The sequence below is a fragment of the Neovison vison genome, chromosome 6 (assembly GCF_020171115.1).
Source record: "Neovison vison isolate M4711 chromosome 6, ASM_NN_V1, whole genome shotgun sequence".
Taxonomy (NCBI): domain Eukaryota; kingdom Metazoa; phylum Chordata; class Mammalia; order Carnivora; family Mustelidae; genus Neogale; species Neogale vison.
Genome location: NC_058096.1, coordinates 217,422,657 through 217,566,835, shown reverse-complemented (window position 1 = coordinate 217,566,835; position 144,179 = coordinate 217,422,657). Strand labels below are relative to the sequence as shown.

Genomic DNA, 144,179 nt, shown 5'->3' with positions numbered 1-144,179 from the left:
ATAATTGACTCTCTCTGCTTGACTGATTTCACTCAGCATAATCTCTTCCAGTCCCGTCCATGTTGCTACAAAAGTTGGATATTCGTCCTTTCTGATGGAGGCATAATACTCCATAGTGTATATGGACCACATCTTCCTTATCCATTCATCCGTTGAAGGGCATCTTGGTTCTTTCCATAGTTTGGCGACTGTGGCCATTGCTGCTATAAACATTGGGGTACAGATGGCCCTTCTTTTCACGACATCTGTATCTTTGGGGTAAATACCCAGGAGTGCAATTGCAGGGTCGTAGGGAAGCTCTATTTTTAATTTCTTGAGGAATCTCCACACTGTTCTCCAAAGAGGCTGCACCAACTTGCATTCCCACCAACAGTGTAAGAGGGTTCCCCTTTCTCCACATCCTCTCCAACACATGTTGTTTCCTGTTTTGTTAATTTTGGCCATTCTAACTGGTGTAAGGTGATATCGCAATGTGGTTTTAATTTGAATCTCCCTGAGGACTAATGATGATGAGCATTTTTTCATGTGTCTGATAGCCATTTGTATTTCTTGATTGGAGAAGTGTCTGTTCATATCTTCTGCCCATTTTTTGATGTGTTTGTCTGTTTCGTGTGGGTTGAGTTTGAGGAGTTCATTATAGATCCTGGATATCAACCTTTTGTCTGTACTGTCATTTGCAAATATCTTCTCCCATTTCGTGGGTTGCCTATTTGTTTGGTTGACTGATTCCTTTGCTGTGCAGAAGCTTTTGATTTTGATGAAGTCCCAGAAGTTTATTTTCGCTTTTGTTTCCTTTGCCTTTGGAGACGTATCTTGAAAGAAGTTGCTGTGGCTGATATCGAAGAGATTACTGCCTATGTTCTCCTCTAAGATTCTGATAGATTCCTGTCTCACGTTGAGGTCTTTTATCCATTTTGAGTATATTTTTTAATGAAAGTCTCATTCTCAAACCTTTCCTTTAAAAAGTTTGTTAAAATTATCATTTAAAAAGTATCAAATATTTTACATACCTGATATGTCAAATGTCAACTTTCTCCTTTTCTTTTTGCCCCTCTTTACTCCCATGTTTAAACTCCACTGTTTAAAGTCTACAAGTATATATGTTATATCAAAACTAAGGAATTTATTTAGTTATTTCACACATTTATGTCAAGATGGTCTACCTTTAGTTTGCCTTGGATGTGTTTTATAAAGCCTAGATAATAAACAGTCTGAAATATTGTTTTTCAGCTAATATAAGTGAGTGTATTTCGTGTTCCAATTTTATATTATGAACTGCACATGAGAGGGAGGAAGATGATCTGTAAGGACACTTCTTATCCAAAAGCTTATTACTCTAGAGAGAGTTGTCACTATATTGGGTTGCCATTTATAGAGAATATTAAAGAAATAGAAAATATTAAATAAAGAAATAGAGTATTAAAGAACAAATTATTTAAAAATAGAGTATTAAAGAACACATTATTGCTCCAATGAAATAATGCTTGTACATTTAAGACTTTTTTTTAATTGATCCTTTGGTGTGTGATTTTGATATCTGTAAAATGATTGTATGAATCATAAAGTTGGAAAGAATTCGGTCTTCTGTATAAAGAACGTGATACCATTTCCATTTTCTCAGTTAATATTTGCTCTAAGGATAACTTTCTATTTTCATTTCTTTAGTCCTTGCTTGGGTTGGCATTTTATATGTTGGAGATTCACAGGTTATTTTTAAGATTTTATTTACATTCAAGTTAGTTAATTTATAGTGTAGTATTCGTTTCAGAGATAGAGTTTAGTGATTCATCAACTGCACCTAACACCCAGTGTCCATTACAAGTGTCCTTCTTAATACCCATCACCAATTACCCCGTCCCCCACCACCCTTCCAGCAACCCTCAGTTTGTTCCCTATAGTTAAGAGTCTCTTGTGGCTTGCCCTACTCTCTGTTTTTATCTTATTTTATATTTCCTTCCCTTCTCTTATGTTCATCTGTTTTGTTTATTTTTTGGCTAATTTGAATCGGGCTTCAGTTCTGTTTTTCTCTAATTGGATTACTCTGGTATTAGAAAACTACTGATTTTCATATATTTTTGGTAACTGATACTCTACTTAAATACTTCAGAGAGCCTCTCATAACAATACAATCAAGGTGTTGGCCAGGGCTGTAATCATCCCAAGGCTCAACTAGCAGATCACTTACAATCTCACTCCTGGGGCTGATGGTAGAATTCACATGTTTGCAGGTTATTAGCCAGAGAATTTCCTCAGTTCCTTGATACGTGGACCCTTGATGGGGCAGCTTAGAACATGGCAATTGAGTTCCATCAACCTGAGCAACAAAGAGAGTAAGAGAGGTGACAGCAGGAAGAAAGCTGCCTTCCCTCACACCCTCCCCCCCACTCTATTCCTGGAAGTGATTTCTCAGCATTTCTTCCACGTTCTCATTGTTGGAAACAAGTCACTGTGTCTATTTCACTTTCAATAAGAGGGACATACACAAGAGCAAGAAAACCAGGAGTTGGGGGACACTGGGAGCCTCTCAGGTACTGCCCACCACACAAGTCTCATCCTCTACGAGAACTTTGTGCTCCAAGCACTTCAAGACTCATGTCATATCTGTCTGCTTTCCAACATAGTCCCGAATTTGTCACACAGCAAAAATTCCTAGACAAATTGGAAAATGGGTAGAACTTTCTCTCCATTGGGTATTTCAGCAGATCCCACTTTACTGCTTCTGGTGACACAGGCTCAAGTAAACTCCCTGGTTTCTGTTATACCAGGAGAGCCCCTCCACCACTGGTAAGCCAATTCGTAGCCATTCCATTCCCAAATTTAACAGATGTCCCCAGTGGTTGTGATTTCTGCTAACTAGAAAGGAATCAACTCACTCCAGAGTATATTTTCTTAGATTTCTGTGGGGTTCTCAGCCCTTGAAAACAAACAAACTATGGTTTTGGTTTATCTGTTTTTTCTAGTAGATAAACAGAGATGTGGATAGTTGTACATCGTAACTTTCTAAGTCCTATCTATGCATCTTTCCTGACAACATGGATGGACCTATGGGCTATGACGTTAAGTGAAATGTGTCAGTCAGAAAAAAACAAATATCGTGTGATTTCATGCCTATGTTGAATTTAAGAAACAAAACAAATGAACAAAGAAAAAAAGAGACAAACAAAAAAACAGACTTTTAAAAACAGAGAACAAACTGGTGATTGCCAGAGGAGAGATGAGGGATAGGTGAAATAGTTAAAGGGGATGAAGAGTACACTTCTCTTAGGGTGCCTGGGAGGCTCAGTCAGTTAAGTGTCTGCCTTTGGCTCAGGTCATGATCTTTGGTTCCTGGGATCACCTCAAGTTGGGCTCCCCACTGAGTGGGTAGTCTGATTCTCCCTCTGCCTCTGCCCCTCCCCTCTCTATGTGTTTCTCTCTCTCTCTCTCTCTCTCTCAAATAAATAAATAAATAAAATCTTTTAAAAGGGTACACCTATCTTGATGAGCACTGAGAAATGTATAGAACTGTTGCATCATATTGTACCCCCGAACCTAATAAAACACTTAATTAATACTTAATTGTACTTGAAAATAAAATAGATAAATACCAAGTTTGAGAACCAGTGACATACGTCCACCCACATAACCTGCACAAACCAATTGGATAAATAAGTGATTTGTATGGAAAATTCACAAGAACTGTGGGAAATATGTGAATTTGAAATATATAAAAGGAAAATTGCTCATCTTTCTGGGATGCTTGGGTAGCCAATGATAAAGCACAGTCTCCATAGATACAATAAGATTTAGTCATGCAGTGATTATAATATACAAGGGACCCCAGAATACTCCCTCAGTCCCATTTAAGACATAGGGAAGAAAGCAATTTTCAGACGTTAAGTGAGGAGATAGATGAAAGCCATGACAACTACAAAAATGATGTGGTGAGAGAGGTAGGATTTCCAGGTCTAGGTGCTTAGTTTTGCTGCACTTTCCAACCTACACTCCAAATGGATGGCACGGGTGCTGCAATCAGATGGTTTTGCTGAAGAGCCTCCACATGGCCCTTTTGATGTCCCTGTTCCTCAGGCTGTAGATGAAAGGGTTCAGCATGGGGGTGACTACAGTATACACCACTGAGGCCACTGCACCTTTCCTGGGAGAACGTGAGACAGCTGAACTGAGGTACACCCCAAGGCCTGTTCCATAAAACAAGCAAACAACTGACAGGTGGGAGCCACAGGTAGAGAAGGCTTTGTGCTGCCCACCTGTGGATGGGACTCTCAGAATGGAGGAGACAATTTTATAGTAAGAGAAAAGGATGCCTGAGATAGGGAGAAAGCCAGAGATGGCACCAACAAAATACATGACTATGTTGTTGGTGAAAGTGTCAGAACAGGCCAGGTTCAGGAGCTGAGAAGGGTCACAGAAGAAATGAGAAATTTCCACATCCTTGAAATAGGTGAGTTGCAACACAACTGAATTGTGCATCTGGGAGACCAACAGGCTGATGAAAAAAGATGTCAAAACCAGCAGGCCACAGAGGCGGGGGTTCATGATGACCAAGTAGCGCAGAGGGTGACAGATGGCCACGAACCGGTCATATGCCATCACAGCCAGGAGGAGACTATCCAAACATCCAAAAAGCATAAAAAAAGACATCTGAGTCAAGCAACCCATATAGGAGATGGCTGTGCTCTGAGTTTGGATGTCCATGATCATCTTGGGGATTGTGGTAGAAGTGAAACCAATGTCAGCCAAGGACAGGTTGGACAGGAAGAAATACATGGGGGTGTGGAGGTGGGGGTCAGAGCAGACGGCCAGGATGATGAGCAGGTTCCCAAGCAAGGTGACCAGGTACATGGACAGAAACAGCCCAAAGAGAAGGGGATGCAGTTCTGGATCATCTGAGAGTCCCGTGAGGAAGAATTCTGAGACACGTGTTAGATTTTGTGGTTCTATGTAGCTTGTACACCTTCTGAAAAAGAAAAGAGGGTTGGAAAAGTGAATCAAGTGAATGGGCATCCAGTACTGTGTTCCCATTGTGTATTCAAGCAATTCACAAGTAAAATATTCACACACGGGGCCATACATTCCAGTGTCTTCAGCAATCTTTCTGTGTCTTAGATCTAATTTTCTTAGAACTGTTTCCTCATTGATTTCTGTGCTATCCACATCTCTCTATACATGCTTTAAAAACACTCAACTGGACTCTGAAAAACAGTCTGAGGGGTTTGAAGTGGCGGGGGGGTGGGAGGTTGGGGTACCAGGTGGTGGGTATTATAGAGGGCACAGCTTGCATGGAGCACTGGGTGTGGTGAAAAAATAATGAATACTGTTTTTCTGAAAATAAATAAATTGGAAAAAAATATAAATAAATAAATAAATAAACACTCAACTGAAGAATGTTAGAGGAGCATGAACATTTGGAGATAACTGACAAATCCATCATTATCATAAAATACTCTTAAAGAATCATACCGAATAGGAAACATTCTTCTCCCTTCAAGGAAAAAAAATCATTCTGATTAAAGGACACTTAGAAACAGCCTTATTTTATTCAAATAAGTGCAAGAAATTCCCTTTAGAATATTTATAAGCTGTATAATTGCTAGAACTACATTATTGACACTCTAAATTAAAGTCAAATGTTTATAATCAGAAACATCCCAGAAAGTTTTTTTTTAATGTGTTCATTATCTTCTGGGGTTTTCATCAGTCTCTGGTTTTTGACATCTCTCCATGGAAATACATGCTCACTCAAATATGTGGGTGGTAAAAGTGCTTATATGTATTTCTAAACCCAAGCATTTGGAAGTGCCCTGTCCTCATGAAATCCAACTCTCTCATTTATAATTAAGGAATTTAGGACCATACAAGACCCCCCCCCAAAACCAGGTCTGAAATCTAGCCTTCTTATGCTTCCATAACTTCAATCTTTACTGAAACTAGGAGAATTCTCCTTAATTCACTCTTTTTAAAATTAATTCCACTCAAGAGTCTGGGATTTGTTTGTTTGTTTGTCTTTTTTTTTATTTGTTCATTTCTTTTGTTTCTCAAATTCCATTTATGAGTGAAATCATATGGTATTTGTCTTTCTCTGACTTATTTCACTTAGCATTATGCCCTCTAGGTCCATCCATGTTGCTGAAAATAAATAAATAAGTAAATACATAAACAATAAAATCAATTCTCCTTAAATACAATAATTTTTTAAAGATTTTATTTTGAAGCAATCTGCACAGCCAACCAAACCTACGACCCTGAGATCAAGAGTCACACGCTCCACTGACTAAACCAGCCAGCCAGCCCTAAATACAATTATTTTTAAATAAATTCCCTGAAGGCAACTCTGATATTCATTTCTCTTGACAGGTCACACTATGGTTTACTTTAAAGAAAAATCCAAAGAGAAAAGTACAAAGACTAACATAACAAACACCTAGGGAGTTTCCACATTGGTAAAATAGTAATAACAACTGAACTTACCTTATTGGGTTGTTTGAAGAAATTAAATAAAGCATAAAGTGCTCAGACCTGTGGTTCTCAATCCTAGTTGATTATTATACTTACCCATTAATATTATAAAATGTACTGACATTTTATAATATTATAAATTAAATAAAGCATAAAGTGCTCAGACCTGTGGTTCTCAATCCTAGTTGATTATTATACTTACCCATTAATATTATAAAATGTACTGACATTATTATAATTTTATAATGTCAGTACATTTTATAATATTATAAATATTATATCCTATTCACTGCCTAGAGCCAATTAAATAATAATCTCTACCTGCACAATTCTTGGTCGTACTAATGTACAGCCAGGGTCAAAAACAATGCCTTAAGATATTGCCAGGCACTTAGAATATGGTCATTGAATATTACCTATTATTACTATAATGAATGCCCAAAAGCTATATTAAAATATAAGCATTTACTAATATTTGCTTCCAAACTCGTATTTTACAAAGATTTGAAATATTACTGATAAAATTTTAGCTTTCTTTAAATTCCTGCATGATCTCATTGCCCTGCACATCTGTCCCTCAAAGCAATCACTGTCATTAATTAGGTGGGTATATTTTCTTTGGGTGTTTCCATGATGTTATTATTTATGTATTTACAAAGGGTTTTCTTGAAAATTTACCTAAACAGTGTGTTACTAGGCACACTGCATATAAAGTGTCCTTGTTTACTACAACATTGTGTTTAACTCTAGATAATAACACCTCAAGTGATACAAAGTACTAACTGAGGAATTAACTTCATTTTGTTTATTGATTCCTTATTTCAACAACCCTATGAAAATCCTTTTGATTTGAAATCAAGGATGCAAATCAAGGATGAAAATCCTTGCATGATATGCAGAAAATCCTTTCCTGCATATCATGCAAGTAAGAATTTCTATATGACAGCTACATGGAGGATATTGTGTTATAAAAATCAATGCAAGTTCAATTTCACTACTTATTGCCTACATTTGTTTTCCCAGAAAAATTAGTTGCTATCAACTACATACTATTATTAAAGTATACAATCAGAAATATTTCTCAAGTATTTAGTTACAGTCATTCTGTGATAGCTCCATATAAAAATTCACATCTTATGTAGGGGATAATATTTCCATATCTCGGATTTTCAAACTCAGCTGTAAAGTGCATTACTGTTGCTAGGAAATCCTATAATCCACCATTTTACTGCCATAAGTGCTCCTGAAAAATCCCTGGTCCAGTACCCTAATTCACAGGAAAATGTGTAAATCCCTCGACCTGTGTGTGCTCGCCTCGCGTCTCTGGAAATCGAAAGATAAGTCATCTCCAGAGATGCGTGGCATCTAAGGGAAGTGGAACTTAATAAATATTTTGTCATTGTTTTGTAACCAGAATTTTTTTTTGCTTTTTCTTTAAGATTTTATTTATTTATTTGAGGGAGAGAATGCACATGCAAATGCTCACACACAAGCAGGGGAAGGGGCAGAGGAGAAGGGGAAAAGCAGACTCGCCCATCCCAGGACTCCAGGATCAGGACCTGAGCCCAAGGCAGATGCTTAAACGACTGAGCCCCCCCCCACACTTATGTAACCAGAATTTGAATCATTATTGTAACTATGGGATTACTGATGAAATGCAAATCTAAGAAGTCTTAATAGCCTTTCATTGTGTTACATGGCAGAGAATCTGGAGGCTCTCTTGTCTCAGGTCACTAGAAATCCTAAAAAGTGTTTAAATCTACACAGTTAACTTTATCTTCCCCTTCTCATTCTGCCTTTTCTTTTTCATACTTACGAAAAAGCACTGTGATGATTTTTGAACAGCCGAACATTGCAGATGCTATTAAATAGAAAATAATAGAGAGGTGCCTGGTGGCTCAATTGGTTAAGCATCCAATTTTTGATCCCAGGCTCAGATCTTGATTTCAGGGTCATGGTTCAAGGCTGTGTTGGGTAACATGCTGGGCGTGGAGACTGCTTTAAAAAAAAAAGAAAGAGGGGCACCTGGGTGGCTCAGAGAACGGTTAAGCCTCTGCCTTTGGCTCAGGTCCTGATCTCAGGGTCCAGGGATCAAGCCCCACATCGGGCTTTCAGCTCCGCGGGGAGCCTGCTTCCCCATCTCTCTCTCTCTACTTGTGATCTCTGTCAACTTAAATAAAATCTTTTAAAAATGTTTAAAATACACAGTTTTATATATATGCCAAATGTGAATGAAATCTACTTTATCTCCATCCACTAAAATATGCATATGTATGCACTGACACCAATAAAAAGATGATAGATCAGTTAAAAAAAAAAGTCTCTCAAATGTCTCCCCAGAGGTTCAAAGTCAGTCATTCTTGCTGGGGTCAGGGAAACCTCAGTGTGAACAAAGGTCTCAGGGGATTTACCTACGTGGCTGTGCTGTGAGCCTCAATGGAGGAATCTTCACACTACAGACACTACCAGTGCCAGGGCAGGGAGCTGTTTCTCAGATGTGGTGCTGAAAATAAAACCATCCCTCAACGTCCAGCAACAGGTTCTCCAGCAACTCCGATTCTCCAGAGACCGCCACTGTTTAACCCCCTCCCAGAAAAGGTGACTTTAACTTACAGACCTTGTTTTCTGCATTTATGGGGAAAGAAATGCTCCTAATCATGACAATTTACCTTTTCTCTACTCTTACACTCAATATTTCCTTATCAAAAAACAAACAAAAAAAAGCATTTCTCTGCAGAATAACTTTATAAAAAGACACACTTAGGGGCACCTGGGTGGCTCAGTGTGTTAAAAGCCTCTGCCTTCGGCTCAGGTCATGATCCCAGGGTCTTGGGATTGAGCCCCACATCGGGCTCTCTTCTCAGCAGGGAGTCTGCTTCTCCCTCTCTCTCTCTCTGCCTGTTGCTCTGCCTACTTGTGATCTCTGTCAAATAAATAAATAAATAAATATAAAAAGATCCTATTGAATGTTTATGACACAGATACAAACAAGCGTTATTTTATCTTTTTTTTACGACTTTATTTATTTATTTTACAGAGACAGACAGCAAGAGAGGGAACACAAGCAGGGGGTGGGAGCAGTGGGAGAGGGGAAAGCCAGCTTCCCACTGAGCAAGAAGCCAGAAGCCAGCCTCAATCCCAAGGCCCTGGGATCATGACCTGAGCCAAAGACAGCTGCTTCATGACTGAGCCACCCAGGTTCCCCCAAGTGCTATTTTATCTTATCTCTTATCGGTAAAATGAAAGAAGGCACAGGCAGGAAAAGACCAGTGTATGCAAGCCATATTGACTATCCTTTGTTCCTATGACTCAGAGAAAGTCCTACTTTCTCTATATTGCATATATATTGCATGGAGCATTCTATATTTAATATATTGGGGGGTTTTGTTGTTGTTGTTGCCTACTCTGTACCAAAGATGATACAAGATCTGGGGAAATAGAAATAATGTGATTCAGTCATTTCCTTCCAAGCACTCAGTACTTACCTTGTATAGGGGTAAAAATTAAATTTTTTGTCAGGAAGCCATTGTAAACCAATCAGATCACAGGATATATTGGTTGAAGGACATAAAGGTTGGTATTAACAATATTAATCAATATTATCAATAATAATATCTAAAATTTTTTCCCTTACTGTATGCATCTGTCATGTTTTTAACCACATTGGTAGTATTCATATCTATTTAGTCCTTACTTAATGGAGTGGTATCAACTAGGAATCAAGTTAGATGACAGTTTTGAGGCTCAGAGATAATAAGAACTTGCTCCCGCTTATTCCATAACAAGAAAATAGGACTTAAAATTATATCATGAATCTGAGGCACATGCATTTAACTTCTTTACTCTGTTAAGTGAAATGGTTGTTTGCATCAGAAAGGGAGAACCCCAGCCAGGTGCCTTGTGCCTGGAGCCAGACTCTTTGATTCAAACCTGGCTTCATCCCATTCTATCCCATGACCTAGGACAAGTTATATTAAAAGGCTATAATCCTCTTCTCCTCTGTAAAAGAACAATAATGTGTACCCGTGTATTTTAGGGGTGACTAGGCAGATGAAAAGAAACAGTCTACATAAAGCACTTATTTCAGAGCTTAGGATTGAAATCCTTAGTAAAGGTTCATGATGTCATATATCTGGTCATCTGGTATCATTCCCCTGCTCCCCTTCATCATCACTTCCATGGTCATTTTGGAGTGCTTACGGGACAGTTTAGAGGGACTTATTTTCTGCTCTGGTGAGGGAGATTCCTACAGGAGGTAGAACCAGTGTGGGAGGAAAGCTGAACTCTGAATGACAATTCTCAGATTCCCACTAGAACCAATACAAACTTCACAGGTCTCTGAGCTCAACCTGCATATGCTCAACCTGCAACCGATATGCTGTATGCCCTTCCATACAGCTACACCAACTCTCCTGCTTATCCTGATGATGAAGAGACAATGCTCCCCCAGTTTTTTCTGTATCCAATATCTCCAACATCACTCACTGGACTATGGGTCCTCTACGATGGGGCATGACAAAGAAATGACGGTCCATCACTCTTCTTATGCCTGTGAGTTGTGAAGACTTGGGCTCTGTTCTCAGGTTGGGTAGGAAGACAGAGTCAGGTGTGGAACCCTTGGTGTATAAGTGACTCAGGGAAGAGAAGATGCACATACAGAGCCAACTGTGCTCACACTGGCCACTGAAAGTTTGCAGGGCACAAGCCGATTATTTACAGTTGTGTGGGCTTGAAAGCTCAATGCACAGAGCTCATAATTAACCAAATTGATCTGGGTTCTCTCCCAATCTCTGAGGGCTTGTTAATATTAATGGACCAGGATCAGAAGAAAAGTGAATGTCCTTTGTAGGGTCTGAGGCCTTCCACTTCTCAGGAGTGGAAGTACCTGTGCTTCTTCTGACTTTCAACTTTCATACATCTTAATAAAAAACCCAGACTTAAATTTTAAATTAACATACATAAACATGTGAGTTTATCAGTCATCAAATGACTAAGCAATTTAGGGAGAATTAGGACTTCTATATCAAGAATCTGGTAGTATTTTCAAGTATTTTTTGGCTGAGATTAACATTTAGATCAATGGATTTTGAGTAAAGTATATTACCCTCTATAACATAGGTGGGGCTTAACCAATCAGTTGAAGGCCTTAATAGAATAAAGGCTGACCTCCCAGAGAAAGCAGGAATCTTGTCATCAGACTGTCTTTGGTTGTGAATTGCAGTTCTTCCTGTGTTTCCTCCCTGCTTAGCCTACCTTGCAACATTTGGACTTAGCAAGTCACCATAATCATGTGAACCAATTTCTTAAATCTCTATATAAATATACACATATCCTGTTAGGTTCTTTAGAGAACCCAAATATATTAATATTGCTGTTGCTATCTCATTTAACCTTCTTTGACCAGGTGACACTTTCGTTTTCCTCATCAAACTCCAAAATTTAGGATGAGTGCTACTAATTGAGGGGAAAGCCTCAGTGGAAATATCCCAGGAAAGTCCACAGTAGCTGTCTAGGGGCGGTGCTAATATCCTTGGTACAAGAGTGGCATCACAGATAATAGAAAGGGTATGGGATTTAAAGACACAATTCCACCTGATCTCAGCAACAATTTAAGACCTGTGGCACATCAGGGCACTTCAGTTCCTCATCAGCGAAAAAACCACCTGTGGAATGGGAGAAAACATTTGCAAACCACATGTCCAATAATTGGATAAATCTCAAAAATGTAAAAGAAACTCCAATAAGAACCAAGATGCCCTTCAACGGACGAATGGATAAGGAAGATGTGGTCCATATACACTATGGAGTACTATGCCTCCATCAGAAAGGACGAACACCCAACTTTTGTTGCAACATGGATGGGACTGGAAGAGATTATGCTGAGTGAAATAAGTCAAGCAGACAGAGTCAATTATCATATGGTTTCACCTATTTGTGGAGCGTAACAAATAACATGGAGGACAAGGGGAGATGGAAAGGAGAAGGGATTTGGGGGAAATTGGAAGGGGAGGTGAACCATGAGAGACTATGGCCCCTGAAAAACAACCTGAGGGTCTTGAAGGGGCGGGGGGTGAGAGGTCGGGGTACCAGGTGGTGGGTATTATAGAGGGCACGGATTGCATGGAGCACTGGGTGTGGTGCAAAAACAATAAATACTGTTATGCTGAAAAGAAATAAAAATTTTTTAAAAAAAGGAACTCCAATAACCCAATGGTAAACAAACAAACAACTAATAACCTGATTTTTAAAAAATGGGTTAAGGACTTAAACAGACATTTTCACAAAGGAGATACATAAATAGCTAACAAGTATATGAAAAGGTGCTCAGTATCATTATTCATCATAGAAATGCAAATCATATATATACAAAAGTGTATGTATACTATCATTGTGTATATATACATATATATTGTGTATATATACTTGCATAGTATATTCTACTATGCATCTAGTATACGACATATCTATTCAGCCTGAAAAAAGAAGGAAATTCTGTCATTTGAAACAACATATGGTTTGCAAATGTTTTCTCCCATTTCGTAACCTTAAGGATATTATGCTAAGTGAAATAAGCCAATCACAGAATGACAAATAATGCATAATTCCAGTTATGTTCAGAGTCAGAGTAGAATGGTGGCAGGAGGGAGAAATGGAGAGTTCCTAAACAAAGGGCATGAAATTTCAGTCAAGCAAAAGAAGTTCTAGAGATGTGCAACATTGTACCTAAAGTCAATGGTAATATATAAACACCTCAAAATTTATTAGAAGAAGGGAACCTGGGTGGCTCAGTGGGTTAAGGCCTCTCCCTTCAGCTTGGGTCATGATCCCAGGGTCCTGCGATCAAGCCCCACACAGGGCTCTCTGCTCAGTGTGGAGACTGTTTCCTCCTCCCTCCCTCTGCCTGCCTCTCTGCCTACTTGTGATCTCTGTCAAATAAATAAATAAAATCTTAAATTAAAAAAAAACTTGTTAGAAGAGTAGAGCTCAGGGCGCCTGGGTGGCTCAGTGGGTTGGGTCTCTGCCTTCCACTCAGGTCACAGTCCCAGGGTCCTGGGATGGAGCCCTGCAGCGGGCTCTCTGCTCAGCGGGGAGCCTGCTTCCCTTCCTCTCTCTCTGGCTGCCTCTCTGCTTACTTGTGATCTGTCAGATAAATAAATTTAAAAAAAATAAAAAGGAAGAGTAGAGCTCGTGTTAAATGTTCTGAGACCCACAATATTAACTGAGAAAATGGAAATACTCCCAGATTCTTGATATAGAAGAATTCTCCCTAAATTGCTCATTCGAATGCATTTGCTGACAGATTAAACTCACATGTTTGTTAACTTAAAAATTAAGGGCCTATTTAACGTTTAACAGAGATGTTTTTGTTTTTGTTTGTGTTGCCGGTTCTGTGCCAAGGATAGTATAAGCCCTGGGAAATCAGAAATGAATGAGATTCAGTATTTCCCTCCACTCAGTATTTGTGTCAGGACAAAATAAAATGTCCTGTTCAAAGATCTAGGGAAATTGTGCCTTCAGATCACAGGATATTTTAATCAAATAGTATGAGACAAGCCTATTAATAACATAGGAAATCTATTTTGTACTTTCTGTGTACATTCATCACATACACAGTTCCACTATACTGTTTAATCTTTGCAGTTAGAACAAAGAAGGAAGACAGTGTAAGGAAAATGTAGGACTGGGGACAAAAGAGACCTGTAACTGGCTGAGCCTTCTATGATCCATATCTTCTATGATCCATATCTCATCTTTCTATGACCTTCTATGATCCATATCTCATCTGTCATCCTATTAGTCTATTACTATAGTCTAGCTGGTGCAAGGGGTACCCATTACTCCCCACTGAGGGCTACTGGAAACCTCCAAAGTGACCTGGCTGGTCAAATGACAGACTGGGTTGGTAGGAGGTAGATGGCTAGATGACCTGTGTCTGGAATCTGGATGTGAGGATTCAAATCCGAATTCATACCCATTTTATCCCATGACTGAATACAAGTTATATTTAAATGCTGTGCTCCCTTATTCATCTGTAAAATGATGATCATGTGCAGTCCTCTTCCTTGGTGGGGGAGGGCAAGGTATGCAGATGAAATGAAGCAAGCTACACAGAACGCTTAGCTCTGAGCCTGTCATATAGGAAACCAATGAAATTTAACGATCTCATGCTTACTGTCTTCATCGGCGTACTCTGGGACACTTCAGAGACTGATTTCCTGCCATTGTAGAGCTAGAACCAGTGTGGGAAGAAAGCAGAGTTCTCAGTGAGTCCTTAGACTCTCATTAGAATCAAGAATGTAAACTTCACAGTGCTTGGAGTGAAAACTTTGCACACCCTACCATGTGTAACCCAAGGGTCCTGCTAGCCTGGCAATAAGGAAACAATGATCCCCCAGGCCCTCCTCCATCCACTGTCTCCCATGGCCCTCACTGGTTGCCCTGTGGCTTTGGTGGTGCATAAGCAAGGAGAAAGGGGGCTGCCCCTCCCCTGCTTGGTGAGCAACAATGGCTGAGGCTCTGTCCCCAGAACTGGCAGAAAGACAGACCCAGGCCAGGCTTCTGGGTGGAGATCACTACTCTGGGAGGAGACAGAGGTATGAAACCCACTTGACAGGGACTGGCAGCCTGAAAGCTGGAGACATAGGTTGATTATGGAACTGTGGCCTGGAGACATGCAAGCAGAGTTGATAATTAGCTGAACTGGCCCATGAACTCTACTCCCTGAAGACTTCACTATCTTGGAGAACCATAGGAGGAAAAAGTGTCCTTGTTCTTGCTCAATGACTTCTGAGTGTCCCCTCCTCCCAAAAGGAAGTTCATTTGGCCTCCTCTAGGCACATACCCACAAGGGAGGCTCTTTCTGTAAAGATTATTTCCACTTAAAAATTCTATTGCAGTTGAAAAACAAAAGTAAAACTGGGGGCATCACGCTACCTGATTTCAAGCTTTACTACAAAGCTGTGATCACCAAGACAGCATGGTACTGGCATAAAAACAGACACATAGACCAAGGGAACAGAGTAGAGAGCCCAGATATGGACCCTCAACTCTATGGGCAAATAATCTTCGACAAAGCAGGAAAAAATATACAGTGGAAAAAAGACAGTCTCTTCAATAAATGGTGCTGGGAAAACTGGGCAGCTATATGTAGAAGAATGAAACTCGACCATTCTCTTACACCATACACAAAGATTAACTCTAAATGGATAAAAGACCTCAACGTGAGACAGGAATCCATCAGAATCCTAGAGGGTAACATAGGCAGTAATCTCTTCGATATCAGCCACAGCAACTTCTTTCAAGATATGTTTCCAAAAGCAAAGGAAACAAAAGTGAAAATAAACTTTTGGGACTTCATCAAAATCAAAAGCTTCTGCACAGCAAAGGAAACAGTCAAAAAAAAAAACAAAGAGGCTGGTGAAAAAATAATGAATAATGTTTTTCTGAAAATAAATAAATTGGGGGAAAAAAAAAAAACAAAGAGGCAACCCACGGAATGGAGAAGATATTTGCAAATGACAGTACAGACAAAAGGTTGATATCCAGTATCTATAATGACCTCCTCAAACTCAACACACACAAAACAGGCAATCATATCAAAAAATGGGCAGAAGATATGGACAGACACTTCTCCAATGAAGACATACAAATGGCTATCAGACACATGAAAAAATGTTCATCATCACTAGCCCTCAGGGAGATTCAAATTAAAACCACATTGAGATATCACCTTACACCAGTTAGAATGGCCAAAATTAGCAAGACAGGAAACACCAGGTGTTGGAGGGGATGTGGAGAAAGGGGAACCCTCTTATGCTGTTGGTGGGAATGCAAGTTGGTGCAGCCTCTTTGGAGAACAGTGTGGAGATTCCTCAAGAAATTAAAAATAGAACTTCCCTATGACCCTGCCATTGCACTCCTGGGTATTTACCCCAAAGATACAGATGTCATGAAAAGAAGGGCCATCTGTACCCCAATGTTTATAGCAGCAATGGCCACGGTCGCCAAACTATGGAAAGAACCAAGATGCCCTTCAACGGACGAATGGATAAGGAAGATGTGGTCCATATACACTATGGAGTATTATGCCTCCATCAGAAAGGATGAATACCCAACTTTTGGAGCAACATGGATGGGACTGGAAGAGATTATGTTGAGTGAAGTAAGTCAAGCAGAGAGAGTCAATTATCATATGGTTTCACTTATTTGTGGAGCATAACAAATAGCATGGAGGACACGGGCAGTTAGAGAGGAGAAGGGAGTTGGAAATTGGAAGGGGAGGTGAACCATGAGAGACTATGGACTCTAAAAAACAATCTGAGGGGTTTGAATTGGTGGGTGGGTGGGAGGTTGGGGTACCAAGTGGTGGGTATTATATAGGGCACGGATTGCATGGAGCACTAGGTGTGGTGAAAAAATAATGAATACTGTTATGCTGAAAATAAATAAAAAATAAATTTTAAAAAAAGAATTATAGGATATTATCAACAAAATTTATACCAACACGTTTGAAAAGTTATGGAATGGACAGGCACAATTTAGCAAAACCAATGCAAGAACAAATTTAAAAACTGACTAATGTTTTGTCTCCTTATATTTGGTGTAACTCACCAACAAAACTATCTTACAAAAGATTTCTGGGAAGAAAACCCAGAAGACAGATTCACTGGTGAATTGTTCCAAACAGATAAGCACTAACTGGTTTAAATTTTATAGAAAGTCTTCCAGAACAGTTTCCAACTCCTTTCATGCTTTTATGGGGCCACATAAATTTTACATAGAACACAGACAAGTACTTTAAAGGAAATTATAAGACAAACCTCTAATTAACAGACACAAAGATAATTTTTTAAGTCCTATACTGAATCTAGCAAAATGAGAAAGCTAATAAGCCAATATCTACCATGTCCAAGTGTAATTTATTCCAGAAAGACAAGTTTTACCATCTAAAAATCAAGGAATGTAGTTATTCACGTTAACAAACTGAAGGATTTTTTAAGACAATGACACAGGCAGAGAAGGCACTGGATAAAACATTCACTCACAATAAAAAAAAAAAAAACTTGGCAAATTGAGAATAAAACAATTCTTTTCATTATTAAAAGTAATCTATGAAAAACTTGCAAGTTGCTATTATTATATTTATGAAATATGGAACATTTTCCCCTAAGATCAGGAACAGGGAAAAGATGTTCATATTCGTCATTTTTATTCATCACTGTAAACGAGTGAGGCAAAAAAAGTAAAAGATAAAATTTAGAAATCAAGTAAGACTTTCTTTTGTTATCGACAGAATTGTACACAGAAAATCCAAAATAATCCACGAACTATTTGAATATAATTCAAGTATAATAATTTAATTTATAAATGTCACTGGGTAAAAAGATCAATGTACAAAAAGAAATTGTAATTCATGCTAGCTGAAAAATCAAAAAGGAAATAAATAAAAATATTTACAGAGCAAAACATACCAAATACCTAGAAATAAATTAAAGAGATTCAAGACCTCTATAATTAAGCTAAAAAACACTGTTAAGACAAATTAAAGACAACCCAGGTAAAAGGATGATTAAATTACATTTAATTGGAAGACTCAATATTGTAAAGATGTCAATTTCATTGAGGTTATGGCATCAAGTCAAGGCAATTCCCAGCATACTCTCAGCTTATCTGTGAAAACTGATAAGGAAATTCTAAAAATAATATAGAAACAAATGAGGAATAGAGAAGGCAAGACAATCTTAAAGAATAAAAATGCTAGGGGTGCCCGGGTGGCTCAGTGGGTTAAGCCTCTGCCTTCGGCTCAGGTCATGATCCCGGGGTCCTGGGATCAAGACCTGCATTGGGCTCTCTGCTCGGCGGGGAGCCTGCTTCCCTTCCTCCCTCTCTCTGCCTACTTGTGATCTCTATCTGTCAAATAAATAAGTAAATTTTTAAAAAAAAAAAATGCTGTTAAGTCTCTCACAACCAGATTTCTAAATGTACCGCAAAGCAACATAAAGGTTGAGAGGCCATCTTTAGCATTCTAAATATACATTAACAGATGGCATCTGACCTGTCTCAGGGCCTGCTGAGTTACCAGACTTCAGTTCCCTCCTGTTGCTAAGACCCCAGTAAAGCACAACAAGCTAGCTCACAGTATTACCCCACTTGCCCACTGGGGCCTCCTCCCCTCGCCATATATCACAATGGTCAGAACTCTGATTGGGTTGGTGCAAACTCTATTCTGGTTTGGGGATGAGCACTCCAGCCAGACCTGAACAAATCAGAGTATTACATTCCTCTGGCCACAGTGATTCCATAACAAGTGAGCCAATCAGATTCTATTATAATGATCACATTGGAGTTGCTCTTTTCTCCCTGAGACTTCAACCTAGAGAAAAAGCAGCCTGGATCTTCTGGGACCCACAACAGAAAGAGCCTACCACGAAGAACAGCTAAATGCAAGAAGATGCACAGCCAAGACACGGACACAGAACTCCTCCAGGTAAGAGCTTTTTAGCCCCAGGAGCCCAGGCATCCCTGAAACTAGTTGTACCCAAGGACTTATCAAAAATCAAACCAATAAATTCCCTTTATAACTCACACCAAAGAGAAGAGTGAAAAGACAAGCCAGAGCCAGGAAAAAGTAATATGCAATGTATGTATATATAATATACATAAGTTATGAATATATATGATATATAACACATGGTTTTATAAATGTACGTGTATGTAACTAGACACAGAAATACACATACATACAATAAAGGACAAGTAAGTAGAAGGAAACCCTTCACATAAAATAAGAACCAAAAATGAGTGAAATGCTTCAACAGGGTGCCCTCATAAAAGATACCAAACAGGGACGCCTGGGTGGCTCAGTCAGTTAAGCCACTGCCTTTGGCTCAGGTCACAACCTCAGAGTCCTGGGATGGAGACCCGCCTAGGGAAATACCCCTTAGTGGGGAGCCTGCTACTCCTTCTCCCTCTGCCCCTCCCCACTGCCTGTGCTTTCTTTCTCTCAATTGAATAAATAAAATCTTTAAAAAAAAAATTTTTTTAAAGATATCCAAATAGCCAATAAGCACATAAAAAGTATTTACCATCACTACATGTCAGGTAACTGCAAACTAAAACCAAAGCAGGATATTACCACGTCCTCTGCTGGATGCCTAAGATTAGAAAGGGCTGGCCAACTGGGTGGAATGACTGGAATTTGCATGCATTGCTTTTAGGAGGATAGTTGGAAGCCACCTTTTCAAAAAACGGGAATACCTATTGAAACTAAAGCTACAGCCAACCCTATGAACCAGGGATCTCATTCCTACAAACAAAACATACACCAAGAGAAATAAGTGTAAACCAGCAAAAAGAGCAATTAAGGAGAAAGACAACTATCACATGATCTCCCTGATATGAGGAAGTGGAGATGCAACGTGGGTTTGGGGGTAGGAAGGGAGGGAGACAAACCATAAGAGACTCTTAATCTCACAGGGCAAACTGAGGGTTGCCAGGGTAAGGGGGGTAGGAAGAGGGAGGTGGGATTATGGACATTGGGGAGGGTATGGGCTATGGTGAGTGCTGTGAAGTGTGTAAACCTGGTGATTCACAGACCGGTACCCCTGGGGCTAATAATATATTATATGTTTATTTAAAAAAAATTTAGGGGCGCCTGGTGGCTCAGTGGGTTAAAGCCTCTGCCTTCGGCTCAGGTCATGATCCCAGGGTCCTGGGATCGAGCCCCGCGTCTGGCTCTCTGCTCAGCAGGGAGCCTGCTTCCCCCTCTCTCTCTGCCTGTCTCTCTGCCTACCTGTGATCTCTGTCTGTCAAACAAATAAATAAAATCTTTAAAAAAAAAAAATTTTAAATTTAAGTATTAAAAAAAAGAGCAATTAAAAGGCTAACCAGACATCATGCTGAGAAAAGAAGCCAAACACATAATTGTACATATTGTGTTTAAGCACTCAGATAAAGACCAAGAGGATCAAAAAGAAACAAACCTAATCAACTGAATAAAAGTCAAACTGTGGTTCCTCTGTGGGACAATTATTGAGAAGTCAGATAAATAAGCCTTCTTGAATCCTGGGAACCTCTGTTTATCGCGGTATGTAGGTAAGTGAAATTCCATCAAGCTATACACTGAAGATTAGCACATGTCGCGCATATTAGTGTATTTTTGCTTTACTGAAACAGCAGAAAATGATAAGGGATAAAGGGGAAATATGATGGGAAGGGGAAAGTGCAGCTAGATGTACTGAAGAAGCACAAACCAATCAGCTCTCGTCTTTCTCAAATAAAAGAGTAGAAAAATCTGTTGGAAGGTGTCAAATGTAAATCTTCCTCCAAAGATAAAACAGGATGATGCCCTGGTACCTAATTTTCCTTACTGTCCACAGCCCTTCTTGCCCGAGATGCCAGAGGACTTGCAGAGATGTCTGTGCCCTGCAGCAAAATGACGTGATGGGCTTGCACGACACAGATTAACAATCCTGCTCTGAACTTGGGCCCCTCTATAGAGCCAGCTGACGTGCCAGAGGGGCTGTCTTAGCAAAATGACAATGCCGGAACTTGCCAGAGAACCTAAGAAGCTGTGTATGACCATGACAGGGGAACTTATGGAGAGGTCTACGGAGCTGCTGCCTCTGACGTTACTGAGGTTAAAGCATTTAATGTTCTGTTTCAAGCCAGTATTGACTGGTGAAAATGAGCTGGATGTAGAAGCCCACCAGGCCCCTATGTGTGTCCCCATCTTGTGGCCCCACTAAATGAAGGATAATAGCTTCTTCCCACTGCCTTCCAATTCTCATGCAAACTCTCTGTTTCAGACAGCCCTAACTCGGGACTGGATAGGAAACGATTCTGAGAAATGGAGTCCCAACCATGTCCAAACTAACATACACAAGCCAGCTCAATCAACTTTACTTCTAGCTTTCTTGTCACAAGGTCCGTTTTTAAACCCAAAATACTGGGTCCAATTCCCAGCCACTAACGAGGACAAAGAACAAAATACAAAAAACAACGTATTAGATACGACTCTCTGTTGAGATCTTTGCACTTATTAATTTCTGTTGAAATAACTTAATAGACAGAAAAAGGTTTTAATAGTAAAAACTGATAATCTCAAAAACTTTAGGTTCTTTTACTTAAAAAAAAAGAGAGAGAGAGAGAAAATATATTGGGTAGGCAATTTCCAGTAATCTCCCATACTAGATGAAAATGAAATTACCAATTACAAGAAAAAAAAAAAATCACAAAAGAAATTACAAATACCAAAGCGTTGATACCATTATGACTGCACACCCAGGAAACAATGAGCATTAATTAGATATTAATTTTTTTTTAAAAACCACCCCTGCCTGATGAAAAACACCTTAAACCCCCTATGGGTCCAAAAGATTCTGTAACATAAAGAACATTTACATCTCGGCTGAAATAAAGGTACCTGTAATAAAATGTGGTTAGAGCTAAAAAGGTATTAGAGGAAAATTTATCACCTGAAATAATTCATATCAGAAAACAGAAACTATCAATGAGCCAGCAGTACACTTTACAAGTGAGGTCCTGATCTGTGCTTCTCTTGTGAGTTTTCTTATACACCGGAAGTGACATTCACAAAGGCATTCCCACAGGGCGTATGGACACGGGTTTCTCTCAGCTGTGAGTTCTCAAGTCGTCAAACAGGTAAGCAAGACTTTTTTGCTTTCTTACATTCACGGTGCATCTCCACAACGTTCCAGCTATGCTACAAGGTGAAAACGCCTTGCAGACATTCCCACATTTCTTACCATTTACACATTTTCCCTAGTGTGAGTTTTCCCATGTCTTCGAAAGTAGGCAGGACACACGAAGGCTTTCCCACATTCCTTACATTCATATGGTTTCTCTCCAGTGTGGCTTCTTACATGTCTTCGAAAGGATGAGGGACAACTGAAGGCCTTCCCACATTCCAGACATTCGAAGGGTTTCTCTCCCGTGTGCATCCTTGCATGGACAGTAAGGTATGAAGAATGGCGAAAGGCTTTCCCACATTCCTTACATTCATACGGTTTCTCCCCAGTATGTGTTCTCATGTGGATCCTCAGAGCTGAGGGGTAAATAAAGGCTTTGCCACATTTCTTACATTCGTAAGGTTTCTCTCCAGTGTGAGTTCGTATATGAACTGTCAGGTGGGAAGAACTAATAAAGGCTTTCCCACATTCTTTACACTCGTAAGGCTTCTCTCCAGTGTGAGTTCTTAAGTGTTCAGTGAGGGACGAGGAACGGCTGAAGGCCTTCCCGCATTCCTTACATTCATATTGTATCTTCCCAGTGTGATCTCTCACGTGTGCTCTGAAGGATGAGGGACAACTAAAGGCTTTTCCACAATCCTTACATTCATAGGGTTTCTCCCTACTTTGATTTTTCACGTGCGTATTAAGGGAAGTGGGAAGATAGAAGGCTTTTCCACATTCCAGACATTCGTAGGGTTTCTCTCCAGTGTGTTTTCTCATATGGATACTTAAGGAGGAGGGACAGTTGTAGGCTTTCCCACAGTCCTTACATTTATAGGGTTTCTCGCCTGTGTGTGTTCTGACATGTACAGTGAGTTTTGAGGATTCGCTGAAGGCCTTCCCACACTCTTTACACTCGTAAGGCTTCTCTCCAGTGTGAATTCGTATATGTATTATGAGGTGAGAGGAAGAACTAAAGGCTTTCCCACATTCCTTACATTCATATGGCTTGTCTCCACTGTGAATTCTTTTATGTTTGGAGAGTGAGGAGGAACAACTAAACGCCTTCCCACATTCCCTACATTCATAAGGCTTATCTCCACTGTGAATCCTTTTGTGTTCCGTCAGGGACGAAGAACAGCTAAAGGTTTTTCCACATTCCTTACATTCGAAGTTCATCTTTCCAGTGTGAATCTTCATATGTGCCCTAAAGAAGGAAGAACAACTGAAGGCTTTTGTACATTCTTTACATTCATAGGGTTTCCCTTCGGTGGGATTTGTCACATGCTTCTTAAAACAAGCAAGAAAATGGAAAGCTTTCCCACATTCTTTACACTGATAGGGTTTGCTTCCAGTGTGAGACCTGATGTGATTCTTAAGGGACAAATGATCCGTGAAGGCCTTTTTACATTCATGGCATTCATAGGACTTTACTTCAGTAGTTCTCTTGAGTACATTCAGATGTGAAATTTGGCCCAAGGCTTGTCCACACCGATTCTCTTCATTGCATTCATAGATGTTCTCCACAACTGGACTTCTTTTAAAAATAAAAGCACATTATTAGTAATAAATAAACTTTTATCGTTTTCAGTGACTAGGTACATTTTCTGCCCTGTCAAGTTACCAGTTCAAAGTTCTCACAGAAGGGTCTACGATACCCAATATTACCACTGAGGTTTTCTTGACGTACAATTTTTCTGATAATTGCTTACAACCGAACTCTGGGTCAAACAATGAAGATTGCAATGTCTTTTTGGGAAAAAAAAAATCTTGAAAAAATTCTTTATGAAATCACAATTTTGGAACAAATTCTAGATAAACATTTTTTCAGTTTTATGACATTTTAAGATTCTCTCCTAAGGCATTACTTTTTCTTTTATGAATGGTACTCACCTCAAATGTCTCTCATGGTTTTTGTTCTGATAACAAATACCCTGGTATTCCCAGTTTTTGTGTAAAATGGATGAGCGAGAATCATTCCTTTTGAATCTCACTATTTTCTGTTCATTGGATATTTCCTGTCCATAAATATCTTGTGGAGCTACTGATTCACTGGTTTTAGGCTGAATCTCAAAACCTGAAACAAAAAAGTAGAGGTACCTATAAGCAAGGGACTTCTGGCAATGTGGCTGTTTCAGGACTTTGGTAATATGCAGAAGGGTCAAAACAGTAAGCAAGAAATTATTCCACGGAGACCGAAACTGACAGTAGCACAAATAAGGTACTATTAGGAAAACAAGGGGGACTTGGCTGGCTCAGTTGGAAAAGCATGCAACTCTTGATCTTGGGGCCATGAGCTTGAACCCTACGTGGGGTATAGAGATTGATTCAATAAATAAAACTTTAAAAGGAAAACAAAATAAAAAGGAACCAGTTCCTTCCTAAAGTGCATATGACCAAATACTAACTTACAAGAAGAAATACGGGCAGTATTTCAGGAACAAGGGAAGGGTGAGAATACCGATAAAAGTCAAAATAGTAATCCAAGATAGCTGGAAGATCAGACTCCTCAAACAAAACAAAGTTTTGCTTTGCTTTTATTTGATTTTTCCAAACCTAATATTCCCCCAACCAGGACAGTTTTTCCCAAGGACCCTTGCCTTTCTGGTGCTCCCCCTCGACAGGTCCTCCTTCCACTGTCTCCAGGTCCTCCTCTTGTTTCCACTGGGAGATCAGATATGGTGTGTGTAGTGGATACCCTGTTAATGCAGAAAGGCGTATCATGAGGAAAAACAATGATGATCCATTAACACTTCCATGAGACAGGGTCAAAATTTTGCTCTCCAGATACTGTAACGATGGGAAAGAGCAAACTGAATTTCTACAAAATGTCAAAAGTTTTTTTTAAACCAGGGGCAGGGTGGGGGAGTAGACAATGACACAGCCTCTGATTTCTAGAACTGATGTGACATTCATTATCTAAACTTTAATGTTAGAAGCTCATGGGATACAGCCAGGCCATTCTGTTCTGCTGTTGCACATTCGTAATCTCACAGAATACCAACCTTAAACAAGATTACTCTGAACATGATAATTTTTTTTTTTAAGATTTTATTTATTTGACAGAGAGAGATACAGCGAGAGAGGGAACACAAGCAGGGGGAGTGGGAGAGGGAGAAGCAGGCTTCCCGCTGAGCAGGGAGCCCGATGTGGGGCTTGATCCCAGGACCCTGGGATCATGACCTGAGCAAAAGACAGATGCTTAACTACTAGGCCACCCAGGCGCCCCTAGACCATGATAAAATTAAACAAATTAAGGCCACTACATAATTTAATCTAAGGATGACTCACCCAGTCACTGTGCCCCCGACGAAATACTTAATAATAAAATGTCTACCTTGGGGCGCCTGGGTGGCTCAGTGGGTTAAAGCCTCTGCCTTCAGCTCAGGTCATGATCTCAGGGTCCTGGGATCAAGCCCTACATCGGGCTCTCTGCTCATCAGGGAGCCTGTTTCCCTTCCTCTCTCTCTGCCTGCTCTCTGCCTGCTTGTGATCTCTGTCTGTCAAATGAATAAGTAAAATCTTAAAAAAAAAAAAAAATGTCTACCTCTTTGGGCAGCATCCAACCTAAAGTGACCACCTGTGGACTGGGTTGAGCAGTGTCCCTTGAAAAGTTATGGCCAAAGAGAGCCATGAAACAGAATAGAGAGGCAGAAATAGACCTACATATGGTCAGCTGATATATGACAAAGGAGCAAAGGCAATATGTGGAGAAGATAGTCTTTCCAAAAGAGACTGAAACAAGCCATCAACATGAAAGAAAATGAATCTAGACACAGACTTTTACATTCTTCACAAAATCAACTCAAAATGGGGACAGCTGGGTGGCTCGGTAGGTTAAGCATCTGCCTTCGGCTCAGGTCATGATCCTGGGGTCCTGGGATCGAGCCCCACATCATCGGGTTCCTTGCTCAGCGGGGAGCCTGTTCTCCCTCTACCTGCCGCCCCCCCTGCTTGCACACGCGCTCTCTCTGACATATAAATAAAATCTTAAAAAAAAAAAAACTCAAAATGGATCAAAGAGCTAAATAAAAATGCAAAATTTTGAAACTCCTCAAAGAAAACATCATATGAAAAGATATCCGAACATGTCATCAGGAAAATACAAATTAAAACAATGAGAAACCGCCACACCTTAGATCACCTATGAGAACAGCTAAAATTCAGAACACCGACAGCAACAAATGCTGGCAAGACTGTGAACAGGAGCTCTCATTCACTGCTGCGGGAAATGTGAGATGGTCCAGCACTTGGGGAGATAGTCTGGCAGCTTCTTACAAAACTAATCTTACCATATGATCAGCAACCACACTTCTTGGAATTTACCCAAAGGAGCTGAAAACACGTCCACACAAAAACCTGCACACGCATGTTTACTGCAGCTTTATTCACAGCTGCCCAAACTTAGAAACAATTAAGATGTCCTTCAGAGGGTGAAGGAATAAAACTGCATTACACCCAGACAATAAAATATTATTCAGAACTAGAAAGAAAAGAATTATCAAGCCATGAAAAGACAGGAAAGAAGCATAAATGCACATTACTAAGTGAAAGAAGCCACTGGAAAAAAAAAATCTACATAGTATATGTCTTCTACAAGACATTCTAAAAAAAAAGCCAAAACTATGGAAAGAGTAAAAAGATTGGTGGTTGCCACAGGTTAGTGGGGAAAGAGATGAACTGACAAGGCAAAGAGGACTTTTAGGGCCGTGGAAGTACTCTGTATGATACTCTAAGGATGAATATGTACCATTACATCTTTGTCCAAAGCACAGAATGTATTCTGTGTTGAATGATGGACTCAGGGTGATGATGATGATGTGTCAGCTCCAGCTCATCAACTGTAACAAATGTACCACTCTGGCAGGAGATGTGGATAGTGGAAGAGGCTATACCTGGATGGGAGCAGGGTGTCCAGGAGAAGTCCCTGTTATCTACCACTCACTTCTGCTCGGAATCTACAACTGCTCTAAAAAAAGTAAGTGTATCGAAATAAAATAGCCTGTTCCTTCTTGAAACTTCAGAATGTTATTTTATTTGGAAATAATGTATCTTATCTAGAAATATGTAGCTATAATCAAGTAAAGATGGAGTTATACTGGATTAGGGTCAGTCTTAAATCCACTGAGCAGTGTCCTTTAAAGGAAAGGCATAAAGACAGAGGAAGAGGGCCATGTGAAGATAAAGGCAGAGATTAGAATGATCCAGCTGCACAGGGTGCCTGGCTGGCTCATTCGGTAGAGCATGCAACTCCTGATCTCAGGACGGTGGGTTCCAGCCCCACGTTGGGTGTAGAGATCACTTGAAAATAAAATCTTAAAAAAAAAAAAGAAAGAAAAAGGTATCGCTGCAAACCAAGAAATGCCAACAATTGCTGGCAACCACCAGAAGCGAGGGAGAGACCAGGAGAGACTTCTGCCATAGAGCCTTCAAAAGGAGCATGGCCCTATTGACACCCAGATTTTGTACTTCCAGTCGCCAGAAATGTGAAAGAATAAGTTTCTGCTGTTTTTAGCCACAGTTTGGGGTACTTTGTTATGAAAGGCCTAGGAAACCAATACAGCCTGCTTCCAAGACTGATCTCCAAAGCACTCACCCAAAGTACAAACCCAATAATATGTACTTTTTAACACCTTCATTCTGAAACATACCACAGCTCCCCATGTCATGTGTTCTCTCTCTCTGCACTGAGTAATATAATAACCCCTCTTGTTTACAGGTATCTTTCTGAGTAAAGAGCATTGATGTCAGTAAAATTCTCATAAGGACCCAAACCACAAACTCCCTAAGGCCCAAAGTGACGCCTGAAGTCTGTGCCCGCACTTCTAACACTTAATAACCCTCAAGATTTTTAGCCACAAGAAAAATAAAGACAGGGACGCCTGGGTGGCTCAGTCAGTCAGGCATCCGCCTTCGGCTCAGGTCATGATCCCAGGGTCCTGAGATCGAGTCCCACATCTGGCTCCCAGCTCAGCAGGGAGTCGGCTGCTCTCCCTGCTTGTGCTCACTCGCTTTATCTCTCTTTGACAAATAAGTAAATAAAATCTTAAAAAAAGAAAAGAAAAAGAAAAAGGCAGTTCACTATACACGTTTATGTCATGGTGAAGCCATTAGACTCTAAGTTCTTTGGGGCCTGTGACAATGTCGGTCCTATTTACCAATTCGTTCCAATTCCTCAGCCTAACTCCTGGAACAAGATCAATTAGTGAAATTATTTTCTAAACAACTAAATGAAGGAATGTTGCCATTCTTACCTAGTGAGGCCAGGTTCTGAAAGTTTTCCAGCATCACATCTCTGTAGAGGCTCCTCTGCGCCAGATCCAGCAGAGCCCATTCCTCCTGGGTGAAGTCCACAGCCACATCCTCAAAGACCACGGAGTCCTAAAACATCCCAAATATATCCGTTCAGAAAGGTGCCTATTCTCGCCACGTGTGCAAGAAGACTGATGAGGCTGCTAACACTAGGGAACTGAGAATCAATTCATAGGAAGTTCTGAAGATTTTATGGTCTCCCAACATCTACCCTAGAGTTCAGACACCAGATCTTTCTCTTTCTATTCATTACATCCTTCCTAACTGACCCCATCCTGTCTCATGGATCTAACCACACTTCTAAAACACCAAGTTTATCTCTCACACGGTTTGATGGTGACCAATTCCAGTCTTATAATGATCCAAGACAGTCCAGAGCCAATAGCAGAAATGACAGAAATGCTCTAGAGGTGAAATAATTTCCACACTGACACAATTTCACCTGCTTCCTTCTTTCCCACCACAGCAATCAGCACAACATAAAAGACTGTGCCAAATCCAAGTGAGATTTAAATGCATAAAAATACACTGAGGAGGGCACCTGGGTGGCTCAGTGGGTTAAAGCCTCTGCCTTCGGCTCAGGTCATGATCCCAGGGTCCTGGGATCGAGCCCTGCATCAGGCTCTCTGCTCAGCAGGAAGCCTGCTTCCTCCTCTCTCTCTCTCTCTCTCTGCCTGCCTCTCTGCCTACTTGTGATCTCTGTCAAATAAATAAATAAAATCTTAAAAAAAAAAAAATACACTGAGGAACAGGGAGCATTCCCCTTCCCACAAACCTGAGGCCCAGGAGCCTTGCAAAAATACAACTTGCAACTCAGGCCCACAGTTGGCTTGTACTCTAGGCCAGGGGTCAGCGAACTACAGCATATGGGCTAAATCCAGCCTACTACTTGCTTATGTAAGTGAAGTTTTATTGGAACACAATAAAACATTTGTTTATGTACTGCCTGTGGCTGCTTTCAAACTAAGTTCACGGTTTAATTGCAACAGAAACTCTAGAACCTTCAATGTCTAAGATACTTACAATGTGGCCCCGTAGAGAAATAGATTGCTGACCACTGCTTTAAACAATTAGGGGGTCAAGGACTTGGTGGGATGGAAAATGCTTTTGGAGAATCATTAGCTTCTACCTACCTGTGTCATATTTTTCTGTAACTCAGCAGCTCTTTTTTCTTCTTCCATGTTCCCTTCATGAAGAAAGTCAGAGCACTGAGAGGTTAGAGCTAAAGCAGGAGAAAGAAAACACGAGAATCCAGGTCTCCCCACAATTTCCACAACTCATGAGCCTGGATGCTACAGCACATCCATCTTGAGGGGCCGCTTCCCTCAAAACACACACCCACACACACACGCGCATAAAGCATATGTCCAAGACACCCAACCAAATACACACTGATCTTTTAAGGAGGTGGAATAATCTTACCTCCACTAGAGCTTTAAAAAAAAAAGAAAAAAAGTTGCTGGGGTCTCTGCTAATTTAAAAAGGTTAAAAATGGCTAAAAGTCCCATGTTCTAAGTTAACTGAAATCTTAAAAAAGTTGAGCTGTCAGTTTTCCCATGATAATGGAAAACAAAAAACAGCAGACAATGCCTGCCACCATAAAAATACACACTGTGTCAAATCCCAGAAGGCACTTATAGCTGTGACGTGTGATGGCTCCACTCCCAGTATTTCTTACTTCTGCACCACTGGCAGGCTAACAGGAATTACTGCTCAGCCCCTGACCACTGACCCCTTCATGGGCTGCAGGGCCTCTGAAACTTGATTTTTGCGAAAAAGCACCAATGGACTAAACTCCACATGTAGGAGGCAGAGAAGACTGCCAAACTGGGACTCTCCTGCTAAACTGTGCCCACACAGTACATAAAAGCAGAGCAAAACAACCAGAAGTGAAGTTAGTAACTTGTCATCTCCGACAGCGGCATGTGCAGCTCTAGGACATAAATTTAAAATAACAAAAACACAACAGTTTTTCCCAGGCAGGGGTTCCAGTAGGACATTCTTTTAAAAGACTTTATTTATTTATTTGTCAGAGAGAGAGAGTGAGCTACAGGCAGGCAGAGGCAGAGGGAGAAGCAGGGTCCCAGTCGAGTAGGGAGCCCATCCTGGGCTCGATCCCAGGACCTTGGTATCATGACCCAAGCCAAAGGCAGCCGCTTAACTGACTGAGCCACCCAGGCGTCCCCCAGTAGTACATTTTAAACCCGATAAAAATCACAACATCCTTTACTAAATTAATAAGGTGCCATTTGAGCAACTGTGATGTGAGAATGATCTTCAGAGAGCTTTTCTTTTGGAGAAGCTCTGCAAATCAGGTTTATTACAACCAGGTTATAGCTGAGAAATCTGAGAATCAATTAACCATACACTCAATGTTACCCAGTCAGAAAGCTGCTAAGGTGTATGTAACACAGGATGTATCACATAGACAGGTTTGTGAATGCAGGCCTGTCTGGCTTCAGAGCCTAAACTCCCAATGAGTCTATTTCTGAACATATACCCTACAGTTTAGTTGTTAGTGAGGCGGTTATAACTAACGTGATGAGAGTCTAGCCTAGAACTCTGCTGTGCACTACGGAAAGTAGACAGATGAAGTATTCTATTTACATGTCTTATCTTGGGGCGCCTAGGTGGCTCAGGTGGTTAAGTGTCCAACTCTTGAATTCATCTCAGGTCATGATCTCAGGGTCGTGGGAACAAGCCCTGCATCAGGCTCTGTGCTCAGTGCAAAGTCTGTTTGTCCCTCTCCCTCTGGTCTCTCTCTCTCTCTGGAGAGAGATAAATAAATTAATTTTAAAAAATCTTTAAAATAAATAAATGTTTGGGGCGCCTGGGTGGCTCAGTGGATTAAGCCTCTGCCTTCAGCTCAGGTCATGATCTCGGTGTCCTGGGATGGAGCCCCGCATCGGGCTCTTTGCTTGGCGGGAGCCTGCTTCTCTCTCTCTCTCTGCCTGACTCTCCGCCTGCTTGTGATCTTTCTCTCTGTCAAATAAATAAATAAAATCTTTTAAAAAATAAATAAATAAATAAATAAATAAATGTTTTATCTTTGAATAGTCTCCTTTGACTAGGCTCCCTTTTTGGTCAAGGAAGCTTCCCTTAAGGCCCTTACCTCTTGCTCCTTTATTTCATATTTACTTAGGTAATATTTACCCCAATCCCACTACATACAGTCACAGGGGATATAGCACAGAACAAAACATGAAGGACACGGATGTTATAATCATGAGAGGGAGCAGTAAATGAACAAGATGTAAAAGGTGTGGTATACGATACACAATAATGCAGTATATTACAGGGATAAAGAGGCACACACACATTTATTTTTAGCCAGTTAGGAATACTTTTGTGGCAGGGAAGCAGAAAATTAAAAGAAGTGTTTCAGATAACACTGGAAATCCACAGTTGGTGTGGTACATATATTCACGAATTTATGTGAATATCATCAACTCCCAGAGAAAATAAAATCAGTATGAGTCGGCTAATCATTAACTTAAGGATGAAAAAAGAACAGCATAAATGTCTAGGGAAATTAAAGTAGGACAAAATTAATATTTAAAAAAAAATAAAAAGAATCATAAAAATGAACAAGTGCTCACTTAACTGAGCCATCCAGGTGCCCCACAAACATCCTATGTAAATGCTGAAATGATAGAATAATTCCCTCTGGGATCAGGAACAAGGCAAAGATGCAAGTTATATGCTATTCTAGTGCTGACTGTCCACTGATGGACACTAGCAAACACACTAAAGAAATAAGAAAGCAAGGTACTGGAATAAAAGAGAAAACGCTGCAAATGACACATGATCTCATTCTCGGTGTGAAATTCAAAATAACCTACAGATAAATGATTAAAATTTATAGCTGCATTCGACGTTGAAGGGGGTTACAGAGATACTAAGTAATCAGTTCACGTTTATGTACCTGAATAAAATGTATCAAACTGATGCCCACAGGCAAGGGAAAATTCACGGATGAAAGATCTGCACCAGGAGGGGAGATGGGAACGGAGTGGAGGCAAACGTCACCCCGCGCTCACCGAACACGCCGAAATCCACTGACCAGCGTACAGACGAGGTGGAGGCGCTCGTCCCCGTGACCGAATGGCAGGGATGCTTTTACTTTCCGAAAAGACAGCAGAGGATGCTTTGGAAGGCCTACTACAGAGGAAGGTGGTTCGCTAACTCTAGCCTGCAGCCGACTCACCCCCGCTGCTAGACGCAGCCCACAGCTCCTGATTCAGTGAGTTTGGAACCAGCCGCGGCAGAGGGGGGGGGCCCCGGTGCTGGGTTCCGGCTGAGGCAGGGGGCACGGCCAGAGCGGCCGTCCGCCCAGTGCCGACCTCTCCCCCTCCCGGAGGCCGGACCTGGGGCTGGCCAGACCGAGTCCGGAAGGACGCGGCGAACCAGGGCAAAAAACTAACCCAGACGCGAGCGTTGCCCCGTGAAGCTATGGCCGCCAGCTCGCGCACGCGCATGAGCGCACTTCTGCTTCCGGTTTCTGAGCCGCGCACAACGTGAGGGGCGGGGCCTAGTGAGCTGTGCGATAAGGATTGCGAGTCAGGGGCGGGGAAGAGGGCGGGACGGGGAAGGGGGCGGAGAAGGGGGCGGGGCGGGGCAGAGGGCCGGCGGGGTGCGGCAATGACGGGAGGAGGTTGCTGGCAGCCGCGAATGGGAGAAAAATGCTAGTTCCTTCTTGCAGAGAGACGCGTTTGGGGCCTGAGGCTGGATCAGCGCAGGTCTTGGGGTTGGACGGGGCTCCCAGGGGCCTCCGGTCAGTGGTGGGATTTGGTTGTTTAGGATTGTGAGGCGGAGCTGGGGCGAGACAGCGCTTAGGGGCGTGGCTTAGTTGTGTATTCCGGAGGGCAGGCTTTAGGATGGGACCAGTGCGAGGGGCGGGACTTGGTTGAAAATTCTTGGGGAGTTAAGGTCTAGGGGGTGGCCGTGGTGATTAGAGCTAGCGGCGGGTATAGGGTCAGGGCCTCCCATCCCGGCTCAGGAGTCAGAAAACCGGACACTCATCAATTGCATTTATACGCTTCTCCACGATGTCGTACACAGGACACAATACTTAGAACTTTGAGCCTATACCAATTCCTAAGATCTCCCATTCATTTTGTCCTCTCATTAGGTCTTTAGTTTTCCTTTTCATTGTTTTATCGACTACTGCTCTTGCAGAGAAAGGCGATTGATGTAGGTCCCTTTACGTGGAAACCTTGCTCTCCTGTAATACTTGTCAGTCCGTTATGTTGACTTTCCATATAAATAAGATTTTCTGTTCTTATTAACTCTTTAATTTTCTTCTTGTTGTTTGTGCAGGGCCTCTCAAATTGTCATAAAGTCGAAAAGAAATCAAGCATTCTTGTCTTTGTCAGTAATGATTATCAAGAATCCTAGATAAGCTAGGTTGTGTTCTTTATCAAGTTAATGAAGTCCCTTTTAAAATCTGGCTTTATGAAGATGTCTTATCAGTTTTTGATCAGTATCATCAAATGTGTATGCATCTACTGAATTGGTAATGTAATTTTGCTCCTTTAACTCTCTTTATGATATCGTATCTGTATAAAATATTTAATTCTGTATAACTCAATGAATCTATACCTTTTAAAAATTGGTTTCTCGGTTTCCTAGCTTGCTTTTATAGAAGTCTTCACAAACTCTAGAGTATAAAAGTATTTTCCTAATTTTCTTCCACATTTTATTATTTTTAAAACTTTTCAATCTTTACTCTTCTAGGAATGCATTTTGGCATGCAGTGTGAGGTGGACATTCATTATGCTAACAAGCACAGTTGTACTCTGTATATTGGCCCCTAGGTTTATTTCTTCACTATAGGCTAAAACTCATTAACTCAAAAGCCTGGGGCCAAACTCAAACTCAAACTTGTACATGTCCAAAATGGCCTAAACAAGCACATTTTTAGCTATTCAGAGCCTTTCTGCTTTACATACTCTGTGAAACCATCTCCCAGCATCTACTGACCATTGGTAAAATAGAGACTTGTGATTAGAAGACACTGAGCTGGGGGCGCCTGGGTGGCTCAGTGGGTTAGGCCGCTGCCTTCGGCTCAGGTCATGATCTCAGGATCCTGGGATCGAGTCCCGCATCGGGCTCTCTGCTCAGCAGGGAGCCTGCTTCCTCCTCTCTCTCTCTGCCTGCCTCTCTGCCTACTTGTGATCTCTCTCTGTCAAATAAATTTAAAAAAAAAAAAAAAGAAGAAGACACTGAGCTGCTGTGACCTGTCAGAGCTCTCCGACCATTCCATTCTGCTGAGCACACTCCCTCCCAGATGCCGTTCTGCCTCAGGGGTTGCCTTGCTCTCTTCCCTTCTGGATGGTGGCTCCTGAGCCATAAGCCTTTGGATGGTCCCATGGCGGGGACTTTCCCTCTCATGCAACTCTGTCCAAGTGCCACTCTGTCAAAGGAAAAACGGCAGTGGATTTAAGGTGGTAAAACATTTTATTCAGTACTATTGCATCATGGAAAAAGAGACCTCGATATAGAACCAGGTTCAATTCCAAATATCCCATGGGCAAATGAGAATTTATAGCCAAGGGGCATGTTGGAAGTTGATGGATGGAAAATTAGTAAGGGGAAACATCAGAGATAAGAGGGGTTCCTGGATTCCTAAATCAACCTAACAGGACTCTTGCTGAAGGCAGGCCAGATGATTGGATATCCCCTGAGGGATGAGGAAACTGAGTAGATATCAAGGATGATCAGATATAGAGGATGGGAAATTCTGGCCTAATTGACATGCTAAAATTAGACAATACAGAGAAGTCCAAAAGCCAAGATCTAGTGGCAGGGGAGTTCAGGAGATCCTGGAGTAGAGTTTGGTGAAGAAGAGAATCTTTGTCAACCCAGTAAAGCTCATTGGATGTTACGGCTCCTTGTGGTCCTTTTTCCTAAATCTGCCTCCAAATCTCTCAGATTCCCTACAGGAATCTGGTGATCAGGGTAGGACTGAGGTAATCAGGAAAGAGGTATAGGGACCACACTCAATAGGGCAATCAATCAGCAAAGCTATACTGGACAGCCTCAAGTGGTTGAAACTCTAAAACACCTCTGTTGTCTATTTGGTGTTGCTCTGTGCTGTTTTACTCTGTACAGTTTTTGTGATCTCCCACTATGTCTCATTAGCCTCACCAAGTGGTGGTACAGGTGAAGCAGGCAGGCTGGTCCAAGGACTTGGAAGAGGGTCCTATGGTTCTTGGCTTCTCGAAGGACAGAAATCACACGCAAGCCAGAAAAAGTGAAAGCAGAGTTTACTGAGTAGTGTGAGTGACAGAAAATAACAAATGGAGTGTATGGGAGACTTGAAAAGGAAAAGTAAATGAGTCTTGTCCTTGGTTGGTTGGGGTTAGGGGTTGATATTGGAAAGGGGTCCAGAGTACATGTCTCTTGAGGGGACCAGGATGAGGTCCATTCAAAGGCAAGTGTCAGGTGAACAATAGGTATCATGGCAATAGGTAGGGGTATTGATACTAGTATCAGCCGAGGCTTCTTCAAAACGAATGTCCTGGAATGTGTTTGGGATCTGGCTCTGTGTAGGTGTGATCAGGTGTTTGGGGCCTAGGACAAAACTCAGAAAATGATCAACTTCCTTGCATCCCCTTTGAAGTAGGAGTATAGCTTTTATGACTTATTCAAAGGTAAAATATTAAACATGAGTAAATAGGGCCTAACAGCAAAATAGCAGAGATAGAACCAATCTAAAATGGAGTCAAGGGTGCCTGGGTGGCTCAGTTAGTTAAGCATCTGCCTTCTGCTCAGGTTATGATCCCAGAGTCCCAGGACTGAGCCCCTCACCAGGTTCCCCATTCAGTGGGGAGTCTGCATCTCTTTCTGCCCTTTGCCCCACTCATGCTCACTCTCTCTCCCTCTTTCTCTCAAATAAGTATATGGGTGCCTGGGTGGCTCAGTTGGTTAAGTGACTGCCTTCGGCTAAGGTCATGATCCTGGGGTCCTGGGATCAAGTCCCGCATCGGGCTCCCAGCTCCATGGGGAGTCTGCTTCTCCCTCTGACCTTCTCCCCTCTCATGCTCTCTCTCGGTCTCTCTCTCTCTCAAATAAATAAAATCTTTTTTAAAAAAGATAAGTAAATATATAAAATCTTTTTAAATTTTTTTATAAAAATAGGGGTGCCTAGGTGACTCAGTGAGTTAAAGCCTCTGTCTTTGACTCAGGTCATGATCCCAGGGTCCTGGAAGGGAGCCCCACATGAAGTTCTCTGCTCAGCAGGGAGCCTGCTTTCCCACCCCACCCCCACCTACTTGAGATCTCTGTCTAATTAATTAATTAATTAATTAGTTTTTTAAATATTTTATTTATTTATTTGACAGACAGAGATCACCAGTAGGTAGAGAGGCAGACAGGGGAGGGGGATGGGAAGCAGGCTCCCTGCCAAGCAGAGAGCCCGATGCGGGGCTTGATCCCAGGACCCTAGGATCATGACCTGACCTGAAGGCAGAGGCTTTAACCCACTGAGCCACCCAGGCACCCCCTAAATAAATAAAATAGTTTTTTTTATAATAAAATGGAGTCCCTCCAGCTTCCCTACCTCCTGGGTATTTCAGTGAACCTACACTACTGGAACTGACTTTTGTGGTTAGAGGTATAGCTGCCTGGGGAAAGAGGTCAGCCTGCCTGTCTAGTCCCCCACTAAGCAGCTGCTGGGCCTTGTAGGAATTATGGGTCCAAATAGGAAAAGGGGAGGAGTATCCACCTCTGGACCAGGGGTGGCCTGCCCCTGACCCCATCATGGGCTATAGCAAGAAGAGGTCCCCATGACCAGGCTGGTGTTTTGGGCTCCTCTGACACAAGAGGATGTCCATGTCCCTGGGCATTGCTACAACAAGTTAATAAGCCCATAAGGCCAAGATGGCAGGTCTCCCAAGCATAAGGAGCAGGCTTTAGCTGTCGTCCCCCCTCAGATCTGTTGTCAAGGGTGGCATTCCAGTCCCTCCCCAGAAGAACATAGAGACCCCCAATTCTTGGGCCCAGCTAGCTAAAACATTACTTAAAATAACTAAAGTCAAAGAAGTTTATATCTCAACCCTTCCCAGGGACCCAACGAAGGGAGGAATGTTCTAGACCACGAGATGGGTGTTGGGTCCTACTTAACTACAGCTTCTCACCAGGATGCCACCCAGAGGAGGAAAGAGCCCAGACTCTTGGGGGAGATGAGACATGACAGGGTATAGGATCCTGGGGGAAAAAAGGACTGGTCCCTTTGCTGGAAAAAAAAAAAAAAGTACAGTGTCACCACTGTAAGAACTGAGATGATTTATCCTCTGCTTTGCCATTGACCTTCCAAAAAGTAGTAAAAGACAAAAAAAGGCAAAGGGGAAAGCAAACATAAATAAATAAAGGAGGAGCTGACTCTTGGAGGATGAAATACACAGCATCTCTATCTTTAAGGACCCAACCCAAGAAAGCAGTCCCTCTCCCCCACCCCAGGAAATGAATATCTGGGAAGAGGATTAACAATTATCAGCTTAACTAGTAAAATTGGCCCACTTTTGCTAAAAGATGATTCTGTCCTGGTTATTCCTCCCAGACAGTCCCTTTTCCATTATTGGAATAGGACCTGCTGAGCAAACCTCATGAAACAAGCCAAGAACTTTTGCTATTGGTAGGCACCAGCCTTTCAGAATGACTTAACTTTCCCCTATCAGTGGAGACGTCAGTATGCCCCAGGAGCCATTGACTGAGGAAAGGCACTGAAGGAGTTTGGCCCATCCTCACTGATTTAGTGAAAGAAGGGATACCAATTCCTGCCATTTCACCTTCCAGATCCTGGTGCAGCCTGTGCTTAAAACCACTAAGCATAAATGAAGCTCACCATAGACTATAGTGAAACATGATTATTCCCTTCATTAGAGCACCCCTACCAGATATCACTGCCTTAATTATTGACATTTGAGCCAAAGTTATAAATTTGGCTAATAATATGTTCTACTCAATAAAAGTTTCACAGGGGAGGAAGGCATCCTCACCCACTGCCCACATGCTGCGCTCTCTCACTTTTTTTTTAAGATTTTATTTATTTGAGAGAGAAAGAGAGCATGAGCAGGGGTCCTACCTGGGGAGAGGGAGAAGCAGACTCTCCGCTGAGCAGGGAAACTGATGTGGGGCTCGACCCCAAGACCCCAAGATCATGACCTGAGTTGAAGGCAGATGCTTAACCAACTGAGCCACCCAGGCCCACCCATGCTGTGCTCTCTTAAAGGCACTGTGGAACAAACTTGGACTTGCTCCCAGTACCCAGGAAGTAGAATGAATCCCCTCAGACTAAATAGATAACGCCAGCCACAAATGACCATCAGCTTTAACCTGTGCTCTGTGACTGTGACTCTTCCCAGTAGCTGAAGAGCCCAATCTAGACCGCAGCTTAGCATATATTCTACATTTCTCTTCTGAAGGGTCAGGGGGAGAAGCCCCTTATATCATCAGAACCTAGAAGGCAACAAGAAATTGTCTTCTGACAGTTTCCCAGGGGAGGTGAGTGGGAGATGGCCTCATAGTTGCTCCTTCCAGGCCTCCCATCCTCTGATGTTCTGGGAGAATCACAAGGCATTCAGCCAACATTCAGACTGGCCGCAAGTCGAGTCTTTGCCTGCATGGCCTATGTGGATAGATACAAAGTCTCAGAGTGCCACAGCAGTCATTTCTCGACAGCTCTGGCCCCTGATTTTTCAGGTATCTAGCTAAGAATTCTTTTTAGATTTTTTTTTTTTAGTGGTAGACAGAATAATGTCCCTGCCAAAGATGTCCAAGTCCTAATCCCCAGAACCTGTGAGTGTATTACTTTGTATGCCAAAGGGGACTGTGCAGGTACGGCTAAATAAAGGTTCTTAAGATGGGGGGATTATTGAGGTGGACCCAATGTAATCAAAAGGATCTTTATAAGTGAAAGAGGGAGCGGGAGGGTCAGAGTCAGGAAGAAATGTGAGAATGGAAGCAGTGATCAGAGTGATTTATGGTCATGAGCCAAGGAATGGAGACAACCTCTAGAAGCTGGAAAGGCGAGGAAATGAATTCTCCCCTACAGTCTCCAGAAGAAACACAATACTGTGGACACACTGAATTTGGCCCAGTGAGACCCATTTCAAATGCCTGACCTTCACAACTATGAGATAATAAATTTGTTTTAGTCTACTAAGTTTCTGGTAACTTGTTACAGCGACAATAGGAGGCTAACACAGATACTGTAATTAATTGTGTTCATAGGGGCTTATACCAAAATTGATTGTTCCTTTTTTTTTTTTAAAGATTGTATTTATGTATTTATTTGACAGAGAGTGAGCAGGAGGAGGGAGAGGGAGAGAAAATCTGAAGCAGACTCTGTCCTTTGCGCAGAGCCCAATAAGAGGCTTGATCCCAAGGTGGTGAGATCATGACCTGAGCCAAAAACCAAGAGTCAGACGCTTAACTGACTGAGCCCCCCAGGTGCTCCTGACTCTGTTCTTTTCGGGAACTTCATACAAGACCGACCAGGACCATGAGTCCCGTAGCATGATGAGGGCTACATGGAGGATACACTTCAGCCAGGCTCCCCATGCAGAGCCAAGCCAATTAAATCATTAAACTGGGTGCAGCGAGAGGTATTGGCAGCTGCGCAATAAAGACTGTGATGCGCTCACGTATACACCACGATTTGAAAGCAAGTATTATTCAGTTAAGACGTAAAAGAGCACCAGGCTGTAGAGGAAAATAAACCACTGGTTACCCAGCAGCCCGCGTCATCCCGGCTTCCCGCGAGGCCCCGCTCCTTGCCCTGTTCCCGGAGACCGGAAGAGCGCATGCGCAGGACGGCGGCCATGTTGACCGCGCGCCACTCCGGCGTTTGAGGGAAAGTCGTCGGCTCTCAGCGCCCGCCCTCGGAGCGCCTACGCGGGAAAGGAGGATTCCGAGAGGGAGCCGCGGTGTTGAGGGTCGCTTCTTCCGAGAGCCCGGGCAGGCTGGGCCGCCGGGGCGGCAACGGTAGCCCCAGGGGGAGGCGTGCCTGCTTGGCCTTTCCTGGCCGCGACGACTCCGGCTCCGGCGTCCCCCGCGCCCGGCAGCCTGCGGTTGCGTTTCCTGCGGGCGGGCGCGCGGGCGCGCGCGTGGGCACCGGTGATGGCAGTTGGGTAAGTTCTCCGCTGGGGAGAAGGACCCCTGCAGGTTCCGAGGGAGCACGCGTGTGCGACACAAAATGCAGGCGTGAAGAGATTCGCCGAAGTACCTCAGCGCCCGGAGCTTCGAGTGCTGGAGCCCCTGAGGGGCAGCGGGAGGCGGGCGGGTTGCCGGTAGCTGGAACTGAATTGAGCCCAAGTACGAGGAGTGTGGACAGGTGGGTTTTTCTTTCGGCTGTTCACCTGGACATTCGTCCTTAAGTCTGTGGCGGCAGTAAAATGAGCATCCGTGGAACCTTCATCCGCGTTCACTCCTGGCTGAGATTTTGTCTCCCGTCCTGGGTGTTGTGATGAACCGATTAACGGCAAATGGCAGACATTCGCTTCACCCCTTCGCGGTAAGCACGCATCAGGACAGCCTTCTACTGAGGACGGCGCTCCACTGCCGGTCCCAGGAAGTAGTTCCATTTTTCCGACAAAGTGTCTATTAAAGATGTCTGAATTTAAAAAAAAAAAAAAAAAAAGTTAGTTTTGGTTCTTGAACGTTCCCGAAGAGTGTTATTGTAAGATATTGGCATTCCAATATGATGATGTTTTCCTGTGACTTCGTATACTTACTTACTTTTAAAAAGATTTTATTTGTTTATATGTCGGAGAGCGCAGGCCGGGGGAGCTGCAGGCGAAGGGAGAGACAGGCTCCCCACTGAGCAAAGGACTCTGGGATCATGACCTGAGCAGGAGGCCGAGGCTTAACCGACTGAGCCACCCAGGGGTCCCTTCCTAGGATTTCATTTGTTTCTTGTGAAGTAGACTTGGGTCTAGAGCAGTACTGTCTAATACATAGATATAGTGAGGTACAGATTATACAGATGTAATTTTATTATAATTTTGAGTAGCCAACCAAGAACAGTTTGAAGCCCTGAAATTATTTTTAGTGTGTTTAATCAACTTATCCAATTATCAATATAAATTTATAATGAAGTTAATGACTAATGTAGTTAATAGAGAACTATTAATGAGAAATTTTACATTTCTTTCCTTTTGTAATAAGTTGCTGGAAAACCCAGTGTGTATGTGGATCTCACTGTGGATGCTGAGTTTTCATTGGAAACTCGCCATCTGTATTTAGCTCTTACTGTTTTGCTGTAGAAGAAGATCTCCAAATCCAGATTGATCTGACATACTAAAGAGTTTTTTTGAGTACCTGAATCAATTTTATTTCTAAATTCTAATTAAAATAAATCAAATTAAGAATCTAGTCCTTCAGTCACACTAGCCACATTTCATGTTCTCAGTACCCAAAGAACCAGCCAGTGCCTGACTGGTTAGACTAAAAATTTAGACATTTGAATATTTCTGTATACTTTGTGTTGTAGCTCATCGGGAGGTGGGGAAGTGCAAGTTGTCCCATTGTTTATTAGAATTGAGAAGCATTTAGTCAAGGTGCACTTCTCTCATAGTCACAAATTTTTTTGAGGTAATCCTTGGGTGATACTTGGCAACAGGGTAATCTGTTTCCGAACAGCCTTTCATCCAAAGGTTTCACCTTGTTTGTCAGTCTTTGCCTCAGTCTGTTTTTACGTTGGGGGGGGCAGGTTACAAAATCCTTTTTGTCTTAATTCTGTCATTTCTTCTCCAATCTTTAGCTATGCAGCTTGCTTTCCCCACCTTCCCTATCCTCTACTTTTTTTCTTTTTGGAATATCACAATATATTCTTGGACTTTTCTTTCATTCACTATTATTTTGACACTGAAACTGTCGCACATTTGCCCAAGGGTAGTCCTTTTGAATCCTGTGTTCCTTCAACATGAATCCTTTTAGTCTTTAAACCCTATTAGTCTTTAGGTGTAAGATAAATCCCCAGTTCACTTTGTACTTTTTTTTTTTTAAGACTTACTTATTTGAGAGAGAGAACAGAAGGAAGAGGGGCAGAGGGAAAGAGAGAAGCATGTGGAATAGGATGTTGAACGGAAGACACTAGACACAAATTAATGCATGTCATGATTTTATATGAAGTTCAAATTATAGTGTTAGAAGTCAGAATAATGCTTCCATTTGGTGAGGAGAAAGGAATCATTTAGATGAGGCATATGAGTGCTTAGGGGTGGAGAAATTCATGACAATGTACTGTACACTTGTAACTCTACACTTGTTTGAATAATTCAACAAAATGTTTGAAAAATGAACTCTATAATTTCCAAGTGTTTGAAATGATCAACAAAATGAACATAAAGCATAAGTAAAAAAAAAAAATAATAGTATAATAAGGAAGGAATTTTTAAAAGGCAAATTTAGGGGGAAACTAAGAGGTGTGAGGTTTTTTAAGAAAAAAAGATAAACTTTGGGCACAGTCTGATTTAGCATTCTACCTACGCAACATTTTATACCCTCTGGTAAAACTTAGGGGATTGGTCAGATAGCTTGCATGAGTGTTACTAAGCTGCCAGTGAAGTAGAGCCGTATCTGAAATATATACTGAGTTTATTTTGTTTACCATGGAATTGTTCCAGTGCTTTAGATCAAAAGTTAACTATCACTTTTTAGGCAAATCAGATGTCAGTTTTTCAAGAGCCTTTTGAAATGGTTATTTTTCTATTCTGTCTTTATTTTTTGCAGAGCTAGTACTGAGTTTGCCTAGAAATCCTTGGGTGTATCTCTGTGTGTGTTGGGGAAGGCAGAGAATAATATTCCTTATCTGTTCCTAGTTTCCCCCAGCACTGAACACCAACTAATAGGATATGGATTTGTTGTTTAGTATCTGCTTACCTTTAGAATGTGAAAAATGTAAGGTATTGGGGATTTTCTGTTAGTTCACTGTGCTCTCCTCAGTGCCTAGTGTATTATGTAGCAAAGGGAAGGACCTTCATAAAAATTTGCTTAATGAATGAAGGCAAAAGCCGATATAAGGACTTGAAGGAAGGCAACTGGGCCTATGTGATTTTCCCAGCTGGAGGAGTGCAAAGATGTCTGAATTAAACATTTTGAGCTAGGGATCCTCATGACCACCCTAGTGCTCAGCAGTGCAGTAGGACTGAAAAGACTCATGCTGTTAAACCCAGCATGATAGTTTATAAAATATAGATCAGAATCAGCAGAGGGATGAGACATGTGGGATTAATTCCAGAACAAACCAGGCAAAAGCATCCAAATGTCTTTCCCCAGCACAGTCAAATGGGCATTGCACAATATTCCTTGTAATAATGTGTAACATCACATGTGAAATATGGCCAACCAAGGAATTCACATAGTACATTAGATTATTCAGTTGTACTGCTAGAACAAAAAATATTACAGATTGGGTGGCTTACAAACAACAGAAATTTCTCACAGTTTTGGAGACTGGGAAAATCAGGATCAAAATGGCAGCAAAGTGGTGTCAGGTGAGGATCTACTTATTGGTTAATAGAAGGCAGTCTTCTCACTGTGTTATCACATGGCAGAAGGAGCGAGGTAGGTCCCTGGGGTCTCTCATAAAAGGCACTCATCCCATCATTACCTCTCAAAGGCCTCCATCTCCAGAAACCATCACATTGGGAATTGGGTTTCAATGTATGAAGAGGCAGGGAAGTACAGACATTCAGTCTATAGTCCCTTGAGCTTTGGTGTCCAGGTTTTGATTGTGGGTCAGTCCTGTAGGCATGCACCACCTACATGACTGACTGCAGCCACTTAAGCTCCAGCTGGAATTCAGACTATTAGAACATTGCGCAGAGCCTCAGGCATAAAACAGATGTTCACCATAAATCACATTGTTAGCATAAACTATCAGTCCAACTGGCAGACGAAAACATCACGCTGGGTATTCCATGGACTCGGGTTGTCTCCCACAGCCCCACCAAGAGTAGGTCTGAAGACAAGTTTTCTCAGGAAAGTGCAGGATTTGAGCACCCAGACCTGCTGAGTTAGTCATTTCTTGCACACCATTTTATAATCGTTGTCCGGGTATGTTGGCAAATCACCATAAGCTCGGGAGTTCGGGCTTATGATATGGAGTAACCTGTATTCAGGTTACTGGTCTTCCTAATTGGTGATCTTGGGCCAGTGACTGCTGCTGTCTCAGTGTAGGTAGGTTGCCTCAACTGTGGAATGACAGTAATGATAATTGTGTTGATAATCATATGAGCTACCACTGCTTCTGGCGCATGATAGGTACTCAGTAAATGACGATTGTTATTTGTATTCATGTGGTAAACTCTACAATTTTTAATGGCTTTCACATAATGTAATTTCATTTTCTACAGAGAGCTAATAAATGATGCTTCATGACAGCTGACTAATGCTTATTTCTTAAAGACTGATGTTGTGTGGCAGGGTTCCACTGCTGCTTACTAAAGAAGAATTGAGATTGGCCTCTAAACTCAGACACTGTCTTGAAGGACTTTGAGAACAAGAAGGGTTCAGGCAGATTTTACTGTCTTACCTACAGGATGCCAGCCATTGATCTTTTCTCTTGTGGTGAGTCCTTATTGATGCTCTTGTCAGAGACTGTTTTACTTGGCCTATAAACAACCTGTCTTGTGGTCAGGGTCTAAGCAATCCTGTTTCTATGCTGTCTAGGAGAGGGGCTTGAGTAGATAAGAACATCCTGATGTCTATATCCTGAGATTTGGGAAGCAGGGGTGAGGATGGGTATTTTTGTGGGGGAGGGTCTGCTTAATCACATGATGAGATTCACTATTGTTGGCCAAAGAAAACAGCTTTACCTCTCTGAACTTTAAATTTCTTTTTCCATAAAATGGAATTATTAAACTCTCCTTCCAAAGCTGAGAACCCTTTTACTGACTTCAGATGAAGCAGGCTGCTTGGGTATTTCATGGCAACAGCATGTGTGTCAATTTATAATCAGTGTGGAGTTGCTTCTAGCCTAAGTGGGAATTTCGGGGAGCCTAGGTTCTCGGGTTTTATTTCTTCTCCCCAAGGTCACCTTTCTCAAGACTTTTTCTGTCTTTGTGAGGAGAAGTCAGAAGGAGAAAGGATAATGACCAGGTGTCTTAACAAATTTTTCTCGCATAAGTAGGAAATTTATTCTTTTATAAAAGTACATGCTTCTTCCTACCAGGTAGATATGTTTTCTTGTAGTGGAACAGTTTCTTTATGTATACAGGGCCTGTCTAGGGACTGAGTACCCAGTTACATTTTCTCAGGTTTTAGGACTTTTTTATGCGGTTGACAGAGACGTAGGGAAATTATACTGTTATCCCAGTGTTTACTAATTCAGTCCAACTCCCATCCATGCTGATTGTGTGCTCTCAGTGTGCTATGATACATTGTGAGGAAGTAGACATGTGTTTCTCAGAATGTGTGCTGTTCCTAGAGGAATGATTCATTTATTTGCCAGCATTTATGGTGTCTGTAACATACTCAGTCAATAGGGAAGAATAGAAGGTGTACAGTGTATTTGTGGTGAGATACATTCAGCTGGGTGAAAGAGGTGCTCTTAAAGTTATAAGATTGGATGAGGTCCCCAGTGAATATGTGTGGATAGGAGAAGCCCTGGGAGAGATGATGGGAGAACATGGAAGCTTTGGGTCTCCCATTCTCTTTCTCCAGTGAACATGGGTTTAGATGGCAACTACCTGATGCTGGGATGTTTGTGATGGGTTTAGGACCCATCACCCATGACCTTTGAGGATGTGGCTGTGGAATTCACCCAGGAGGAGTGGACTTTGCTGGATCAAACCCACAGAGGGCTGTGCAGAGATGTGATGCTGGAGAACTACAACAGTCTGACTGCAATAGGTAAGGTTGGTGCCATGCCTTCGTTTAGCTTTTTCTGGAACAAATCTTTCTTAAGTGACTATATTCTAGACTCTGTGCTGACTAATGGAAGTGCAATGGTAAAAAGAGCAGATTTTGTTTCTGTTCTTGTAGATCTTATCTTGACGTGGCTTCCTCTTGAAAATGAAAATTTGTTTGTTGCTCTGGTTTTATTTTCTCTATGGATTGAAAGGCTTAGGACTTCAAAAATGTTTCTGAATACAAGTTTGAGCCTGGGTTTCAGGGGAAAGATCAGCACCCCTTTTGGTGAACAGTGAGAGAGTATGTGTTTGCATTTTAGTTTCATTTGAAAGTTTTTTGGTCTGAAAAACAAAGTTTATTGGTTTGAAAAGGTTGTCACAAACATTTTATTGTTTCTCAAGTTATACCTGACAGTATTTGGTATCCCTGGAGAGCAGAATCTTGGTCCTGACTTACGGATTGTCATTCCTTGCATGTTCTTGTATCAAGCTTTTTTTCTCTGAGAGCCAGGTACCAGACGTGCAGACCAGGTCTGATCTTTCAGGCAGAGCAAAAAGGAGAGCAGAGGATAGTAGGAAGGGTTCTGTGAGGTAAAGGAAAAGGGAGAGATAATTTCTTTATGAAAAATAGCAGGAGTCCATGAGACCTGCAGTCTTTTTGGAAACATTAAATAGGAAGCTTTTAAAGATGGCTTTTTCCTGAGAATGCTGGTCCCTTTGATTTCTGTGGTTCCTTGGGTACTTTAGACTTCTCTTTAACTTTTCATTCACTTTTCTGAAACTTCCTTTTGACCTGACGGATCTACTTCTTTAAATTTTGCATTTAGCTCTTTATTCATTTCCTTTCATTCTTTGCTTTCCTGGTCACACTGCTTTCTGTTCACCATTAGTTTCAACATTTATAGAATCATTTCTTAGAAAATCACCTACCAACTTCACCAGCACCTTATTATTGCCAAACTCTTAATATAGTCAGAATTCTCAATCTCTGTATATTCATTTTTTTTTAATTTTATATTTCAAGTCAGTCTTCGAAACTAAGTAGACATTGGCCTCTTTTTTTTAACACTTTCCTTCCATCATTTATTTCTCCAAGACCTTAATGTTTTTTTTTAATCTTATTTCAGATTGGGAGATTTGTCTTAATACCAAATGGTCAGCACCTCAGCAGAATATTTTGCTGGGGAAAACACCCAATGTGGTAGAAATGGTAAGATCGACAGTGTGTAATTCCTTGCCTTCCACACCAGTGGAAGATTGGAAATTCCATAAGATAGAAAAGCAACATGATAACCGTAACAGACATTTGGGGCTAGTGTTACTCATCCCAAAAGAAACTTTTCTCACAGGCTTCTGAGCCTTAAGAATTTGACAAACCCTTTAAATACATAATTGAGATAAAGTTTTGGGTAAGTAATTTTGTCTCAGTGGTTACAGCTTACAGCTAAACTCTGTAAGAATCCTTGTGAAAGTAAAGACTACAACAGAACTTTTTAGCGGAATGGTTACTTCATTCTGCTTGAAAGCACTGAGGTCTGGAACCATGCATTGCATGCAGTGAAAATGGAAGAAAAAAATACAAAAAACTTCAGTCATACTCATTTATTACCTGTGTAGTATAACAGAATTCAAGGCAGAGGGTAGGATCTCTGAATGTAATAAAGCTGGAGAACTTTCATAAGTCGTGACTAATCTCTTCATCAACAGGAGAGAAGCCATACTGGAGAATAATTGTTTAATTTTCACCATTGGGAAGAAGCCTTGAGTGAACACTCCTTTAAGATTTATAGAGTACTCACATTAGAAAGAAAATTTATGAGTGCAACCAGTGTGTAAAAGCATTCAAAAAGAACTCTGCCCTTAATCTACACAGTAAGACCGATAATGGAGAAAAGCCTCCTAAGTGTAATCAGTGTGAAACAGTTTTTAGCCAAAATCCATATGTGGTTCACAAGAAAACTTACACTCAAAAGAAACCCTATAAATGCACGGACTGTAGGAAAGGCATGCCTTCTTCCTTACACCTTAGAGAATGTGTAAGAATTCATAGTGGAGAAAGGCCACATACCCTTAAAGAATGTAGGAAAGCTTTTTCTCATTCTACAAGCTTTTTTGTACATACGCAAATGAACAATAGAAAAAAGTCTTAAAACATTGTAAGAATGTGGGAAAACCTTTATTTGACCTTGTCTTATTCATCATTTAAGAACTCATAGTGAACTGATGCCTATGGAATGTAAGAAATTTGAGAAAGCCATTCGTTGTTCCCCAAACCTTGCTTAAATTCTACAACTTCATATGAGAAGCATTGTGTTTTCAAGGAGTGTAGTAAAGAGTTTACTTGTTTCCCAAAACTGAATACTCACATGTGAGTTCACACTGGAGAAAAACCATATGAGTGTAGTAAATAACCTGGAAACCTTCACCGATTCTGCAGGTCCTATAAAACACTAAAGAATTCACAGTGGAGAGAAGACTTAGGAATGTAAGGAATGTGGAAAAGGCTTTGTTAGTTCCTTACTGTACATTTAAGAACTCACACTGGCAAGAAGCCTTATGTTTGTAAGGAAGTTCGGAAAGCCTTTAGTAACTCATCTTGCTTTAAAAGTCACATGCAAACTCTAAAACCCTGTAATGGTAAGCAGTGTGGGAGAGCCTTTATTTGATCCTCATTTCTTATTCAACATTTAGGAACTCACAGTCTAGAAAGACCTTTTGAGGGGCGCCTGGGTGGCTCAGTGGGTTGAGCCGCTGCCTTCGGCTCGGGTCATGATCTCAGGGTCCTGGGATCGAGTCCCGCATCGGGCTCTCTGCTCAGCAGGGAGCCTGCTTCCCTCTCTCTCTCTCTCTGCCTGCCTCTCCATCTACTTGTGATTTCTCTCTGTCAAATAAATAAATAAAATCTTTAAAAAAAAAAAAAAGACCTTTTGAATGTAAGGAAATATGGGAAAGTATAGAAAGACCTTTTGAATGTAAGGAAATATGGGAAATCATTTAGATATTCCTCATACTTTAGTCAACATAACACATACTGGAGAGAAGCCATGTAAATGTAAAAAATGTGAGAGAGCCGTCACTATTTCATCAGGCCTTATAGTACAAATGAGAACTCACACTGGTGGATGACCTTTTGAATGTAAGGACTGTGGGAAAGCCTTTACTCAGTCCACATACCTTTTTTCTTTTTAAGATTTTATTTATTATTTGTTAGAACACAAGGAGAGAGAGCAGCCGGCAGAAGGAGAAGCAGACTCCCCGCTGAGCAAGGAGACTGATGCAGGACTCGATCCCAGGACTCTGGGATCATGACTTGAGCTGGAGGCAGATACTTAACCAACTGAGCCATCCATGTGTTTCTCAGTCCACATATCTTACTCAACATTTAAGAACTCACAGTGGAGAAAACCCATACATAGATGAGGAATGTGGGAAACCCTTTACTACGACATGCCTTACTGAATGTATAATATTTCACTCTTGAGAGAAGCTTATGCTTGCAAAGAATATGGGCAAGTCTTTAAACTTTCTCTTGGAAAGCACAGACTAATTCACAGTGAAGGTAACCTTATTATTTTTTTTTTTTTAAGATTTTATTTATTTATTTGACAGACAGATCACAAGTAGGCAGAGAGGCAGGCAGAGAGAGAAGAGGAAGCAGGCTCCCTGACAAGCAGCGAGCCCGATGCGGGGCTCAATCCCAGGACCCTGGGATCATGACCTGAGCCGAAGGCAGAGGCTTTAACCTGCTGAGCCACCCAGGCGCCCCTGAAGGTAACCTTATTAATGAGGAATGTAGGAAACCTTTAGCTCTGCCTTATACTTTACTATTTGGCTGTGATTTCACAGGTATGAAAAATCTTCTATAAAAAAAATTTTCATCCCCCACTTTGGGAAGCTATGAAAGCACACATTAAGAGAGATCCCATGAGTGAAAGGGTTATAAAAAAGCCTTTGATTGTTCTTTATTAGGAAACATAATTTACACTGGAGAGGAACAGTAAAGTATAATTGTAGGGAATGTGGAAAAGACTGTGCCAATTGAGGTTACATAATAAGATTCTTTGTGAATGTAAAAACTGTTTTCAGTAAATATCTTTCATATATTTATAAAAATTGAAGTCCTAAAGGGTTTTATAAGTGAAAAACCTTTGTGGGACACCTGGGTGGCTCAGTCAGTAAAGTGTCTGCCTTTGGCTCGGGTCATGATCCTCAGGGTGCTGGGATCAAAAGTCCCATATCAGGCTCTCTGCTCAGCGAGGAGCCTGCTTCTCCCTCTGCCTGCCGCTCCCCCTGCTTATGCACTCTCTCTCTCAAATAAATAAATAAAATATTTTTTAAAATCGTTTTGTTACAAAAGATTTTTTAATAAAACCTAAAAGTGTTAAAAAAACATTTGGGAAAGTTTTAGAGTACAAATCTTTAGTTAATGCATACAGAAAAGTTGATACTGGAAAAGAAAGACCATTGTTTAAAATGAGTTGTCTCTGTGTGTGTGTATCTTTTCTCAAAGTAGACCAATAGTTTTAAAAACCAGTGATGTTGAACATCTTTTCACATACTTGTCATCCATTTATCTTTGGTGAAATGTATGTTCAAATATCTTTTTTCATGTTGTTAGAGGGTTTATTAAGGTATAATTGCCATGCATTAGGCTACATATGTTAAGTGTATGACTTAAGTTTTGATACATACACGCATCCATGAAATCTCTCACTAGCAATGAACAAATAGAATTTGAAATTGCAAACACAATACTATTTATATTAGCACAACATAATATGTGCATCGTCTATATAGGGAAAACTACAAAACTGTCATGAATGAAATAAAAGAACCAAATAAATGGAGAGAGATTTAATGTTCATGGATATGCTCTGTATTGTCAAGATGTTAGTTCTTCCCAACCTAATTGATTCAGTCCAATCAAAATTCCAACAATTTATTTTGTGGATATTGACAAACTGATTCTTACGTTTATATGGAGATGCAAAGATGCAGAATAGACAACACAATATTGAAGGAGAACAAAGTTGGAGGTCTGAAACTACCTGGCTTCAGGACTTAATAGAAACCTACATTAAGTCAGCTGGTGTTGGTAAGTGAATAGACAGATTGATGGAACAGAACAGATTGCTGAGAAATAGGCCCACATAAGTAGTCAGCTTATTTTCGACAGAGGAGCAAAGGCAGTGGAATGGAGTGAAGATAATTCTTTCCAACAAATGAGACTGGAACTATTAGACATCCACATACAAAAGAATGAATCTAGACACTGAACACTCCACAAAAATTAACTCAAAATGCATTGTAAACCTAAGTGGAAAATACACAACTCCTAGAAGATAACATAGGAGAAATCTTAAATGTCCTTGAATGTAGTAATACCTTTTTAAATAAAAAACTGAGAGCTTGATCCATAAATAATTGATAAACTGGACTTCATTAAAATTAAAAACTTAGGCTCTATGAAAGCCCTTGTTAAGAGAGTGAGAAGACAAGCACGGGTTGGGAGAAAATCTTTGCAGAAGACACATTTGGATAAAGGACCATTATCCAGCATATGCAAGGAAGTCTTAACACTAAGAAATAGCCTATCAAAAATGGGCCAAAGACCTTAACAGACACTCCTCCACAGAAGATGTAAAGATGGCAAATAAGCATTTATGAAAAGATGCTCCACATCATATCATCAGAAAAGTACAAGTCAAAATGAGATACCACCACATATCTGAGAATGCCCTAAATCTGGAACATTAATAGCACCAAAAACTTCTTTGCTGGTGGGAATACAAAATTGTACAGCTGCTTTGGAAAAGTTTGGTGGTTTCTTATGGAACTAAACATACTCTTACCAGATGATCCAGTATCCATGGTCCTTGGTATTTACCCAAAGAAGTTGAAACTTATGTTCATTCAGAAACCAACACATGCAAGCTGTTTCAGGGGTTTTTCTTTGTTTGCACATGAATGTTTATAGCAGTTTTATTCCTCATTGCAAAACTTACGTAGGTGAATGAATGTCTTCAGTAGGTAAATGAATAAACTGATGCATCCAGACAATGGAATATCCAGCACTTAAAAGGAATGAGCTAACAGGCCTTGAAAAGACTTGGACGTACCTGAAGTGCATATTACTAAATTACTAAACCAGATGCAGGTGTGAGTCTACAGATATCTCTAGGCCTTTGTCTTTGGAGCTACCTTGAGCTGTGTGAGTTTTCCCAGATAAGGCCCTGGTCTTTGTAGGGCAGAGATAATCCATTCATTCCCTTTGTATCTTGTCCAAATTCCTGACTCATGATCTGTGAAAATAAAATGGTGGGGAGTTCACACCAGCATTTTTCAAATTTTTTGATCTTGGGACTCTTGCATACTCTAAAATTGAGCATACAAAACATTGTATCTTTTGAGTATTTGACATATTAGAATTTAAGACAGATTTTTCAAATATTTATAATTCGTTTCATAATGTACGTATTTATGAAAAATAACTGAGTTGAAAACCAAAAACATGTGAGAAGTGAGAGTCTTGTCTTAACCAAACTTTAGTAAGTCTCCTGAACCTTTTCCTAGGTCTGTCGGTACACTTAACCAAATCCAGTTTTAAGAAGAACCCTGCTGAGTCAGTTTAGCAAGCTTTCCCTCATCCTCCACGATCCTTCAGGTGATTTCTAGTCACCCTGGCCTGTCTTCAGCAAAGATTCTGTTAGGTCAGTTCAGCCAGAATCCCTAAACCCCTCTTGTTTCCTCTTAGTAATTTTCCATCCACTGACCCCTATTCTGCTCCTTGCCTGTAAGTTCCCACTTACCATGCTGTATTTGAGCTTGAGCCCATTCTCCCCCACTGTGAAGTCTTGTTGCAGTGGTCCCTGTACCTGTCACGGTGGCTGAAGCAAAGTCTGCCTCACCATTTTTAACAGGTGTCATTAAGTATTTTTTTTTTCCTTTCCAGATGAGTGACAAGCTTGGTCAAAAGATCATTTCGTCTAGCTTAATTAATGAGAGCTGGAGTTTCATAGGTGCTTCTGCATTCAGTTTTTTGCCTTATTTTAGATGAAGTATATATAGAAAATTTGGCTTCAGTGAGATACATAGGTAGAAAAAAGTATTTTCAGATAATTTTGGCTCTTTGATACCTTTTGATACCCAAAATTCAACTAATATTAGTTTCTTAAGGATTTAGTTGTACTGTGGAGTATGAAATTCTATGAGTGAACTCTTCCTATTCTATTATATTAAAATCCATTTATTTTTTTTTTTTTTGCACTTTGGATATTTTACCCATATGTGATTTTGTACCTTCATGTGTCACTTGTATAGAAAATAGTTCACTACATTATGCATATTTTTCAAATGTTGACTTGCTATCCAGCATCAAGCATCATGCACTAGTATAATTTGATCATAGCAGAAAGGTTTGTAAATGTTGACAAACTGCCAACATTATGGTTGCAGGTATATATATTTTCCAGATTTTTTCTCATGCCTCAAGGGCATTTTTAAGGAAAATTGGACTTTTTGTTTATCATGAGTATGTGCCAACGAAGAATACAGTGTTTGTGGCACTTGATGCCACTGCCTTGATTTCTGCCAAGGAGCCAGCATTTTATCCACTATTACTTCTGTGTCATCAATATAAATGTCAACATGATGAAATGGCAAATCATAGAACTATTCTAATAATAGTTTTGACCTCACAGACTGCCTGAAAGTGTCTTGGGGTCTCTCAGTCTGGCAACAACATTGTAAGAACTGATGTTAGTATGTTTGGGGTGGTTTGTTACACAGCAATAATAATCATAACAGACTTACTCTCTTTTTTTCTTTTTGATGATTAGTCTCTTCAGTGGTCTAGACAGTTAACTGGGAAAATTCCAGGGTCCCATTGTGCTTCAGAATTTGGCTTGCTTTTTGCCCAGGTAGAGCTTGGGTGTTAAGGGCTCAGACTGAAGCCTGACTGCAGGAGTGTGGATCCTGCCCTTGTTGCCTTTGAGCTATGTGTTTGGGGTACTTCTCTTAGCCTCTCCTAAGCCTCATTTCCATTTGCTAAATGAGATCATTAATAAGGGAAATGATTTGTTACCAGATGTCAGTGGAAACTTTCTAACAGTCATGCCCTCAACAGGGGCTGGTTAGAGCTCCCAGTTAGTTTGCACTTACTGTATGCTGTGAAATGCCCTGAAGGCTTTCCATGGACTGAGTCATTTCATCTTCATTACAACTCTCTGAGGAGCCACTGTTCTTATTCTACTTATGTGATTTATGTGACATGAAGTATGCACCATCATTTCTGGTGGATTCTAGCTCCGTGTTTTCAGTTTAAAGCATCCAGTGTTTTGAGCTAACAGAGGAATCCTAGCCACTGACTCCAGGCTTTCTGGTCTCATTGAGATTAGCAGCAGCCAAATTCTGTTCCTCTGGGTTCTGTATTACAAGTGGCCAGATTTTCAGAATTATTGTGTTCCCCTCAGTAGAGAACTCACAATTCAATTAGAACACAGATTCCACACAGAAACCCACTGTTGATGTTGCAGCTGACCCATAACTGCCAGCAGAACTGAATCTGCCCTTGCTCTCAAAACGTGGTCATCTACTAATTGCAAAGAATGTGAAACATACATTCAGGCAAAAGTGATAGCAGATAGTCATAGGCTGGGCCTTGATAGGAGTGAAAACTAGCCCATGGTTTTGCAGCTGTGACTGAATAATTTTTATGAGTTTTTTTAATAATTTTAATAATTTTTATCTCATTTTCAGTTCTCCCATTTCGTTTCCTCTCGTGGAAATTACACAGGCAATTTCATCCTTCCAATTGTACATGCACATTGTGTATAGTCTTGTTAGGCATCAGATATTCGGAATATAACCATGATAATAATCAAGCACATGACTTTACTATTAAGCCACTTACTCTGCAGATCCGAAAAATGAACATGAAAACCCCGGTGGCTGGCACCAGAGACCTTATTCTGGTACGATTTTACTATGATTTAATCATACCAGAATACGGCTGACCTTTTTGCTTCTCATTTTGCTTTTTAGTAATCATTCTTCAAATTCAGAGTCACAAATAGAAGGGATATTTTTCTCCACTGTTTCAGCACCTGTAACAGTAAAAATGATTTAATTTCAGATTGTCACAGTTATATGTGTTGGTTTTCAGGAATTTCAAAAAAATGCAAAACTAATTAAAATTGATTCTGACCTCGGTGGGGACTTATTTTGGTTAGGAAGATAGGAGGGGCAGTGACCTCACATGTGAATCCATAATGGCTTAGAAGTGAGGTTTATGCCCCTTTTCCTTTGTCGTTCACTTTTTCGGTTTTGGGGAGCTCCTCCTCTTCCCCTTGGAGAGATCATATAGCGTCGAGGACGGCTCTGAGATCAAATTGCTCCACTCTTCGCGTTGCCCCTTTACTCTTTTTTAATCCCTGCACCTAAGATGGGGCGCGAACTTACCATCCCAGATCAAGTGTGGTTTGCCCTACGGACTGAGCCAGCCAGGAGTTCCCCCCTTTATTAAAAGAATACAAAAACTCCCCTTGTCCTTTTACCCTGCAGCGCCTCCTTGGCCAATCTCCCAGCCCCTGCCTTCTCCGCACAGCAGCGCCCCAGGGTGGATCCGTGGAAAGTCACAGTCTCTGAGGGCGCTGGGCACAGCCTGAGGCCGGAAGCGGAAGTGCACCTTGGCCGTAGCCCAGATGTGGGTCTGCGATTTGGAGAGGGCTGTGCGGCATTGTGGAGAGGTCAAGTGGATGGTTTCCAGCGCCAACAGCTTCGAGGCCACAGCACTTCTGGGCCTCATGGTGCCCCTTCGCACCGGGACTCCCGGCTGTCCCTTCCTTTCCTACCTGGGCCTTGACCCCCTTCCATCTGTGGCCACTGGGGACATCGGGCCGAGAGGAGGCGGGTGGGGATGCGGTCAGGGCGTGCCGGCGAGGACTTCAACCCATCCCCTGTACTCCTCTCTTTAAAGTTCTCCCCCAAATTAAGAGTTATTTTTCCTCAAGAAAATGCTCTTTTCTGTCTCATTTTCTGCGTTAATGGCATTACCTTGAAATACTTATCACTAAGATCTTCCCAACCCCCCCAGCCCCGACCTGGCTTGGATTTGTGCAGATGGATCTTAGTCCCCTGTGGACAGACGGATGATTGAATTGCTCCCCTCTCTATGGGGTTGTGCATGTTTCTTCCCATTTCTTCGCCAGGGTCGTATTTAGAGGTAAAGTTGTGGGGTCATGTGTAGTATGTCCAATGGTATTGTCAACCACCCCAGTCCATGGGGCTTGGTCTGTTTTGAACTTTCAGAGTGTTTCTTTTCCATCCAGCAAGCTGTAGATCTCTTTGGTTTTCAGATAATTTACCTGTTAGATTCTTGGATGTTTACATTATAACAGTCATGTCATCTGTGAATAATGACAGGTTTATTCTTCCTCTGTAATCTTACAACCTGTTACGTCTCCCTATCCTTGTCCCCCTGACCCCATCCCACATTTTCCCTAACACTCCCTAATACACAACACTGGCTAAGACTTCAAACTCGACTAGAGGAGCCACCAGTGCCTTTCTCTGTGTCTCAAAGGCCCTCTGCTTATCGCTAGGAAGTTAGATGTTTGTGGGGGGGAGGGGGAAACAACCCTATCCCAGGACCCTGAGATCATGACCTGAGGTGAAGTCTAGAGTGGGATGCTCAACCAACTGAGCCATGCAGACACCCCTTGAACTGTGTTTGTTTTATAGAATTGGCTAAGATTATTTTTAAGTTCTGTGAAATGTTGACTATTGCAAGACATTTATACTGTGTCACTGAGATGATCATAGTTTTCTTTGATCTATGAATTAGACAAATATTAGTAGATTTTCTGTTAAGCATCTCTTATATTCCTGGATTAAATGCAACTTGGGGGACGCCTGGATGGCGCAGTTGGTTAAACGACTGCCTCCGGCTCAGGGCGTGATCCTGGAGTCCCGGGATCGAGTCCCACATCAGGCTCCCAGCTCCATGGGGAGTCTGCTTCGCTCTCTGACCTTCTCCTCGCTCATTCTCTCTCTCACTGTCTCTCTCTCTCAAATAAATAAAATAAAATCTTTAAAAAAAAAAATCTTTAAAAAAAAATGCAACTTGGTTTTGATGTATTAACGTCATTTATTGATGTATTTGGTTTGAACTTTAGGTTGTTTATATCTGTTCATTAATGAGATTGCCCATCATTTAGGTTTTTTTTTACTATGGCTGTGTAATGCTTACTGTCAACATTATACCAGTCACAAAGAATGTTCTTCCCTTTAATACCTTTAGTCAAGGTAATCCCTTTGAGTAACACAGACTGTTTTGTGAAGTTGTTTAAAAAAGAGGCGTATCCGTTTCCTCCTCCTTTCTCCCTTGCGATAATTGTATAAGGTATTGTAATAGAATAATCAGAATGCAAACGTGACATTTTGGGGTCATGCAGAATTCTGGAGTTTTGCATGATGCCTAAATTTCTAAATAAAACCTTCTAAATATATAACTCTTTCTTTATAGAGTCAGTAAGTTACTGTCTCTACTAATGTGTAGTAATATACAAATATGTGATGTAACCAGAGTCTTCATGAGTATGTCTGATTCCTGAAAAATTTTGAGTCCGATTGGAATTCTCTCCTCTTCAAATGGCAGAACCAACTTATACAATCCAAGCCTAGTGGGGTTTTTTGTGTGGTGAAATTTAAATGCCTAGCTCTTCATTTTGTTTTATATTTTGTTTTGTTTTAAGATATCTGTCCAGGCAGTAAGTTTCTGGGGCTGGAGAGGTGAGAAATCTCTCTGAGGAGGTCAGCAATAGCCCCAGTTATTTCAAGTTTTTCTGCATTTTTTTTATTGTGATGAAAAATATATATAACAAGGGGTGCTTGGGTGGCTCAGTTGTTTGGGTGTCTGACTCTTGATTGTTGGCTCAGGTCTTGATCTCAGAGTTGTGAGTTCAGGCCCCACCTTGGGTTCCATGCTGCATGTGGATCCTACTTTAAAATACATACATACATACACGTGTGTATACATCTGTGTGTGTGTGCATGTATGTGTGTACACATGTATCACGTTATAAATGTGTGTTATATACATATATATGAACACATAAAATTTGCCATTATAAGCATTTTAAACATAAAATTCAATGGCATTAATGACATTCACAATGTTGTATAGCCCTCACTGCCTGGTTCATTTTTTGTAATTTTAATACTACTTGGTTTGTTTATTTCTGTAGAGGCATTTTTTGTAAATTTTATGTCTCAAGAAATTGATGGATTTCCTGTGAGTTTTGAGCTCGATTGGCAAAATTAATCATAATATTTTATATGTTTAATCTCTGTAGCATTTATAATTGTATGGGGGGGGTGTTTAATTTTCTTTGAGCCTTCTCCCTTCTTGAATAATCTTGCATGATTTCTTCCTATTTTATTAATTTCAAAGGGCCAAAATTTTTTTTTTGCTTGATTGATCTCTACTTTTTTTTTTTAATTTATTTACTTTAGAGAATGCACAAGTGGGAGGAGCAAAAGGCAGAGGGTGAGAGAATCTCAAGCGTACTCTACGCTCAGTGTGGAGCCCAGACAGGGCTCCATCTCACGACCCTAAGATCATAGTCTGAGCTGAAACTAAGAGTTGTTGGCTGCTTTATTGACTGCACCACCCAGGTATCCCTACTTTTTGTTTTCTAGTTCTTTTTTTTCTTTTCCTATCTTTTTTCCTTTAACTTTTCTTCTTTTGGGATTTTTTTCTCAATTCTTTAACTGGAAACTTAGATTAATTCTTCACTTTTCTCTAATGTAAATATATAAAGCCTACTTTTTTTTTTTTTCTAAGGCCTGCTTTAGCTGCAGCTTACAAGATTTGGTAGTTAGAATTGATCGATAATCATAGTATTACATATTTTCTAATTCCAGTTTAATTTATCAATTATATATTTTATTCATGAGTTACTCATAAAGATGATGTTCTCTAAACTCCAACTGTATGGCTTTTAGTATTAGATCAAACCATATGAACCTGCTAAGTTTCCACCATTTTTTTATCTACAGAAATGGCAGTGTTGGGGCGCCTGGGTAGCTCAGTTGGTTTAGCGTCTACCTTTGGCTCAGGTCGTGATCCCAGGATCCTGGGATCAAGCCCCACATCAGGCTCCTTGCTCAGTGGGGAGCCTGCTTCTCCCTCTCCCTCTACCTGCCACTTGCCCTGCTTTTTGCTCACTTGCGCTCTCTCTCTGTGCCAGATAAATAAATAAAATCTTTTTAAAAATAAATAAATAAATGTCAGTGTCCTATGGCTCAACATAATAGTCTTCTTTTTTAACTGAATTTCATTTTGGTCAAGGAACACATCTGTATATAAATCCCTCAGAAGCTTTTTTTTTTTTTAAAGATTTTATTTATTTATCAGAGAGAGAGAGGGAGAGAGAGCGAGCACAGGCAGACAGAATGGCAGGCAGAGGCAGAGGGAGAAGCAGGCTCCCCGCTGAGTAAGGAGCCCGATGTGGGACTCGATCCCAGGATGCTGGGACCATGACCTGAGCCGAAGGCAGCTGCTTAACCAACTGAGCCACCCAGGCGTCCCCCTCAGAAGCTTTAAAACTAGTGCTCACATAACAAATAGCATGGAGGACAAGGGGTGTTAGAGAGGAGAAGGGAGTTGGGATAAATTGGAAGGGGAGGTGAACCACAAGAAACTATGGACTCTGAAAAACAATCTGAGGGGTTGGAAATGGCGAGGGGGTGGGAGGTTGGGGTACCAGGTGGTGGGTATTATAGAGGGCACGGATTGCATGGAGCACTGGGTGTGGGTGTGGTGAAAAAATAATGAATACTGTTTTTCTGAAAATAAATAAATTGAAAAAAAAAACTAGTGCTCACATCACAGCATATATACTAAAATTGAAAGCTTTAAGACTAGCTGTATATTATAGGAAGAGAGCTAGTTTTTATAAATACTCCACTTGTGCTTGAAAAAAATATGTGTATTCTCCATTTATTGAGTGTAGTGTTTGTGTTTTAGGTGTGAAAGGGTCCGTGGACAAAAGGACGAGACCGATACAAAGCGAAAGTTAAGCAGGGCTTTATTTCGTGCCAAGCATCAAAAACCAGAACCGAACGTTGGGGGTCACCTTTCACAAAGGAAAGTGACAACCTTCTATTCTCATAGGCTAGTTTTTATAGAGTAAAAGCCACATAGTTGAGCCTGGCCAATGAGAATGCAGCGCACAGAAAACGTCACACAATCATGCTGGGTTTCATACTGGCAGCCAATTAGATTACATTTTACCCCATGATAGTCACTTAACTCAGCCTATGACCTCGGCTAGAATTAGCGTCTTGGTCTGGTGTCCAAAGGGCGGGGGCTCACACTCCCTGGTGGGTACTATGTGCGCTTTTACTTGATTGGACACCACCACCTGGCTGAACATGTCCTTGACGGATAGGGAGGTAGTACGTGCGCTTTCCCTTGATTGGACGTTCCTATCTGGCCGGACACGTCTTGGTGGTATCTGGACTCCGTTATCTCTGGTCAGCCTGACATGTCCTGGTATCTGTGCTCTGTTATTGGGACTATTTGGCTGTGTTCACCAGTCAGCCGTATTTCACCGGTTTTGTTTTTAAGCACTTTCTCCCTGGGGGAAGGGGTAGGTTCAATCTAAGTTCACTACCTATATATCGGGGATGGCTATTCTATGGGGGTGAAGCCAGTACTGACCAAATTGGCCCTTACAGGTGAAGCTTGTTCATTTTATTATTCAGATCTTTACATCCTCTTCCCCGCCCCCCCCACTGACCTCTACATCACTGACAGTAATATGTTGGTTTTTTTTTTTTTTTAAGATTTTACTTATTTATTTGACAGAGAGAAGTCACAAGTAGACGGTGTTAGGGTCCGTGATCAAAGGAACGAGACTGATACAAAGCGAAGGTCAAGCAAAACTTTATTTCGTGCCAAGCATCAGGAATCAAACAACCAGTCAGAGCTACCTCTTACGAAAAGGCGGTGACGATGAACCCAACAAGGTCACTTCCAAGAAGGCCACTCTGGACAAGGCCGCTCTAGATGACGCTGCTGCTCCGCAGATGAGGCCGCTCCATGATTGGAGCCGTTCCCAAGAAGAGGCCACTCCCAAGACAAGGCCACTGCTCAATGAAGTTGCTCCCCGGACAAGGCCGCTCCCAAGAAGAGGCTGTTCTGGACAAGACCATTTCCTGGATGAGGCCACTCCCAATGACGAAGAAGCAACAATGACAAGGAGGACAACCCAGATGACACAGACTCTGCTCCCCACGATGCTACTCTGACCAGGCTTCCACCCGGAGGAAGCCACCACTGCGGACAAGGCCACTTGTGGCTCGGGGTGGCGAGGCATTTTGCAGCGAGGCTGCTGGTGTCTAGGGGCCATTGGCATCTCAGGGCTGCTTACGCCTCCAGACCGCTGGCATCTAGGGGCTGCAGGTGTCAGGACCGACTGCTGGCATCTAGGGTCTGTAGGCATCAGGACCGCAGGCGTCGAGGGACCACTGACAACTGGACCGCAGATGTCTCAGGACCGCAGGCGTCGAGGGACCGCTGACAACTGGACCACAGGCGTCTCAGGACCGCAGGCGTCGAGGGACCGCTGACAACTGGACCGCAGATGTCTCAGGACCGCAGGCGTCGAGGGACCGCTGACAACTGGACCGCAGATGTCTCAGGACCGCAGGTGTCGAGGGACCGCTGACAACTGGACTGGGGCTGCCGCTGGAGGCTGGAGGCTGGAGGCTGCAGGCGGCAGCGCTCGGGGCCGCCGCCAGAGGCTGCAGGCGGCGGCGCTCGGGGCCGCCGCCGGAGGCTGCAGGCTGCAGGCGGTGGCGCTCGGGGCCGCCGCCGGAGGCTGGAGGCTGCAGGTGGCGGCGCTCCGGGCCGCCGCCGGAGGCTGCAGGCGGCGGCGCTCGGGGCCGCCGCCGGAGGCTAGACCGCCGGAAGCTGGAAGCTGCAGGCGGCTCGAGGCTGCAGGCGGCGGCTTGGGGCCCGGGTGAGACTGGAGACTGCAAACATGGTTGTAGCTCTTACAAGAGCTGTTACAGCTCTTCTATTCACCGTTGACTCGCCTGCTCTCCGCCGACTTCACCGCTCTCTGCCGACTTCACCGCTCTCCGCCGACTTCACCGCTCCTGTAGCAGCCGCTGCTCTCCTGCAGCAGCCCCCCCTTGACAGCCTGGCAGAGTAACCTTTATGGGGGTGGTTAAGCCCCGCCCCTACACAGGTGGCCAATTGAATTCCAATTTTCCCAGTGGATATACATACGGCTTACTGATTGGATGTCTCCACGCAGTCTGCCCCACCCTTACATTCAGGGTCCACAAGCAAGTTCCTCTGGGAGGGGCAGACCCTTACAGACGGAGAGGCAGGCAGAGAGAGAGAGGGAAGCAGGCTCCCTGCTGACCAGAGAGCCCGATGTGGGACTCGATCCCAGGACCCTGAGATCATGACCTGAGCCGAAGGCAGTGGCTTAACCCACTGAGCCACCCAGGCGCCCTGACAGTAGTATGTTAAAGTCTTCAGCATTGATGGTGATTTGTGTATTTCTCCTTTAATTCTCTTAGCTTTTATGATGGTGTGAGTCTGCACAACTTCAGAATCTTTATATATGTCTAGTGAATTGAACCTCTTCTAATGTAGTTGTCTTTCATAATGCCTTTTGTTTTAAAATGTGTGAAATCAAGAGGCACTTAGGTGACTCAGTCAGTTAAGCATCCAACTCTTGGTTTCAGCTCAGGTGTTGATCTCACGTTTTTGAGTTCAAGCCCCATGTTGGGTTCCATACTGGGCATGGAGCCTATGTTTTTGTTTTGTTGTTTTTTTTTTTAAGTGTGAAAATAAACAATTTTGGTTAATATATATTTGCCTGGTGTATCATTTTTATTTTTGAGATTCAGTCTTTCTGGTTTATTTTTTAAAGATTTTATTTATTTATTTATTTATTTATTTGTCAGAGAGAGAGCGCAAGCAGGCAGAGCAGCAGGCAGAGGCAGAGAGAGAGAAGCAGGCTCCCTGCTGAGCAAAGAGCCCAACTTGGGATCCCAGGACCCTGGGATCATGAGCTGAAGGCATTGGCTTGACCAACTGAGCCACACAGGTGTCCCATCAGTCTTTCTGGTTTTGTTTTGGTTTTTTTAAAGATTTTATTTATTTATTAGAGAGAGCCCAAGCAGGGGGAGCACCAGAGGGACCCGGAGAACAGGTTCCCCACTGAACAGAGAGCCCAGCATGAAGCTAGATCCCAGGACTCTGGGATCGTGACCTCAGCCAAAGGCAGATGTGTAACTGACTGAGCCACCCAGATGCTCTTGTTTTGGTTTTAAATGCATCTCATGAAATAGCATAGAGCTGGAATTCATCTTAATCTAACATGTCAATCTTTGTTTTTAAACTGTAGAGTTTAATCCATTTACTTGTATATTAATTGTGATTATTGATATCCATATTTTCTACTGTCTTGCATTGTGCTTTTTACTTTACCTGCTTATTTTTGTTTCTTTTCTCTGCTTATATATATTTTCCTTACTTTTGGAATAATTGAGGGTTGGGGGGGTTTGTTCCATTTTTTTCTTCTAGACTGTGAGTTAAACCTGTGAGTCCATTCACTTAGTGGTCACCCTAGTATCTTTATCAGGCACACTTAAAGTCAAAAGCTAATCAACATCTCTATTCTGTTCTTCAAGAATACAAGTAGCATAATGGGGCGCCTAGGTGGCTCAGTGGGTTGAGCCGGTGCCTTCGGCTCAGGTCATGATCTCAGGGTCCTGGGATCGAGTCCCGCATCGGGCTCTCTGCTCGGCAGGGAGCCTGCTTCCCTCTCTCTCTCTCTGCCTGCCTCTCTGTCTGCTTGTGATCTCTGTCTGTCAAATAAACAAATAAAATCTAAAAAAAAAAAAAAAAAGATGGGGCGCCTGGGTGGCTCAGTGGGTTAAAGCCTCTGCCTTCAGCTCAGGTCATGATCCCAGGGTCCTGGGATCGAGCCCCACATCAGGCTCTCTGCTCAGCAGGGAGCCTGCTTTCTCCTCTCTCTCTCTGCCTTCCTCTCTGCCTACTTGTGATATCTGTCAAATAAATAAATAAAATCTTAAAAAAAAAAAAAAAAGAATACAAGTAGCATAAAACTGCAGTCATCTCCTTCCAAATTTATGTGTTTTTTTATTATTCAGTATTAGGATTCTAGCTTGCTTTTCCTTCTCACAAATTAGACTGTTATTACCATTTTATATGATCAAGGTTCATTTACTTTACATGTTGCGTCCCCCAATAATGGGTCCATGGTCAAAGGAGCGAGACTAATAAACAGCGAAGGTCAAGCAAAGCTTTATTTCACGCCAAGCATCAAGAATCAAACCTACCGCCAAACAGACCGTCGGGGACCCCTCTCTGCCTTACAGACTACCTTTTAAGGGCAAAGGCCATGTGGTTGGACCTGGCCACGCACAGGTGGCCAATGAAATTGTAATACAGAGAGAAAGCTGCACAGTCATGCTAGGTCACACATAAGTGGCCAATTAATTACAATTTGCCCTATAGTAGACATTTGAACTAGCCTTTTACCTTGGTCAGAATTGGCGCCTAAAAGGCGCCCAGAGGGCGGGGCCCACACTCCTTGGTAGCTAGGGAGACAGTATGTGTGCTCTACTGATTGGATGTCTCCACCTGACCCAACTCATCCCTGCCTTTGGGCTGTTGTCTCCATCTGACTTGACCCACCCTTGTATTTGGGCTTCATTCATTACCTGGGACTGGTTTCCTGGGCTTGCTTTTAAGTAAGTTCCCCTGGTGGGGGGGGGCAGGGTCAATTTAAGTTTTACTGTATAAACAACAAAATGGCTGTTCAACTGAGGTGGGGCCACTCTGGCTAAATAGGCCCTTACATACCCATTTGATTTTTGTTCACTCTACTTTTTTAACATTTCCGTTGCACAAACTCGGAATTTATTTTAGTGATCCTTTGATGGGTAAACTCTCTCAGGTTTTTACTTAAAAATGTCTTTATTTTATCCTTTTAAATTTTTAAGCTTTTCATAGGGAAATTTCAAGCACACATAAGAATAGAACAGTATAGTGAATCCTTATGTTGGCAACACTCAGCTTTGATATTTATCAATATTTTACCAATTTTGGATCATCATAGGCTGACTGTTTAATACACTATCCACATATGGCTATTTATATTTAAATTTAAATTTAAATTCTAACACTAGCTTCATTTCAAGCGCTCAACAGCCTTATGCGAGTGGTGGCTCCTGTACTATTGAGGTAATAGTGTTGAGATAGTGCTAGTGGCCTGTCCACCTGCTTCTCTCTTTTTTTTTTTTCTGGAGGGTTTTTTTAAATAACACATTGTAGATATCATGTCCTTTCATCAGTAAATACTTAAGTATGAATCTGTAGCTGGTACATACCACCATAGCGTTTTCTCACCTGGCAGACTCCAGAGTTCCCTGATTGTCTCCAGAATATCTTTTTACAGTTGGTTTGCTCAAGTCAGGATCCTATCAGAGCTCCCACATTGTTTTTTGAGGTATAGATCTCTTAAGTACCTGTTTCATCTCCCTTTTTCCTTTTTTTGTTAATCAACTAATTGGAGATACTAAGTCATTTGTCTTTAAAGTGTTCTGCATTGTAGATTTGGCTGATTGCTGCATCTTGGTGTTTAACTTGTTTATCTCTGTATTTCCTGTTGAAAGTCTAGTCTAGAAGCTTGGCTAGATTTAGGCTTAACGGGAAGTTTTTAGCATTATCACAGTACTGAGCCACTCAGGTGCCCCTTCATGATGTCATTTTAACAGGTCCCTCAGTCCTTCCTCTTTCCTCTTTTTATAAACTGCTAATGTGAAAGGATTTGTCAGGGTTTTTTTTTTGGCAAAAATACTTCACAGATGGTACTGTTTCTTCTTATATCATATCAGAACTTCCGTGATCAGATACCTTCATATCTTGAAAGATGAAAGGCCAAGGAATAGGTCCAGATCAAAGAAGAGTAAAGAACCATGGTTTGAGGGCATGGTCCTGTATGGGAAATTTACAAAATGATTGCTATAAAGGACATTATTGGGCCAGTTAGTGAAATGCTGCATATGGAGTGTTAAATCCATATTAAATAGTCCTGATTTTGCTCATTGTGGTTACATTGGAGAATATCCAAGTTCGGGTGTCACTCTGAAGTACAGAGGAGAAAAGGGTCATGACATCTGCTGTTTTCCCTGGAATAGACTTTTCTTAACATTCTTGCTGAAACAGAGAGGGAACACAGGGGTAGAGAGAGAAAGCAAACTTTAATGGTGAAGAGTCTGTGGAAGTTCATGTTCACACCATTATTTTTTTTCAGTTTGAAAGTTTTTTCAGAATTAAAAGTCAGAAATAAACATCCCCATTTACTTTTCACCTAATAACTTAGTAGCTGTTGGTTGTCATTGCCATGATCCATTAATGTACTAGTGCTTTAGAAATGGTGACTTTCTGACTCTAGCGTTTTCTTTATGATAAACGAGGCTTCTTATAAAGCTTGTATGATTCTTCTGTAAAGAACTTCGCCTCATTACAGCAGTTTGGAAATCATAAAAATATTTTTCACAAAAGAGAGAGGGATATATGCTTGATTCTTTCCTTTCGGAATTTTCAGAATTATGAGTTGATAGCCTGGCCTCCTCCAATGCTGACCAGTAGGGTTTTTTTTTTTTTTTAAATATCGTTATGAACTCATTATTTTGTTTTAGATTTGATGATTTCAACATATTGCAGTCATTATTTTGTAAACTGTTCCATCTTAAGCCAAGGAGAGCTATTTTTTTTTTTAATTTCCTCCTTTGTCTTTTTGATACAACCCCATTAGCTTTTGTTGGGTTTCTTGCTTTCTGCTATATGATGTTTCAGACTCACCTTGAACATTTCCTGTTCTACACTGGACTCAGCTGTTTCTCAAATGAGCCCCCTTGTTTCTTTCCTGGGCAAATGACATTTAGAGGCATGGTGGTTTTAGGAAGGCTCATTGCTTCTCACAGTGCCTTTTGACTCTAGACATTTTTAGTAGTTCAGTCTAGAAAAAAAGTGTAAAAGCTAAAAATAAATACTATATTCCTGATTCCTACTTGTTCTAGGATAGGAGAGTAAAATCCTAACAGGGATCTGTGGGTTTGTGTGTATGTGTTTGTGTGTGTGTGTGTGTGTGTGTGTGTGTGTCTGTGTGTCTGTGTGTGTGTGTGTGTGTTCCTTCTGAAGCTAGTATGTGGAAGCTTCTAGGGTGTAAGTGTTGAATATCTGTCCAACCCAGACTCTGGTGGCTTCTTTCTTCTCTAGGTCTGCTTGCTTAGAACCCTGTCTGGTAAGGAGGGAGACACACAGGAGGAAGAATGGCTGCAGGATTTCTGACAACCGGGTCACAGGTATACAGGAAATTATTCTCTTTCCAAAAAACATTGCTGTTCCCAAAGGAGACATCTCTTGCCCCTGACCTACAGTTTCAACTGAGCTGGCCTCAGTCTTCCCCACTTCTCTGGGCCTCTTAGAATGAGATAAAGAATACAGTAGGAAAGACTTCTGTTGCTACATCATTTGTTAATTTCTTTTTTTTTCCAAGATCTTCCTCCAAGTTGAGTATTGGTTCCATATTCTGCTGGGTGCTGTGCAGGACAAGAGAGATTTTTCACTAGGAAAATCATTCATTTTCCAAGTATTTTTCTCATCCTGCTGTACAGTCAATCTGTACTCAATCTTGGCTAAGACTGGAAGAGTCCTCACAACCTAGTGGTGGGAAGAGCAGGTCAACTATTATAGACAGGGTGCTTAAAGCATGAGTCTGGATGAGATGATCCAGGCAGGGAGAGCAAAAGAGGAGAGTTCCAAGATCTGAGCCTTGAGTCTCAGTTAATGAGATCCTGGGAGGCCTCTGAAGCACCTGCAGGCCTGCTGTGTGCTAGTCTCTTTCCCCAGTGCTGGCAGCCTCTCCACCATTCTTTTCCTACGTTGTTAGAGACAAGCCTTGCCTGAGCCACAATGCATGTGATGTTTCAGGATTCAGTGACCTTTGAGGAGGTGGCAGTGGACTTCTCCCAAGAGGAGTGGGCACTGTTGGACCCTGCTCAGAAAACCCTGTACAGAGACGTGATGCTGGAGAACTACAGGAACCTGGCTTCCGTGGGTAAGACTGGCCTCATTCCTTCATTCTCTCATTTCTTCATGCAGCAGATGGTCCTTCCTCACATACCATGTTCTAGGATATGTGAAAAGAATGACAATACATGGTAAAGACAAAAAGAATAGCTTCTGCCCTTGTGGGGCAGTCTCATGGCATTCCATAAAAAACACACTGATTTCATTTTCATTATTATTGTAAAATTTAGGTGATTTGCGGTATGTCTCTGCTCTTGGACTTGGATTCCGAGGGTTAGTTCCCTGTGGATAGGACATCTGTTTTGGGGACCTTGTAAAAGAGCTCAGATCTGATTCTTTGGTCACTCCTGAAGTTTTACTTGTTTATCTTCAGAATCCCTTAATATCAAAGTATTGGAATCAGTTTTGTGGACAGATTTCTTGTCCTTCACAGCTCCCCACCTCATGTGTCTTTCTCCGTGAGCAGGATACCCTCTCTGCAAACACAGTCTGATCACGGAGATGGAGCAGGAAGTGCTGGGAACAGAGGAGGGGGCAATTCTCCAAGGTGCCTTTACAGGTGAGCCCCAAGCAGAAAGGAGTCATTATGTGGAGGAGACTTGGTGGGGGATGGTCCATTTAGGCCTGTCAGTTTGTGGAAGAACCAGCCCATTATGTGAGCTTTCTGTCTTTCACCATCTTGCCTTTCATTCACGTTTTCATGTGGTCTCAGAGAAAAAGCTGTTTTAATTCCTCTTTAAATTTGACATTTCCTTGAATACTTTTTGTTCCATTTTCCCTACTTTGCTTTCCAGATAATACACTCTCCTATTATTTCAAACCTCCAGAATCCTTTCTAAATGAAATACTTCCCATTTCCATTGCTTGTTCTTACCATTAGCATCTTTTCCCAGAGCCAACTTCCTAGAACAGGTCCTCTGGTCACAGGTTATATCTTCTCTTTCACATTTCCTTTCCATATTTAGTGTTCCTGAAAACAATTCATAGGGTGCCCACCTCCTTTTTTCTGTTATCCCTACTTTTTATCCCAATAGTTTCAAAAATTTTCAATTTCAGATTGGGATATTCAACTGAAATCAAAAGATGGTATTCCTCTGAAGAATGCTCCTGGGGGGAAAACTTGCAATAGCATAAAAACGGTAAGATTCACCAGGAATGATTTCTGATTATTTTTAAAGTAGGAGAAGTCTTTGATGCTATTGAGTTAAAGCACCAGCTTCCAAATGAGGCGAGACAGTGAGGCAGGTAGCATTCACTCACCAGAAAGCCGTCTCAGAAACATCTTCCTGAATCTCATAAAATTAGAGAAATCTCTAAACCAAGCTCAACATTTGCTGCCCCACAGAGAATACCAAAAAGTAAACATTTATTTAAATGTGATTCCATTGTTAAGTATTTAATACATGGTTAATTCATTTCTTCACTCATTATTGACAAAATTCTGTATATAGGATCCCCTTTGTTAGGAATGATGGAGTCCTGGGTTAGAGCATTCAGTTGATTCAACTTGAAGGAACTAATGGGGGGGGAAAAATCACATACATGCACTGAAAATAATAAAAATGTCAGTCATAATCATGTACTTCCTATGTATGGCAGAATCCACACAGAAGAGAATTCCCATGAGTGTAAAGAAAGTGAGAAAGTCTTTAGTTGCCACTTACTTGTTCTGCAGGTACCAACTCAACCTGGCAAGAAACCCTTGGAATTTGATCATTGTGGAAAATTCTTCAGAAAGAACTATCACTTTATATGTACAAGATATTGTGAGGGAGAGAAATGCTTCAATTATAAAGAATATGGGAAGGACCTTGGCCACCTCTCAACTCTTAGCAGTCATGTAAGTACTCACAGTGGAGAGAAAACTTGTGAGTTTAATAATTGCGGCAAAGCTTTCCATCAAGAGGCATCCCTTAGGAAATGCTTAAGGACTCTCACAGGAGAGAAATCTCATCCATGTAATCAGTATCTTAGGTCCTTCAGCTTACACCCTTCCTTTTCAGTACATGTGCAAATACCTGCTGGAGAGGAATTCTGTGAATGCCATGATCATGGAGAACGAGCCTCCCTTGGTGTCCACAAAACAATGTATACCATGGAGGAAAGCTCAGAATGTAAGGAGCACGGAAAAGCGTTCACCAGCTCTTCGTCCCTTCAGAAATGTGTGAGACCTCGTGCCAGAGAGAAGCCTTATGAATGTGGCGACTGTGGGAAAGCCTTCATTTTTCAGTCTTCCCTTAAAAAGCATGTGAGATCTCACACGGGAGAGAAACCGTATGAGTGTAATCACTGCGGAAAATCCTTCAGCCAGAGCTCTCATCTTAATGTGCACAAAAGGACTCACACTGGAGAGAAACCCTATGACTGTAAGGAATGTGGCAAGGCTTTCACTGTTCCTTCATCCCTTCAGAAGCATATGAGAACCCACACTGGAGAGAAACCCTACGAATGCAGCGACTGTGGGAAAGCCTTCATTGATCAGTCATCCCTTAAGAAACACACACGGTCTCACACTGGAGAGAAACCTTACGAGTGTAGTCAGTGTGGAAAATCCTTCAGCACAGGCTCTTACCTCATTGTGCACAAGAGAACTCATACTGGAGAGAAAACCTATGAGTGTAAAGACTGTGGGAAGGCCTTTAGGAATTCCTCGTGCCTAAGGGTACACGTGAGAACTCACACAGGAGAGAAGCCCTATCAATGCATTCAGTGTGGAAAGGCATTCAGCACCAGCACTAACCTTATAATGCACAAGCGAATACATACTGGGCAGAAAGTATAAGTGAAATGACTACAGGAAAGCCTTTCTTGGACCTTTACTCCTCATTCCTCATTTTAGAACTCACACAAGAGCAGCCCTGCTGGGACCGATGTAGAAAGCCCAGGCACAACTCTTGACTTCCGCTATACTGGGAACAATCTTACGAATGTTATCGTTCTGTGATTGTCTTTATCAGTGAGTGTCTCATCCTGAAAGTGTGACAACTTGTTAACTGATGAGAATTAAAGGTTATATGGCACTCTAAATGCTCCCTAGTCTATACCACAAAATTTAGATAAATAATGTTTTCACCATAATTTAGTACTAAATGTGGTCCAATCCTCATCAAGATGTCTTGGACCTGTAGGTTATTTAGAAATGGATTTTTAATGTGCAGACTCTGCATATTTTAGTTATTTTTGGTAGATTTCTAATTTAATTGGATTATACACAGATGCGTGGTCTTTATGATGTAGATTCTGTATGACATTATTTAAAACAAAATTATTGGAGACTTGCTGTGTGGCCCAGTGTGTCGGATACAGCGAGTATGCCCAGATCCATTCCTCCTTCCCTTTCCTAAAGTAACAAAACTATAGTTATATTCAAGTTGGCAGTGTGAACAATTTTTTAAGGAACTCTCTCAACTTACTTTGCTGCTTTGAGCCCCCATAAGCTCTTGGTTCTGGTCAGTGAGAAATAGGTAGAGGTCACTACTCGTGGGTTCTAAAGAAGCTGTGGCAATGGGAGTATCTCAGTTGGCATCTTCTCTTCAACATTTGCCCTGTGTCTCATCTCTTTTTCTTTCCTAGAAAATAGACCAAGAGGATGATAGTCAGAGGCTACTGATTATACCACAGGGATATACAGTATCATTTGGCTGTACCAACCTCGGGTTGCTTATTTCTGGGCTTCATCTAACACAAGAAAAATAAACTAACTGATGTAAACCACTCTGCGGGGAGCTTCTGTTTCAAGGGATTTCAGTTAACTGAGAATATCTCCTATGTGGTCAAGTCTTAGGAATCTTTTAAATATGGTTGGAAGCAATGCCTATTCTGTAATTATTCAGTATGATCAGTGTGTCTGATGTATGAATCTTTTGTTTTTAAAATTTTTATTATTACAAACCTCTCCTCAATTGTTCTTTATTGAGAGACGTATGTTAAATGTGTCACTATTACTGGGGGTAGTCAGATTGTTGTGTTTTTTTTTTTTTTAATTCTGTCTTACTTTTAGGCACTATAGCTAGATGCATACAAATGTGGTCATTTTATATTTCTTTTTTTAAGATTTTATTGTTACTTATTTATTAGAGAGCACGCACAGGAGGGTGAGGGGCAGGGGGAGAAGCAGGGTCTCTGCTGAGCTGGGAGCCCAATGTAGGGCTCGATCCTGGAATCATGACCTGAGTCGAAGGCAGATGCTTAACAGACTGAGCCACCCAGGTGCCCCTCATTTTATATTTCTGATAAATTGTCCTTTCATTCTTTTTTTTTTAAGATTTTATTTATTTATTTGTCAGAGGGAGAGCGAGAAAGCAAGCACAGGCAGGCAGAGGCAGAGGGAGAAGCAGGCTCCCTGCTGAGCAAGAAGCCCGATGTGGGACTCAATCCCAGGACACTGGGATCATGACCTGAGTCGAAGGCAGCTGCTTAACCAACTGAGCCACCCAGGCGTCCCTCATTCTTTTTTTTTAAGGTTTATTTGTTTATTAGAGAGAGAGAAAGCATGAACAGTGGGGAAGCAGACTCTCCACTGAGCAGGGAACCTGATGTGGGACTCGATCCCAGAACCCCAGGATCCCAGGATCCCTTTGGGATCATGACCTAAGCCGAAGGCAAACACTTAACCAACTGAGCCACCCAGGGACCCTTGTCCTTTCATTCTTATATTCTCCCCCACTTTGCTGCCCTAATAATGTTTTAATTCACTTGGTATAAATGCAAACAATTGACTTAGCTGATAACATTTTCTCCTTACCAGTATGTGAGGACAACCAGAAATGACTTACCTCTCCTCAGCACTGTGGAGTGGTGGTCCCTGCAACACCAAGGGGGAACTCCTCAGCCACTACATCTCCTGTGGGGGCCAAAGAGATCAGGAGGTCCTCAGCAGCCATCACGTATGCCCCTGTTATTCCTCACTTTGCTTCTGTTGTGATTTGTTCCCCTGCCTACCTGGTTTGAGATAAGATCCATGTTTCACGAAAAAGGGAAAAGAGTAAGAACATTTTTCCCTGCTCCCCTTAAAAAATCTCGGGAGGTTTCTCAACTCAAACCCATTTGTAAATCTCCTGGTCAATGTACGTGGGCTCTCGAGTGCCACTGCCTATCAACATGTAAGAGCATCTTCTTGAAAACCGAATGTTATAAGATTGGGATTCCCCCATATTGCTCTCTTGGAGAGAGATTCCAGTCCCTCTGAGGTTGAAAGGCACAGTCTAGAAAGGGAGGGCACTGCGCATAGCAAAGGTCCACTCAATACCATCAGGAGCTTATAGGTAAATACGTAAAGAAAAAAAATAGGGAAAGGTGAGAGACCAGAAGAAAAAAGGGTATAGCAGCAGGGACTCTATGTGACTACAAGTAATCCCTCCCTTCCCAAAGAACAGGAACTTTAAGTCTTCTGTACCAAGCAACTGTCAGGTCTATAAACATAATGTTAGTCTTCAATTGCTTACTCATTTAAAAATGATAACGAAAAATAAACCCATAGATACAGGGGAGAAAACAAAAGGTAAAGTAAATTATGTACATTTCCAACATTTAATATAGATATGTATATATGTAAATTATAAATATATACTACACACAACTAAACTAAAACAAAGTTCCATAATTTGAATCAATTGAAAACTTAGTTATATATTAAGGTTTATATGTTAAAAACTTACATAAGTTTTATATATAACTATATATGCAACAAATAAGCAACAAAATTTATATATTAAAAAATTTACATATTACAAAGATAAAAGGGTCACCAAGGCTTTTGCACCTCCACAATTTAAGATCTAAATTAAAGATAACATTGCTAAAATACACTAATTGACAGGGCTTCATAAATTGTTATCAATACTAGGGCTCAAATTATAGCTATACTTGGGGACCCCACTAAATTTAAACATTTCTCCTACAATCAAAAAAATAATTAAAATAGAAGAAAATAGGTGTACCCCACTGTAATTGTAGTAATGTCTCAATTTCCCATAAGTATTGTAACCATCACCCTAAATTATCCCATCTTAATCATCAAGGCCCTGACAACCATGAAAAATAAATTTAAATTAAAGTCTTTGGCTTTATTCCTTGATAAAATGATTCTGTGGATACTTGGTTAAAAAAATTAATATGGCTCAGTAGGTGTTAAAACTGGCTTTCAGGGTTTAAAACTTATTATACAGAGTGGATGGGTGGCTCAGTTAGCTAAGCGAGTGCCTTCAGCTTGGGTCATGATCCTGGGGTACTGGGATCCATCCCACATTGGGCTCCCAGCTTGGCGGGGAGTCTGCTTCTTCCTGACCTTCTCCCGTCTCATGATCTCTCTCTCAAATAAAATCTTAAAAAAAATAAAACTTATTATATAAGCATAATAAAGAAGTACTTATCTCTACTGCTTCTCCACTTAGTAATTCAATTTTGCTTATCTCAAAAATTTAGGATAAATAACTATATCTTATCTTTTGATATTAACCAAGCAAAGAGCAGTCGAGAGTTCCTGAACTATGCAAATGGAACTGCCAGCCATATGTGACAAAGCACTGGAATGTTACTGCTTTCCATCTCTTACTTTATAAAAAAAACAAATGGACCAAAGATCAACCAAAGACAAAACTGCAAAATTCACAGAAGAAAGCATAGGAGGAAAGCTTCTTGACATTGAATTTGGCAATGGTTTCTTAGATGTGATACCAAAAACACTAAAAATCAAAGAAAAAAATAGATAAATTGTAGTTTATCAAAATTAAGATCTTTTGTACTTAAGAGGTCCATCATCAACATTTAAATACGTTTGAACTCCAAAGAACACATCAAAAAAGTGAAAGACAACCCATGGAGTGGTAGAAAATATTTGCAATTCATATATGCAAAAAGAAACTTCCATGCAGCATATATAAATAATTCTTACTAAACAGTGAAAAGACAAATAATTCAATTTTAAAATAGACAAGAGATTTGAAGAGACATTTCTCCAAGGACATAACAAATAGCAACAAATACATGAAAAGTTACCACTAGTCATCAACATCACTGGTAGAAAAATGACCCAAATCACAAGGAGATACCACTTCTTACCATTTAGAATAGCTAATAAAAAAAAAATTAACAAATGACATTGGGAAATAGCTCATGTACTGATGGGTAAAGTATAAAATGGTGCAGCCACTTTGGAAAACAGTCTGATAATACTTCAAAAGGTCAAATATATAATTACTATTTGACCCAGCAATTCCAGTCCTAGATAGATACCTATTAATTCATTTCGTGTGTCAGCTAGACTGTGTCATGAAATACCTAGATAGCTCATTAATGTCATTTTTGGCAGTGCCTTTTGGCATGTTCCAGGAGTTTCGCATTTAAATCAATAGACTAAGCATAGCATATCACCCTCCCCAACATGGACAGATACCATCCAATGCGATTTAGGGCCTGAATGGACGAAAAAGCAGAGGACAACTGTGTTCTCTTTTTCTGTCTGATTGTTGAACTGGGATAGTGATTTTCTCCTGCTCTTGGTATTCCTCTTCTTGGGCTTTGAGACAAGGACTGAAATCTACATTGTGGGCAGTCTGGCTCTGGAGTGTTTGAAAGGTACTACCTACTTTCATAGTTCTCGTAGATTGAGAGATTTCTCAGCTTTCATAGTTATGTAAGTAGTTCCTTATATAAAAAGTCATGTTGTATGTGTATAAGTACGTATAAAGTATGTTGTGTCCATTGTATGTGTGTATATATAATAGATCCTTCTGAGCTCACCATAAATTTCAGGGCTATATGTTCTATTTCTCTGGGGAATTCTAATACAATACCCACGATAAATTAAAATATGTCTGCAGACACACAAAAATATGTGAATGTTCAGAGCAGCAGTACTCATAATACCCACAAAGTGTAAACAACCTAAATGTGCATCAATTGGTAAATATATTAATAACATGTAGTATATCCATACAAAGGAATATCATTCAGCAATTAAAAATGATGCATACTACAACACATATGAACCTTGAAAACATGCTAAGTGAAAAGAAGCTATCAGCAAAGGATTTTATGATTTCATTTACATGAAATGTCCAGAAAAGGCAAATCTTTATTTTTTTTTAAAGATTTTATTTATTTATTTGACAGAGATCACAAGTAGGCAGAGAGGCAGGCAGAGAGAGAGGAGGAAGCAGGCTCCCCGCTCAGCAGAGAGCCCGATGCGGGGCTCGATCCCAGGACCCTGGGATCATGACCTGAGCTGAAGGCAGAGGCTTTAACCCACTGAGCCACCCAGGTGCCCCAAAGGCAAATCTTTAGAGTGAGAAAATACATTCATGGTTACCTACTCACTAAGAGAGGAAGAAAATGGATGATAGCCAAAGGAATGATTCTTTTGGAGTGACAAAACAGTTCTAAAATTCTGCTAGTTGCACAACTCTGGAATTTAATTTAAAAAAAAAACTTTGAATGTTTAAGTTTCAAATGCACAAATTGTGGGTTATGTGAATTATAGGTCAATAAAGCTATTCAAAAAAACAAACAAAAGAAAAAAATCATGGCATAGCTGTATACTTACCTAGCAGGGGAGATACCATGATCACGAAGGTGGTTTTCCCAGGGCGAGGCTTATCCATTGCACTCCGGATGTGCTGACCCCTGCGATTTCCCCAAATGTGGGAAACTCGACTGCATAATTTGTGGTAGTGGGGGACTGCGTTCGCGCTTTCCCCTGATAATAAAAAAAAAAAAGCATTAAAAAAAGTCTTATCTCTGAAGCACCTAGAGCAGTAAGTTGCAACATATATTAACAGTTCTTATATTTTTACCACTAAATATTCATATAGTAATTTATTTAATTGAGATGGAATTTCACATGACTAAGTCAAGAAAAGTTTACTGGTAAGTGGTACCACAACTGGCCATGTTTTCTGTTGGAAATAAAATAACCAGATCCACTACCCCACACCACATGGTGAAATCAACTCCACGAGGATTAAAAATTCAAATGTCTTTAATAGGGGCACCTGGGAAGCTCAGTCCTTCAGCTCCCATGATACCAGTGTCCTGGGATTGAGCCCAGCAGTGGCTCCCTGATCAGCTGGGAACCTGCTTCTCCCTCACCCTCCGTCCTTCTCCCTGTTCCTTCTCTCCCTCTCTCGCTCACTCAAATAAATAAATCTTTTTTAAAAATGTCTTTAATAAATGTGAGAAACAAATTCAGTATATAGTTTGGACATTTAAAGGCAAGAAACAAATTATTTTGGAGCCTCTGGGAGGCTCAGTCGGTTAGACAGCTGCCTTCAGCTCCTGTCCTGGTCTCAGGGTCCTGGGATTGAGCCCCATCTCAGGCTCCCTGTTCAGTGCGGAGTCTGCTTCTCCCCACTCATTGTCTCTCTCTCAAATCTTAAAATATTTTTTAAAAAATAGATTATTTGGCTACATACATTTAGTATTCTGTACAGCAACACATGAAATAACCTAGCAAAATAGTTATAGATGTATAAGACATTTGATAATGCACATGAACAACTCAATAAAATGTCATTAAGATCAGGGCTTAAACATCTTTATTAACTCCGTAAAGGTCATCCACTGAAAATCACAGCAACCACAGAGAACATGATTACTGGAGAAACTTCAGATACATTCCTGAGAAGTGAAGAATGTCCGGTATCAATTGTATTTAAAAATAAATAAATAAAAAGAATTATTATTGGTGGGGAACAGATTTGCAGAAAATGCCATTACCTTGAAAATCTAAAGGAATCACTTACTGGAGTTTAGCATGGTGCTCTAAGACCTAAAGAAGGGACTGACTGGAGGAGCTAGACCACTTTAAGGATTGGCAAGAACGTTAGATAGGGGAGAATCCTTGTAAAGGGTCCAGGAAACAAGGGGAGGGGAGGCAGTTCCCCCAAGCTTATTGTGTACAGGCCGGCGCCCCGCACACTCGCCCTTCCACCTTAAGTATTCAGCGGTGCCGACAAGCACTGGGTCTATTCGGCCCTGCAGCCCCGCCCATGGTGCTGGTCCTAACTTCCGCCTAGTCTCTGGATCCCATTCTGTCCCCGCCCCGGGGCCTCGCCCAGCCCTGCCCACCCACACCCAGGCGGGAGGAAACCAGCGCCCTCCCGCCTGAGGTGGTCCGACGAGGCTGACGGCCGCCCGCGGGGGCCCGCCCCTTCCGACCTCAGACGGGAAGCGGAAGTGAGGTCACGCAGGCGCCGGGGTCTCTTCCGCCGCTGGTCTGGTTTCGCTTTGGCTGTAAGTGCGCGCCTGCCAGCGTCTGGAATCTAACCCGAGGGAGAGGGAAGGGGCTCGGGGGCTGGAAGGTGGCAGTTAAAGGACAAGTGTCTCGGGCCTCCCAGGTGCCTGCTTAAAGAGATCTGGCCCGTGGAGAGCCAGGCGGGCTCAGTGAGTGGAGCGAGCCACTCGATCTTGGGGTGGTGAGCTCAGGCCTTACCTTGGGTGTAGGGATGACTCCAACAAAGAGACCTGGCGCGCACCGCTGCCTTCCGCGGGGGCGGCCTTGGGAGTAGCTTCTCAGGGAATCGAAGGGCGCTTCTAGGGGGTCGGTTCATACGCTGCTTCCCTCTTCAGGAGGCTGCGAAGCAACTTTTGTTACTTTTCTGCAGGGGGAAAAGAGCTTCATCCGCCGAGTTGGTAGATTCTGGCGGTGTCCTCGCGTCCTCACGGACCACGCGGTTCCGGCGCACTCGGGTGAGCACTGTGGGGGGAGCTGGTTCCCATGGGCCTGTTTTCCTCTTGGATGCAAAGGAATGTTTTATCTGACGGTTTGACTTTATTTTTGCGCGTTCTTTGCTTCTGATGCATTACGTTCACGTAGGAAGTTAATATACTTTCTTTTATTTTTAAGATTTTATTTATTTGACAGAGATCACTAGTAGGCAGAGAGGCAGGCAGGCGGGGGGAGGGGAAGCTTCTCTGCCTACTTGTGATCTCTCTCTCAAAGAAATAATCTTTTTTTAGAAAGTTAGACATAAAATACAGGCAGTTAAAAAACAAACATAAAGGAAGTCTGTGGCAAAATGAAGAAACATAAAGGCAAATTGAATAGAAAACGGAACAAATACAAAATATGAAATGGCGGTTGTCTGAAAAGACACACAAAATGCACACATGTTGAGCAAAGTGTGGCATGGACTTGCCCCTCTGTCAAGGCAAGGGGAAGCACACATCTGTTTGGTCGAAGGTTCCAACCAACACCTGTGGGAGCTTCAGCACTTTAACATGTTCTGAGTTATTTTGTGAAAACTTTGGCATTCCTTTTCTAATCTTTTTAGGTTAAATATGGAAGAGCTGATGATTCTCTTTTTCTCCATTGTCTTGCCCAGAAACCAACAGAATTTATGTGGGGTGTGTATATAGGAGACCCTTTTTTTCCCCCCAACCTGTTTATTTTCCCATGTCACTTATGAATTGATAAGTCAGTTATTACTTTATTGTCTATCTTCTACTATAGGAATGTTGGTTCTTTTATGTCTGGGACATTTTCTGTATATGTAACTGTTCTCATGAGTATCTGCCACAGACATAACTTACTATTTACTGAACAGAAGAAAGAAATAAATCCTCAGTAAGAATTGAAATGAACAAGCTTCAAGCTTCCCATCCAAGGAGGCAAGCTCAGTGGTATTGACAGAAATGAATTTTTCTTTCCTTTGTATACTCAGCCACAGTCTCGACCAGTGCTGTCCAGTAAAAGTATGTGTAGACCATGAATATAATTATTTTCAGTATCTACAATGAACAAAAATGAAAAAGCTAATATTATTTTGAAGAATATTTTACTTCTTTATTATATAAAGTAGTTACTGTGAAGAGATCCAGAGCTGAAAGAGTTAAATTGTGTGGAGCTTCTGCTAACTTGCTTTTCTGTAACTGCTCTGCTGCTTTGCGGGTTGAACCTTGAGAAGTAGGAGCATGGCCTTCCGCTTGTGTTCCCCTCCATTCCCCTGAGGCCCCACATCCTGAGCACGTTCCCTGCTTAAGAAATGTCCTTGAATTATGCTTGTGGTTAACAAAGAAGAGAACTGTTTTGTCCTAGTTTCACAGCCGCCTGACCACAGCTGCACCCGGACAATAAGATATGGCTAACTGAAAAATGTAAACTGTGCAGAGCATACCAGGAACTGTAACTGTGTAAAGAGGTCACTGTGATTGTGGCTTTGTGCCAAGCCTTTGTCTAAAAAAAATTGTATAAAAACCATATGCTCCCCTTGATCAGGGCTCTCAGCCTCTGCCTGATCTTCGGGTGTGTTGCAGAGCCCCAGCATGCTGGGACAATAAAGCCCCGTGCTGTTGCAGAAAGAGCTGCCTTGGTGTCGTTCCTCTTCGCCTCCCTAGGTTGAGCTCTTCTCGACCCTAACAACTGCAGTATGCAGTCAGTACCAAAAATTTAGATGCTTTGCATTATTTTCTTCATTCAATGTTAAAAATTCATTGGACACTAAATTTTAACAGATATGTTTTATTTGTGTTTAGATCATTACAGTTGAATGAATAGATTCACACTTAAAATCTTTTTTAAGGGACACCTGGGTGGCTCAGTGGGTTAAGGCCTCTGCCTGCGGCTCAGGTCATGATCTCAGGGTCCTGGGATCAAGCCCCGCATCAGGCTCTCTGCTCATCGGGGAGCCTGCTTCCTCCTCTCTCTCTGCCTGCCTCTCTGACTACGTGTGACCGCTCTCTCTCTCTTTGCCAAATAAATAAAAAATATCTTTAAAAAAAATTTATTTTTTTTTTTTTTTTTTTTTTTTTTTTTTAAAGAAAAGGTGGGGAAGGATGCTTGGCTGGCTCAGTGGGTAGAGCATGTGATTCTTGATCTCAGGGTTGTGAGTTTCAGCCCCATGTTGGGTGTAGAGATGACTTAAAAATAAAATTGTTAAAAGAAACAGATTCAGGGGCGCCTGGGTGGCTCAGTGGGTTAAGCCGCTGCCTTTGGCTCAGGTCATGATCTCAGGATCCTGGGATCGAGGCCCGCATCGGGCTCTCTGCTCAGCAGGGAGCCTGTTCCTTCTCTCTCTCTCTGCCTGCCTCTCCGTCTACTTGTGATTTCTCTCTGTCAAATAAATAAATAAAATCTTTAAAAAAAGAAACCGATTCAGATACACAAATTTTTCCACATATGTGTGAGCTCAAAACTCTAGTGAGACATCTGATATGTAACAGTCCTCAGTTATTGGCAGTTGATATTAATCTCTTGTACACCGGCCTGTTATAGTAGCTTTCATGCATGTCATCTGCACAGAAAAAGTAATTGATCCTGTTGAATTGTTACTAATCAATATTTTTGATTGATTGATTAATATGAACCCCACTTCAAATAACCTGATCTCCAGAGAGATGGAGAAGGCCCTGTCCACTTATCATTCTTGATCTGCTCTGAAATAATCTTGGTTCATATAGTGCAGCATTCCAGCAGATTTCACCCTCAGCTTTGCAGGATGATGGCCTAGAATATGTCCCATAATAAGTCCTTGTTGATGCCCTTTTTCAGAGACACTGCTTTAGGTTCGGCCTGCACAATACACAGTCCTGAGGTCGGAACCTGAGCCACCCAGGTGCCCCTGGACAAGAGCTTTTAGACTTGTATTAAGTTTATGTGTTAGAGGCTTCACTGAAGCCAGGAATGAAGTATATCAACCATGAGTGAGTTATCAAAAGAGACAAGAGTGTTTAGCACTGTTTTCTGAAAGGTATATGCAAAACAAACTCCAAAGCCAAAGGAGATATAAGACCAAAGAAGGCAAACAAGTATAGTTTGATGAGAAATGGTTTATTAAGGAGACTCACAGACAGAAGTATGCTTAGGTAGCCACAAGACAGACAGATCTCCACAACCCTATGACTCTTAAGATGTGTTATTATATAGCCTTAGAGGCTGGGAGTACATGCTGGGGTACCACACAAGAGAGAAATGTTTCAGAATGAATGTGTGCCACAGTCCTATCTCTCGGCTTAGGTCATGATCCTGGAGTCCTGGGATCGAGTCCCACATCGCGCTGCCTGCTCAGTGGGAAGTCTGCTTCTCCCTCTGAATCTCTCCCCTCTCATGCTCTCTTTGTTTCTCTCTCAAATAAATAAAATCTTTTTAAATAAATAAATAAATAATAAAAGCTCTTGTCCGGTTTTCTTGCAGCAAACTCCTGAGAAAAGAGATACCTGTAAGCACTGATGAATTTATAAACCAAGGAATGCACACTTTGAGCCTCATCGTATAAGCACCTGCCAAAATAACATGTAGTCGCCTTTATGAAATGCAGATACTGGGTTTATTTGGTATTCTCTCATTCTGATAGCTGTGAGAAAATTCAACAGGGCTCAGAGTGATTCTAGGAAGCTGTGGAAACAGGTCTACCTATAAGGGAATATATGTATCTGGTAGATGTAGCATGTCATTTTTATTGAAGGATCAACTTTTTTCTTACCTAAGAAGAACCTGTTAAACATTCAGTCTTCATCTTTTCTGCTTTTATCCTTGTTTCAAGAAAGAACATGTCCTTAGAAGGAAAACCTAGGAGAAAAGAAAGACTGAAGACCAGAGATGACTGGAATTCATTCCATTCTAGCTTGAAATTCCCGAATATCTGTCTGCATTCAAGTTAATCTACACGAACAGACACTGTTGCCCTACAGTGCCACAGTGATTTTCACTCCGCTGTAGTCCGAGAAGGGTGTCATGAGCGATACTGCAATACATGATTCTTGAAGAGAATCATGTTTAATTTCAGAGTCGTTTTTTTCACCAACCTTCTTAACATCATTACTAAATTATTGAGGCACCTTGGTGGCTCAGTGGGTTAAGCCTCTGCCTTCGGCCCATCAGCCTCTCTGCACAGCATGGAGCCTGCTTCCCCCATCTCTCTGCCTGCCTCTCTGCCTACTTGTGACCTCTCAGTGTCTTGTCTGTCTGTCTGTCTCTCTCTCTCTCTCAAATAAATAAATAAATAAAAATCTTTTTTAAAAATAAATAGTTGACATAGCCAAACTCTTCAAATCCATTGTACTGGTTTTTGGCATGTTTAATTTTGTAACAGATTCAAATGAACCTCACTATTTTTAACTCCTTTAACCTACATGTATTTTGATAATTTCTTATATTTGTTATTCTCTCTTACTTTCAAACAAAGTGCAGCGTAAAACCAAATACTCAGTAATTTGGCAGAATATTTTGGGAAAAAAACATCCAATAGGTTAGAAACACTGAAATTTTATAAAGTGGTATTTTATAAAGTTTATATTGAAAGTTTATAAAGTGGTAATTTTTTATTTCCCATACTTGGAAAAGATTGAGCTTTTCCTTAGCTAGAATATTAGCACAAGTGATAGATATTTGAGATAAGGGACATTTTCCAAAGACAAAACCATTTTTCTTGTGAGATATTCTCAGTGTGATGGATTTGGGGATATACTAAATCTACCTCGAAATTTGTCACTTCACAATTCCAACAAGTATTCATTCCCACATATATAAATGGATGTTGAGTTTTGAAAACAATTCCCTGAAACAGGGACGCCATGTGGCTCAGTCGGTTAAACATCAGCCTTCTACTCAGGTCATGATTCCAGAGTCCTGGGATTGAGTCCCACATTGGCGTCCTTGCTCAGCGGGGAGCCTGCTTCTGCCTCTGCCTGCTGTTCACCCCACTAGTGCGTGCTTGCTCTCTCCCACAAACGAAATCGCTAAAAAAAAAAAAAAATTGAAATTCCACAAGACAAGGAATCCCTCTAGGATTTTAAAAGATGGCCCACTGTGCTGGCAGAAGGAGTCTGTCATCCCAGCTGGAAAGAAACAAACAGGGCAGGAGGTATATAAATGCACTTGAAATGGTATGAATCCTAATCAGCACTGCAATGCTATTTCTATTTTGATACAGGTAGGATCAATTAATGACTCAGGAATCTTTGTGAAGCATCATTCATCTATTTTCCTACAGGCAAGAAGTCATGTTGAATGGGAACTCTTTGTGAGTAGTGTCAGAAAGACTTGAGTGAATGCTCATACCTTTAGACACAGGAGAACTCAGAATGGAGGGAACACTTTCGAGGGTAAGGAATATGGAAAAGGCTTCCTTTCTCTGCAGGAGAAACCCTGTATGGAGACAGACTTCCTGGGTTTAAACAACACAGAAAAAACCATCTGACTCCAAATATTTTGGACTGGAAAACCAACACCCAAGAGAAAACCTTCACATGCAGTGACAGTGGGGATGCCTTCCGTGATCCGTCTTATTTCAAAGGACAAATGACAACTCATGAGGGAGAAGAAGAAAACTAAAAGCAAGGAAGGTGAGACCCGTTCTTCACGAGTGCATGAAGAAACTTCCACTGCTAACAGATTTATGAATGTGAGGAATGTGGTGAAAATATTCCTTGTTGTGCAAACCTTTACATACACATGTGAATTGACAGGAGAGAAACCCTATAAATGTAAGGGAGTGAGAAGCCTTTGTTACATCTCCCAATTTTAAGAGATATACAAGATCTGATACTGAAGAGAGTACCTTTGTATGTAAGAATGTGGAAAGATTTCCTCATGTCTTAATCACACTGGAATAAAGTACTACCAGTGTAAGGAATGTGAGAAAGCCTATACTGCATTCTCAAAACATACGGAACGTACTACCAGCTCACACTATGGAGAAGCCTTTTAAATGTGACAAACAGGAAAGCCTTTACTGCTTCTTCGTGTTTTATTAATCCTCTCAGAACTCACAATGGAGAGAAACTGAGTGGAGTCTGTGTGTGGGAAAGCATTTGCCAGTTTCCACTTGATCACTTACGTACATACTCACACTGGAGAGAATTACTATGACTGTTTAATAAAAGTGGGAGAGCTTTTATTGTTGCCTCAAAAGTAGCACAACCTTTTAAGAATTCATACTGGAGAAAACCCTTATAAATGTAAGGAATGTGGGAAAACCTTCATTAGTTATTTTTCTCTTGGTAAACATAAAACATTGCACTCTGGAGAAGTACTTCGGATGTAAGGAATGTAGAAAACCCTTCCAAAATTATTCAGGTTTTAATAATCCCAGTTGAAGGGTGCCTGGGTGGCTCAGTGGGCTAAACCTCTGCCTTCGGCTCAGGTCATGTCAGGGTCCTGGGATGGAGCCCTGCACTGGGCCCTCTGCTCAGCAGGGAGCCTGCTTGCCTGCCTCTCTGCCTACTTGTGATCTCTGTCTGTCAAATAAATAAAATCTTTTTTAAAAATCCCATTTGAATTCAAACTGGATTAAAACACTATGGATATAAAGAATGTAAGAGGGGCGCCTCGGTGGCTCAGTTGTTTGGGTGTCTGACTCTTGGTTTTGGCTCAGGTCATGATCTCATGAGTCTTGGGATTGAGCCTCTCATTGGGCTCTGCACTCAGCAGGGCATCTGCTTGGGGCTTCTCTCCCCAATGCCCCCACACCCCTGCTCCTGTATGCTCTCTCCAATATTTTTAAAAACAAGAATCTTATGTCTGTTGACAGGCATTAGTCTTGTGGGTGGTTGTAAGGTCTGTTTTAAACATTTATCATTGTGTCCCAACCTTTTCTGGGGGCATGATGTATCTTTGCCCTGACTGGCCTGGCCAGGCCAGTCTAGTGGCTACACCTTCCATGTTGCAGCCCGCTGAAAAGTGGGCCTACATGATTCACACTTTATTGTCCTTACTGTCTTCTACCCACCTGAATACTCTTACTGGATTGACTTGGTCTTAGATTTCAAGCACAGTGCCTCAGGGCATCACTGTTCAAACTGCTCATGGAGTCCATCTACACTGAATCATACTGGCCAGGGTAGGGTATGCAAAACATGTCTCAATTTTGGAAAGAAGACCTTGTGCCCCTCTCATCTGATCCTGTCTCATGGAATCTCAGGATAATGCATGGAATGAGTGGAGAAGAGGTGAGATTATACACCTTGTACCAAGAGGCAGCATGAGTACATGCCCTATGAACACACCCCTGCCAACTGGGAAGGCCTTCTATTCAAGCTGTGTATTAGGAGGGTGAATGAGGACAATGAATGTGCTCTTCCGTCCCTACCCCCAACACCACACCCCCAACACCACAGCCTGGCAAAACATCCCTACGAGCTGGAGCTCAAGCTCCAAGGAGTCGTGGTGATGGGGTCTGGCTCTGTGCTTGTCATTCAATCCATGTGCTGTGAAAACAGCCTTAGTGATACAAATTCATACAGCTCTGATGCAGAGCGGTGTTGGGTTGGTTTATGTCATGTGTGGCCATCAGGGCTGCAGCTGCTTGATGACACTTTTGGAGGCTTAATGAAACCATTCTAATAATCCAAATCAAACTTCACACATGTCTTACAGCTTTGGTGGGAATTATCTGTGCACCTTTTTCTCTTGCTCTCATTCACTTTTTTACCTGGGAAGAATGCAAATCCCTGATCACTCTTCCACTGGGCCATTTGTTAGATGTGCCTTTGCAGTGTGGAATCTTGAGAGATGACATCATCTGTCCTGTTAAGATAAAGAGCCTGCTTGCTGACTGCTTCAAATAAACCGGGTTCTGCAAGCTCAGCGTTCTTCTCCAGCACCTGGGCCCCTTGGAACCCCTGTGAGACGGGACAATGGAGCCAATTTACCCATGCTGATGCTCATGTTACTGGCTATACCATGAGTCAGTTACTGCCCTGGTCTCTAACGTCAGTCTCAGCTACTCTGCCAACACCCGTGAGATAGTGACAGGTTCACTTAACACCTTGGAAGAAGGGAATAATCAAATCACACATTCAAGACTTTTGGAAATGGAAAGACGTTCTAATAGAGTCAAGGTTTTCTGGGAGAGGGAGAACAATGGCGACCAGGCTGAGTATCTGCAACGCAGTAATGAAATTTCTTCTGCAGGAGGTTTCCTCTCTGAGCAAGAGGGGAATAGTGCCCCTACTCTGCTGCTTCTTCATGAAGTTTGTGAAGTACTGTAGTTACATCAACTTGTTTTTCATTAATTTGTTAATCTTGTGCCCTTTCAATAGTCTTCTTTTACACATACTGTATATGGAGCTTATCTATTTGAAATATTTTAAAATCCTTTGCTTTCATTTGGAACATTAGCCCATAATATGTCATTACTAATAAAAATGGATTTATGTCTCGCATGTCATTTTTTCCAGTATTTATCTCCTCCTAATTCGTAAACTGCTATATTGCCCCTATTCCATCAACCCCATATATAGGCCTTTATTTCCCCCTTATTTCTTTTTATATTGGACAAAATGGTAAACTCTTATCACTGGTTCCTTGCTTTCTTTTTTCTTTTTTTTTTTAAAGATTTTATTTATTTATTTGACAGACAGAGATTACAAGTAGGCAGAGAGGCAGCAGAGAGAGGGGAAGGGAAGCAGGCTCCCCGCTGAACAGAGAGCCCGACTCGGAACTGGATCCCAGGACCCTGAGATCATGACCTGAGCCGAAGGCAGAGGCTTTAACCCACCGAGCCACCCAGGCGCCCCGGTTCCTTGCTTTCAATGTAATGACATGACATTTTATAAATCTTTCATATTTTTTTTCACATTTTGTGAAAAAAAAAAAAAACACTGACACTAGGCATTCTTGCTTTATTCAGGAATGGTTCTAAAATTACTCCATTAGGGGTGCCTGGGTACCTTCGGCTCAGGTCATGATCTCAGGGTCCTGGGATTGAGCCCCACATCGGGCTCTCTATTCAAAAGGGAGACAGCTTCCCCCTCTCTCTCTGCCTGCCTTTCTGCCTACTTGTGATCTCTCTGTGTCAAATAAATAAATACTTTTTAAAGTCTACGGCCATACCACCCTGGATGCGCCCAATCTTGTCTGATCTTGGAAAATTGTTTTAAAAATGAAAAAAAAAATATGGGGCGCCTGCGTAGCTCAGTGGGTTAAGCCTCCGCCTTTGGCTCAGGTCATGGTCTCAGGGCCCTGGGACCGAGCCCTGCATCAGGCTCTCTGCTCAGCAGGGAGCCTGCTTCCTCCTCTCTCTCTGCCTACTTGTGATCTCTTTCTCTCTGTCAAATAAATACATAAAATCTTTTTTAAAAACATAAAAATTTAAAAAATATAAAATTACTCCATTAATCACGTTTGCTGTTATTTTGAATGGAAAACTGTCTTTGCACAGTTAATAAAGATCTTTTAAAACACTGATTTTAAAATTTTTTTAAATATTCCATTTATTTATTTGACAGACAGAGATCACAAGTAGGCAGAGAGGCAGGCAGAGAGAGAGGAGGAAGCAGGCTCCCCACTGAGCAGAGAGCCCGACGCGGGTCTCATTCCCAAGACCCTGGATCATGATCTGAGCCGAAGGTGGAGGCTTTAACCCACTGAGCTACCCAGGTGCCCTGATTTTTAAATTTTTTTAAAGATTTTATTTATTTGACACAAAGAGACAAAGATCAAAAGTAGGTAGAACAGCAGGCAGAGAGAAAGGGAGAAGACTCTCTGCTGAGCAGGGAGCCCAATGAGGGACTCAATGCCAGGACCCTGGGATCATGACCTAAGCCCAAGGCAGACAATTAAATGACTGAGCCACCCAGGAGCCCCTAAAACACTGATTTAAAACATATTTGGGCGCCTTCCAGGATCGAGTCCCGTATCGGGCTCCCAGCTCCTTGGGGAGTCTGTTTCTCCCTCTGACCTTTTCCTCTCTCATGCTCTCTCTCATTCATTCTCCCTCAAATAAATAAATAAAATCTTTAAAAACACCGACCTCTTTAAAGATTTTATTTATTTGTCAGAGGGAGAGAGAGCGAGCACAGGCAAGAGAATGGCAGGCAGAGGCAGAGGGAGAAGCAGGTTCCCTGCCGAGCAAGGAGCCCGATGTGGGACTTGATCCCAGGACGCTGGGATCACGACCTGAGCCGAAGGCAGCTGCTCAACCAACTGAGCCACCCAGGAGTCCCATCATAGGATATATTTTAACATATGAGGTGAGTAGTGGATCCAATCCCTCTTTCTCCCCGAAAAGATGGCCAATTGATTAAGTACCAATCATAAATTATTTTTGATCTACAGATACAAAACTCTGACTTTATTAAACAATAAATTCCTGCACTAGTATTGCATTTGCTTATGCTCTTATCCGTTTTGATTATAGTAGTGTTGTAAGTCTTAATATTTTGTGGTAAATAGAAGGTTGGGAATGTTACATTTACCACAATAGGTGCTCAGCTTAAGGTACTTCCATTGATGATATCATGTTTGCCTAATTCCTGTGATCGTTGCCTATTTCTATATGTTTGAGTAATCACTCTTCCAATCTTTAGTGTCACATCAGTACAGAAAAGTCCATCTGTCAGCTCAACTTAGGCTACTTAATGGTCTGCTGGCCGTGTCTGCAGGCAACTGGGCTTGTCATTTGTGTCTCTGTAATTAAACAAATGTCTCTTTCAGACTGTATAGACTGTTTTCATGGATAAAAACGATCTCATGTCAGGTCTCTGGGGTGATGGGTTTTGCTTCTGGAATCACAGTCAAGTGGGAGGGATTGAGACCAGACCTGGCTGCTGTCAGCTCCGCATTGAGTCTGTGGTACACAATCCTGTTACCAAAGCAAATGACTTTGTCTTCACCCTGGTCAGAAGAGACATCTCTCCAGGACCTTAGTCAGTAGGGCTGACACTAGGACAAGGTACCAATTCAGGATCCAAAGATAGCAGTAGTATTTCTGGTTATGTGGATATGTAGGGCTCATAACACATCACTTAGCAGGCATAAATGGCCTCAAACCACAACTGAAAGGGATTGGAGCCAAGTCACAAGGCTAACTTAGGGTTCTCCATGACCCAAATTCTGCAGGCCTGCCTCAGAGAGGGCACCGAAGGGCAAGACTTCTGGGTGGGCAGGATTCCTCCTACCTTGTGGCTCAGTGCCTGGAGCTGGGTTGTGGGCTGCTTCAAGATCAGCAGGGAGACCAAAGTGAGCAGGCCCACCTCGAGGAACCAGTTGGACACAAGTCCTTCTGGATTCCTTTGTGGTCTAGACTGTTGAGGGCCAATATTAAAATATTTCTCTAAAAACTAACAAATCATCAATTACATTATGGAATTAAAGGATATTACCAGAAAGAAATCTCACAATCTCTTTCCACTTTGTCACTTTTTTATTGTGTTTAAATACATGTAACAAAATTAACCATTTTAAACACTTAGGTGTACAGTTCTAATCAGTTGGCATCAAGTACACTGGTTTTTGTGCAACCATTACCACTGTCCATTTCCAGATGTTTTCATATTCCCAAACAAATCCTCTATCCATGAAACATTCATTGTTTTTGTTCTTTCTTCCACCAGTCATGCACTGATAAAGTAGTTTCCACCTGGGTCTTGTTGGCAGTAACAGAAAATAAAGGTGCAATTAAACAAAGATAATAAAGGAAAGGGGGGATGAAAGAAAGAGGACAGAAGGCAAAGAATGAGGCAATATATCAGATTTACCCTATGCAATATACCACATAAAAACACCTAAGCAAACTACCACTCAAATCTAGATTCCTACACACCGGAAGTTCAAAATTATGTCTTTGTATCCAGGGTAGAATCCATTGCAATCACAAACTTTTATGAAAAATGGGGTAAATGAGAAAGTATCTCCAAGAATTCCATCAAATTATATACATAAAACAGCAGTTTTTATATGGCAAGTGCTTCAATTACAACTGTAGTACCCTTCTCATTCCACTTATATGAAAAAAACACCAAAGTAAATGAACACAAATATCAACATTTCAGAGGAGGATTTTTGAGAAGACCATGCCACATTTGATGTGGTACTTCATATCTAATGTTGGACATCTGAGGAATGGCTATAGGAAATCTGACCAGGACAGAAATTTGGTGCTCTAATTAGGGAAGAAAGGTAACAAAGTAGTTACTGAAGAGGTTGTTGAAAAGCGAAGACAAATAGAAGCAAGTCATAGGTGCTTTGGGAATAGAGTAAAATGAATATATCCATTATGAGAGAATAATAATCAGAAAACTTAAATTCACAATATTTGCATTTGGGGCCCATAATGTCCTCTTGGTTCTGAGGCCAGCATCCCATCATGGACCATCATCTCTCCCAGGCGGAGAACCCAGGGCCCCATCACATCCTTGTTTCCCAGGCTGTCAATGAAGGAGTTCAGCATGGGTGTGACCACAGTGCATGTCACTGAGGTAATCAAGCTTCTCTGGTTAGAATGGCTCCAGCAGAACTGAGCTGGACTGCCACAGGCTTTTCCCACAGGAAAAGGAGATCACAGAGTAGTGAGACCCACAGGTGGAAAATGCTTCATGTTTCCCCATATAAAAGGCATTAAGGGGAAGACAATCCGAGAGTATGAAAAGAGGATCCTGGTGAGACAGAAGTCAGCTACCATCATTACTGGAACACACAGATGTTACTGATGAGGGTATCAGATTGTGGGAATTAGGACTTGTGGGTTTTGAGATAATGTCAAAGGCCAGTGTATTGTATATTGCAATACACACAAAGGCCAGTGTATTGTATATTGCAATACACACAATGCAATTAAGACTACACCCATACTCAGGAGACTCATTTCATATCCCTATCTCAATCAAACATAAACATACAGGAATGTACCCATATCACTTCTTTTTAAGTAGGCTCCATGCCTGCCTGGAGCCCGATGCGGGGCTTGAATTTACAACCCTGAGATTGAGACCTGAGCTGAAATTAACAGGTGGACATTTAACTGACTGAACCACGCAGGTGGCCCATCCAGGTCACGTCTGATCAGGAATTATCATTAAACCTGATTGGCTGGAGTGTATTCCACTGATCTGATTAAGCTAGAAGGGAAGTGACAGTAAGCTGCTGTAGCCTCCAAGGCCACCCATGACATAACTAAAGGCTGCTCAAGTATTACAAGTATATGAATGTGTTAACTCAAAATTAAACCAAGGTTCTGATAGATTCTCTGTCTCTGCCCAAAGGCCACTTGCAGGAACTGCCTGTGGGACATCAAGTATAACAAGAGTATCAGGACCTGTCCTATTCACAAGGTTTCCCACCTCACAGCATCTGAAGTGATGTAAACAAATCAGCACGTCACATGCCAGGTGCAGCTGTTTCGGAACACAAAGGACATTACTGTTCTTCCAGGCCGTGGTGATTTGGGAACTAAGAGAACATTCTGTTATCAGCCTCACTGTGTTCTGCCCGAGGTTAAAGGTATTTTCTAACCTAGTACTAGGTGTGCTGCTCTCTTTCGAGAGCTATGAGACCAGGGTGTATAACCTCACTGTTAATTCTTAAGTCTTTCCTAACCCAGGAAGAGCAGGTGTGAGAGAGAACATTTTCAGGAAATTTAGAGACATATGTCCTCCCCCTTCACCAGCATGAGGCACTGCAGACGGACTACAAGCAGTGAACTGATACACATGCTCACCATCTTCACAGTATTAGACAAGGTCAGTGTAACTAGAGGATCCAGGTGTCTTGCACAGCGGTAAGTCTAACGGTGGTGGTCCCCCATGGAGCCAGGCTGAAAACCAGGTACTAGAAACTAGACTGGACTAGCACTGCTCTCAAGGGCAGAAAGCCAGACCATTCCCACAAATGGTCAGGGCAGAACGGCACATGTTCAAAATAGATCCATGAAGCCAGCCTATAAACGGGCCCCACACAGCTCTTACACTGAACTTCACTGTGTTCCTCCAACATGGTTGGTGGGACACTGATTGCTTTCCCACATTGCTTAACTTCACAGGCACTAACTAGTGAGTTCTTTCACATATTCAACGGGACACCTGTAGACCTTTCCACATTCCTCATATTCATAGTTTCCCTCGAACGTGGGTTGTTTTGTTTTTTGAAATGCCTGGAATAACAGACCTTTTCACTCTTATTACATACATAAGTCTTCAATCTCTTCTGTGTTTTAAGGTGTTAAGTCATGACTTCGATGTGAAGCTTTTCTCACATTCCTTACGTTCAAGGGGTTGCTCTCTGGTATCAATTTTTACAATTTTACAGGTTGAGGCAACAGTAAAGGCTTTTCCTCGGTGTTTACATTCATACGGTTTATCTCCAGTGTGACTTCAAATGTGGAAGTAGTGAAGGCTTTCCCACAGTCCGTTAACAGTCATAGGGTCACTCTGTACTTTGAACCCGTGTCTGTTTATGAAGGTTGAAAGACCAAGTGAAGCCTTTCCCATATTCCTTACATTAATAGGGTTTCTATCCAGTGTGAATACTTAAATGTCAAATCAGGAGAGCACTAGTGAAAGCCCACAGTACTTAAGTTCACAGGATTACTCTCTAGAGTGATTTCTCAAATGGCTATTAAAATACAAGAAAGTCCTAAAGGCTTCCCCACATTCACCACATTGAAAGGGTTTCTCTCCAGTATGAGGTCTCAAACGTTCCTTAAGATATGAGGGATTACTGAAGGCTTTCTCACATTCACCACATTCAAAGGGCTTCTCTCCACTATGAGTTCGTAGATGTTTTTTAAGGACTGAGGGCCAAACAAAAGCTTTCCCACATTCCTTACATTGATAGGGTTTCTCTCCGGTGTGAATTCTCAAATGTACACTAAGCCGTGAGGAATTAGTAAAGGCTTTCCCACACTCCTTACATTTATAGGGCTTCTCTCCAGTGTGAATTCTCAAATGTTCATTAAGAATTGAGGAACTACTGAGGGCTTTCCCACATTCCTTACATTTATAGGGCTTCTCACCACTGTGAGTTTGAACATGTTTCCGAAGGACTGACAGCCAAGCGAAGTGTTTCCCACATTCCTTACATTTATAGGGCTTCTCTCCAGTGTGAATTCTCAAATGTTCATTAAGAACTGAAGAACGACTGACGGCTTTTCCACATTCCTTACATTTATAGGGCTTCTCACCACTGTGGGTACGAACATGTTTACGAAGGAGTGAGGGCCATTGGAAGTGTTTCCCACATTCTTTACATCGATAGGGTTTCTCTCCAGTGTGAATTCGCAAATGCACATAAAGGCGTGAGGATGTAGTGAAGGCTTTCCTACATTCACTACATTCAAAGGGTTTTCTTCCACCGTGAAGTCGAATGATACGATTATCGAGGCACTTGGAATCTGCGTAAGACTTCCCACACTGTTTACCTTCATGGGGTTCGTGAGCAGCCTGTGACTGTACATGCTCCTTTTGGCCTGCTGAGAAAACTGAAGCTTTTATAAATTGCTTCCATTCAGTGAAATCTCTTCCACTGTGAGTTCTCCTATGTGCCTGAAAGTGTGAACGACTAATGAAAGTTTTCCCACAGTCACTGCATTCCAAAGTCTTATCGGCCACGCTGGTTCTCTCACACACTGCATGTGGAGTCCGCCTGTAGACTTGACCACACTGATTAAACTCAGAAAGTTTCTCTTTAGTAGAGTTTTTCTTCTGCCGATTAAGGAGGCCACTGTGATACTGATTACACTCAAAACTATTCCCTCGATTTTGAGTTCTCATGTGTGTCTTAAGGTTTAAATGTTTATTCAAGACTTTTCCACCTTGCTCACAGCCAGAGAGTTCTGCTCCATGGTGGTTCCTCTCCTGTTGATGGAAGGGATGAAAGATGATGACAGGATTTTCAGACTGATGATAAATGTCAACCTTACAATGCAAGAAACATGGTGATATGACTCTTAGCATTTTCATTACATAAATACAGGTCCTGTTGATTTCTTTCAAGTTAAACCAGGGAACCTGTCTGCCAAAATCTGATGCCATCTACTCTTAAGATCATTCTATTAAAATTTCATGAAAATGTTTAAAGATTCAATCACAAGTTATATATCTGGCAATGTGTACCTGTGGCATCTAGAGAGCAACAATTTTCAAGATAGATTTGGATTATAAATGCCAAGTCATCATATTCAGAGTATCTCCGAATTACTCTATCTTTGGTGAATGGCAATTGTCTCAAGTATCTCACACTTGCACTGAACTTTATAACAGGACCACCAATCTCTTTTGAATGTGGAATATAAGAAATATCACATATCAATCTTACTTTCTGTATTTCAATGGCTGTTTTTCCTCCAAAAAATTCCTGGTAAGATGCTGATCCTTTCATTTGAGGCTGTGTTTCCCATTCTAAAGTAAAATAAAACACAAATTTAAGTATTTGCAGGAAGAAATCATAGGCTAAACAATTTTTTTTCTCTCTCTCTTTTTTTTAAGATTTTATTTATTTGGGCACCTGGGTGGCTCAGTCAGTTAAGTGTCTGCATTTGGCTCAGGTCATCATCCCAGAGTCCTGGGATCAAGTCCCATATGAGGCTCTCTGCTCAGCAGGGAGCCTGCTTTCTCCTTCTCCCTCTGCCTGCAGCTCTCCCTGCTTATGCTCTCTCTCTCTGCCAAATAAATGAATAAAATCTTAAAAAAAAAAATTTATTTATTTGACAGAGAGAGAGAGTCAGCAAAAGAGAGAGAGAGAATACAAGCAGGGGTAATGGAAGTGGAAGAAACAGGCTTCCTGCTGAGCAGGGAGCCCTCTGTGGGGCTCAATCCCAGGACCCTGGGATTATGATATGAGCCAAAGGCAGATGCTTAATGACTGAGCCACCCAGGCACCACTAAACAATTTTAAATTAAGACTCAGTTTTCTTTATTTTCCTATCAAAAATGGTGAAATAACAAGAAAAAAGGTTCACCTGTTTGTTTATGGGGAATATATGACAATAAGTGTGTAGGGACAGACTTCAGTGGCTTACTAAAAAATACTTTTCTGAAAATCAAACAAGATGTCAAACAATAACAAAATATTATCAAGGTAATATATTACCAAGTAGATATGTGAAAAATACCTGGACAAGGAGGACACACCAAAATGATAAACTTAAAGAATCAGAACAGGTCATTTGTGAGATCATAGGAATTTTAAGTAAAAGACTGAAGATATCCCAAACATCAGAGGTAAATGGTTTCATCCCTCTGAGACCAATGTATCTTAAAATTTTACACATCAAAGTTGCAAAGATGCCATCCTTCAGAATGACCAGTGAGGACTGTTAACAGCACTCACCTTGGAAAACTCCCTTCTCCACTGTCCTCAGCTCTTGTTGTTCCAACCAAGCGATCAGCTTAGGTTTCGACAGTTGATACTCTGTCCACAGGAAAAGGTACATTAACAGGAGAGGCTCATGCAAAAGACAAAGCCTCCAATGAATCTAGAACTATATTTCTAATGAAAGCCATGAAATTATCCCCAAAGGACCAAAGAGGCAAGTACTCCCCTTCTGTGACAAGAGATAAGTTATCTCTTGACACCTGAAAGCCAATTTTGAATGTATATACATATTTACAGAACATAAAGGTACTCAAATAGGAAATTAAGATGATGAAAGATCTTCATTCTGATGGGGAAACCACTAGAGGAGTGGTCCTAAACGCTGGAGTGCATCACAATCAGCAGGATGGCTTACTGAAACACAGAAGATGGGGCGACAACCCCAGCTTTATAATTCAGAATGTCAGAAGTGGAGTCTAAGAATGTAAATTCCAAACAGAGGGCCACATTGACAGAACACACATTGCAGACAATAACCCTTTAGTGCAGGGACTATGTATCTCTTTTTTCCAATTATGTTCAGAGGGCATCACCAAGGCTGGAAACACAGTAAGTATATGACACACATCTGGAATGTTAGCAGACTTACCTACTGCGACCACGTTCTGGTAGTTCTCCAGCATCACGTTTCTGTATAGGTTTCTCTGAGTAAGGTCCAGTAACAGCCACTCCTCCTGGGTGAAGTCCACTGCCACATCCTCGAAGGTCACTGCAATCTAAACCATCACACCCATGTTGGCTTGAGACAAGAAACATCTCCACCAACGTTCACGGGAGAATGTGGACGGGAGATTCAATACCTATGCAGGTCTAGGGATTTCTCTTTATCCTCCCACGGTTCTGTGGTCCTAGGTCCTCTTCTTCCCATCTCAACTCACTCACTGCTCATCTCCACTCATACGGCTCTGATGGCACCTTTTAAGCTTATCTCAGAAAAACCAGAGTAGGAGTTCTTATTTCCCTCCATTGCAGTAGACTTCTAAGCACACTAAAGATCCTTGATAAACAGCACAGAATGACTAAATTCATTGAAAAAGATACGTACACCCTCCTTACCATGTCAGAACACATAGCAAGGTGGAAGTATGTACCTGTTATCCATGAGGTTCACAGGTGATTAGTGAAATACTAAGATTATTTTCAGAGTAATCCCTTTTCAATATGAGTGTCCACTTCCAGGGAAAATGCAACTGGGGACTCAGTCCTTGTACGGGGTTTATTTTCTTTACGAAGCTCAGAACACAGATGTGCCTAGAAGGAATGTATCCACCTGGTGGATGTAAGTATGGTATTCCGTTGATTCATATGCTTTTTTATTACCTGTTGATAATTTTTCAGCCAGATAGCCACCATCCTTTCTGCCTCTGTTTTTTCCTCAGGCAGATAAAAAGAATCTCTAGAAAGATCTGGGAGGAAAAAAAAGAATGCAGCATGACCAGAATCACCTACCTGAAAAATCATTCCATCCTAGTTTGAGATTTCCATATATTCCTATACACTCAAGAAATCTCACAGAAATACACACTACTGCCATAAAATATCAGAGTAGCCCTCCCTCACCCAGAGCCATAAAAGGGACATGCTAGACATATCACCCACAAGAAAAGGGGTCATCGCCTTATTTTACAGATATGGAAACCCAATCCCTGGGAAATCCAATTCTTTATTTGCTCAAGATAATAAAAAATCATCAATGGGATTATGCAGCACCAAGACCCAAAGCATACACACCAGGAAGCTTAACAGCATTCTCTGGCCTATTTCAGCTCTTTCTAAGTGAACCAGCAGCCTGACTGCCTAGGCCCAGATCCAGGCCCTATACTGTGTAGAGGTGACCTTTAAGAATCATCTGAAAATGATGGGGCGCCTGGGTGGCTCAGTGGGTTAAAGCCTCTGCCTTCGGCTCAGGTCAGGATCCCAGGGTCCTGGGATTAAGCCCCGCATAGGGCTCCCTGCTCGGCGGGGAGCTTGTTTCCTCCTCTCTCTCTGCCTGCCTCTCTGCCTACTTGTGATCTCTGTCTCTCTGCCAAATAAATAAATAAAATCTTAAAATATTTAAAAAAAAAAAAAAGAATCATCTGAAAATGAGAATCAACAATGACTTACCATGGGTCAGATCAATGGCTGCCATCCTGGGAGAGTGATGAAATTTGCCTGATGAGAAATTTGATGCCAAGATCACTTCAGTGCAACTTAAAAATCTGAGTAAATATGGCAGTCTTCGTTACTCCTGGCACAATGCCACCCAGAGTATCTTTCATTCTTATCAATCATCAATCAGTAAGTATTACTAACCCATTATCAAACATCATACATTATTAGCTCTCTCTCAGTAGAGGATATACAGGAAATTCACTAAAAATGTTATAACCTTTGGCATGAAAGTCAGTAATAGCTATTACCATTTCCTTACAACAGACATAACATATCTGTCTTACTAGGAGCTGTATGTGTATCCGCTCACCTAATTGTTGTAACAACCCTTTACAGTAGATATCATCTGCCCTATTTAATAGCTGATAAAGCTAGATTCAGAGAACACTAATCAGAATGGTACAATACTATCCAATTATGAAAAAAAAAGAGATCCACAATTGAATGTAGACAGGCTTCTCTCAAATGTTTGAGATCCTGAGGTTCTTATTCCCCAATATGAGCAGATGTCATTCTAGACTTGTCTTGTCCATTCTGGTAGCCAGCAGCAACATGTGCCATTGAGTAATTGATATGCAGTTAGCAAAAACAGGATTTTAGATTTTATTTATTTTTAATTAAATTTTAAATTTTAAACTTTTTGCAGGTTTATTAGAAAACTTAAATGTTTCCATAAACTTAAATACATCTTTCTCAACTGTATTTATTACATGATCCAAACACATAAAATACATCTGATGAAAATTTTGTGTCCAGTGAATTCTGAATACTTAGCATGATGAGAAGAATTTAAAATACCTCAATTCTTATACAGGGTTCCATGCTGAAATATATTCAATAGATGGGATAAAGAATATTATTACATAAGACTTCCTTCTTTTTTGTTTATTGCAGTTACAGAAAAGCTTTAATCATATATTTGGTCTACACATTATATTTACATTCACCAGCACTGGCCTAGAATACTGCTGGATATTATGAAGAGGAACAAAATGAAATGTTTAATTTGGTAACACCCTTGAGCTTCACTTCATGGAGCTGAGAGTGGCCTGGAGCCCTGCACCTCCTTTTAATTTATCTAATAGGCTTATTCCTTCCTTCTTTCCACAAATAATTAAGAAATTGTGGCCCTGTCCAAGGCATTATGCAGAAAACGGTGAAATACAGAAAATGTCCCGGGGCTTAATGGTCCATTATCCCCAAGGGACAAGATACTCAATTATTAATGGACACATCCGTTTATTGGTGCTTCTGAAGCAAAAACTCAAATAGATGAAAAAATAAAGACTATCCTATATACAAATACAAATGTATACACAAATATTTTGGTTTGCTTCTTGGGTAATATGACAGAAAAAGGGAAGGCTGTTCTAAATAGGACCCAAAATTTTAAGAAAAATAATGCTGAAGGATTTTAGAAAACTCAGAAGACTCTTCAAGTATTCAACAGCCTCAGGAGGGTCTTGATTGAGGCTCAAAGCAAAGTTTGCCCACTGCCCCTCGCCCTGCAAAGGAGCAATGTCAAATCAGCCTGTCCTTCACACTGATCTATTTTTAGGAGTCTTTCCAGAACTTCTTTATTATTATAACTTCTGTTTTTCACCAAGCTTTTATTTTATTTTATTTTTAGTCCTTTCTTAATAAGGCTTCCTTCTATCTTTTAACCTGATACAGTTTAAAGGACAACTCCTGTGTTGAACATTATTGACTCTCTTTAATAAACTGAACAGAGAACAGCAGCCCAAATGCTATCTACAGAGTAGATGAGATGTGGGGGTTGATTTCACCACGTCTTTGTCTGAAGCCAGATGCCAAGCTCCTTGAAAGACACTCAGCTGCATTATGAGCGTTATGGCTCACTCGGAAGATGTACACAGGAGCACTTGCCTTGAGAATCCAAGTGAATGCTAGGCTTAGCTGTTACCTCAGTAATGATTACAAAGACTGTGGTGAGAGACAGAGTCTTATGACTAGAGTTGCACAGAAAACGGCATGCTTGTATCAAGGTCTGATCATCACAAAGCCTCAAGGCAGCTCTTCAAAAGGACATTTTTTGTGGCCATAGGACTGACATCACTGAAAATCAAACATGAAATTTAACTGCACAGGTAAAATTACAACCACAATTAGAGTGTCTATATCAACTAGTCGTTCATGTGAAAATTAGGGCACTGATAAGGGAAGAATGATATTTGAAAACGAATGGGGACACTGAGTCAGACCAAGATGAAAGTCACAATCTTGAATCCACAAGACACCAACTCTCCCTCATCAGGAAGTCTCCTGCCCTTTGGGTTTCTGAGATGAGCCTTCCTCTGCTTAAAAATACTGAAGAACTCTCACTTGGGGCAAAAGTCTTAGAAGGAAATGCTCCTTCTCCTCAAGATCCACCCAAACTACCTGCTACTGCCTCTAGTGACATAATGAATTCATAGTCCAGAGTAACAGGGATACAATTCAATGCAAGATAAAATAGCTTGTACAACAAAACAGTTCCAACTAGTATAATATGTAGAAGAAACCTGAGTACCCTGTCGGGGAATAAACTGTAAGCATGCCAGACCCTTAAGTGGGGATATAACAATAAACTGGGCCAAATTCATGAACATGGGGGCACTTACAATAATGACAGTCTGGGTTTAATATATACTACCTCATGGATGCAGGGAAAGCTCTAACAGCTTACTTGCTTGGATGGTACCATAGACTCAATGGTGACCTACAGTAATGAATTCAAATGTCAGAAATTCCACCACAAAATGTGAAGGGGCAAATCCCAGGGAGAAAGCAACGGGGCACCAGATTTATCCTGTGTGATACACAGCCCCATTCCCCACTCTATGCTGAGGGAACAGAAGAGTCTCCACAAGGGTACAGAAAACAGGTAAGTAGATGGCCTCCATCCTAGAAGCCTCTGTGGTTATTCTCCATGATAGGTGAGGTACGACTTTAGGGGCTATACGATCACTGAGTTCCCTGATTTCAGTGGGGATGATGCAAAGCCAGAGAGGCAGAAATCAAGTAGGCAGCACTTAATTACCATAGACAAAGTAGGCATGTGAACCGTCAAGAGCAGTGGGAATGAAACAGGAATCAGAGTGCTCTGGCCTGCAGAAATCACTAGTGGTGGCTAACTGATCCCAGCCTAACTGGTCCCTTGCAATGAAACAGATATGCAGCCTGTTCTAGCAGAGCTCAACAAACCTGCTCTACCAGTCCATACAGTACTTTGCCGGCATTGCAGGCCAAATACCGTCTGTGCTATATAAACTCAAGTCTGTCTCTGTGGTTTCAAAGAAGCCATAGAAAATATGTAAACCGGGGGCATGTGGGTGGCTCAGTCATTAAGCATCTGCCTTTGGCTCAGGTCATGGTCCCAGGGTCCTGGGATTGAGCCCTGTATCAGGCTCCCTTGCTCAGCGGGGAGCCTGCTTCTCCCTCTGCCTGCTTCTCCCTCTGCTTGTGCTCTCTCTCTGTCAAATAAATTAGTAAAATATTTTTTAAAAGATGTAAACCAATGAATATGGTTAAGTTTGTCTAAAGCTGTATTTACAGAAACAGGTGGAGAGCCAGATTTGGCCCAGGGTTCAGTTTGCCAACCTACGTACTAGAATTTTATTTGACGTCTATAACTAGAAACCTCAAGTACAGTAACCAAAACTCAGATTTGACTGACCACAGTGGAAAATCACAGCCGCCTACCCAACTTCAAGACATAGGCCATATCACAAACTTGGGACTCCTTCAGCAAAGGAAGGATCTTGCATCATCACCACTAGTTAGTCACACTATAAACCTTCCTACAGGCTCTTCATAAAAGGATGTACAGTCATTTACAAGTGACTATGCATGGGGGAAAAGGAAATATTCAGACAGTCTCTAAGAGGACAATAAGTCCTGAGGATCCAAAATATCATTCTGGTACACCACCAAAGCAGAGACTTAGGAAGTGACTTTTTTTAAAAAAAATCTTAACCTTCAGTGAACGCAGACTGGACCCAGCTGCAGCAAGCACCCACCCTGTGTTTATTTCTTTCCCTAAAACCTAAATATACAATTGGAATTTTTGGCAACTAGCAGAATTTCCTTATCTCTGACCCATAGGGTAAGGACCATTATGGTAGGAAAAGCTGAAAGAAGTATCCTGAAATTCCCCGCCACTGGACAATATAATCCAGAAACAATACCAACATTGCAGGAGGAGATACAAAGATGAATGCTTCAAAAGAGTAGTTGCATCTATATCCTTCCCGTTTTCATTAATACACAAGTTATTATAGGATAACTTTACAATTTAGTCTTTAGGTAACTGATTTTCGTGAGATCATAATTAAATTTGAGCAGTAGTTACTATGGACCAAGAGGGAGAGAACATACTTGATGTACATTATAACTCCTTTTTTTAAAAGACTTTATTTATTTATTTGACACAGAGAGAGAGATCACAAGTAGGCAGAGAGGCAGGCAGAGAGGAAGGGGGAAGCAGACTACCCGCTGAACAGAGAGCCTCATATGGAACTCGATCCCAGGACCCCGGGAGCATGACCTTAGCTGAAGGCAGAGGCTTTAACCCACTGAGCCACCTAGGCGCCCCTCTCCTCTTTGATTTTGTCAGTGACCAGCGGCGGAACCTGGTCTGTTTTAGAGCCCCAGAAACAGGTGCTCTTGCACCCCTGAGCTCCCCGTTACATTACTACCTTGGCCTTTTCTGACACAAAGTCTACAAATCTCTATACTGGACCCAATGACCATATTACAAAATTACAAGATGAACAAAGCATTTAAACACATCAGGGAAATAAAATAACAAATGTCAAAAGTACGAGTTTCTCAAAAAAAATGTGACTCTTCCAAGTCAGTATTCTGAAGAAACAATAGCTCTGCTTTAGCTTAAAAGCGACTAAGAGACATAAACATATATATTGTCACATATAAACCTTAACTGAGTCCTTGATCCAAAAATGTCCAAAAACATTTTGAGACAATGTATAGGATTTTATTTTCACTGAGCAGGTATCAGTTAACATTTTTAATTTTCTGGCGTGAAATCAATGTATTATCGTTTTAGTAGCAAAATGTCCTTATACTTAGGAGATACATCACCGGTCTTTTTTTTTTTTTTAACTTTTTAAAAAGGTTTTATTTATTTATTTGACAGAGAAAGAGAGCACAAGCAGGGGGAGTAGCAGGCAGAGGCACAGGGAGAAGGAGACTCCCTGCTCTGTGGGGCTCAATCGCAGGACCCCGGGATCATGACCTGAACCGAAGACAGACGCTCAACCAACTGAGTCACCCAGGCGCCAACACTACCGAGTATTTAAAGGTCAAGTATCACGCCTGCAATTTATTTCCTTTTTACTCTCAATACATGTCGTGATCCAGAGAGCGCAACCATGCAAAATGCGAAAATGGGCGAACCTACTTCGACCACATTCATAGCAGTAGTATTTACATTTCCTTTAGGTTAAGATCTTTGGAAACAAAAATGTCGGGAAAATACACGTCCTGTAATTGTGAAATTCAATTATTTAAAAGTGGGGTAATAGGGACGCCTGGGTGGCTCAGTGGGTTAAGCCTCTGCCTTCGGCTCAGGTCATGATCCCAGGATCCTGGGATCGAGTCCCGCATCGGGCTCTCTGCTCGGCGGGGAGCCTGCTTCCTCCTCTCGCTCTGCCTACCTCTCTGCCTACTTGTGATTTCTGTCTGTCAAATAAATAAATAAATCTTTAAAAAAAAAAAGTGGGGCAATAAAGCCTCCATTCTTTTCTCCAGGGGTCCCCTAGTTTGAAACCTGGTGGGGATGGACGGGTTCAGGAGGGAAGGATGTTAAGGTAGGTGAAATCTGCTTCTCTGTAGTACACTTGTGGTGCACGCGTGTATCACTGGCTTCTGAAACATGCCCACTACTGACGTCCGAGAAAACAAAATACCTTCCGACTAAGACACGGTGTGTCCAAAATAAAGGACGAGCGTGACAAAGCCACATTCTTTTCCGCACGAAAAGAAAACGCAAGCCCTTGTGAACCAACTTTCCCAATGCTCACCAGTCAGGTCCCCGCGGAGGCGGAGTCTGGGTCACTCCCAACAGCTGAAATTCTTTACCTCCTTGAGAAAAGTCACAAAGGCTGCCTGCGCAGTGGATACAAAAGACCCCAGGGAAGCGGCCTCACAGCAGGTCCACAACGGCTCCGGGCGGGAACCGCCGGCCTCAATGGCCTCTCGGCCGATCTAGGCGGATGCGCACCGCGCGGCTCCGCCCCTCAACGGGCCCATCCGCGACCCTGACTAAACCCGTCCCTGCGTTCCCTCCTCCTTCACTCCCCTTCACGACACCCTTACCACAGCCAGCCCACAGCTCACCACTACCATCCCCAAGTGCTGAACGCGGTCCAGAGGAAGCAGCCGGAAGAGGCCCCGGCAGGAGTGTGACGCCACTTCCGCTTCCTGCCGAGGGGCGGGACTTCCACTTCAGCCCGCAGAACTGTGGCTCCCTCGTTCGCCAGCTGAATGGCGGGATGGGCTGCGCTAGGTTTGAGGCCGGGATGCGGCCGGGAGGACAGGGCGAGGGCTGGACCCAGGTACGTAGGCGCGGCTGCGGGCGGACGGCGGGACCCGTGCGCTGAGTGGGCCGGGGTGGCGTGGGGCGAGCCCCAGCTGCAGTTTGCGCGGTAGGAGGACACCCCTGGGCAAACCCAAGGGCCTGCTCGGTGAAAGGTTTCGTGTCTCTCCCTCCCCGCAGTTCCTAGAGCCTGTACGGTCGTTGTTCCTTATCGATAAGCCCGAGAACCCAGCGGTCCATCCCATTTTTAGGCCTTTATTTTGAGTGTTATTGGGTGGCGTTTTTGCAATAAATAGAGCTCTTTTAAAACACGATTGGGTGATCCCATCTATTCAGGACTTAGAGGAGGGAAGTGGAGGCGTAACGGACGAAGTATGTGAAGGAGGATAAGGAGTACAGTCTTCCGGTTGTAAAATAAGTAAGACAGGAGATGTCGTGGACCCGCATATGGAATATAGTCAATGTAATATTTCACCATTCTTTGTATGGTAACAGCAGTTAAAAGCTGCTGTTAAGGGACGCCTGGGTGGCGCAGTTGGTTGGACGACTGCCTTCGGCTCAGGGCGTGATCCTGGAGTCCCAGGATCGAGTCCCACATCAGGCTCCCAGCTCCATGTGGAGTCTGCTTCGCTCTCTGACCTTCTCCTCGCTCGTGCTCTCTCTCACTGTCTCTCTCTCTCAAATAAATAAATAAAATCTTAAAAAAAAAAAAAAAGCTGCTGTTAAAAACAGCAGTTAAAAACTTATTGTGGTGACCATTTCATGACGTGCATATGTGTCAAATCACTGTGTGCCCCTGAAAGTAATCAATTATTGTAGGTCAGTTGTTCTTCAATAAAAAGAGAAACGTCCTGTTCTTGAGCATCATCAAATGTGTTTTATGCATCGACTGAATTGATAACCTCTGTTGCTGTGTTAATGTTTCATCTTTAATTGTACAAATATTTAATTGTTCTTTAACATCACCAAAAATGCCAAATTTATTAGTTTACATCGACGTTATGGAAGTTAAGGAAAATAATTAATTTGTCTTACGGACCGGAAGGTGACTTATTAATTTATTCATTTCCAAACCCCATCTAGCAGTCACTAGGGTTAAAAGTGAGTCAGCTGATTGCTTGAAATCTAATGAACTTTAAGATCTTCAATTTGTCCTGTTGAATGTTAACAGTATTGACATAAATAAATCCCTTCAGATAAAAGTGAATTTATGTTTGCTGTATTCTCACATACTTGAAAACTCGTTTTCACAGTTATCACAAGCATGAGGAAAAATTTTAGTATGTTCAATAGCAACATGCCTGTTAGCATTCATATTAAGTCTACTCTGAAAACCACATACTTGACATACAAAGAAGTTTTTATATTTATCAAAGGGAATTTTGTAGGCACCTGGATAGCTGTCAAACACCGAACTCTTGATTTGGACTCAGGTCCTGATCTCAGGATCATGAGATCAAGCCTGAATCTGGCTCTGCATTCGGTGGGGAGTCTCCTCCAGAGTCTCTCTCTCCTTCTCTTGCTGCCCCTCCCGGCAAAATGCCTTCTCTCAAAAGAAATAAATAAAAAGTATTTTTAAAAGATTTTATTTATTTGACACAGATCACAAATAGGCAGAGAGGCAGGCCAAGACGGTGGGGGGGGGGGGCTGGGGGGCTGGGAGGGGAGGCAGGCTCCCTTCTGAGCAGAGAGCTCGATGCACAGGGCTTGATCCCAGGACCCTGAGATCATGACCTGAGCCAAAGGCAGAGGCTTAACCCACTGAGCCACCCAGGCGCCCCATATATTTTTTAGAAAAAGATGATTTTGCTAAAGAGACTGTACTATCCATGTTCTCCATTGTTAATACTTAGCATTCAGTTAATTTACATGCATGTTCATTTACCACATGGCTTTGCAAGTCTTCTGGATCATTGGTTTCATGTTTACAAAACTGACACTTGTATTGTGCTCCTGGAAATGTAAGTAGCCTTCGTTGCTTGAAGATAACTCTGCATTGCACTGCTTTATATGCATATGCTGCTTTATAGCAGAAAAATATTTGCTGTTGAACTCACAAAGTTCACACTTTTTTAAAAATTTTATTTATTTATTTGACAGGCAGATCACAAGTAGGCAGAGATGCAGGCAGAGAGAGAGAGAGAGGAGGAAGCAGGCTCCCTGCTGAGCAGAGAGCCTGATGTGGGGCTTGATCCCAGGACCCTGGGATCATGACCTGAGCTGAAGGCAGAGGCTTTAACCCACAGAGCCACCCAGGCACCCCTGAAGTTTGCATATATAGAAGTCACTGCTATTAGCTCTCAGTAAAGGCCAGTTCTGCTGGGCAGGCCCATTCAACCCTTGGCTCTTGTCACAAATTTTGCAAACTTTAACTGGTGGCTCCTCATCAGTTTGGTCTTAGAGACTCTCAGAGGAATTGTTTTCTGTCTCCAAATCGTAATCTCCAGAAATTACATGCATTTCTGCAACAGCTAGAACATCTTCAGCAGTGTGAACTTCTGTAGGACTCTCCTCTTTTTAAAAAAAAAAAAAGATTTTATTTATTTATTTGACAGAGATCACAAGTAGGCAGAGAGGCAGGCAGAGAGAGAGAGAGGAGGAAGCAGGCTCCCTGCAGAGCAGAGAGCCCAACATGAGGCTCAATCCCAGGACCCTGGGATCATGACCTGAGCTGAAGGCAGAGGCTTTAACCCACTGAGCCACCCAGGTGCCCCTATAGGACTCTCCTCTTGAGTTTGTTGGTTGCCAGTTCAGATGAGTCACACCCTTCATCACAAATTTCAGTATCAGCAGATTTTTTTTTTTCCACAAAAGGCAGTTTGGTCTAGAATTCTCAGTACAAGACTGGGAACAAGGTAGTTAGAATTTCTATTTCTGGTCTTGATTACATCTGTAAATTTTGGCAAATCATTTGAGGTCTCTTGATCAGAGTCATCCTTTCTGTTGTCAAAATATTTTAGTCTGGTTTTCTCATAGAACAAATACTATAACTGAACAGAAAAAAGTCCATTGAATTCATCTGCAATTCTGCTTATTCCACAGGAATGTGAGTGACAAGAAGAGTGTAATGTCTTACATTTTCTTGTTTTAGGATATTCATTCATATCTTTTCAATTTCATATAATTCTTTTTTAAAAGATTTTTATTTATTTATTTGACAGAGCGAGAGACAGCGAGAGAGGGAATACAAGCAGTGGGAGAGGGAGAAGCAGGCTTCCCGCTGATCAGGGAGCCTGATATGGGGCTCTACCCCAGAACCCTGGGATCATGATCTGAGCTGAAGGCGGATGCTTAACGACTAAGCCACCCAAGAGCCCTTCAATTTGGTATAATTCTTAATACTGTAGTGAGAGGAAATGAATTACAAGGAAGCTTTCACAGATACTAAAAAATGCCAGGACCCCAGGGCTGCAGTACTGTGACCCTCATGCTCCTGAGCACTGCCCCAGCCTAGGCGTTCTCCCTCCTGCATGCCTCACGCCCTGCCCTTCAGGCCATCTGTACAAAGGTTTAAATGTTATGTAGCTGAAGAAGTCTAGGGGTGTTTTTTTTTTTAAGATTTTATTTATGAGAGAGTATGGGGAGCAGAGGGAGAGACTGGGCAGACTTCCTACTCAGCAAGGAGCCCAGTGGAGGGCATGATTCCACGACCCTGAGATCACCAACCTGAGTCAAAACCAAGAGTTGGACCCTTAACCGACTGAGCCACCCAAGCACCCGCAAAAAGACTATCTGCATTTCCTGCTTTAATTTAATTTTATTTTTTAAAAGATTTTATTTATTTATTCGACAAATAGAAATCACAAATAGGCAGAGAGGTAGGCAGAGAGGCAGGCAGAGAGAGAGAAGAGGAAGCAGGCTCCCCACTGAGCAGAGGGCCCGATGGGCTCTATCCCAGGACCCTGAGATCACAACCCAAGCCAGAGGCAGAGGCTTTAACCCACTGAGCCACCCAGGCCCCCATCCTGCTTTAATTTTAAAAATCTCTTCAAACTACAGATCGTATTCAGATTTTATCAGTTTCTTCTTAAATATATTTAAAAACACTTAAATCTCTAATTTGCATGGAATGTGTTTTGACATAGAGTGTGTGGTAGTGGATCCAGTCACATTTTTTCCCCCAGAAAACATGGCTAATTGTTTTAGTACCACTTGCTGATAAATTAACTGGCACACTGAATTGGAATTGCACCCCTATTTAAAAAACAATTCTTATAAATACCTGTATCAGTTTCTAAAACTCTTGTGTACTAGTAATGTATTTATATATAAACATATCTCACTCTTTTTTTTTTTTTAAGATTTTATTTATTTATTTTGAAGAGACAGATCACAAGTAGGCAGAGAGGCAGGCAGAGAGAGAGAGAGGAGGAAGCAGGCTCCCTGCTGAGCAGAGAGCCCGATGCGGGACTCGATCCCAGGACCCTGAGATCATGACCCGAGCCGAAGGCAGCGGCTTAACCCACTGAGCCACCCAGGCGCCCCAGTCATCATATTTCTAATGCCACCTTTTAGGTGGACATCCTTCACCCTCCATTAGTCCTTCCAAAGGCAACGATTCATTCACTCACCCAAAAGGTAGCTCATTTTCAATCTAAATATACTTAGGTATCCTTTCAAAAATTTAGACATCTCTATTTTTTTTTACTTTAAACATTTTTAAATTTTCAATATTTTTTCCAATTTATTTATTTTCAGAAAAACATTATTCATTATTTTTTCACCACACCCAGTGCTCCATGCAAGCCGTGCCCTCTATAATACCCACCACCTGGTACCCCAACCTCCCACCCCCCCGCCACTTCAAACCCCTCAGATTGTTTTTAATTTCCTACTCACTGGTCTAATTCTATTTGAAGCCATGGACATAAGTCAATTTCTTCTATGATATGATCATTCAAAAGAAGTGAAGACATCAAATGTCTTCTTTGATAATCTCCATTATTCAGGTATCTCTATATTAGTTATACAATGTGGATTCTCAACTCAAATAGCCTTACTTTGATGAGGTGATGCTGCCTATCAATGTGACAGTTAACTATCTGTTATTATTATATGTTATTATTTTTCATTCTAAATATGCAGTTACTGCTATTAACTTCTTTGTAAGGACTCAGAATGCTCTTGTACACAGTAGGATGGCAATAAATGATGGCTATTTTTGTCAATCCCTTTGGTAGACAAATATCCCCAAATTCAGTATAGACCTCTGATTTGGGATCTTGGGTCAGTCTTTCTAGAACAGAAATTTGGTCTACCAATGTACCCTCTGTGTGTGACCCGGAGAAAGTTAATCTCTTATAGCTGCAGATAGTGTACCTCTACAATAGGAGTGGTAAGTATTCCCTATACTGTAAGCCTGGTTAGTGAATTAAATGAAATGATGCATGTTGTGTTTCTTCTGTAGTTCTTGTGACATTCTGTGGACACTTGGAAAATGTGAGCTTCTGCCCTTACCATCACAATAAATCTGTCTTGTATAGCTGTCACTTAGCAGTATTAAACTGAGACATCCATCAAAGATGGAATTCTGATCATTATAAACACAATAGGCCTGGTCACTCTTTTGACCACCTTCAAGCACTTCTATTCATGAATACCCTACTTCCCTCTTTCAGATACCACTTGCCAGGTGGATTTCTCTAAGAACAGAGACGAGCAGGTGGACTACATAGATAATAGGGTGAAACAGAAGCACACAACCACGAAAGTAAAATACAAAGTTTGGGAGTGTGTGCTCCTGTGTGCCCACTCCGGAGCAGGTGTCTGTTGTATTAAAAATCAGCACTTCCATTGCTGATTTTTGACATGTCTGGTAGACTTGACATAAAATATCCAAAAACTTCTATAAAGGAAATCATCCTTAAAAAAATTAAAAGGCAAAAAAATTAAAATGCAAATTTAACATGAAAATAAATGTTTACATTATCCATGACAAAAAGGAGGTCCTTGTTATTCCTAATGTCTAGAGATTGCAATTAATTAAAGAGAAAAAATTACTGAGAACCAATTTAGTCTGAGGAGGTACATAGAAAAGTCTTCTCTGAAATAGGTACACTTGAGCTGCAAGAGGAAGGATGGGTAATGGTTAATCAAGGGAAATAAGGAAAGAGCATGTACTTCAGGTCCTGAGAACAGAATTTGCACTTTCTCCGAGGTTGGCTCAGCTCAGTAATGGAAGGGATTTGAGAGGCCAGTGAGATGGAGAGCAGACAGTGAAGTTCAGGAGGGACAAAGTATGTGAGGAGCACACAGAGAGCTTCCCGTACTATTCCTTAATGTGTCTCTCACACTGGTGATTTTATGTTTATTTGTGGGCCAGAGGTTGTGACTGTTTTTGCTCTATGTTGTCTTTCTAAAGATTTATATGGTGCCTGCACATACTAGTTGTTCCACACATGACCTGTTAGGTGTATAATAAAGATTGAGACCAAAAGCTTCCACTATAACACAAGAAAGGAATCTTCAAGCTCATCATATGACCAAATGTAGACAAAAACAACAACTTGGAATAGTAAAGTTAAATACAATGCAGTCATGCCTATTTAAGAAGAGTAGTATATCCTAAACAAGTAAAACAAGTATTTTAGGAATGGAAAGTTCATTAATGCTACGATGTTTGCTAAAAGTCTGCATCACAAAGATAGAGAAATGAAGAGGAACATAGCCATAATCACAATGGAAAAAAATATTTGAGAAAATGTAATAGTCATTCCTGTGCCTAGTTGCCTGAAAAGAGTCTCTTACTACATGAAGGAACTTTGGTCGGTTTCTTAACACAATAAAGAATAGTTGTTTAAAACTGCAACCAAGGGGCACCTGGTTGGCTCAGTCAGTAGGCCATGCAACTCTTGATCTCTGGGTTGTGAGTTTGAGCCCCATGCTCGGCAAAGAGGTCACGTTAAAAAAAAAAAAAAAAAGAACTGCAGCCAACAGGGTATTCTACATTAATACACTAAATTATTTCTCTTAAATTTGTGAGCAGGTCAAGACAATCTGCTCCAACTCAACTCAATCACTCCATATTCTCGTGAATATTTATAGAGATTAGTAAGACAGGAAATGGATATTAGCCTGAATACCAAATGTCAGAAATGATTGCATTATTTGTAGATATATTGTGGACACTAAAGGAAAACAACGACAATACAGAACTATTAAGTGTGATCAGACACTTGCCAGCAGAAACAGTGAATATAATTTAAAAAAATCTAATCACTTGAGGAATAAAGAGGACAACATATCATGCATAACACATATCGAGTGAGTAGTTAATAATAAGTGATGGAGCAGGAACTAGAATTCATGGGAAATGATAAAGATGAGAAGACTCACTGGAAAATGACTTACTGAAGAGTGTCTCTAGATTCTGAAAGAGAAGGAAACAGAACAAGAGCTGGGGAAGACTGGTTTAAGTAGCAAGTAAAGCACCTTCATACTACAGGGACTTCAGCTTTGTAGACTGACTAAATATGGGACTGTACCTAACTCATTACTCTAGAGATAAACCCAGTGCCCACTTTCTCACCCCTTTCCCCCTACTCCTCCAGCCATGACTGGGAAGCAATGATCCTACCCTCTCTGATGATTATCATGGAAGCTTTCTCTTCTCATCAGTCTGTCCCAGGAGAACCCATTTGAGTTTTCCCCTAAGCTGCCCTCAGAGAATTACAGGAAAGGGGGAACGGGACATATTATTATCACAGTGGCTGAATTCTCAAAGGTCCTCATTGAATAAATTGTTCTTCTGACTTCCCTCACTGCAAACAATTCAGGTCCCCTGGGATATAAAGATGAAAGAATGGCAAATTTTCAGTCATGTCTGGGTAGGCAACAGTGGGCAAAGATGAAGGTATATTCTCAAAAAAATTTCTTTTTTCTTTGGTTTGACTTAAAATGAGAAAACATCCCCTAAGAAACATTTAATTTCTACAAGAACCAAAACCAGGAATCAACTTTGTGGAATACCCATTCCTTGAAGAATCTCTGGAGATTTCAAAGATCACTTAGTCCACAGTGTCATGGAGGCAAAGAGGTCCTTTCTGAAGAAAAGCAGAGTGGTTAATAGTTTGGGTTCTGTTGAAAGGACTAACCAAATGAGGACTAAAAATATCCCTTGACATTTGCTGGTGACATGGGGGCCTTTGTTGATATTAGAGAGGGCTCCATTTTTTACCTCTAACATGAGGGAGAGGGACATACACAATCCAGGTAGAGTGGGTTGATGAGTGAGTATTGAGGAAACAGAGGTGCCAATATAAACCACCTCTAAAGTTTGTCACGTAGTGTGAGGATAGAGGCAAAACTATGCAGATGAAAAATGGTGAGTATGGTTAGTTTTTAAAAATTTGTTTAGGGGTGCCTGGGTGGCTCAGCTTCACTGGGTGAAAAGCAGCTTAACTGGGTGTTCAGCAGCTGCCTTCAGCTCAGGTCATGATCCTGGAGCCTCAGGATCAAGTCCCGCATCAGGCTCCCTGCTCATCGGGGAGTCTGCTTCTCCCTCTGACTTCTCCCCCTCATGCTCTCATTCTCTCTCTCAAATAAATAAAGAAAATCTTTTAAAAATTTGTTTAATGGGAAGTATGCAACAGGCTTAATTTCAAAAAGTATGATGACATTTAGAGCAGACTTTTGCATACGGTAGATATTCTCGCTACACAATTCACAGGATGCATATACACTCTAAGTCATTGACAATCATAATGTTCCCTAACTCAAATATATGGGATACTTGGGTCCAGAAATCAAGGCTTGTTAGAAGCAGCCCTGTCTAATGTCATGCCCAGTGAGCCGATCGGGCAGTTTTTGCTTCAGGTCTCTTCAACTCTGGCCTCAGCAGCTTTAGAGCTCTTGACACCTACAAGGTTAGCACTTCCAGAAACATGGCCAAGGTCCTATTGAAGTTTTCCAGATGCCTGGAATTGGAGATCTGTTAAGCCAGAAGGAGGAGACACCATTTTGGCAGGGTTAATTGACCGTCGTCATGAATGTCATTGTGTGAGCCTGGCATTGGGCATGCTCTGGTATCCACCTGTGACCAATCAGTGGATGGGAGCAGCCCAGCAGGATTCTCAGACCAAAGACAGTGGTGGATACAGATGGCTGTCAGGCAGTTATGCTCCTGCAGCAGGAGATCTGTGTGGGTAAGTGAGCAGGCTTTCTTTAGCTGCGGGCAATTCTCCAAGAGGGTTAAAGGCTGAGGGTTGTCAGATGGCTGTAGTCCCTGAACCTGGAGAGTTAAGCCCTTAATTTTGAAGGGAGAAATGGGTGGCCCAACACAGGGTTGACTACAGTCCAGTCCATTAGCATTTGGTTCATGACCTGCAACAATATGTACAGTGTCCATAAAAGTTTATTTTTGATGTAGAAGGGTCAGGTAGTTGGGAAGGGCTGTCCTTAGGAAGTGGGAGCCACAGTGAGAACCTAAGGACTGTAGGATCACTGACAATATTGACTGCAGCTTTAAGCCTCCTTTTTGCTCGTGTTCAAATGATGATCTCTCTTGGGGCTACCTGTTTTGGGCCCCTTGTAGACTAATATAGCCAAGGCCAGGATGGGGGTAGGCTTGCTTTTGTCCTCTATAAATTTGTTCAAGATAACATAGTTTCTCCCCTTCGTGACACACAGAGTGCACCACAAAATCTAATTAAATGTTAGCTGTCAATTGTGTGCATGTGAAACTTTTGATTTCCCTACAGTTCTCCCTGGTAAAAAAGTGGGGGCATCCTCTCGATCTATAAAATTTGTGGAGTAAGTTCTGGATTTTGCAAAGAATAGCTGTGTAGCACCTGGATTTCATCCAGCTGATGCCCCCATCTCTAAGATGACCTGAGTAAAATCCCTGTATAAATTGTATCAAGTCAGGCACCTGGGTTGCTCAGATAGTTAAGCGTCTGTCTTTGGCTCAGGTTATGATCCTCGGGTACTGGGATCAAGTCGTGCATCAGGTCCCTGCTTAGTGGGGAGCCTGCTTCTGACTCTGCCTGCCACTCCCCATGCTTGTGCTCTCTCTGACAAATAAAAATATTTAAAAACAATCAAACAAACATGAATCTCGGGCTCATGAGTTCGAGCTCCACCTTGGGCATAGAACATACATTAAAAAAAAAAACCCAACAACTACACTCCTAATACGCACAAAGTGGAAACAACCCAAATATTCATCAACTGATAAGTAAATAAAATGTAATATACTCATACAATGGGATATTAGTCACCAAGAAAAAACATGATGAGGGTGAATGGATGGTGCAGTTGGTTAAGCTGCTAACTCCTGATTTTGGCTCAGGTCATGATCTCAGGGTCCTGGGATCGAACTCTGAGCCAGGCTCTGTGCTCAGGGAGTCTGCCTGAGATTCTCTTTCCCCCTCACTCTCTGCCACGCCCCCCACTCAAGTGTGCTTTCTCTCTCTCTCTCTCTCTCAAATATCTTTTTTTAAATGTTGTATACTACAAAGCATATGAACCTTGAAAAGCACACCAAGTGAAAAAAATCAGACAAAAATTATATGATTTCATTTCCATGAAATGACTATATAATACAAACTGATAGAGAAAGACAATAGATTTGTGGGTGCTTAGATGTTGAGGGAGGAAGAAAATAAGGGTTGGACAGCCACGGGTGCTTGCCGAGTGATGCAAAGGTTCTAAAATGTAACACTTGCACCACTCTGTGACATACTAAAAAACATGGATCAGTATAGTTTAAAAGAGTAAATCATATGATATGTGAATTATACCTCAATAATAGCTGTTGCAAAAGACAGACAAAAGGGAAAATCATGATAATAGCTACATAAGTAAATTCATAAAAAATTTTGTCTCTGAAGAACATTGAGCAAAAAGATGTAATAACCATTAGCTGCCATAATAGTTTTACCACTAAATGCTAAAACATAGGATAAAATTATTGTAAAAAGAGAGTATGATATGACCCTAAGTCTAGAAACTGATACAGGTGCATATAGAGCAATTCACTGTTTAATGAAAGTGGAATTTCAAATCAGTATATCAAAAATAGCTTATCAATAGATCATTCTACAGAAGACTGTTTCTGGAGAAAAACCAAAAATGGATCCACTCTCCAACATCACATGATAAATTGCATTCTTGGAGGATAAACATTATAATGTCATTAAAACATACATTAAGAAAGAAAATAGGAAACATGTATGTAATCTAGAGTTCGAAGAGAATTTTTCAAGGCAAGGCAAAAAAACATATTTTTTTCAAAAGATTCCTTTGGCTACATGAAAATGAAATATGTTATACAGAAACATGAACATAGCAAAACAGTTATGAATTCAAGGGATGAGTAAGACACATTTGATAATGCACATAAACCATTCTCGGTAATATGCTAATAAACCGGGATCTAAAAGAACCTTTATAAACTCCACCATGACCACCCACTGAAATCCACATCACCCGATAGTGGTAGGAACTTTAGAACCATTGCTGAATAACTGAAAATGCCTGTTATAGGTGCTGTTCCACAACTTAGAATGGGGAGCCCTGGACTGTATGGAAATTTTTGAAAAATAAAAAAATTGAAGCCAATGCAAATGTATATAGAGGAATTTACTACATAACAAAAGTGGGATTTTAAATCAGTATGTTACGGATAGTTTATCAATAGGTCCTACTACAGTACGGTTTATTTGTGAAGAAAAAGGAAAAATGAGGGGGCCTGGGTGGCTTAGTGGGTCAATCCTCAGCCTTCAGCTCAGGTCATGATCTCCAGGTCCTGGGATCAAGCCCCACATCGGGCTGTCTGGGGGCAGGAAGCCTGCTCCTCCCTTTCTCTCTGCCTGCCTCTCTGTCTACTTGTGATCTCTCTCTCTCTCTGTGTCAAATAAAAGGGAAAAAAAGGAAAGGAAAAATAGATCTACTATTCCACACCGCTATCCCATGAAACTACATTCTTAAAATGTCACTAAAAACAATGCATTTCGAAGAAAATTGGGAAATCTGTTGGAATCTAGAGTTTGAAGAGAATTTTTAGGGTAAGGCGGGAACCCTCAAAATTACTTGTTAAGAAAGCATCCTCTGAGGGTAGAGCCCGCCCCCCGCCCCATGCCCAGCCTTGCCCTCCTGACTTCCAAACACAGCACAGGCCTGGCTCGAGCCCCACTTAGTCTCTCGGGTCTGTCCCTGCCGTCTGCCCCCACGCTGGCCCAACTCGAGGACCCTCAGCACCCACTGGAGAGGAAACTCGGGTTCCCAGCAAGAAGCGGTCCAACGAGTCCTGCGGTTCTAGTTGGAGCCCCGCCCCTTACGGCGAGAGGCAGGAAGCGGAAGTGGCGTCACTCGCGCGCGGCGGTGTTTGCCGCGATGCTCAGCGTCTCCGTGGGCGACTCAGGTTAGTCGTCGTGGGGCTGAGCCTGTGTTCTGCGAGGCCGCGTGAAAAGGAGCCCCGAAAGCGAGGAGGGCGTTAAAACACAGGTGCGACCCAGTCTCCAAGCGGCCTCTTGAGAGGGGAGGGGTCCCTGAGCTCGTGCCCTTCGCGGTGGCTGGTGCCCGCGTTGGGCCGGGCCGGGAGGTGCGGTGAGGGCGCGCCTGCGGAGTGTTTTCGGCCACGGTGCCTCCCGGTTCAGACGCCTCAGGTAACCGTTGCGACTCTTTTCCCAGAGGAAGTGAATTTCCGACGAGCCAGGGACGTTGTCCCGACCCGGTGCCCTGCGGTTCTCAGGACGCTGGCACTCCTGGCCCTTGTGGTGAGCACCGGCGGAGCCTTGGTTCAGCGGGCCTTTCCTCTACTCATAGGCAAGAGAAAGTTTCTTGCTAGCGTTTGGCCTTGGCATTGTTTTTTCTTTTTTCTTTTTTCTTTATTTTTTATGTGTTTAGGGGCGCGTGTGGCTCAGTGGGTTAAAGCCTCTGCCTTTGGCTCAGGTCATGATCTCAGGGTCCTGGGATCCAGCCGCGCATCGAGCTCTCTGCTCAGCGGGGAGGCTGAGTCCCTTTCTCTCTCTCTCTCTCTCTCTCTCTCTCTCTCTGCCTACTTGTGATCTCTGTCAAATTTAAAAAATAAATTAATTTTAAAAAAAGATTTTATGCATTTATTTGACAGAGACAGCCAGAAAGAAAACACAAGCAGGGGGAGCAGCAGGCAGAGGGAGAAGCAGGTGCCCCACCTAGCGGGGAGCCCTAGGCCAGACTCGATCCCAGAATTCTGGGACCATGACCTGAGCCTAAGGCAGACGTTTAAGGACTGAGCCACCCAGGCGCCCCCTGTTTTTCTTTTTGAACGTTACCTATAGGTAGAAAGAAAAGAGACTTAGGTTCAAGGGTGTGTGTATTTCTGTGTATAAGAAGGGACATATATGGGCCACAAGCCATTCTTCTAAATGAAAGCAAGAATACTCCGCTGTCTCATGCTCTGAACATCCTGGGCCCTGGCATCCCCCACAAACCATCGCAAGAAGGGCCTCCAGGAGAAAAAGGTGGGGGCCTTATGGCACTAGTCTAGAATAACTGACTTTACCCTTAACAGGATGTTTGGACTGGGTGTGATTTATCCCCTCAATTTTTCTTCTGTGAAATCTGAAACTTGGAACAAAATTTGAACATCCAGTACAGTGAATGTACATTATAGTAGTTTCACCCATTTTTAACATTTTGCTTGCTTGCTCTCTTTGTGTGGATAACTGAATCCATTTTATGTGAACTCTGAGATAAGTTGAAAATAAAATAACATACATTAAACTTGACCTTTATTTTATTTTTTATTATTAACATGTATTATTTATTTCAGGGGTACAGGTATGTGATTCATCAGTCTTTTTTTAAATAAGATTTTATTTATTTGAGACAGAGTGAGAGAACATGAGAGGAGAGAAGGTCAGAGGGAGAAGCAGACTTCCCACGGAGCTGGGAACCCTGTGTGGAACTCGATCCTGGGACTCTGGGATCATGACCTGAGCCGAAAGCAGTGGCTTAACCAACTGAGCCACCCACGGCACCCCCATTTTTTAAGATATGATTCATCAGTCTTAACACAATTCACAGTGCTCACCACAACACACACCCTCCCCAATGTCCATCACCCAGCCGCCCCATCCCTCCCATCCCCCTTCACTCCAGCAACCCTCAGGTTGTTTCCTGAGATTAAGAGTCTTTTATGGTTTGTCTCCCTTCTTATTTCATTTTTTGCTGTCTTCTCCTATGATCCTCTACCTTGTTTCTCAAATTCCACATATCAGTGAGATCATATGATAATTGTCTTTCTCTTATTGACTTATTTCCCTCTGCATAATGCCCTCTAGTTCCATCCATGTCATTGCAAATAGTAAGATTTGGGGTTTTTTGTTTTGTTTTATTTTTGTTTTTGGTTTTTTTTTAAATATTTATTTGACAGAGATCACAAGTAGGCAGAGAGGCAGACAAGAGAGGGGAAGCAGGCTCCCCGCTGAGCAGAGAGCTGATGCTGAACTCGATCCCAGGACCCTGAAATCATGACCTGAGCTGAAGGCAGAGGCTTAACCCACTGAGCCACCCAGGTGCTCCAAGATTTTGTTTTTTTAAAAGGCTGCATAATATTCTGCCATATATATATATATGTATACCACATCATCCATCTGTTGATGGACACCTGGGCTCTTTCCATAGTTTGGCTATTGTAGACATTGCTGCTATAAACATTGGGATGCAGATGCCCCTTCAGATCAGTCCATTTTTATGCTTGGGGTAAATACCCAGTAGTGCAATTGATACGTCATAGAATAGCCCTATTTTCAACTTTTTGAGGTACCTCCATACTGTTTTCCAGAGTGGCTACACCAGCTTACATTCCCACCCACAATGTTGGAGGGTTTCCCTTTCTCCCTATCCTTGCTAGTGTCTTGTTTCCTGGCTTGTTAATTTTAGCCATTTTGACTAGTATGAGGTGGTATCTCATTGTGGTTTTTATTTGTATTTCTCTGATGCCTAATAGTATTGAACATGTTTTCATGTGTCTGTTGGCCATGTCTTCTTTGCAGAAATGTCTGTTTATGTCTTCTGCCCATTTCTTGATTGGATTATTTGTTCTTTGGGTGTTGAATTTGATAAGTTGAGTTTGGTAGATTTTGGATACCAGCCCTTTCTTTATCTGATATGTCATTTGCAAATATTTTGTCCCATTCTGTTAGTTGTTTTTTGGTTTTGTTGACTGTTTCCCTTGCTGTGCAAAAGCATTTTATCTTGCTTTTTGAATGTTACCAATAGTAGATGAAGTCCCAGTAGTTCATTTTTGCCCTTGCTCCTCTTGCCTTTGATGATGTGTCTAGGAAGAAATCGCTGTGGCTAAGGTTGAAGAGTTGCTGCCTGTGTTCTCCTCAAGGATTTTCTTTTTTTTGACACAGATCAGAAGTAGGCAGAGAGGCAGGCAGAGAGAGAGAGAGGAGGAAGCAGGCTTCCTGCTGAGCAGAGAGCCCAATGCGGAGCTCGATCCCAGGACCCTGGAATCATGACCCAAGTGGAAGGCAGAGGCTTTAACCTACTGAGCCATCCAGGCGTCCCTTCTCAATGATTTTGATAGATTCCTGTCTCCCATTGATGTCTTTCATCCATTTTGAGTCTATTTTTGTGTGTGGGGTAAGGAAATGGTCCACATTCCTTCTGTATGTAGCTGTCCAATTTAACCAAGACCATTTGTTGAAGAGGCTTTTTTCATTGGATACTCTTTCCTGCTTTGTCGAAGATAGGTTGACCATGGAGTTGAGGGTCCATTTCTGAGTTCTCTATTCTGTTGCATTAATCTATGTGTCTGTTTATTGTGCCAGTACCATACTGTCTTGGTGATTACAGTTTTGTAATAGAGCTTGAAGTCTGGAATTATGATGCCACGAGCTTTGGTTTTCTTTTTCAGCATTGCTGTGGCTATTCAGGGTCTTTTCTGATTCTATACAAGTTTTAAGATTATTTGTTCCATTTCTGTGAAAAAAAAGTTGATGGTATTTTAATAGGGATTGCATTGAATGTGTAGATTGTTCCACCTAACATAGACATTTTCACCATATTTGTTCTTCCAGTCCATGACCATGGAATGTTTTTCCATTTTTTCTTTGTGTCTTCCTCAGTTTCTTCATGAATGTTCTATAGTTTCTGAGTACTGATCCTTTGCCTCTTTGGATAGATTTATTCCTAGGTATGTTATGGTTTTGGTGCAATTATAAATGGGATTGAATCCTTAATTTCTCTTTATTCTGTCTTGTTGTTGTTGTATAGAAGTGCAACTGATTTCTGTGCATTGATTTTTTATCCTGATACTTTACTGAATTCCTGTATGAGTTCTAGCAGTTTTGGGGTGGAATCTTTTGGGTTTTCCACATAAAGTATTGTGTCACCTGCAAAGAGTGAAGAGTTTGACTTCTTTGATGATTCGGATGCCTTTTGTTTGTTTTTGTTGTCTGATTGCTGAGCCTAGGACTTCTAGTACCATGTTGAATAGCAGGGGTGATAGTGGACATCCCTGTGTGTTCCTGACCTTAGCGGAAAAGCTCTCAGGTTTTCCCCATTGAGAATGATATTCACTGTGGGTTTTTCATAGATGGCTTTGATGATACTGAAGTATGTACTCTCTGTGCCTACACTATGAAGAATTTTGATCAAGAAAGGATGCTATACTTTGTCAAATGCTTTTTCAGCATCTATTGAGAGGATCATATGGTAATTGGTTTTTTCTTTTATTAATGTATTGTATCATACTGATTGATTTGTGGATGTTGAACCAGTCTTGCAACCCAGGAATAAATCCCACTTGGTCATGGTGAATAATCCTTTTAATGTACTGTTGGAACCCATTGGCTAGTATTTTGGTGAGAATTTTTGCATCCAGGTTCATCAAGGATATTGGTCTGTAATTCTCCTTTTTGACGGGGTCTTTTTTTGGTTTTGGGGTCAAGGTAATGCCGGCCTCATAAAATGAGTTTGGAAGTTTTCCTTCCATTTCTATTTTTTGGAACAATTTCAGGAGAATAGGAATTAATTCTTCTTTAAATGTTGGTAGAATTCCCCTGGGAAGCTATCTGGCCCTGGGCCTTTGTTTGTTGGAAGGTTTCTTTTGTTTGTTTTAAGACTTTACTTACTTATTTAACAGAAAGAAATACAGTGAGAAAGGAAACACAAGCAGGGGAAGTGGGAGAGAGACAAACAGGTTTCCTGAGGGAAGCCCCAAGTGGAACTTGATCCCAGGACTCTGAGATCATGACCTGAGCTGAAGGGAGATGTTTAACGACTGAGTCACCCAGGCGTGTTGGGAGATTTTTGAAGACTGCTTCAATCTCCTTACTGGTTATAGGTCTGTTCAGGTTTTCTGTTTATTCCTGGTTCAGTTTTGGTAGTTTATACGATTCTGAGAATGCATCCATTTCTTCCAGATTGTCTAATTTGCTGGCACATGGTTGCTCATAATATGTTCTTACAATTGTTTGTATTTCTTTGGCGTTGGTTCTGCTCTCTCCTTTTCCATTCATGATTTTATTAATTTGGATCCTTTCTCTCTTCTTTTTGATAGGTCTGGCCAGGGGTTTATCAATCTTACTAGTTCTTTCAAAGAACCAGCTCCTAGTTTCGTTGATCTGTTCTACTGTTCTTTCGGTTTCTATTTCTTTGATTTCTCTTATTTCTCTTCTGCTGCTGGGTTTAGGCTATATTTGCTGTTCTTGCTCCAGCTCCTTTAGGTATAGGGTTAGGTTATGTATTTGAGATCTTTCTTGTTTCTTGAGAAAGTCTTGTATTGCTATATACTTTCCTCTCAGGACCATCTTTGCTGCATCCCAAAGAGTTTGAACAGTTGTGTTTTCATTTTCATTTGTTTCCATGAATTATTTATTTTTTAAAGATTTTATTTACAGTGAGAAAGAGAGAACACAAGTAGGCAGAAGGCAGGCAGAGAGGCAGGAAGCAGGTTTCCTGCTGAGCAGAGAGCCCAGTGCCGGGCTTGATCCCAGGATCCTGAGATCATGACCTGAGCCGAAGGCAGAGGATTAACCCACTGAGCCACCCAGGTGCCCCTCTTTAGTAGGATGTTCTTTAGCTTCCATGTATTTAAGATTTTTTTTTTTAAGATTTTATTTATTTGACAGACAGAGACCATAAGTAGACAGAGAGGCAGGCAGAGAGAGAGGAAGGAAAGCAGGCTCCATGCTGAGCAGAGAGTCTGATGGTAGACTCGATCCCAGGATCCTGGGATCATGACCCGAGTCGAAGGTAGAGGCTTTAACCCACTGAGCCACCCAGGCACCCCTGTATTTAAGTTTTTTCCAGCTTTCCTCTTGTGATTGAGTTTGAGTTTCAAAGCATTGTGGTCTGAATATATGCAAGGAATGATCCCAGTCTTTTGGTACTGGCCGGGACCTGATTTCTTACCCAGGATGTGATCTATTCTGGAGAATGTTCCATGTGCACTAGAGAAGAATGTGAATTCTGTTGCTTTGGAAGGAATGTTCTGAATATATCTGTGATGTCCATTTGGTCCAGTGTGTCATTTTAGCCTTTATTTCCTTCTTGATCTTTTGTTTAGATATCTGTCCATTTCAGTGAGGGGGTGTTAAAGTCCCCTACTATTGCTGTATTCTTGTCAATGTTTTTCTTTGATTTTGTTATTAGTTGCTTTATGTAGTTGGCTGCTCCCATGTTAGGGACATTGATATTTAAAATTGTTAGATCTTCTTATTGGACAGACTCTTTAAGTATGATATAGTGTCCTTCCTCATCTCTTATTATAGTCTTAAGCTTAATATCTGATTTGTATGACTATTGCCACCCCAGCTTTCTTTTGATGTCCATTAGCATGATAAATGGTTTTCTACCCCCTCACTTTAAATCTGGGGGTATCTTTGGGTCTAAAATGAGTCTCTTGCTTGCAGACATAGCTCTTGCTTTTTTTATCCAGTCTGACACTCTTTGTCTTTTGATTGGGGCCTTTAGCCCATTTACATTCAGGGTAACTATTGAAAGATAGGAATTTATTGCCATTGTTTTGCCTGCTGTAAGGTGACTAATACTGTATATCGTTCCTATCTGGTCTGTGTTACTCTGGGGCTCTCTCTTTGTTAGAGGACCCCTTTCAACATTTCTTGTAGGCTGGTTTGGTGATCACAAATTCTTCTGGTTTCTATTTACCCTAGAAGCTTTTTATCACTCCTACATTCTTGGCTGCATATTTTTCCTCTTTAGTACCCTGAATATATCATGCCTGTCCTTTCTGGCCTGCCAGGTCTCTGTGGATAGGTTTTCTGCCAATCTAATGTTTCTACCCTTGATAGACCTCTTGTCACAAGCTGCTTTCAGGATTTTCTCTTTGTCATTGAGACTTGTAACTTTTACTATTAAATGTCGGGGTGTTGACCTCATTTTTATTGATTTTAAGGGGGTGTTCTCTGTGCCTCCTGGATTTTGATGCTTCTTTCCTTGCCCAAATTAGGAAAGCTCTCCGCTATAATTTGCTCCAATACACCTTCTGCCCCTCTCTTTCTTTTTCTTCTGGAATCCCAATTACTCTATTATTACAGTTTATGGTATCACTTATCACTCGAATTCTCTCCTCATGATCCAATAGTTGTTTATCTTTTTCTCAGCTTCTTTATTCCCCAGTATTTGGTCTTCTTTATCACTAATTCTCTCTTCGGCCTCATTTATCCTAGCAGTAAGAGCCTCCACTTTTGATTGCACCTCATCAATAGCTTTTTTTTTAATTTCAACTTGGTTAGATTTTAGTTCTTTTATTTCTCCAGAGGGGGATTTTATATCTCCAGAAAAGGATTTGCTAGTATCTTCTATGCTTTTTTCAAGCCCAGCTAGCATCTTTATAGTTGTCATTCTGAACTCTGGTTCTGACATCTTACTAATGTCTGTATTAATTAGGTCCCCAGTAGTCGGTACTGCCTTTTGTTCTTTTCTGTTCTTTTTTTTGAAGTGAGTTTTTCCACCTTGTCATTTTGTCCAGAGAAGAATAGATGGATGAGAGAACAAAATGCTAAAAGGGTAACAATGATCCCGGAAAAATATACACTAACCAAATCAGAAGAGACCCAAAACTAGCAAGGTGGTGGCTAGGGCGTGGGGGGAGAAGAAGGAAAAAAAAATATATGATTAGGCTGGTGAATGGAACAGAGCCACACACTTGATTTTGGGTGTATTTTGGTCTGTTAGAAGAAATTGCCTCCCAACATTTTTTTTTAAAGATTTTATTCATTTATTTGACAGAGAGAGACACAGCAAGAAAGGGAACACAAGCAGAGGGAGTGGGAAAGGGAGAAGCAGGCTTCCCGCTGAGCACGGAGCCCAATGCGGGGCTTGATCACAGGACCCTGGGATCATGACCTGAGCCAAAGGCAAACACTAAACGACTGAGCCACCCAGGTGCCACTCCTCCCAACATTTTAAAGAAAGAAAAACTTATATATAAAAATAAGAGTAAACGCAATGAAGAGATGGAATATAACAATAAAATGTTTAAAGATTTTTTTAAAGATTTTTAAAAAGAAATTGGTAAGAAGTTGGTTTAAAAAAGAAAGAAAAGAAAAACAGAGAAAATGTGATCAGTCTGGAGGCTAGGACAAAGCCATACACTAAATTTAGGGTATATTTGGCCTGTTAGAAGAAACTTATCGCAAAATTTTAAGAGAAAGAAAAGTATATATGTATATTTAAAATAAGGTTAAATACAATGAAGGGATAGAATATGACTATAAAAATGAAAATTAAAAATGTTTTTAAGGGGCGCCTGGGTGGCTCAGTGGGCTCCCCTCTTCAGTGAGCTCTCAGAGAAAAGCAGTCGTCACTCCTCACTTTCTGGTCTCTGGCTGCACTCCGTGCTCACCCAGCCTGTAACCAAGCACCTCTATCTCTGGCACACAGCCCCATCTGGAGTCTCCAAACCCAACAGATTCCTATAGTATTCTCCTGCGCCACTCCTTCTCGTGGAGCCCTGGATCTGCCACTTGTGGGGTCCCTGCTTGAAGAGTAGTGGTCTGACTGTGCCTCGGGTCACAGTTTAAGGTAACCCCAAGCTGAGAGCCCCTCTCCTTGGTTCCGTCTCTGCAGCCAGCTTCTCTGCTCTAATACCTGGGAACTCTGCCACACTTAGGCACTCCTGGTCTTTCTGTGACCCCATAAGTCCTGAGACCACACTGTCCCAGTGAGGGCTCCACCCCCTGACTAGCCTCTGGAGTGATGTACCTCTGTGGAGCAGACTTCTAAAAGTTCCAGTTTTGTGCTCCGCTGCTCTATTGCTTGCTGGGAGCTGGCCCCTCCACCCCTCAGCCTATCTCCCCGTTTATAACCTCTGATTCACTTCTCCATACATCCTACCTTCCAGAAAGTGGTTGCTTTTCTGTTCATAGAATTCCTGTTATTCTTTTCTTCAATCTCCTGTTGAGTTTGTAGGTGTTCAGAATGGTTTGATATCTGTCTAGCTGAATTCCTGGGACCAGACGAAATTTAGGTCTCCTACTCCTCACCATCTTGCTCCTCCCCTTTATTTTTATTTTTTAAAGATTTTGTTTATTTGAGAGAGGGACAGAGAGAGAACAAATGAGCATAAGAAAGGAGAGGGACAAGAAGGAATGGGAGGAAGAGGGAGAGAATCCCAAGCAGACTCCCTCTGAGTGGGAAGAGGTACTACAAAACTTTTTTTTTTTCCCAAATGGTAATTTTTTTAAATAAAAAATATTTAAAATTTCTAAGGTGGGAACACATTGTGATGATCACTGAATCTTAAACGCAACTAATGAGTCATTGAACACTACATCAGAAACTAATGATGTACTATATGTTGGCTAATTGAAAAAACTTTTTTTAAGATTTTATTTATTTATTTGATGGAGATCACAAGTAGGCAGAGAGTCAGGCAGAGAGAGGGTGAAGCAGGCTCCCTGCTAAGCAGAAAGCCCGATGTGGGGCTCGATTCCAGGACCCTGAGATCATGACCTGAGCTGAAGGCAGACGCTCTAACTCACTGAGCCACCCAGGAGCCCCATCTTTTGGTTTCTTTTTGCATGGGATATTTTTTCCATCTGTTTTATTGCCAGTCTTGGGCTGTCAACAAGCAGCATTGTAGTCAGACCATACTTTCTTTATATGTATATATTTATTTTATTTTTTTTTAAAGATTTTATTTATTTATTTGACAGACAGAGATCACAAGCAGGCAGAGAGGCAGACAGAGAGAGAGAGGAGGAAGCAGGCTCCCTGCTGAGCAGAGAGCCCGATGTGGGACTCGATCCCAGGACCCCGAGATCATGACCCGAGCCGAAGGCAGCGGCTTAACCCACTGAGCCACCCAGGCGCCCCGTATATATTTATTTTTAAATAGGCTCCACACCCAGCATGGAACCCAGTGCAAGGCTTGATTCCCGACCCAAGATGAAGACCTGACCTGAGATCAAGCATCAGATGCTTAACCAGCTGAGCTACCCAAGTGCCTATGTGTTTATTATTCCTTTCCTACCTCAACTCAAATGCATAGACCATTTTTCAGACTTTATTCTATTATGTAAGCATTTGAAGCTTTGGCTAGTTTTTAGTTTGACATTATTTCAAAATATCCACCATATGTTGTATTTTTAATGTTTTTGTTATTGATTGTGACCAAGCTTCATTGTCTTTACAGAATTATATTAATCTTTTGACCTGTTTGAGATATGCTTTCTGGCCCTGTGTGTGGTCAGTTTTCAGAAGTGTTTCATGCAAGCTTGAAAAGAATGTTTGCAGCCAGCAGTGCCCTGTGTCTCTGGGTCTAGCTCATTAATTGTTTTGCTCAAGTCTTTGTGGTTATTGAAGGTTCCTCTATTCTGTTCCAGAGAGAGGTGTATCAGAAATGTTCTACTCTGATGGTAACTTTTGTAATTCTATTTTTATATTGTCCATTTTGGTTTTCTGTTTTTTGAAAGCTGTGTTATAAAAAGAACCATTTCTGCCAAAGTGAACCTATAAATCCTGAAAGAGGAGACCACTTACTCAAAATGTACAGCTACCCATGTAAGTAATGAAGGATCATGAAAAATCAGGTAAGCATAATACTACAACTGAGCCACCCAGGCGTCCCGTCTACCAAAGGAAACTAATAAAGCTCTGATAACAGACCCTAAAGAAATGGAAATCTATAAAATGTCAAACGAAATATTCTTCTTAAAGAAGTTTAGTGAACTACAAGAACACACTGATGTATAACTAAACAAAATTAGTAAAACAGTGCATGGAGAAAATGAGAAGTTTGGTGGTTTTTCATGGTTTCTGTTTCTTTGTCAAACAGAGGGGGGCCAAGCTGGTTCAGTCAGCAAAGCATGCAACTCTTTGGGCTCCTGAGTGGCTCAGTGGGTTAAGGCTCTGCCTTCGGCTCAGGTGATGATCTCGGGGTCCTGGGATTGAGCCCCACCTAGGACTCTGTTCAGTGGGAAACCTGCTTTCCCCCACCCCACTGCCTGCTTCTCTGCCTACTTGTGGATCTCTGTCAAATAAATAAATAAAATCTTAAAAACATGCAACTCTTGATCTCAGGGTCATGAGTTTGAGCCCCATGTTGGGTATAGAGATTACTTAGTAAACTTAAAAAATATAACCAAACAAAGCCTAGAGATGAAAAATACAATTAATGAACTGAAGAATTCAATAGAAAGCTTGAAAAGCAGATGTGACCATGCAGAAGAATGAATCAGTGTCCTAGAAGACTAGAGAGTTGAAGTATCTAGTCAGAGCAGCAAAAAGAAAAAGGAATGAAAGAGTGAAGAAAGCCTACAGGACAAATAGAATCAAAAGAAACAATAACTGCATTATGGAAAATCCAGAAGAAGCGTTAAAGCAAGAATAGCTGAAAACTTATCAAACTCAGAGAGAAATGGACATCCACATCCCTGAGACCTGACCCCCACTAGGTTGAACATGAATAGGGATACAGCAAGACATAATTGTCAAAAGTCAAACACAGAATTTTGAAAGTGGCAAGAGAAAAGATCTAATATATATACAAAGGAACTCCCATAAAATGATGGGTGGATTTTCCAATAGAAATTTTTTAGGCCAGGAGTGAATGGAATGATAAATTCAAAATATTGAAAGAAAAACATTAAGAGAATTAAAATGTCAAACAAGACTTCTATACCCGGCAAATCTCTCTCTTTTTTTCTGAAGGACAAAGACTCTTACAACCAATCAAAAGCTGTGGGAATTCATTACCACTACACCTGCCTTACAAGAAATACTAACAGGAGTTCTTTGAGTAGATGTAAAAGAACACTGATTAACATGATAAAAACATAAGATAGTGTAAAACTCACTGGTAACGGTAAATAAGCTCAAAGTTGGATTCTGTAATGTGATGATTAAAGATTCACTTATAACTCCAATTTTAAGTTAGAAAATACAGTAAAAATACCCATTAAGTATAATAATTTTTTATTCTATACACAAAATATGTTGAAAAAATAATGTAAGCTGTAACATCATTAACCTGAAATGTGAGAGGGAGAGTAAAAGTATAAAATTTAGGAATGCCACTGAAGTTGTTACCAGTTTTTAAAGGGTGTTAAAATTTAAAGATATTTTATGTAAGCCTCATCGTAACCACATGGAGATTTAAAAAAAAAAAAAATCTGTAGTTAAAAATTCATGATAGAGGTCCCTGGCTCGCTGTCAGTAGGACCTGTGACTCTTGATCTCAGGCTCGTTAAGTTTGAGCCCCACGTTGACAGAGAAGTCAGAAATTGAGAGCGGCGTGCTCCAGGTTCCAGGTAGCCCAGAGGATGGTTCTTCCGTGGCTCCTGGCCATCCTGCAGCACCGCCCGCAGCTGGTGGAGCGTCTGTCCGAGTGTAAGCCCATCCCACGTGTGGCGCAGCTCACGGAGTTTGCACTGATGCAGGCCCAGCTGCGAGGCCAGGACGCAGCCCGGCGTGTTCAAGCCCTCGTGGCTGGGCCCGCGTGCTTCCTAGGTCGCCACGCTGCCCACTTTAGAAACACCTTCACTGAGGAGCTGCGCTGCAGCCTCTGGGAATGCCCAGGGTCACTGCCAGGTAACCAGAGGGGCCCCAGCGCTAACCCCTAAAACCAGGCTGTGTGGGCCAGGGTCGCCGTCTTTCCCTTACGGGCTCGACCCGGGCCTCGGCGCTCAGCAGTCATCCTGGGCACAGTGCATGGCTTTGAATCCAGAGTCTTGACTGTTGGCCTTCAGAGCCCTTGTTTATCAGAAAGCCCAGGCCAAACCGACATCCCCGGGGAAGCCCTGTGATCGGACTGGGCATGGTGTGAAGAAATGACACCCCGCCCCCGCAAGCCGGGCCCTGATGCACCACATAGACCGTGAACCGAACCACAGCCCGAAGGAGGGTGCCCTCTGCGAATGGGACTAAAACTCGTGTTCAGTGGCGCTGCTTCTGCACTGATAGAGCAGTGCTCTACTTCTGGGGGAGAGCACGGAGGGAAAGATACAGCTGCCAAAATTCTTTGATTAAATATGTGAGCTGAGGAGGGGCGGGAAGAGAGAGAGAAGTCAGAAATTGATACTGAAAGACATCAGAGAAAACCCAACAGCAGGATAAAAACAAGGAATAAAGGGTCAAAACAGCCAGAATACAATGAACAAAATGGCAGTAGTTAGTCTTTAACTATCAATAATAACTTTATAAATGGATTAAATTCTCCAATCAAAAAACATAGAATGGCTAAATGGCTAAGACAACAAGATCTGGCAATATGCTTCATACAAGATACACATAGACTAATGGTGAAGGGATAGAAAAAGATATTCAGCAAATGGTAACCAAAAAGAAGAAAAAAAAAAAACAGGTAACTTCACTTATAGCAGACAATATACTTTAGCCTAAAAATGGTAAAAAGATACCTTTAAAGGTTGTTACATAATGATAAAGGGGTTAATCATCCAAGAAGATATAACTATTGTAAATATTTATGCATCCAACATCGAAGCATCAAAATATACAAAGCAAAAACTGACAGAGCTAAAAGCAGAAATGTATTAATATTGCAGAACTTTAATACACCCAGTCTCAACAATGGTAGATCATCCAATCAATATGGAAACAGCAAATTTTAACAAACCCATAGACCAAATGCACCTGACATATACAGAACATTCTACCTGACAATAGAATACAAATTTTACTTAAGCATACCTGGAATATTATATAAGACCGTATGTTAGGCTACAAAAAATCCTAGCAAATTCAGACTGAAATCATACCAAGAATCTTCTCTGACCACAATGCCATGTAAACAAAAATCAAACTAGAAAGAAAACTAGAAAGTTCAAAAAGTCTTCAAAATTAAACACTGTACTGAATAACCAGAGAATTAAGTAAGGAGGAAATAAAATAGTATCTCAAGACAAAAATGGAAACACAGCATATGAAAACTTACAGGATGCAGCAAAAAGATAGTTCTAAAAGATGTTCCTAACAATAAAAGATTATATTAAGAAATAAGTTCTCAAATAGGCAACCAAACAACGCTTTAGGAACTAGAAAAAGAACAAAACAAACTGAGCCCAAAGTTAGCGGAAGGAAAGAAATAATAAGGCTTAGAGCAGAAATAGAAATAGAAAAAGGGAGACAATAGAAAAGATTAAAAGTAAGTGTTCATTCTGTCAAACAATAAATATAGTTGACATATCATTTTGCTGCACTAGCCAATGAAAAAAGAGGACCCAAACCAATTATAAATGATAAAGCAGTCATTATAATGGATACAGAAGACAAGAGGCTACTATGAACACTTACATGCCAAAAAAATTGGATACCTAAGAGATATAATAAATTGGAACCTAAGAGATATAATAATCTTAGAAACAAATCTACTGGGGTGCCTGGGTGGCTCAGTCATTAAGCGTCTGCCATCAGCTCAGGTCATGATCCCAAGATCCTGGGATTGAGCCTCATATTGGGCTCCCCGCTCCATGGGGAGTCTGCTTCTCCCTCTCCTACTACCCTAGCTTGTGTTCCCTCTCTCGCTGTGTCTCTGTCAAATAAATAAATAAAATCTTAAAAAAAAAAAAAGAAATCTACCAAGATTGAATCATGAAGAAATAGAATATCTGAACAGACCAATTACTGATAAGGAGATTGAATCAGTAATCACAAACCTCCTAAAATGCAAAACTCCAGGACTATATGGCTTTATTAGCTAATTCTACCAAACACTTAAAAAGAATTGATGCCAATCCTTCTCAAACTCTTTCAAGAAAAATTTAAGATGAGGGAACACTTCGAAATGCATTTTACAAGTTATCTACCAGCATTACCCTGATAGCCAAAGCCAGATAAGGACACCACAAGAAAATTATGTATCAATACCATGATGAATATAGATACAAAAATTCTCTACAAAATATTAGCAAACCAAGTTCAAAAATACATTACAAGGATTATACACTATGACCAATTGGGTGCCCCCCAACCCAAGGTGCAAGGATGGTTCAATATACACAAATTAATAAATGTTACATCACATTAATAAAATGAAACAGCATCTTAATGTAGAAAAAGCATTTGAGGAAATACAATATTTTATTATTTTAAAAAGCCTTGAAAGATTGGGTGTGAAACGAACATACATATGTGATCATAAAGGCCGTACATGACAAACCCACAGCTAGCATTAGACTCAACAGAGAACAAGGCTTTCCTCTAAGATTCTGAACAAGTGTACCCACTCTCACCACTCCTATTCAATATAGTCCTGGAAGTCCTAGCTAGAGCATCTAGGCAAAGCAAAGAATCCAAAGTCATCTAAACTTGAGAAGAAGAAAAACAATTGCTATCTGCAAATCCTATGAATTTAAAAATTTTTTTAAAGATTTTATTTATTTGAGGGGTGCCTGGGTGGCTCAGTGGGTTAAAGCCTCTGCCTTCAGCTCAGGTCATAATCCCGGAGTCCTGGGATCGAGCCCCGCATTGGGCTCTCTGCTCAGCGGGGAGCCTGCTTCCCCCTCTCTCTGCCTGCCTCTCTGCCTGCTTGTGATCTCTGTCTGCTAAATAAATAAAATTTATTTATTTATTTATTTATTTTAATTTTTATTATTATTTTTTAAAGATTTTATTTATTTATTTGTCAGAGTGAGCACAGGCAGACAGACTGGCAGGCAGAGGCAGACAGAGAAGAAGGCTCCCGCTGAGGAAGGAGCCCAATGTGGGACTCGATCCCAGGATGCTGGGATCATGACCTGAGCCGAAGGCAGCGGCTTAACCAACTGAGCCACCCAGGCGTCCCAATAAATAAAATCTTATTTTAAAGAAATGCACATCAGTGGAACCTAATAGTCTAGAAACAAACACATATTTTTGTAAGTTAATTTATGACAATAGACTTAATAATATACAATGGGGAAAGGACAGTCTCTTCAATAAATGATGTTGGGAAAACTGGACCACTGTCTTATACCATACACACAAATTAACTCAAAATGGATTAAAGACTTGAGCTTATTTATTATTTTCTAGAAGAAAATATTGCTGTTAAGTTCCTTGACCTCACTCTTAGCAATAATTTTTTGGACATGGACTCAAAAAGCAAAGGCAACAAAAGCAAAAATAAAGTGGGAGTGTATTTAACACTGGTATATTTGAAATTTGTTAAGAGTAAATCCTAAGTTCTCATCCCAAAGGAAAACATTTTCTTTTTTTTAATCTTTTGTATCTATAGGAGATGATGGATGTTAACTAAACTTATTGTGGAATTAATTTCACTCTATATGTAAGTCAAATCATACTGCTGTATGGCTTAAACTTATACAGTGCTGTATGTCAATTATATCTCAATCAAATTTGAAAAAATAAAACATATACTTTTAATTTTAAATCAAAGCCAGCAACAGAGAGAGGAAGGGAGAGTTAGAGGCTTTGAATCTCTGATCTGTAGTTCCTTTTTGAAGGAGCCCACTTGATTAGGTCAGACTATCTCCAAGATACACTCCCTTTTGATTAGCCTACATGCAACTGATTATGGACTTCATGTGTACAAACGTCTTTATATATTTTGTCTACTAATACAAGAGTGATAGCTCCTCACTTCTGCCATTCTCTTGATTAGAAGGAAGTTGTATATCCCACCCTCACACAATTGAAGGAGATTAAACAAAGGCATATAAGAGGGTAGGTGTCATAAGGACCATCTCAAAATTCTGCCTACTACACAAGTACATGCAATGACATGGATGAGTTTCACAAACACATTGTTGTAAAAGAAACTAGGCATTAAAGAATGCATACTACATTGGTTCGTGTGTAAGAAAAATATCAAACCAGGCAAAATTAGTACTGGTTTTGGAAAACATGAAATAAGCACAATTTATCTACACTGCCCCCCCTGGATGAAGGTATAAAGTTTGGACACAATGCCTGGAGCAGCTATTTGAGGAATCAAAAAAATATATATTTGCAGGTAGACTGATGAAAAAGACCAGATTTCAGTGCATCACTAAATAACCAGCAAATTTTTTTATCATGTTCAGTTAGCCAACATATAGTACATAATTAGTTTTTGATACATTGATATTCAACAATTCATTAGTTGCATATAACACCCAGTGCTCATCACAACACGTGCCCTCTTTAATGCCCATCACCCACCTACCCCATCCCCTCACACCCCATCCCCTCACATCCCCTCACCACTTCTGAAATCCTGTTTCTTTCCTGGAGTCCAGAGTCTCTCATGGTTTGTCTCCCTCTCTGATTTTTTCCCATTCAGTTTTCCCTCCCTCCTCCTATGGTCCTCTGTGCTTTTCCTTATGTTCCACATATCAGTAAAACCATATGATAATTGTCTTTCCCTGCTTGAGCAAATTTATTCTGTTAATATTTATTTGAGAGGGGCCCCTGGGTGGTTCAGTGGGTTTAGCCTCTGCCTTCAGCTCAGGTCATGATCCCAGGGTCCTGGGATCGAGCCCCACATAGGGCTCTCTGCTCAGTCGAGAGCCTGCTTCCCCTTCTCTCTCTGCCTGCCTCTCTGCCTACTTGCGATCTCTGTCTGTCAAATAAATAAATAAAATCTTTGAAGAAAAAAAGATTTATTTGAGAGAGAGTATGAACAGATGGAAGATAGAGAAGCAGGCTCCTTCATGAGCAGGGAACCCAATGCAGGGCTTGATCCTAGGACCAAGGATCATGACCTGAGCCCAAGGCAGACAGTTAACAGAATGAGCCACCATGTGAACAGGAAGCAAATTTACCAGCTTATCCCCCTCTGGGATAAACTGTTCCGGACTCAATGCAGTTGAAAATCCAAAGTAGGTATCAGCAACAACAGAGATTATTCCAGAAGATGCCCTTTGGTCTTGGCACAAGCAGTAGGTAGGCAGCCTTTCAGTGCTAAGTGAGAGAGATAAATACCAGTGTTTTGTTTTCCACATATATTTATCTCCAACCTTTAAGAGATCTTGTGGTAGCAGTGAGATACATCATTAACCTCAAGAACTGGAATATAAAATAGATGACCCTCTAAGTAGACTAGCTTCTAGGTAGAGACACAAATAAAACTGCACACATTGTGAAAATTCACATTGAAACCACAACCCACAGAATGCTCAGTGAAACTGGTGAGCTGAACCCAAGTTGGCCAGTTACCTGGTAAAAGAAAAATACCTGTATTCTCTACAGGATTTTAAGACCCAGAGTGTCATAACATAATATTTAAAATGTCCAGAATATAGGGACGCCTGGGTGGCTCAGTTGGTTGGACGACTGCCTTCGGCTCAGGGCGTGATCCTGGAGTCCCGGGATCGAGTCCCACATCAGGCTCCCAGCTCCATGGGGAGTCTGCTTCGCTCTCTGACCTTCTCCTCGCTCATGCCCTCTCTCACTGTCTCTCTCTCTCAAATAAATAAATAAAATCTTTAAAAAAAAATGTCCAGAATATAATCCCAAGCTAGACATTACATGAGAAACATGGCTTCAGGGGCTGTGTGGCACTACTGTGGTATAATATGTGACAGTAAGGTTTTATTTTTGTTTTAAAGATTTATTTATTATTTGAGAGAGAGAGAGAGCAGGGGAAGGAGCAGAGGGAGAGAGAATTCCAAGCAGACTCCACTCCCCAAAGTGGGGTTCATTCTCACCACACTGAGATCATGACCTGAACCTAAACCAAGAATTAGATTCTTAAACATGGAGCCACCCAGGTGCTCCCATGACAGTACATTTTTTAAATTGTAAGTGCTTGAGATTGTGAAAATTAGTAACGGGAAATGTCACTAAAAAGGAGTCAGGAGGCTTCAGCAGGGAGAGTTCTCACACCCTACTGAGACAGAGAACTTGAGAACAAGCCCCTAGATACCCTGGGCACTTTTTGCTGGCTGTTATCCCTTTTCTTGCAGAGCATAGCAGAGACCAAGAAGCAAGCCCAGACTGATTCAGACTAGTTCAAGACAGACACCAAATTTGACCTCTCACAGACTTCTTCCCTCGTTAATGCTAAAAATCACACCCAGAGATGGAGACTTAATATGTGAAAGAAACATGCCATGTATGAAGAAGCATTTTCTGTCAACTGTGCCTGTGCATCCAATTCCCTGTATTTCCCCACCCCTACATGCTTAGACATCCCTCCTCTCCCACCTCGAGTCCTTTAAAACTTTATTGTTCAGAGAGCCAGTTGGACACTCTAGCTATGACTCAGTCTCCTTGAGCTCCAGCCATTGCCCCAATAAAACCATGCCTGTTTGTACACTTTGGGTCCCACCTTTTTTCTGCCATTGCTGAGTTCAAGGACCTGAGTCCAGTAACAATACCACTCATGGTCAGTTGCAGACCCAACAGGATACTATTCACATGGACGCTATTCTAATACTCCAGCAGAAGGAAGAAATGCTTTCCTCATTCCCCAAAAAACAGCTACCCCCAATGAAAAGCCACCACTCTTCAAGTTCCCAGTTTACTGCTAGGATTTGGGGGTCATAATAACCTTACAAACTTCACTATTTTCTCCTTTTAAAAAGTGCCTCTCCTTTATTCCCCAGACTTGCCTTCAGTTTTGCTGCAGATTGTTTGTCCTGGATGACAGTTCTCTTATTCCAAAATAAACTCATCTTTGGATGGTAAAATAATAGGCAGTGTCTATTTTTAAAGTTAATAACATTGAGTTTTTGATTGCTAAGGCAACTAATTCAAAGACATCCATCGGGGGGCACCTGGGTGGCTCAGTGGGTTAGGCTTCTGACTTGATTTTGGCTCAGATCATGATCCCGAGGGTTGTGAAACTGAGGCTCTTCACTGGGTGTGGAGCCAGCTTAAGATTCTCTCTCTCTCCCCTTCCCTCTGTCCCTCCCTCCACCTCCATGCTCGCTCTCTCTCTCTCTCTCTCAAAAAAGAAAAAAAGAAGAAAAAATCCATCTTGTATAAACATATTGCCCCCTGCTCAACTAAAGAGCCAAGCTATCTCACCTATGAAGTTCCCCTTTCAGAAAGCCCTGGGTGATCAAGAGTACCGACAGCTTGAGTGACTCTCTTGTTACGTTTTAAATTCACCGATAAAGAGTGAATTCAAGGGGCCCCTGGGTGGCTCAGTGGGTTAAGACTCTGCCTTCAGGGTGCCTGGGTGGCTCAGTGGGTTAAGCCGCTGCCTTCGGCTCAGGTCATGATCTCAGGGTCCTAGGATCAAGTCCCGTATCGGGCTCTCTGCTCAGCGGGGAGCCCGCTTCCTCCTCTCTCTCTGCCTGCCTCTCTGCCTACTTGTCTCTCTGTCAAATAAATAAATAAAATCTTAAAAAAAAAAAAAAAAGACTCTGCCTTCAGCTCAGGTCATGATCCCAGGGTCCTGGGATTGAGCCCCGCATCGGGCTCTCTGCTCAATGGGGAGCCTGCTTCCCCCTCTCTCTCTGCCTGCTGCTCTGCTTACTTGTGATCTCTCTCTCTCTCTCTCTCCCTCCCTCCGTCAAATAAATAAAATCTTAAAAAAATAAAATGCAAAATTTAAAATTTTATTTATTTATTTGTCAGAGAGTGCACAAACAGGGGGAACAGTAGGCAGAAGGACAAGCAGACTCCCCCATGAGCAGGGAGCCTGATATGGGACTTGATCCCAGCACCCTGGGATCATGACCCAAGCCGAAGGCAGATGCTCAATTGACTGAGCCACTGAGGCGTCTCTAAAATGAGAAATGAGGGGCACCTGGGTGGCTCAGTGGGTTAAAGCCTCTGCCTTCGGCTCATGTTATGATCCCAGGGTTCTGGGATCGGCCCCACATCGGGCTCTCTGCTCAGCGGGGAGCCTGCTTCCTCCTCTCTCTGCCTGCCTCTGCCTCCTTGTGATCTCTGTCAAATGAATAAATAAAATCTTTGAAAAAAAAATGAGAAATGAGTGCTAAGTTTTATCAGATGATTTTTTTCACCTTCCCTTGCAATAATTCAGTTTTCTTTCTACTCTATTAACCGTGTTGAGACAATATCTGACTATAAGTCACTCTTGCAATCCTGGAATAAACCTGGTTATAGAGCATTATTCGTTTGTGTCCTAGATAGATTAGTTTTGCTAATATCTTATTTAGAATGTTTGCATACAAATATATGTTCTCTTAAAATGTCATTGAGTATGGCTCATTTAATTTTACTAAGTTCCGTCAGTATTCTAGTGTTCTTGAGCAAGTGCATTGTTGTGTCAGTCTTAGCATATTGATAACAATGCTCTCAGCTAGAAATGCCTAGGGGCACTCACCTGGGCCTGTACACTTGTTGGGAGCCCTGCATCATTCCCCCAGGTGAATTCAATGTTGTAGTTGGACCAGCCCTTGTGGTTCTTAGTATGATTGCAAGGTGTACTTCAGCAACAACCATCAGGGAATTTTCAAAAAAGAAAACAAAACAAAACCCCCAAAACACAAGGTCGTAGATGATAAAGGCATGCCCAGGGATACATACCAAGGTAGGTCAAGGGAAGGGGGGGAGGGAGAGTATGAGCCTGTGTGCATACCCCTGGGACTCTGTCTGTATTGGGTCAAGGGTGGGGTGACTAGGTCATGGATTGACTACCCCCAACACCCCCCTTGAATTCACTCTTTTTTAAAATATTTTATTTATTTATTTGACAGACAGAGATCACAAATAGGCAGAGAGGCAGGCAGAGAGAGGGGGTGGGGGAAGCAGGCTGCCTGCTGAGCAGAGAGCCCGATGTGGGGCTCGATCCTAGGACCCTGAGATCATGACCTGAGCTGAAGGCAGAGGCTTCAGTAAATGAGAGGGGCACCTGGGTGGCTCAGTCAGTTAAGCATCTGCCTACGGCTCAGGTCGTGATCTCAGAATCCTGGGATCAAGCCCCATATCGGGCTCCCTGCTCAGTAGAGAGTCTGCTTCTCCCTCTCCCTCTGCCCGTTCTCCTGTTCATGCTCTCTCCATCTCAAATAAATAAATAATTTTTTAAAAAAAGTAAATGAGAGAATGCCAATTCCCAGGATGTTCTGTAAGAAACTGGAAGTAGTCACTCTGTTCCAACAAGGAATGAAAAGCTGAGCAACCTGAAAAATTAACAATTCTTCTTAACCCAGCAGAGAAACAGACATTTCAGGGCAAATAGCACCTACAAAATTGGAGAGAATGACAAGCAATTACAGAGAATCACAACACTCTAGATAGAAACCAATGCCCACAAACCTCTGCGGCAACAAGTATCAAGAGAGAGATTGACGAACTGCAATTGACAAACTGATGGAGGCCGGCATGGGCAAGTCTGACATAAAAGTCCAGGGGAACCCAGTAACCAAGAGGCCCCACACATTTGCAGGTTTTACCTGTACGAGCTCAAACAGGTTCCACCACGAAAATGAGAAAAATTTCCTTCTGGAAAGATGAAGGTAAAAGGAACCATGTTGAAAAATGCCAGAGCATTCTAACCTTAACAAGGTCTGCCCTCAGGACAAACTATTTAACCAGAGCCTGACCTGCTGGGGATTTATGGGAACTTAACTCACCTGCAGGAAGGGATATACACAACTCCACCCCAGATGGGCTCCACATGCGAGCAGGAGAAGGAAAACACCTCCAGCCAACTCTAGCAATCCTATCCCACCAAAGAGAGAAAAGCAGGAGCATGTGTGAAATCCACAGTTCAGAGGTAAAGGGTCACTAAAAGAATGAGATCTGCTCATAGGTCTGTACAATGCTTCCCTTTCCACCAAACCTTACCATCATCACATAGCTCAAGTCCTATTTACAGCAGTTTTTTTAACCTAGTTAATTATAATATAATTATATAAAACAGTAGAAGGGAAAAATAATTTGGAAGAGATTGTACAAGCATTAAAATTAGATTCAGAGATGGCAGGAATGTTGGAATGATCAAATATAAATCAACTGTGACTAAAATGCTACGGACTCTAATGGATAGATTAGAGAGAATGTAGAAACAGATGGCAGTATTTACAAAATCCACAAATAATAAATTATAAAAAAATTATGAATTTTGATGCTAAATTTGAAATAGAAAAATGCCTGGTAAAACTTGCCTAAACTGACTTTAAATGAAATTGGAAACCTCAGCAGTCCTAAAAAACATAAAACTATTTGATGCTTGCTTTAAAATCATTCCAAAAAAGGAAAACAAAATGCAATAACTAGTGACAACTAATCTAGATGCAAATAATGTAAAGGGTGAATTTTTCCTTATATAAAAGAAACCATTCTTATCATAGGAAATACTTTTAAAGTTTATCAAAAGGAGGGTGGCAACTTTTGAATCAACATGGACAGGTCTGAAAGAGATTATGCTGAGTGAAATAAGTCAAGCAGAGAAAGTCAATTATTGTATGATTTCACTTACTTGTGCAGCATAAGGAATAACATGGAGGACATTAGGAGAAGGAAAGGAAAAGTGAGTTGGGGGAAACCAGAGGGGGAGACGAACCATGAGAGACTGTGGACTCTGAGAAACCAACTGAGGGTTTTGTAGGGGAGGAGGTGGGAGGTTGGGTGAGCCTGGTGGTGGGTATTAAGGAGGGCACGTACTGCATGGAGCACTGGGTGTGGTGCATAAACAATGAATCTTGGAACACTGAAAAAATTAATTTTTTTTAAAAAGGAGGGGGGACTGGCTGGCTCAGTTGGAAGAGCATACAACTCTTTTTCTTTTTAAGATTTTATTTATTTATTTGACAGAGATCACAGGTAGGCCGAGAGGCAGGCAGAGAGAGAGGAGGAAGCAGGCTCCCCACTGAGCAGAGAGCCCGATGTGGGACTCGATCCCAGGACCCTGGGATCACGACCTGAGCAGAAGGCAGAGGCTTTAACCCACTGAGCCACCCGGGTGCCCCGAGCATACAACTCTTGACCTCGAGGTAGTGAGTTTGAACCCCACGTGGGGTGCAGAGATTATTTAAATAAAAATTTTTTAAAAGGAGAGGAAATACTCTTATCTTCACACAAGGAAACAGGGGAAAATACAGTAAGAAAAGAATATTACAGGCTAATGTTAATCAAACATATTTATTAAATATCTAAAATACCAGTATAGGGGTGCCTGGGTGGCTCAGTCGTTAAGCATCTGCCTTCGGCTGAAGCATGATCCCAGGGTCCTGGGATGGAGCCTGGCATCCCGTGGGGCTCCCTGCTCTGGAGGGATCCTGATTCTCCCTCTCCCACTCCCCCTGCTTGCATTCCCTCTATCACTGTTTCTCTGTTAAATAGATAAATAAAATATTTTTAAAAAAATAAATATAAAGGGGCGCCTGGGTGGCTCAGTGGGTTAAGCCTCTGCCTTCAGCTCAGGTCATAATCCCGGGGTCCTGAGATTGAGCCCCATGTCAGGCTCTCTGCTCAGGGGGGAGCCCGCTTCCCCCTCTCTCTGTCTCTGCCTGCCGCTCTGCCTACTTGTGATCTCTGTCAAGTAAATAAATAAAATCTTTAATAAATAAATAAAAATAAAATACTAGTATGTAGGGCACCTGGTTGGCTCAGTCAGTTAAGAGTCTGCCTTCCACTCAGGTCATGATCCCAGGACCCTGAGATTGAGCCCCACATCAGGCTCCCGGCTCAGCAGGAAGCCTACATCTCCCTCTCCCTCTGTCCCTCCCCCTGGTTGTATTCCCTCTCTGTCTCTCTCTGTCAAATAAATAAATAAAATCTTTAAAATATCAGTATATAGAATACATTCAGAAAATTAAAAAGGCAATTCTTTATGTCCAAGTTTTGTTTTCCTAGAATAACAAGGTTGCTATAACATTGGAAATTCAATGAATTCACCACAGTTTTTAAAAAGAGTCCTTTTTTTCATTTAGTCATTCAAATATTCAGTTCTAAGGACTTGAATTAGATCATGGAAGAAATTCACCATTTCAGAGCAATCAGAGAAAAGCACATAATAAATTCAGTGGCACTTATGAGAAAGCCTCCCTAAACTATGAAAGGTAGGAAAAAACTTTAACCTTATCAAATTTACAACACCAATAAAGCAAATGGTAAAGATGCAATATGTAGTCCATTGATATTAACAAAAGGTATGCTTATTTTACAACTGCTAGTCATTACTTTACTAGAGATTTTATTTATTCAGGAAAGAAAAAGATACAAATGTTCTAAAGATTGAAACAGAAAAATAAAACTGTCATTATTTTAAATGATATGATTGCTTATGTGAGAACCCCAAAAGATTACATAAATATCAGAATTTTAGATAAAATTTAACAAGACTGCTGGATAAATTTCGATATATGAAAGCCACCTACATATTGTATACTGACAATCAGGAAATTTAAATTAAAATACATAAGATATATGTGTAATAAAATTATGGTAAGAAATTTTTAAGTACTTAAGAATTAATCTAATACTTTGCAGAGCTTTTGTGGGGAGAAAATTTTAAAATATTGAACCTCTTTGAAGAAGACTTAAATAAACAGGGAGAATCATCTTGGTCTTGGATTGGAAAGTCCAATGCAAAAAATACCACATTTGTAAAAATGATTCGGTTCAGCAAATGTCTAATCAAAAGTAGACCAAGTATTTTTGGAGAACCAAAAATAAAAAAAAAATCATGATACAAAATTTTAAATGGATCTCCCACAACTTACTGAGTATAAAAAGAAAAATAGGAATGGCACAACGCAAGGAACAGATCTTTGCATCTCCCAATTAAACTGGCCATCTGGGACCCATCAGGTACATAAAAGTATTAGTGAATGCCTTCTCCAAGAGCACAAAATTATGTATTTTGAGAAATGAAATGTGTGCCTTGGTTACTATTAGTAATGTCAATAACTTCAAAGGGAGTCCTGACAAAACCATGTGTTGTGGCCTCAGTATATATATCAGAAATATGTAATTTGGGTATCTGTGAGGCAAGAGATTCCCAGAGCTATTGACACTGAAGGGGATAATTTTTAGATGATGGTCCAGCAATTCATAATAACCATGAAGATGGGGGCATTCATTGGCCAGGGCAGCCAGAGCCAAAATGACTGACTGCCTGAAATTTGGCCAAGTGTGATGTTTCCTGGGGTCCTATTTTTATTAGCAACATTCCACTGTGCTCCATCACGTAGAATGGTTAGTAGTGCAATTCATTTAGTTTTTGAACACGCATTGCTGTTTACTCAGTTAATCCCAGAGGGTTCCCCAGGTAGCCAAGGGACAGATGGATGGATGGTTGAATTTATTTACCTTTTATGTACTTATTTTCAGCCTTAAGAAAAGGCATAATTGGGGGCACTCTGGGTGGCTCAGTTGGTTAAGCATCCAACTCTTGATTTGGCTCAGGTCATGATCTTGGGGTCACGAGATTGAGCTCCACATTTGCTCCTGTGGGTCATAGCGCCTGCTGAAGATTCTCCCTCTCCCACTGCCCCTTCCCTGACTCAGAAGCACAACTGGACTCTTTCAAAAAAGAAAAAAAAAGGTCAAAAGTCAAAAACGTCAAAACTGTGTTATTTAACTTTGAACCAATGGAAATGATCTCCGCTTTACTAATGGGGTTTATATAATAAGTTTTAATCCTTGGTGGCCCTGTTTTAACTTACATTGGGTCATATTAATTATTTTAACAAGGGATTCATAGGGGTTTATC

The 144,179-nt window shown here is 41.5% G+C and overlaps 6 protein-coding genes, 1 long non-coding RNA gene, 1 other non-coding gene and 1 pseudogene across 10 annotated transcripts; 5 read left to right on the top strand and 4 right to left on the bottom strand.

Annotated features, from left to right (window-relative positions):
• Positions 1 to 4,011: 4,011 nt before the first annotated feature.
• LOC122909761 (putative gustatory receptor clone PTE01) lies at positions 4,012 to 5,004 on the bottom strand. Its single transcript, XM_044254286.1, has one exon. It carries the CDS (start codon positions 5,002 to 5,004, stop codon positions 4,012 to 4,014), a length of 993 nt encoding a protein of 330 aa, XP_044110221.1.
• Positions 5,005 to 20,277: 15,273 nt separating this feature from the next.
• Positions 20,278 to 30,308, bottom strand: LOC122909757 (zinc finger protein 699). Its single transcript, XM_044254273.1, has 5 exons — positions 29,594 to 30,308; positions 28,403 to 28,529; positions 24,749 to 24,847; positions 24,042 to 24,225; positions 20,278 to 23,685 (listed from the first exon to the last, which is right to left on the bottom strand). Exons 1-5 carry the CDS (start codon positions 29,639 to 29,641, stop codon positions 22,227 to 22,229), a joined length of 1,917 nt encoding a protein of 638 aa, XP_044110208.1. The 5' UTR covers positions 29,642 to 30,308; the 3' UTR covers positions 20,278 to 22,226.
• Positions 30,309 to 40,810: 10,502 nt separating this feature from the next.
• LOC122909775 (zinc finger protein 177-like) lies at positions 40,811 to 72,554 on the top strand. The gene is made up of 6 exons (XM_044254301.1): positions 40,811 to 40,977; positions 67,656 to 67,741; positions 68,370 to 68,496; positions 68,935 to 69,027; positions 69,525 to 69,607; positions 70,144 to 72,554. The coding sequence occupies exons 2-6, from the start codon at positions 67,709 to 67,711 to the stop codon at positions 71,248 to 71,250; spliced, it is 1,443 nt and encodes a 480-aa protein (XP_044110236.1). The 5' UTR covers positions 40,811 to 40,977; positions 67,656 to 67,708; the 3' UTR covers positions 71,251 to 72,554.
• Positions 46,199 to 55,332, top strand: ZNF559 (zinc finger protein 559). Its single transcript, XM_044254901.1, is given in 12 exon segments — positions 46,199 to 46,319; positions 47,446 to 47,528; positions 48,026 to 48,107; positions 48,110 to 48,462; positions 48,464 to 48,617; positions 48,620 to 48,732; positions 48,734 to 48,830; positions 48,833 to 49,048; positions 49,280 to 49,343; positions 49,345 to 49,488; positions 49,685 to 49,779; positions 55,163 to 55,332. Coding segments are annotated over 12 exon segments (1,692 nt in total).
• Positions 72,555 to 77,002: 4,448 nt separating the features above from the next.
• LOC122910840 lies at positions 77,003 to 77,166 on the top strand. Its single transcript, XR_006385276.1, has one exon. It is a non-coding gene; the product is annotated as a U1 spliceosomal RNA (small nuclear RNA).
• Positions 77,167 to 78,636: 1,470 nt separating this feature from the next.
• LOC122909776 lies at positions 78,637 to 84,741 on the top strand. Its single transcript, XR_006385181.1, has 3 exons — positions 78,637 to 78,698; positions 79,070 to 79,154; positions 84,335 to 84,741. It is a non-coding gene; the product is annotated as an uncharacterized LOC122909776 (long non-coding RNA).
• A 5,787-nt stretch (positions 84,742 to 90,528) lies between these two features.
• On the bottom strand, positions 90,529 to 105,049 carry LOC122909760 (zinc finger protein 426-like). Of its 3 annotated transcripts, none has more exons than XM_044254285.1 (7): positions 105,007 to 105,049; positions 98,599 to 98,646; positions 97,813 to 97,898; positions 97,082 to 97,208; positions 96,448 to 96,528; positions 95,434 to 95,516; positions 90,529 to 94,973 (listed from the first exon to the last, which is right to left on the bottom strand). In XM_044254285.1, the coding sequence occupies exons 2-7, from the start codon at positions 98,621 to 98,623 to the stop codon at positions 93,705 to 93,707; spliced, it is 1,671 nt and encodes a 556-aa protein (XP_044110220.1). In that variant the 5' UTR covers positions 98,624 to 98,646; positions 105,007 to 105,049; the 3' UTR covers positions 90,529 to 93,704. The 3 variants fall into 3 exon arrangements, with proteins under 3 accessions (XP_044110220.1, XP_044110219.1, XP_044110218.1); XM_044254284.1 differs by having other exon boundaries at positions 98,599 to 98,693; positions 104,691 to 105,046; XM_044254283.1 differs by having other exon boundaries at positions 104,691 to 105,046.
• LOC122910245 lies at positions 105,009 to 108,309 on the bottom strand (annotated as a pseudogene).
• A 21,618-nt stretch (positions 108,310 to 129,927) lies between these two features.
• LOC122910244 (protein NCBP2AS2-like) lies at positions 129,928 to 130,227 on the top strand. The gene has a single exon (XM_044254900.1). It carries the CDS (start codon positions 129,928 to 129,930, stop codon positions 130,225 to 130,227), a length of 300 nt encoding a protein of 99 aa, XP_044110835.1.
• Positions 130,228 to 144,179: the final 13,952 nt, after the last annotated feature.

Coding starts and splice junctions, on each gene's coding strand:
- LOC122909761 (XM_044254286.1), bottom strand. CDS start 5,004: ATGCCCATTCACTTGATTCACTTTTCCAACCCTCTTTTCTTTTTCAGA.
- LOC122909757 (XM_044254273.1), bottom strand. CDS start 29,641: ATGGAAGAAGAAAAAAGAGCTGCTGAGTTACAGAAAAATATGACACAG. Junction 28,530..29,593: donor TACAGAAAAATATGACACAG/GTAGGTAGAAGC, acceptor GGGATGTTTTAG/GACTCCGTGGTCTTTGAGGA. Junction 23,686..24,041: donor AACCATGAGAGACATTTGAG/GTGAGTACCATT, acceptor TATTTTTAAAAG/AAGTCCAGTTGTGGAGAACA.
- LOC122909775 (XM_044254301.1), top strand. CDS start 67,709: ATGGCTGCAGGATTTCTGACAACCGGGTCACAG. Junction 67,742..68,369: donor TTCTGACAACCGGGTCACAG/GTATACAGGAAA, acceptor GTGATGTTTCAG/GATTCAGTGACCTTTGAGGA. Junction 69,608..70,143: donor CTTGCAATAGCATAAAAACG/GTAAGATTCACC, acceptor CTTGTTCTGCAG/GTACCAACTCAACCTGGCAA.
- LOC122909760 (XM_044254285.1), bottom strand. CDS start 98,623: ATGGCAGCCATTGATCTGACCCATG. Junction 97,899..98,598: donor AGCCATTGATCTGACCCATG/GTAAGTCATTGT, acceptor TTTTCCTCCCAG/ATCTTTCTAGAGATTCTTTT. Junction 97,209..97,812: donor GGCTGAAAAATTATCAACAG/GTAATAAAAAAG, acceptor GTGATGGTTTAG/ATTGCAGTGACCTTCGAGGA.
- LOC122910244 (XM_044254900.1), top strand. CDS start 129,928: ATGGTTCTTCCGTGGCTCCTGGCCATCCTGCAGCACCGCCCGCAGCTG.